A 144,179-nucleotide genomic window follows, 5' to 3' on the forward strand; every position below is an offset into this window, starting at 1 on the left:
CACCTTATCTTCAGAAAACTACTCAAGATTTGGCTCTTCCCCCCATAAGCACCATACGCAAACAGAAATTTACAGCATATCCCTCTGTATATAAGCATTTGTTTTCACTATAGATATGTACCTATCTTTGTGTATTACTTTGTATAAACATGTAAAATAATTATGTTGTTGAGAGAAAAAAAAAATAATAATAAATAAATAAAAATCATCTTTGGTCTATATGTACATACTTCCATTGTGCATCTATGTACCTTCCGTGTACTTGGATCTGTGTGTCTGTTACTTTTCTCCTGAAAAAGCATATCCAATGCACTACCCTATTTCTCATCCTGTGCCTCTATCAATATCTTTAATCTACATATACTTACCTCATTTATGTATCTATATACTTTTAATGTACTTATAGATTTATATATTTATCACTTTCTTCTAATTTATCATTTCCAATGCACTACCCTATTTCTCAGCCTATACTTCGCTCAATATATCTTCTAGCCCAACCTTCTGACTCATCTCAAACTTCTTTCTACTACTCTTTCCAATGCACTACCCTATCTCTCATCCTATACATCTATCAACATTTCCTCTACATCCACTCTCTCATTTATCCCAAACCCCATACCACTACTATGATCGCCAAAATAACCCTTTCTAGACTCTCTCCTACTCTATCCACCCTTGCATCATCTGACACCTCTTTTTACTATACCGATGCCCTAAAACAAAGCTTTCTAAACTCTTCCCTCTGACTACTTTCCTCCAAAACTCCTTTTACTCATCCAAAAGCCTCATCCTACTGCTAAGACCTAAAAAAAGAAAAGAAAAAAAAATGTCACTCTTTTATTACTCCACTATCCTTTTCAATCAAAATTAACAGACTAACATGTTCACTTCTCAAATTCCATATTCAACAATACTAATTCACCACTAATCCTTTATTGGGTTCCAGAGTAGCGTGCTACTCGTCAATAAAGAGTTTCAACACCTCATCAGGGTTACAAGTGCTATATAAATGCAACCACTATACACAAGACATCTCAGCGAGGAAGAAAAGGGTCGACTATGGAGATCAGCCACAACAAATAAAGTCACGCCACAACTCGCACAGACAAAATACTGGCTCTTACATAGAGCCTTCTCGACCCCAGCCAAACTTGAAAAAGCAGGCATAAGAGACAGCGATACATGCTGGAACTGCTGCAAAGGGACAGGGAACCTAGAGCACCTTATCTTCGAATGTCCTAAGGTCCGAACATTCTGGGTGAAAGTGAGCGATCTCATCAACACTGTCGCGGGGAGAAGTATACAACCAGGCTTCATAGGGCTAGCCACATCATTCATGGCACAAGACTTAGGAAGCAAGGAGGAGAGAGACCTAGTAGACCTCCTACTTACCGCAGCAGTCAAAACCATATTAGCGAACTGGAAAGACAGAGCCAAGGCAACATTCAAGAGCTGGATCAACTGGGTCACCTTTCTCAGAGGAGCCGACAACATCACTGGGAACTACTCGCCCAGCCACAACGCTAAGAATGATATGTGGGCGGCCCTAGATGAACACCTGGGGTCATACAAACCCCCATAAACCCGTAAACGTACAACCTACCAACGCACATCGCCAGCACGCAGCCAAGGCTAAGAGGGCAACACTAACGTTCCGATGACCCCCCCTCACCCCTCTCTTCCTTTCTCTCTCTCCTGCTTTCACCCTCTCCGGGGGGGCTTACAGAACTTACAGCCAAATCAGCCTATACTATGTATGATCTATGTAACCATGCAACCATAAAAGATGCCAAGAACTCCCCGCTGTAACCACCCCTACTGTACTGTATTGGAAACCTTCTAAATAAAAAACTTTTGAAATAAAAAAATATATATTTTGTCAGAACTCAAAATTAAAGCATGACCTGTTGGCTCCGACAATGCTTGTTGTACATATGTAAGGCGCGTAAATAGTATATGGGCACGTTTCCAACAACATAAAACAGCTAATAAATAAATATTTGTATGTATGTGTGTGTGTGTGTGTGTGTGTGTGTGTGTGTGTGTGTGTGTGTGTGTGTGTGTAAATCTTTCGAAACAAGTGTATTTCAAATCAGTCCTTGATGAAGAAGGATTTGTCCTAGGAAGCAGAGGAAGGCTTCTCAGTTGCAAAATCTCATTATGGAGCATTGCTGTCCTTGTTTGCCTGGCCCAGATGTAGTCCAGAATTGTCATATATTGGTCCTGATTGCCATACATTTTCCAGTCCACTCCTGCTTTTCTTGGAAGCAGGAACAGGAATCCTGTATGCAGTAATCGTCTAGCTGGCCTTATTCATCAACGAGTCATTAATATGGCTCCTCATTCCCCACTAGATAAGAAAAAAATATAATCTTGCGGTGTCTAGTGGCTACTGGGAAATGTTCTTTTTGGATAATGTTTACTGCAAATATACTCAGGAGGACATGGGCAGGTACACAATAAAACTGGCATGCTGGCCATCATAAAGCTGGAACAACGGAAGCACCATGTCCGGTCCGTGATACTATTACCTCTGACGTCCTAGTTGTGGCTGGACCACCAGTTTGAATGTTTATTGCACTGCAAAGGCCCTTTAATCCCCATTGCATGTGATGGAATGGTGGGGTAGTCATAGAAAATGATGGTGCAGATGGTGTGGTGGTTCAACCTGGGAGGCTGTGTTTTAGCTTGGTGGATGCAATAAAGACTTTAAAAGATATTTGCTTATGGACTTCTTTTTAACAGGTTTCCACCCCATAAGTAGCTTTTTTAGGATCTCGTCTGAGATAGTGCATGCACTGTCATTTGCAAGACATTGTGTTAACTAAAAGAGGCTTGGAGCTCGCCTATAGCTTATCATTTGTTGCCTTCCTTGTTTCTCTTATTTGCTGGCTCCTGACTGATAAGTGAGAATCGGTTTCACTTTATCTTCCTATGTTTCTCCCTTCCGTCGAGTATGGGCCAATTACTTATTGTTTCTTTTTGACTAGTGTCCTTCCAGTGCTTGTGCTGGGATAGAGGTACCTGGGGGCAGAGTTCTGGCGCATCTCTGCAAATCAGCAGGGATGCGCCAGAAAAGATTCAACACGCAATTCCCTCCCTGCGCCACCACAAATGCATCGCATTTACAATGCGGCGCACCGTGGCGCAAGGATAGGCCGATGCATGGAGTCGTGTCGCAAGCGCAACGCAGCTCCAGCAATGCTCAGGGGCACCCTATGCCTAACATGCTGGTCACTCCTTAAGCCTGCTTCAAGCAGGCGCAGGGTTTTGACGTAGCATGGACGTAAAAGTGACTCAGTGAAATCTTGTAGATTTCACTGCATCACTTTTACGAGGCGTTCTTGTGATGGAACGCCCACCCTACGCCGGAACGCCCGCATGAAACCTAATACTGGTTTCCTGTGGTGCAGCGCTTTACAATGTGATGCATCTCCCTAGATACGTCACATTGTAAATAAGGCGCAACGTGGTGCATGGTTTACGATGCCGCTGCGTCACAGAAGTGACGCAACGGCGTCGAAAATGTGGTGCATGGGGCTTGTAAATCTGCCCCTTTGTTTTGTCCCTGTCATCGTCTTTGTTGCTTTTTATTGCTTTGTTGCTAATCCTATTAACTCAAATGTTTTACTGATGTTATTGCAGATGGCAAAGGAGGCCCTTTTCATGGTAATAATGCGTAACAAAGTTCGCAAACAATGCAAGAGGGTAAGTGCTTTTTGGGGAAAATCTGCAGCTGCAGTACAGTGCTTTGGATTTGAACATGTATGTACTAAAAATACATAAAAGAACATCAGACAACAAAGTCATTACATAAGTTATGCAGCGTAGGAGAAGAAAGTGATAACGTGCCGTATCACAGCATATAACATAATAAACGGGATGTTACATAAGTGATGTTACACAATGCCATGCAATATAAGTTAAACGAACACTTATAACCTTATACAGGGCAACAAAGACACATAGCACAACAAAACAAAAGGTACTTTAACCCCTTGACCCCGGCACAAATTCCGCCGCGGTGCTGGGGAAATAGAGAGTAGGCGGGGTTTGGATGGCCGGCGACCATCCTCCGCACATGCCCACAGTGACGCGTGACGGCTCACCGCTGTCACGCGCCCACAAGGGATTAAAGTTGTAAAATAGCGACAAACATCACATCTCAAAACTACTTTCAATTAGCTTTTTTGTTTTACAGTTTTATGTAGCATAGGTCTTTGGAGTGCTTTACATAAGCACCAGGTTACATTATACAAGATATATATGTGTATGGGTATGTATGTACACACATATATAAATATATATATATATATATGACTCAACAAACCAGTTCCCAATAAATAAACATGTCCCAACACGGTCATGTTCTTCTTCTCCAGTTTATTGTGGCTTGAGATGACGCGTTTCGACCGTTTCTGCAGTCTTTCTCACAACATATATATATCTATATATATTACGCTCCATGGGGTTGTCCAAGTAGCGGGAGCACCCGAGCCTGCGTGCGCCTTCCCCAAAGCGTTAGTTGGTATGGGCAGTTGCGTGTTTGAAATAGGCCCGACGCGTTTCGGAAATTTATTTTCCTCATCAGGGGCCAGCAGTAAAGTGCACGACGTCTACCATCTCTCTGTATGAAAACACATATTGTGCTTGTGGGAGATGTAGTCCATATATCCTGGATGGATGCACTTTCAAATTACTGCTCGTTCCAAAGGCTCTGGTAGATGGTAGACGTCGTGCACTTTACTGCTGGCCCCTGATGAGGAAAATACATTTCCAAAACGCGTCGGGCCTATTTCAAACACGCAACTGCCCATACCAACTAACGCTTTGGGGAAGGCGCACGCAGGCTCGGGTGCTAGCCGCTACTTGGACAACCCCATGGAGCGTAATACATTAGCGGCGGTCCTGCCGCTGGGTTGCACCACCCCGAAGAAACGGGGGCCACGAGACTCGCTATCCAAGGAGTCTCGTATGTGGAGCTGCGCGATGGATGAGGACAGGAGTGATGTTTGGGGCTCATGGTAGAGCCTTGGAACGAGCAGTAATTTGAAAGTGCATCCATCCAGGATATATGGACTACATCTCCCACAAGCACAATATGTGTTTTCATACAGGGAGATGGTAGACGTCGTGCACTTTACTGCTGGCCCCTGATGAGGAAAATACATTTCCGAAACGCGTCGGGCCTATTTCAAACACGCAACTGCCCATACCAACTAACGCTTTGGGGAAGGCGCGCGCAGGCTCGGGTGCTACCCGCTACTTGGACAACCACATGGAGCGTAATACATTAGCGGCGGTCCTGCCGCTGGGTTGCACCACCCCGAAGAAACGGGGGCCACGAGACTCGCTATCCAAGGAGTCTCGTATGTGGAGCTGCGCGATGGATGAGGACAGGAGTGATGTTTGGGGCTCATGGTAGAGCCTTGGAACGAGCAGTAATTTGAAAGTGCATCCATCCAGGATATATGGACTACATCTCCCACAAGCACAATATGTGTTTTCATACAGGGAGATGGTAGACGTCGTGCACTTTACTGCTGGCCCCTGATGAGGAAAATACATTTCCGAAACGCGTCGGGCCTATTTCAAACACGCAACTGCCCATACCAACTAACACTTTGGGGAAGGCGCACGCAGGCTCGGGTGCTACCCGCTACTTGGACAACCCCATGGAGCGTAATACATTAGCGGCGGTCCTGCCGCTGGGTTGCACCACCCCGAAGAAACGGGGGCCACGAGACTCGCTATCCAAGGAGTCTCGTATGTGGAGCTGCGCGATGGATGAGGACAGGAGTGATGTTTGGGGCTCATGGTAGAGCCTTGGAACGAGCAGTAATTTGAAAGTGCATCCATCCAGGATATATGGACTACATCTCCCACAAGCACAATATGTGTTTTCATACAGGGAGATGGTAGACGTCGTGCACTTTACTGCTGGCCCCTGATGAGGAAAATACATTTCCGAAACGCGTCGGGCCTATTTCAAACACGCAACTGCCCATACCAACTAACGCTTTGGGGAAGGCGCACGCAGGCTCGGGTGCTACCCGCTACTTGGACAACCCCATGGAGCGTAATACATTAGCGGCGGTCCTGCCGCTGGGTTGCACCGCCCCGAAGAAACGGGGGCCACGAGACTCGCTATCCAAGGAGTCTCGTATGTGGAGCTGCGCGATGGATGAGGACAGGATTGATGTTTGGGGCTCATGGTAGAGCCTTGGAACGAGCAGTAATTTGAAAGTGCATCCATCCAGGATATATGGACTACATCTCCCACAAGCACAATATGTGTTTTCATACAGGGAGATGGTAGACGTCGTGCACTTTACTGCTGGCCCCTGATGAGGAAAATACATTTCCGAAACGCGTCGGGCCTATTTCAAACACGCAACTGCCCATACCAACTAACGCTTTGGGGAAGGCGCGCGCAGGCTCGGGTGCTACCCGCTACTTGGACAACCACATGGAGCGTAATACATTAGCGGCGGTCCTGCCGCTGGGTTGCACCACCCCGAAGAAACGGGGGCCACGAGACTCGCTATCCAAGGAGTCTCGTATGTGGAGCTGCGCGATGGATGAGGACAGGAGTGATGTTTGGGGCTCATGGTAGAGCCTTGGAACGAGCAGTAATTTGAAAGTGCATCCATCCAGGATATATGGACTACATCTCCCACAAGCACAATATGTGTTTTCATACAGGGAGATGGTAGACGTCGTGCACTTTACTGCTGGCCCCTGATGAGGAAAATACATTTCCGAAACGCGTCGGGCCTATTTCAAACACGCAACTGCCCATACCAACTAACGCTTTGGGGAAGGCGCACGCAGGCTCGGGTGCTACCCGCTACTTGGACAACCCCATGGAGCGTAATACATTAGCGGCGGTCCTGCCGCTGGGTTGCACCACCCCGAAGAAACGGGGGCCACGAGACTCGCTATCCAAGGAGTCTCGTATGTGGAGCTGCGCGATGGATGAGGACAGGAGTGATGTTTGGGGCTCATGGTAGAGCCTTGGAACGAGCAGTGATTTGAAAGTGCATCCATCCAGGATATATGGACTACATCTCCCACAAGCACAATATGTGTTTTCATACAGGGAGATGGTAGACGTCGTGCACTTTACTGCTGGCCCCTGATGAGGAAAATACATTTCCGAAACGCGTCGGGCCTATTTCAAACACGCAACTGCCCATACCAACTAACGCTTTGGGGAAGGCGCACGCAGGCTCGGGTGCTACCCGCTACTTGGACAACCCCATGGAGCGTAATACATTAGCGGCGGTCCTGCCGCTGGGTTGCACCACCCCGAAGAAACGGGGGCCACGAGACTCGCTATCCAAGGAGTCTCGTATGTGGAGCTGCGCGATGGATGAGGACAGGAGTGATGTTTGGGGCTCATGGTAGAGCCTTGGAACGAGCAGTAATTTGAAAGTGCATCCATCCAGGATATATGGACTACATCTCCCACAAGCACAATATGTGTTTTCATACAGGGAAATGGTAGACGTCGTGCACTTTACTGCTGGCCCCTGATGAGGAAAATACATTTCCGAAACGCGTCGGGCCTATTTCAAACACGCAACTGCCCATACCAACTAACGCTTTGGGGAAGGCGCACGCAGGCTCGGGTGCTACCCGCTACTTGGACAACCCCATGGAGCGTAATACATTAGCGGCGGTCCTGCCGCTGGGTTGCACCACCCCGAAGAAACGGGGGCCACGAGACTCGCTATCCAAGGAGTCTCGTATGTGGAGCTGCGCGATGGATGAGGACAGGAGTGATGTTTGGGGCTCATGGTAGAGCCTTGGAACGAGCAGTAATTTGAAAGTGCATCCATCCAGGATATATGGACTACATCTCCCACAAGCACAATATGTGTTTTCATACAGGGAGATGGTAGACGTCGTGCACTTTACTGCTGGCCCCTGATGAGGAAAATACATTTCCGAAACGCGTCGGGCCTATTTCAAACACGCAACTGCCCATACCAACTAACGCTTTGGGGAAGGCGCACGCAGGCTCGGGTGCTACCCGCTACTTGGACAACCCCATGGAGCGTAATACATTAGCGGCGGTCCTGCCGCTGGGTTGCACCACCCCGAAGAAACGGGGGCCACGAGACTCGCTATCCAAGGAGTCTCGTATGTGGAGCTGCGCGATGGATGAGGACAGGAGTGATGTTTGGGGCTCATGGTAGAGCCTTGGAACGAGCAGTAATTTGAAAGTGCATCCATCCAGGATATATGGACTACATCTCCCACAAGCACAATATGTGCTTTCATACAGGGAGATGGTAGACGTCGTGCACTTTACTGCTGGCCCCTGATGAGGAAAATACATTTCCGAAACGTACTCGGGCCTATTTCAAACACGCAACTGCCCATACCAACTAACGCCTTGGGGAAGGCGCACGCAGGCTCGGGTGCTACCCGCTACTTGGACAACCCCATGGAGCGTAATACATTAGCGGCGGTCCTGCCGCTGGGTTGCACCACCCCGAAGAAAGGGGGCCACGAGACTCGCTATCCAAGGAGTATCGTATGTGGAGCTGCGCGATGGATAAGGACAGGAGTGATGTTTGGGGCTCATGGTAGAGCCTTGGAACGAGTAGTAATTTGAAAGTGCATCCATCCAGGATATATGGACTACATCTCCCACAAGCACAATATGTGTTTTCATACAGGGAGATGGTAGACGTCGTGCACTTTACTGCTGGCCCCTGATGAGGAAAATACATTTCCGAAACGCGTCTGGCCTATTTCAAACACGCAACTGCCCATACCAACTAACGCTTTGGGGAAGGCGCACGCAGGCTCGGGTGCTACCCGCTACTTGGACAACCCCATGGAGCGTAATACATTAGCGGCGGTCCTGCCGCTGGGTTGCACCACCCCGAAGAAACGGGGGCCACGAGACTCGCTATCCAAGGAGTCTCGTATGTGGAGCTGCGCGATGGATGAGGACAGGAGTGATGTTTGGGGCTCATGGTAGAGCCTTGGAACGAGCAGTAATTTGAAAGTGCATCCATCCAGGATATATGGACTACATCTCCCACAAGCACAATATGTGTTTTCATACAGGGAGATGGTAGACGTCGTGCACTTTACTGCTGGCCCCTGATGAGGAAAATACATTTCCGAAACGCGTCGGGCCTATTTCAAACACGCAACTGCCCATACCAACTAACGCTTTGGGGAAGGCGCGCGCAGGCTCGGGTGCTACCCGCTACTTGGACAACCCCATGGAGCGTAATACATTAGCGGCGGTCCTGCCGCTGGGTTGCACCACCCCGAAGAAACGGGGGCCATGAGACTCGCTATCCAAGGAGTCTCGTATGTGGAGCTGCGCGATGGATGAGGACAGGAGTGATGTTTGGGGCTCATGGTAGAGCCTTGGAACGAGCAGTAATTTGAAAGTGCATCCATCCAGGATATATGGACTACATCTCCCACAAGCACAATATGTGTTTTCATACAGGGAGATGGTAGACGTCGTGCACTTTACTGCTGGCCCCTGATGAGGAAAATACATTTCCGAAACGCGTCGGGCCTATTTCAAACACGCAACTGCCCATACCAACTAACGCTTTGGGGAAGGCGCACGCAGGCTCGGGTGCTACCCGCTACTTGGACAACCCCATGGAGCGTAATACATTAGCGGCGGTCCTGCCGCTGGGTTGCACCACCCCGAAGAAACGGGGGCCACGAGACTCGCTATCCAAGGAGTCTCGTATGTGGAGCTGCGCGATGGATGAGGACAGGAGTGATGTTTGGGGCTCATGGTAGAGCCTTGGAACGAGCAGTAATTTGAAAGTGCATCCATCCAGGATATATGGACTACATCTCCCACAAGCACAATATGTGTTTTCATACAGGGAGATGGTAGACGTCGTGCACTTTACTGCTGGCCCCTGATGAGGAAAATACATTTCCGAAACGCGTCGGGCCTATTTCAAACACGCAACTGCCCATACCAACTAACGCTTTGGGGAAGGCGCACGCAGGCTCAGGTGCTACCCGCTACTTGGACAACCCCATGGAGCGTAATACATTAGCGGCGGTCCTGCCGCTGCGTTGCACCACCCCGAAGAAACGGGGGCCACGAGACTCGCTATCCAAGGAGTCTCGTATGTGGAGCTGCGCGATGGATGAGGACAGGAGTGATGTTTGGGGCTCATGGTAGAGCCTTGGAACGAGCAGTAATTTGAAAGTGCATCCATCCAGGATATATGGACTACATCTCCCACAAGCACAATATGTGTTTTCATACAGGGAGATGGTAGACGTCGTGCACTTTACTGCTGGCCCCTGATGAGGAAAATACATTTCCGAAACGCGTCGGGCCTATTTCAAACACGCAACTGCCCATACCAACTAACGCTTTGGGGAAGGCGCACGCAGGCTCGGGTGCTACCCGCTACTTGGACAACCCCATGGAGCGTAATACATTAGCGGTGGTCCTGCCGCTGGGTTGCACCACCCCGAAGAAACGGGGGCCACGAGACTCGCTATCCAAGGAGTCTCGTATGTGGAGCTGCGCGATGGATGAGGACAGGAGTGATGTTTGGGGCTCATGGTAGAGCCTTGGAATGAGCAGTAATTTGAAAGTGCATCCATCCAGGATATATGGACTACATCTCCCACAAGTACAATATGTGTTTTCATACAGGGAGATGGTAGACGTCGTGCACTTTACTGCTGGCCCCTGATGAGGAAAATACATTTCCGAAACGCGTTGGGCCTATTTCAAACACGCAACTGCCCATACCAACTAACGCTTTGGGGAAGGCGCACGCAGGCTCGGGTGCTACCCGCTACTTGGACAACCCCATGGAGCGTAATACATTAGCGGCGGTCCTGCCGCTGGGTTGCACCACCCCGAAGAAACGGGGGCCACGAGACTCGCTATCCAAGGAGTCTCGTATGTGGAGCTGCGCGATGGATGAGGACAGGAGTGATGTTTGGGGCTCATGGTAGAGCCTTGGAACGAGCAGTAATTTGAAAGTGCATCCATCCAGGATATATGGACTACATCTCCCACAAGCACAATATGTGTTTTCATACAGGGAGATGGTAGACGTCGTGCACTTTACTGCTGGCCCCTGATGAGGAAAATACATTTCCGAAACGCGTCGGGCCTATTTCAAACACGCAACTGCCCATACCAACTAACGCTTTGGGGAAGGCGCGCGCAGGCTCGGGTGCTACCCGCTACTTGGACAACCCCATGGAGCGTAATACATTAGCGGCGGTCCTGCCGCTGGGTTGCACCACCCCGAAGAAACGGGGGCCATGAGACTCGCTATCCAAGGAGTCTCGTATGTGGAGCTGCGCGATGGATGAGGACAGGAGTGATGTTTGGGGCTCATGGTAGAGCCTTGGAACGAGCAGTAATTTGAAAGTGCATCCATCCAGGATATATGGACTACATCTCCCACAAGCACAATATGTGTTTTCATACAGGGAGATGGTAGACGTCGTGCACTTTACTGCTGGCCCCTGATGAGGAAAATACATTTCCGAAACGCGTCGGGCCTATTTCAAACACGCAACTGCCCATACCAACTAACGCTTTGGGGAAGGCGCACGCAGGCTCGGGTGCTACCCGCTACTTGGACAACCCCATGGAGCGTAATACATTAGCGGCGGTCCTGCCGCTGGGTTGCACCACCCCGAAGAAACGGGGGCCACGAGACTCGCTATCCAAGGAGTCTCGTATGTGGAGCTGCGCGATGGATGAGGACAGGAGTGATGTTTGGGGCTCATGGTAGAGCCTTGGAACGAGCAGTAATTTGAAAGTGCATCCATCCAGGATATATGGACTACATCTCCCACAAGCACAATATGTGTTTTCATACAGGGAGATGGTAGACGTCGTGCACTTTACTGCTGGCCCCTGATGAGGAAAATACATTTCCGAAACGCGTCGGGCCTATTTCAAACACGCAACTGCCCATACCAACTAACGCTTTGGGGAAGGCGCACGCAGGCTCGGGTGCTACCCGCTACTTGGACAACCCCATGGAGCGTAATACATTAGCGGCGGTCCTGCCGCTGGGTTGCACCACCCCGAAGAAACGGGGGCCACGAGACTCGCTATACAAGGAGTCTCGTATGTGGAGCTGCGCGATGGATGAGGACAGGAGTGATGTTTGGGGCTCATGGTAGAGCCTTGGAACGAGCAGTAATTTGAAAGTGCATCCATCCAGGATATATGGACTACATCTCCCACAAGCACAATATGTGTTTTCATACAGGGAGATGGTAGACGTCGTGCACTTTACTGCTGGTCCCTGATGAGGAAAATACATTTCCGAAACGCGTCGGGCCTATTTCAAACACGCAACTGCCCATACCAACTAACGCTTTGGGGAAGGCGCACGCAGGCTCGGGTGCTACCCGCTACTTGGACAACCCCATGGAGCGTAATACATTAGCGGCGGTCCTGCCGCTGGGTTGCACCACCCCGAAGAAACGGGGGCCACGAGACTCGCTATCCAAGGAGTCTCGTATGTGGAGCTGCGCGATGGATGAGGACAGGAGTGATGTTTGGGGCTCATGGTAGAGCCTTGGAACGAGCAGTAATTTGAAAGTGCATCCATCCAGGATATATGGACTACATCTCCCACAAGCACAATATGTGTTTTCATACAGGGAGATGGTAGACGTCGTGCACTTTACTGCTGGCCCCTGATGAGGAAAATACATTTCCGAAACGCGTCGGGCCTATTTCAAACACGCAACTGCCCATACCAACTAACGCTTTGGGGAAGGCGCACGCAGGCTCGGGTGCTACCCGCTACTTGGACAACCCCATGGAGCGTAATACATTAGCGGCGGTCCTGCCGCTGGGTTGCACCACCCCGAAGAAACGGGGGCCACGAGACTCGCTATCCAAGGAGTCTCGTATGTGGAGCTGCGCGATGGATGAGGACAGGAGTGATGTTTGGGGCTCATGGTAGAGCCTTGGAACGAGCAGTAATTTGAAAGTGCATCCATCCAGGATATATGGACTACATCTCCCACAAGCACAATATGTGTTTTCATACAGGGAGATGGTAGACGTCGTGCACTTTACTGCTGGCCCCTGATGAGGAAAATACATTTCCGAAACGCGTCGGGCCTATTTCAAACACGCAACTGCCCATACCAACTAACGCTTTGGGGAAGGCGCACGCAGGCTCAGGTGCTACCCGCTACTTGGACAACCCCATGGAGCGTAATACATTAGCGGCGGTCCTGCCGCTGCGTTGCACCACCCCGAAGAAACGGGGGCCACGAGACTCGCTATCCAAGGAGTCTCGTATGTGGAGCTGCGCGATGGATGAGGACAGGAGTGATGTTTGGGGCTCATGGTAGAGCCTTGGAACGAGCAGTAATTTGAAAGTGCATCCATCCAGGATATATGGACTACATCTCCCACAAGCACAATATGTGTTTTCATACAGGGAGATGGTAGACGTCGTGCACTTTACTGCTGGCCCCTGATGAGGAAAATACATTTCCGAAACGCGTCGGGCCTATTTCAAACACGCAACTGCCCATACCAACTAACGCTTTGGGGAAGGCGCACGCAGGCTCGGGTGCTACCCGCTACTTGGACAACCCCATGGAGCGTAATACATTAGCGGTGGTCCTGCCGCTGGGTTGCACCACCCCGAAGAAACGGGGGCCACGAGACTCGCTATCCAAGGAGTCTCGTATGTGGAGCTGCGCGATGGATGAGGACAGGAGTGATGTTTGGGGCTCATGGTAGAGCCTTGGAACGAGCAGTAATTTGAAAGTGCATCCATCCAGGATATATGGACTACATCTCCCACAAGCACAATATGTGTTTTCATACAGGGAGATGGTAGACGTCGTGCACTTTACTGCTGGCCCCTGATGAGGAAAATACATTTCCGAAACGCGTCGGGCCTATTTCAAACACGCAACTGCCCATACCAACTAACGCTTTGGGGAAGGCGCACGCAGGCTCGGGTGCTACCCGCTACTTGGACAACCCCATGGAGCGTAATACATTAGCGGCGGTCCTGCCGCTGGGTTGCACCACCCCGAAGAAACGGGGGCCACGAGACTCGCTATACAAGGAGTCTCGTATGTGGAGCTGCGCGATGGATGAGGACAGGAGTGATGTTTGGGGCTCATAGTAGAGCCTTGGAACGAGCAGTAATTTGAAAGTGCATCCATCCAGGATATATGGACTACATCTCCCACAAGCACAATATGTGTTTTCATACAGGGAGATGGTAGACGTCGTGCACTTTACTGCTGGCCCCTGATGAGGAAAATACATTTCCGAAACGCGTCGGGCCTATTTCAAACACGCAACTGCCCATACCAACTAACGCTTTGGGGAAGGCGCATGCAGGCTCGGGTGCTACCCGCTACTTGGACAACCCCATGGAGCGTAATACATTAGCGGCGGTCCTGCCGCTGGGTTGCACCACCCTGAAGAAACGGGGGCCACGAGACTCGCTATCCAAGGAGTCTCGTATGTGGAGCTGCGCGATGGATGAGGACAGGAGTGATGTTTGGGGCTCATGGTAGAGCCTTGGAACGAGCAGTAATTTGAAAGTGCATCCATCCAGGATATATGGACTACATCTCCCACAAGCACAATATGTGTTTTCATACAGGGAGATGGTAGACGTCGTGCACTTTACTGCTAGCCCCTGATGAGGAAAATACATTTCCGAAACGCGTCGGGCCTATTTCAAACACGCAACTGCCCATACCAACTAACGCTTTGGGGAAGGCGCACGCAGGCTCGGGTGCTACCCGCTACTTGGACAACCCCATGGAGCGTAATACATTAGCGGCGGTCCTGCCGCTGGGTTGCACCACCCCGAATAAACGGGGGCCACGAGACTCGCTATCCAAGGAGTCTCGTATGTGGAGCTGCGCGATGGATGAGGACAGGAGTGATGTTTGGGGCTCATGGTAGAGCCTTGGAACGAGCAGTAATTTGAAAGTGCATCCATCCAGGATATATGGACTACATCTCCCACAAGCACAATATGTGTTTTCATACAGGGAGATGGTAGACGTCGTGCACTTTACTGCTGGCCCCTGATGAGGAAAATACATTTCCGAAACGCGTCGGGCCTATTTCAAACACGCAACTGCCCATACCAACTAACGCTTTGGGGAAGGCGCACGCAGGCTCGGGTGCTACCCGCTACTTGGACAACCCCATGGAGCGTAATACATTAGCGGCGGTCCTGCCGCTGGGTTGCACCACCCCGAAGAAACGGGGGCCACGAGACTCGCTATCCAAGGAGTCTCGTATGTGGAGCTGCGCGATGGATGAGGACAGGAGTGATGTTTGGGGCTCATGGTAGAGCCTTGGAACGAGCAGTAATTTGAAAGTGCATCCATCCAGGATATATGGACTACATCTCCCACAAGCACAATATGTGTTTTCATACAGGGAGATGGTAGACGTCGTGCACTTTACTGCTGGCCCCTGATGAGGAAAATACATTTCCGAAACGCGTCGGGCCTATTTCAAACACGCAACTGCCCATACCAACTAACGCTTTGGGGAAGGCGCACGCAGGCTCAGGTGCTACCCGCTACTTGGACAACCCCATGGAGCGTAATACATTAGCGGCGGTCCTGCCGCTGCGTTGCACCACCCCGAAGAAACGGGGGCCACGAGACTCGCTATCCAAGGAGTCTCGTATGTGGAGCTGCGCGATGGATGAGGACAGGAGTGATGTTTGGGGCTCATGGTAGAGCCTTGGAACGAGCAGTAATTTGAAAGTGCATCCATCCAGGATATATGGACTACATCTCCCACAAGCACAATATGTGTTTTCATACAGGGAGATGGTAGACGTCGTGCACTTTACTGCTGGCCCCTGATGAGGAAAATACATTTCCGAAACGCGTCGGGCCTATTTCAAACACGCAACTGCCCATACCAACTAACGCTTTGGGGAAGGCGCACGCAGGCTCGGGTGCTACCCGCTACTTGGACAACCCCATGGAGCGTAATACATTAGCGGTGGTCCTGCCGCTGGGTTGCACCACCCCGAAGAAACGGGGGCCACGAGACTCGCTATCCAAGGAGTCTCGTATGTGGAGCTGCGCGATGGATGAGGACAGGAGTGATGTTTGGGGCTCATGGTAGAGCCTTGGAACGAGCAGTAATTTGAAAGTGCATCCATCCAGGATATATGGACTACATCTCCCACAAGCACAATATGTGTTTTCATACAGGGAGATGGTAGACGTCGTGCACTTTACTGCTGGCCCCTGATGAGGAAAATACATTTCCGAAACGCGTCGGGCCTATTTCAAACACGCAACTGCCCATACCAACTAACGCTTTGGGGAAGGCGCACGCAGGCTCGGGTGCTACCCGCTACTTGGACAACCCCATGGAGCGTAATACATTAGCGGCGGTCCTGCCGCTGGGTTGCACCACCCCGAAGAAACGGGGGCCACGAGACTCGCTATACAAGGAGTCTCGTATGTGGAGCTGCGCGATGGATGAGGACAGGAGTGATGTTTGGGGCTCATGGTAGAGCCTTGGAACGAGCAGTAATTTGAAAGTGCATCCATCCAGGATATATGGACTACATCTCCCACAAGCACAATATGTGTTTTCATACAGGGAGATGGTAGACGTCGTGCACTTTACTGCTGGCCCCTGATGAGGAAAATACATTTCCGAAACGCGTCGGGCCTATTTCAAACACGCAACTGCCCATACCAACTAACGCTTTGGGGAAGGCGCATGCAGGCTCGGGTGCTACCCGCTACTTGGACAACCCCATGGAGCGTAATACATTAGCGGCGGTCCTGCCGCTGGGTTGCACCACCCTGAAGAAACGGGGGCCACGAGACTCGCTATCCAAGGAGTCTCGTATGTGGAGCTGCGCGATGGATGAGGACAGGAGTGATGTTTGGGGCTCATGGTAGAGCCTTGGAACGAGCAGTAATTTGAAAGTGCATCCATCCAGGATATATGGACTACATCTCCCACAAGCACAATATGTGTTTTCATACAGGGAGATGGTAGACGTCGTGCACTTTACTGCTAGCCCCTGATGAGGAAAATACATTTCCGAAACGCGTCGGGCCTATTTCAAACACGCAACTGCCCATACCAACTAACGCTTTGGGGAAGGCGCACGCAGGCTCGGGTGCTACCCGCTACTTGGACAACCCCATGGAGCGTAATACATTAGCGGCGGTCCTGCCGCTGGGTTGCACCACCCCGAATAAACGGGGGCCACGAGACTCGCTATCCAAGGAGTCTCGTATGTGGAGCTGCGCGATGGATGAGGACAGGAGTGATGTTTGGGGCTCATGGTAGAGCCTTGGAACGAGCAGTAATTTGAAAGTGCATCCATCCAGGATATATGGACTACATCTCCCACAAGCACAATATGTGTTTTCATACAGGGAGATGGTAGACGTCGTGCACTTTACTGCTGGCCCCTGATGAGGAAAATACATTTCCGAAACGCGTCGGGCCTATTTCAAACACGCAACTGCCCATACCAACTAACGCTTTGGGGAAGGCGCACGCAGGCTCGGGTGCTACCCGCTACTTGGACAACCCCATGGAGCGTAATACATTAGCGGCGGTCCTGCCGCTGGGTTGCACCACCCCGAAGAAACGGGGGCCACGAGACTCGCTATCCAAGGAGTCTCGTATGTGGAGCTGCGCGATGGATGAGGACAGGAGTGATGTTTGGGGCTCATGGTAGAGCCTTGGAACGAGCAGTAATTTGAAAGTGCATCCATCCAGGATATATGGACTACATCTCCCACAAGCACAATATGTGTTTTCATACAGGGAGATGGTAGACGTCGTGCACTTTACTGCTGGCCCCTGATGAGGAAAATACATTTCCGAAACGCGTCGGGCCTATTTCAAACACGCAACTGCCCATACCAACTAACGCTTTGGGGAAGGCGCATGCAGGCTCAGGTGCTACCCGCTACTTGGACAACCCCATGGAGCGTAATACATTAGCGGCGGTCCTGCCGCTGCGTTGCACCACCCCGAAGAAACGGGGGCCACGAGACTCGCTATCCAAGGAGTCTCGTATGTGGAGCTGCGCGATGGATGAGGACAGGAGTGATGTTTGGGGCTCATGGTAGAGCCTTGGAACGAGCAGTAATTTGAAAGTGCATCCATCCAGGATATATGGACTACATCTCCCACAAGCACAATATGTGTTTTCATACAGGGAGATGGTAGACGTCGTGCACTTTACTGCTGGCCCCTGATGAGGAAAATACATTTCCGAAACGCGTCGGGCCTATTTCAAACACGCAACTGCCCATACCAACTAACGCTTTGGGGAAGGCGCACGCAGGCTCGGGTGCTACCCGCTACTTGGACAACCCCATGGAGCGTAATACATTAGCGGTGGTCCTGCCGCTGGGTTGCACCACCCCGAAGAAACGGGGGCCACGAGACTCGCTATCCAAGGAGTCTCGTATGTGGAGCTGCGCGATGGATGAGGACAGGAGTGATGTTTGGGGCTCATGGTAGAGCCTTGGAACGAGCAGTAATTTGAAAGTGCATCCATCCAGGATATATGGACTACATCTCCCACAAGCACAATATGTGTTTTCATACAGGGAGATGGTAGACGTCGTGCACTTTACTGCTGGCCCCTGATGAGGAAAATACATTTCCGAAACGCGTCGGGCCTATTTCAAACACGCAACTGCCCATACCAACTAACGCTTTGGGGAAGGCGCGCGCAGGCTCGGGTGCTACCCGCTACTTGGACAACCCCATGGAGCGTAATACATTAGCGGCGGTCCTGCCGCTGGGTTGCACCACCCCGAAGAAACGGGGGCCATGAGACTCGCTATCCAAGGAGTCTCGTATGTGGAGCTGCGCGATGGATGAGGACAGGAGTGATGTTTGGGGCTCATGGTAGAGCCTTGGAACGAGCAGTAATTTGAAAGTGCATCCATCCAGGATATATGGACTACATCTCCCACAAGCACAATATGTGTTTTCATACAGGGAGATGGTAGACGTCGTGCACTTTACTGCTGGCCCCTGATGAGGAAAATACATTTCCGAAACGCGTCGGGCCTATTTCAAACACGCAACTGCCCATACCAACTAACGCTTTGGGGAAGGCGCACGCAGGCTCGGGTGCTACCCGCTACTTGGACAACCCCATGGAGCGTAATACATTAGCGGCGGTTCTGCCGCTGGGTTGCACCACCCCGAAGAAACGGGGGCCACGAGACTCGCTATCCAAGGAGTCTCGTATGTGGAGCTGCGCGATGGATGAGGACAGGAGTGATGTTTGGGGCTCATGGTAGAGCCTTGGAACGAGCAGTAATTTGAAAGTGCATCCATCCAGGATATATGGACTACATCTCCCACAAGCACAATATGTGTTTTCATACAGGGAGATGGTAGACGTCGTGCACTTTACTGCTGGCCCCTGATGAGGAAAATACATTTCCGAAACGCGTCGGGCCTATTTCAAACACGCAACTGCCCATACCAACTAACGCTTTGGGGAAGGCGCACGCAGGCTCGGGTGCTACCCGCTACTTGGACAACCCCATGGAGCGTAATACATTAGCGGCGGTCCTGCCGCTGGGTTGCACCACCCCGAAGAAACGGGGGCCACGAGACTCGCTATCCAAGGAGTCTCGTATGTGGAGCTGCGCGATGGATGAGGACAGGAGTGATGTTTGGGGCTCATGGTAGAGCCTTGGAACGAGCAGTAATTTGAAAGTGCATCCATCCAGGATATATGGACTACATCTCCCACAAGCACAATATGTGTTTTCATACAGGGAGATGGTAGACGTCGTGCACTTTACTGCTGGCCCCTGATGAGGATAATACATTTCCGAAACGCGTCGGGCCTATTTCAAACACGCAACTGCCCATACCAACTAACGCTTTGGGGAAGGCGCACGCAGGCTCGGGTGCTACCCGCTACTTGGACAACCCCATGGAGCGTAATACATTAGCGGCGGTCCTGCCGCTGGGTTGCACCACCCCGAAGAAACGGGGGCCACGAGACTCGCTATACAAGGAGTCTCGTATGTGGAGCTGCGCGATGGATGAGGACAGGAGTGATGTTTGGGGCTCATGGTAGAGCCTTGGAACGAGCAGTAATTTGAAAGTGCATCCATCCAGGATATATGGACTACATCTCCCACAAGCACAATATGTGTTTTCATACAGGGAGATGGTAGACGTCGTGCACTTTACTGCTGGCCCCTGATGAGGAAAATACATTTCCGAAACGCGTCGGGCCTATTTCAAACACGCAACTGCCCATACCAACTAACGCTTTGGGGAAGGCGCACGCAGGCTCGGGTGCTACCCGCTACTTGGACAACCCCATGGAGCGTAATACATTAGAGGCGGTCCTGCCGCTGGGTTGCACCACCCCGAAGAAACGGGGGCCACGAGACTCGCTATCCAAGGAGTCTCGTATGTGGAGCTGCGCGATGGATGAGGACAGGAGTGATGTTTGGGGCTCATGGTAGAGCCTTGGAACGAGCAGTAATTTGAAAGTGCATCCATCCAGGATATATGGACTACATCTCCCACAAGCACAATATGTGTTTTCATACAGGGAGATGGTAGACGTCGTGCACTTTACTGCTGGCCCCTGATGAGGAAAATACATTTCCGAAACGCGTCGGGCCTATTTCAAACACGCAACTGCCCATACCAACTAACGCTTTGGGGAAGGCGCACGCAGGCTCGGGTGCTACCCGCTACTTGGACAACCCCATGGAGCGTAATACATTAGCGGCGGTCCTGCCGCTGGGTTGCACCACCCCGAAGAAACGGGGGCCACGAGACTCGCTATCCAAGGAGTCTCGTATGTGGAGCTGCGCGATGGATGAGGACAGGAGTGATGTTTGGGGCTCATGGTAGAGCCTTGGAACGAGCAGTAATTTGAAAGTGCATCCATCCAGGATATATGGACTACATCTCCCACAAGCACAATATGTGTTTTCATACAGGGAGATGGTAGACGTCGTGCACTTTACTGCTGGCCCCTGATGAGGAAAATACATTTCCGAAACGCGTCGGGCCTATTTCAAACACGCAACTGCCCATACCAACTAACGCTTTGGGGAAGGCGCACGCAGGCTCGGGTGCTACCCGCTACTTGGACAACCCCATGGAGCGTAATACATTAGCGGCGGTCCTGCCGCTGGGTTGCACCACCCCGAAGAAACGGGGGCCACGAGACTCGCTATACAAGGAGTCTCGTATGTGGAGCTGCGCGATGGATGAGGACAGGAGTGATGTTTGGGGCTCATGGTAGAGCCTTGGAACGAGCAGTAATTTGAAAGTGCATCCATCCAGGATATATGGACTACATATCCCACAAGCACAATATGTGTTTTCATACAGGGAGATGGTAGACGTCGTGCACTTTACTGCTGGCCCCTGATGAGGAAAATACATTTCCGAAACGCGTCGGGCCTATTTCAAACACGCAACTGCCCATACCAACTAACGCTTTGGGGAAGGCGCATGCAGGCTCGGGTGCTACCCGCTACTTGGACAACCCCATGGAGCGTAATACATTAGCGGCGGTCCTGCCGCTGGGTTGCACCACCCTGAAGAAACGGGGGCCACGAGACTCGCTATCCAAGGAGTCTCGTATGTGGAGCTGCGCGATGGATGAGGACAGGAGTGATGTTTGGGGCTCATGGTAGAGCCTTGGAACGAGCAGTAATTTGAAAGTGCATCCATCCAGGATATATGGACTACATCTCCCACAAGCACAATATGTGTTTTCATACAGGGAGATGGTAGACGTCGTGCACTTTACTGCTAGCCCCTGATGAGGAAAATACATTTCCGAAACGCGTCGGGCCTATTTCAAACACGCAACTGCCCATACCAACTAACGCTTTGGGGAAGGCGCACGCAGGCTCGGGTGCTACCCGCTACTTGGACAACCCCATGGAGCGTAATACATTAGCGGCGGTCCTGCCGCTGGGTTGCACCACCCCGAAGAAACGGGGGCCACGAGACTCGCTATCCAAGGAGTCTCGTATGTGGAGTTGCGCGATGGATGAGGACAGGAGTGATGTTTGGGGCTCATGGTAGAGCCTTGGAACGAGCAGTAATTTGAAAGTGCATCCATCCAGGATATATGGACTACATCTCCCACAAGCACAATATGTGTTTTCATACAGGGAGATGGTAGACGTCGTGCACTTTACTGCTGGCCCCTGATGAGGAAAATACATTTCCGAAACGCGTCGGGCCTATTTCAAACACGCAACTGCCCATACCAACTAACGCTTTGGGGAAGGCGCACGCAGGCTCGGGTGCTACCCGCTACTTGGACAACCCCATGGAGCGTAATATCTATATATATATATATATATATATATATATATATATATATATATATATATATATACAAGCTCCAAACTTTATTTCCATACCCAACCGGGTCGGAAAATCCAGAAAACAGCACTCCCGGGCTCAGAAAGATGCAGCAGTATTTTTTATTTCTTAAGCAAACGCGTTTCGGGACAGCGTCCCTTCGTCAGTGATTCAACATTGTGCTTCACGCAGCGCCATTATTTAAAACCACAATCAGTTATTGAAATAAACAACGGACTTGTAACTCGATTCCAAACGGCAACGCCATTTTGAAATGGTCTATGTGGTCACAGTAAGTATACAATAGTAAGCATTATTTACATTAAGTTTACACCTTACTTTTTCATGCTATTGCTTTAAACAAGTGACCCAATTAACGCCGTGTATCGGCCTTGATTCTCGTTGTGATTTCATGTTTTTATGTGTTTTTCGGGGTGCCTTCACGATTGAGCCAGACTTAGAAGCTTCAAATTATTCGTCACCAATTGACGGATATGAGTTTAATCATATCAAGAACAGGGGAATATTGCCTTGTGATCTTGCCGTGGATCGGCAATTGCAGCACACATGGCTGCATTGTCAGCAACATCAGTCTGGACACAATCGCGACTCACCCTTCCCCCACCAAATTTAAAATTCGCAGTTTAAACAGACAATTACGAACCCGCCACCCACAGTAACATCAAATATTTCATAGTTCTATTCAGTTCATTATAGTTACTAAGTCAAATACAGTTTCCTTGACAAATCAATAATTCATCCTAAATGAGTTGCCATTTCTTCCCCCATATTTAAACCTCCAGGTGCCTTGGTCTCAAGATCAATGATGTAACGCGACTCGAGTCGTCTGAGAGTTGAAAGCCTATTTCCGCCCCTTACATTTTCTGGGACACAGTCCAAACAGAAAAATCGCAGTAGATCCCTATTGCTATTATGTTTTATTGCAAAGTGGCGGGCAACAGGGTAGGAAAAATCCCTATTGGTTATAGCTCTCATATGTTCTAAAACTCTGAGTTTTACGGGATTGATCGTGCTGCCAACATACCTGAGTTGGCACGGACACATGAGGCAATATACAGCATGATCTGTCAGACATGTCATAAACTTGGAGCTATGTTTAAAAATAAAAATCCTGACATAACGAAACAACCACCCGCAGCCATCACTGAGGTCAAAAGAACCTTAGTCATACAGTTTCAGAAACTCGAAAAGCTCTACGAGAGAGAACTTCGGAAGTGGTGGGAGGGCACATCACTTCAGGGTTATATTGAAGTAGAGCGTGTGCCCAGGGGGTTACGAATATTCACCGTCCCTGCCTACAAGAATCCCGACCCTCTCCTGTTAGAAGCCTGGGCTGCACATATCGCTCTGTCCTGCAAGGGAATGCTGGAGATACTAGTGCAATTTGCCTGGAGCGACCGGGACAAGACAGTCAAGGAGATTGAGACACTAGAAGAAGAGATTCTCAAAAATCCAGACAAGGAAGAGCAGGAACAACTGCGCTCAGCTATGAAAAAGAGGTTACAGAAATATGAACTGAAAATCAAAATGCGAAAACAGGAAAAATTTGATCGGGACGAACGTGATTACGTGATGGGCAGAGTACTGACCTTCGCAAGAAAATATGATCAGCCACGCAAAGACCTAGCAAAAAAGAATCAAATGCCCGACAAGACCACTGAATCGAGGGTAGAAACATCAGATTCTGATCTCATCGTGAGTGAAGTCTCCGGTGATGAAATGGCAGGCCCCTCCAACTTACCAAAGAATACTCCTTTTCATCAGGAGTTCAATGTCATCAAACAGAGCTGGTTAAGGGGTGGAAAAAACAAACCACCGGAGGAGGAAGACAAACAAGAAGAGGTGGCTGGAAAGGGAAGGGGCAGAGGAAAAAGCAATACAGCCTCTCGCGCAACAAGAAGCAGGAAAGTCAACAGGTGGTAAAACAAGACTCGTTAACGATTGTCAATCTTTCTAAACGTATCCTGTCTCCATGTGAAGAATCCGTTTTACAACTTGGACTCACATTTTGCCCTACTGTGCACTTAGAATATACTCAGACACGGATAGACCTCTATAAATTTATAAGGAAGGTCAAATTGCACAAATACTTTAAAGTGAAACCAACAGCAAAGGAGGCGAAACTTTTGAGGGGCAATAAGAAAGGGATGGATCTTTTAACAGTTAATGATTTGACTGCCTGTGAGTTGTTAGAAGATCTGCGCCAAGAGAATGAAAATGAAATCAATGTTCCTATTACCACCTACTCTCAGAGATTGGCGCATGTTGGTGTTGAACAAGAAGTTCCCAATAGTGGGTACAAACCGCCTTCTAAATTTGTACCCCAAACCCCAACGGATGCGATTGATACATTCTCGGATGCTGTCATCAAAGATCTGATGGCTATGAGAACAACTAACAAAGGACATAATGAAAATTATAACATCACTAAAAAACAGAGAATGGCGATAAAGACCCTGGCCGAAGACAAGTCTATCATCTGCAAACCCTCAGATAAAGGGGGAAATATCGTTATCATGTCACGGGAGAAGTATGTAGAGGAAGCACAACGCCAACTACAGGATGGTCACTGTTATATGAAGATTGACAAGAAAGAATACTTAGCGAGCATCGAAACTTTACATGAACTTTTGAGGAAATGGCATTGTAAACAAATGTTGGAAATGGAGGAATATATGTTTTTGAAAAATTCAAGTCCCATTTTGCCAACATTCTACCATTTACCGAAGGTTCATAAGAACATTAACACACCCCCAGGAAGGCCAATCATTTCCTCCATTGGCGGACTTACAGAGAACCTCTCAAAGTTCTTGGATCACTATTTGTTTGAGTTCGTTTTAGGTTTGAAGTCCTATATACGAGACACTACAGACTTCATAGAAAAGATTGAAACTGTAACATGGCAATCTACCTATGTGATGGCAACGCTCGACATAACAAGCTTGTACACATGCATCGAGCATCAACAGGGACTCCATGCCATAGATTATTTCCTGAGAAAAAAGTCATTAAAATATGCTATGCATAATGAAATGTTATTAGAACTGGTTAGCTTTTGCTTACACAATAACATTTTCCTTTTCCAGGAGACTCTATATAGGCAGCAGTCAGGTACTGCGATGGGTTCCTGCTTCGCCCCCAGCTACGCGAATTTATTCGTGGGCTGGTGGGAGGAGCAGGAAGCCTGGGGACCCATCAATGCCACATGGACAAACAAAGTGGTAAAATGGTACAGGTACATTGATGACCTGTTCCTAATATGGAATGGGCCTATCAATGATCTCAAGCAATATGTCGAGCTGTTAAATCAAAATGTCTGTAATTTGAAATTTTCTGGGGACATCAGTGAGACTCAGGTCAATTATTTGGACTTGCAGGTGATCGTAAAGGATGGAAAAATTTCAACTTCCCTTTACCGCAAGCCCACAGCGGGCAATAGTGTTCTATTTGCCACTAGCAGCCATCCCCGCAAATTGATCAATAGTATCCCCTATGGAGAATTCCTTAGGTTAAAAAGGAATTGTACCCATGAGGAAGATTTCAATCTAGCGGTCTCTGACAGTATAGATAGATTCGTTGAGAGAGGCTATAAACTAAATCTTCTATTAAACACCCTGAACCGTGTCAAGGAACTGCCACGTAACTCTTTGTTTATGAAGAAAAATAAATCTTCTGCTGAAGGGAAATTTCGTATGATAACCACCTATTCGGCAGATTCTGCAAAACTTAGAGCAATTATGACTAAGCACTGGCACATCCTTAAAACAGACCATATAGTGGGATCAGATATACCTTTAACCCCACAGTTGACCTTTAGAAAAGCTAGGTCCTTGAAGGATGTCATAGTGCATAGCCATTTGGAACCTGTGCGGAACACGAAGGGCACATTGAAAGAGGCCAAGGGCTTCTTTCCATGTGGAAAGTGCAAGGCCTGTGCCTTTAGCAAACGCACACTTTCCTACCAAGTGAGAGGATGTCAGGGTGGGAGGAAGATTAACAAGTTTATGACATGTCTGACAGATCATGCTGTATATTGCCTCATGTGTCCGTGCCAACTCAGGTATGTTGGCAGCACGATCAATCCCGTAAAACTCAGAGTTTTAGAACATATGAGAGCTATAACCAATAGGGATTTTTCCTACCCTGTTGCCCGCCACTTTGCAATAAAACATAATAGCAATAGGGATCTACTGCGATTTTTCTGTTTGGACTGTGTCCCAGAAAATGTAAGGGGCGGAAATAGGCTTTCAACTCTCAGACGACTCGAGTCGCGTTACATCATTGATCTTGAGACCAAGGCACCTGGAGGTTTAAATATGGGGGAAGAAATGGCAACTCATTTAGGATGAATTATTGATTTGTCAAGGAAACTGTATTTGACTTAGTAACTATAATGAACTGAATAGAACTATGAAATATTTGATGTTACTGTGGGTGGCGGGTTCGTAATTGTCTGTTTAAACTGCGAATTTTAAATTTGGTGGGGGAAGGGTGAGTCGCGATTGTGTCCAGACTGATGTTGCTGACAATGCAGCCATGTGTGCTGCAATTGCCGATCCACGGCAAGATCACAAGGCAATATTCCCCTGTTCTTGATATGATTAAACTCATATCCGTCAATTGGTGACGAATAATTTGAAGCTTCTAAGTCTGGCTCAATCGTGAAGGCACCCCGAAAAACACATAAAAACATGAAATCACAACGAGAATCAAGGCCGATACACGGCGTTAATTGGGTCACTTGTTTGAAGCAATAGCATGAAAAAGTAAGGTGTAAACTTAATGTAAATAATGCTTACTATTGTATACTTACTGTGACCACATAGACCATTTCAAAATGGCGTTGCCGTTTGGAATCGAGTTACAAGTCCGTTGTTTATTTCAATAACTGATTGTGGTTTTAAATAATGGCGCTGCGTGAAGCACAATGTTGAATCACTGACGAAGGGACGCTGTCCCGAAACGCGTTTGCTTAAGAAATAAAAAATACTGCTGCATCTTTCTGAGCCCGGGAGTGCTGTTTTCTGGATTTTCCGACCCGGTTGGGTATGGAAATAAAGTTTGGAGCTTGTATCTAATAACGCGGTACACCGCCGCGTTCTGACAGCACCCAACACTAAGAGTGACCCACGGTTCCGGTGTGTTTGGAGCCTTCATATATATATATATATATATATATATATATATATATATATATATAAATATATATATATATCTCCAACACTTGGTCACTGTTCTCCCTTTCTCCCTGGACCAATTCAAACAGAGAGCACTCCAAGCCATATTACGCAGTCCACATAGCCGTATTTATTTTTCGTGCTGCAGTTTTAAAGTTTCAGGTTTAAAGTTAAGAAACGCGTTTCGGCGTTGCCGCCTTCGTCAGTGTTAACGAGATACAGAATACGTGAGTTTAAATACAGTTTTGCTTTACAAACATCATGTGCATAGAAAGTGACGATGTGTTTCATAAACATAAAAAACAGAATCAAAAAGGCACTTCATTATGGCGGCCATCTTAGAACAGTCAAATCAAGCATCGCGAATGACATCATATTTGCGTAATCATTATTTACAAATATCCAATTTCATTAGAATTGTTTGTAAGTTAATTCACTACAAATGTTAATTCATTGATAACATTTTTTGATAACATTTGTATATACGCGATCTAGCTATTTACAATGTTTTCTAATAATTGATGGCCCAAAGTGTATGATTCCAATATGCAACAAATAAATATATTTTTCTCTTGCCTTGAATAGGCATATGTTTAACCCCTTGACTGCGGCGAAAATTCCGCCGCGGTGCGGGTGTTTTATGGCGTGGGCGTGGTTCGGACGCCCCCCGGCCGTCCTCCGCACACGCCCACCGTGACGTGGAAGGGGTTAAACAGTTGTCTTTATCATTTGTTTTTAACTCAAAATGTGATAGGGAAAGGGGAGGAGAAAGAAATGGAAGGATAGAGTTTGTGGAGGGCCATTAGGAAAGGATAACTCTCTATGCATTTGGTTCTTAATGTTTGGATCATATCCTAAGGATCCGAACTTGATCTAACATTAATAGAGTGTCTAGCCTATATGAACCCACATCTCTTCCTCGTTATTCAGCCCTCTCGGGGTTTTTGTTTGGAGCTTGATGATATACTTAGATTCTAATGTGCAGAGCCTTTTGACCCAATCTCCTCCTCTTTCAGTTTTGACAACCTGATCCAGGATGAAGAATGTGAGTAAGTTGCTGTTGCTTTGATGTTCTTTTTCAAAGTGGCGAGCAACCGGATAGCTATGATCTTTATTATTGATGGCTCTCATGTGCTCCGAAATTCTGTTCTTTGTCAGCTTGATTGTGCTCCCTACATACTGTTTTCCGCAGGGGCACACAAGACAATAGACTGTATAGTCTGAATTACAGTTGAGTAATTTGGAGATGGGGGTTTTGGTCTCTTTTCCAGGTATGAAATACTCTTTTACTTTGTGGCTATTTTTGCAAGCTTTGCATTTCATACAGGGATAAGCTCCCAAGATGGGGGCCACTTTTTTCTGTTTGGACTCATAATGGCTGTTCACTAGATGGTCTTTTAATGAGTTACCCTTCCTGTAGGTTACTAAGGGGATTTCCGATAGGAGTTTCCCAACTACATTGTCGGCTTTAAGAATATTCCAATTTCTTTTTAGGATTTGGAAAACTACTGAGGACTTTTCTGTAAAATTTGTTATCAGTCTTACTTTCTGATCTTGGGTCTTAGGTTTGTCTAGCAGAAGTTGATTCCTTGCGATTGCATTGCATTTTATTTCTGCTTGATCCAAGATACCCTTGCAATAGCCTCTTTGATGGAATCTCTTTCTAGACTGCATAATCGCAGTTGCACATTCCTTTTGGGTGGAGCAATTTCGCTTCATTTGGAGGAATTCGCCCAGGGGGATGTTGTTGACTACCCTTCTTGGATGGCAGCTTCCCGCATGCAGGATGGTATTTCCTGCTGTGGGTTTTCGAAACAAGGCGGCTTCTAGATTATTATCTTCTACATAGAATCTCAGATCTAAGTAGAAGACCTCCTTTTTGCTCATGCTACTGGTGAAGTTGAGATTATATTGATTAAACATTCAAAGCCTTAATGTATTCCTCGCTAATAACAAAGGAAAGGCTGGATCTAATCAGTAAGGCTGAGCCTGATATCATAAACAACAAAGGAGAATGCCAATACTGATACAATATTTAAAGCACAAATGGTGACCAATGTATAGACCACAGTTTAATACATTTGTGTGCTATTTAGTAGCTGTATATTCAAAAGTATTTCACTTACATGAATCTAAAAAATTAGAAAACACTTCATACAAATTTGCATGACAACAATGGAAATGAACACACGGGAATGAACTCAAACATCACACATACCATGATTCAAAAATCTTCAGTCATATCACAATCAAACACCTCACATCCATTCATTCAAGCATGTACTCAGAACAAACTGGAAAGTGAATACACCAATAAGTCGAGTACTTAGTCTGCCAAGGCGTCAAAAAAGCAATGGATATTATTCAAGAAAATACACCATATCTAATTCAGTAGAATAACTAAATGTGGACATATACAGTAACATTTGGGTGTATTATTGCCAATACATGTGCCAAAACAAATTCGCAGAAGGGCAAAGCCAGCAGACCAATCGGCCTACGCGTTTCGAATCCCTATGAGTCTTGGGATTCTCCTCAGGGCCAATCAGCTCTGTAAAAAAAAACAAGAAACCATGTGTCTGGTGACTCAAACCAAAAGAGCACTACTACACCTTTGAGGTAACACTCCATCTTACCAGTATGAGCTTAAAAGATAAGTGATTTTCACGGGCAGGGGCTCCTAAAGAATAGAAGAAGAAGCAGAAAAGAGAAATAGAAACAGTTGTTAGTATACCCATTAGCTAGCCTTCTAAATACAGGATAATTTAAAATTCCCTGGCGGCTTACCTCAGTGAAGTACGCCGTGTATCCTGATGATGCGATAATATTCAATAGAAATGTACTGGTCCCTTAATTGACCTAACAAAAGACAAGGTGGTGCGAAAAAACGGCAATTAACGTGTGGAGTTGTCTAAGGCCAAAGAAACAGTCCCCGTAACCAGTCAACACAGAGTCAATACGAGGCGGGTTCTTACCATCAATCGTTGGGGGCGTCAGGGCACAGATCCGCTAATTAGAGCTAATGCTAATTAGAACTTTTGGTTTTTGGTTTGAGTCACCAGACACATGGTTTCTTGTTTCTTTTTACAGAGCTGATTGGCCCTGAGGAGAATCCCAAGACTCATAGGGATTCGAAACGCGTAGGCCGATTGGTCTGCTGGCTTTGCCCTTCTGCGAATTTGTTTTGGCACATGTATTGGCAATAATACGCCCAAATTTTACTGTACATGTCCACATTTAGTTATTCTACTGAATTAGATATGGTGTATTTTCTTGAATAATATCCATTGCTTTTTTGACGCCTTGGCAGACCAAGTACTCGACTTATTGGTGTATTCACTTTCCAGTTTGTTCTGAGTACATGCTTGAATGAATGGATGTGAGGTGTTTGTTTGTGATATGACTGAAGATTTTTGAATGATGGTATGTGTGATGTCTGTGTGTTCATTTCCATTGTTGTCATGCAAATTTGTATGAAGTGTTTTCTAATTTTTTAGATTCATGTAAGTGAAATACTTTTGAATAAACAGCTATTAAATAGCACACAAATGTATTGAACTGTGGTCTATACATTGGTCACCATTTTTGCTTTAAATATTGTATCAGTATTGGCATTCTCCTTTGTTATTAATGTATTCCTCAGCTTCACTTTGTGTACTCCGCCACAGAATGAAAAGGTCATCGATGTAGCGGGTCCACAGTGCAATCTTGTCCATCCATTTTTCATTGGTGCCCGCCCAGGCCATGTGGTTCTCCCACCAGCCCACTAATAAATTCGCGTAACTGGGGGCGAAGCACGTGCCCATCGCGGTACCCTGTTGTTGTAAGTACAGTTGCCCTGCGAATAAAAAAATGTTGTTATTCAAGCAGAACTTGGTCAGTTCAATCAACATATGAATATGTGTCCGATATTTCAATTCTCTTTTTTCAAGAAAGAAGTTCATGGCTTGTAATCCATCTTCATGCCTTATTGAAGTGTATAGGCTTGTAATGTCAAGGGTTATTAATAACATGTCCTCCTCCCATCTTGTTTCCTCAATGATTTTTAAGAAATCTTTCGTGTCCCGTAGGTAGGAACTTAAGTCTTTGACAAAGGGGGAGATGGACTACCCAATATATGTTGACGTATTCTCTAATAAACTGTTTTTTGATGACACAATTGGCCGACCAGGTGGCCAAACCTTACTCTTATGCACCTTAGGTAGGTGATAGAATGTTGCAAGTTGAGGATGATCACACTTTAGATATTTCCAATCTTCCAGGTCTAGTATCCCTTCGTCTTTCCACTTTGTAATCAAGATGGTGAATTCCGAGATACTTTGCAGATATTGTTGTCTCTTGATTGGTATATAGTGTTCTTTCTTTTTCAATTGAGATAGTGCTTCGTCCTCATATTGTAGTTAGGTGAGAATTACTACATTTCCACCCTTGTCAGAGGGCTTGATAATTATAGTCTCATCCTCTTTAAGTTTTTTGATTGACTCCCATTGGTCTTTCGTTAAGTTCCTTTTTCCTTTATTGAACTTCTGTTTTTGTAAGTTCTTTAGTTCCTCAATTATTACTACTTGATATGTATCAATGGCATCATATGCGGCCCTCGGAATGAATTTGGATTGAGTTTTTAGTTTGCTTTTGCACCCTCGTTGTGGAATCCCAGTTTCTTCCAACATCTGAGTTGGGTTGATTTCTAAATCAGAATGGAAGTCAGATTCTTCATCTAGGTCATGCAAAGCTTGTATGGCTTGTAATTCTGCCCCTGTCAGTTGGTCAAGCATGACTACCTCTTCTGGGATTTGTGTTACTCCTTTCTTGGGGTGTAAGTTATGGATCTTCATAAGTTTTATTTTTCTAATAAACTTGTAAAGATCTATACGCATTTGCATATAGTCAAAAGCTGGTGTTGGGCAGAAGGTGAGGCCTCATTGCAGCACTGTCAAATCTGTGTCCGACAGCTCTCTATTGGATAAATTGACCACTGTTTTTTTCATCGTCATTGTCTCTTTCAATTCCATCGTACTCCCCGCTTGCTGCGGGTTACGATTGGGGTTGAACGTGCCGTTTTGGCTTTTTTTGCTCCTCCTTGTCTTCCTCTTCTTGCTTCTGGGGGATGTGTTCTTGGGGCGGGTCTCTGTCTCAGACCCCGCATAAGCTCGTATTCTTTTTTTTTTATTTTTTTTTATTTTTTTAAAAACCTTTATTCGAGCAAGCAAAGGAAAATACAAGAATGGGCCTACAACCTCACGGGCTGGCCGCTAATAGTAGGGCACAATGAAAGAGGCAGAAAATCACTCCCGTGGTCAGGCACAAATCAGGTACCAAGCATTACTCCAAACATAGTACAGAGCATAATCATTTTCTGTTTTATACATAAAAACAACGAACACTAAAAAAAGGTGAATGCACAGTAATCAAGGGCAGCCCAAATAACGGAGGGGATGGTCAACAATCAGGAGAACATAACACGAACCATGGGACTCTGACAAGGCCGGGGGGGGGGGGGGAGCAGCGGGGAGAACCGGCAAATCACAGAACAGTATGAAAAGGTTTCGGGAACGCCAGCCTAGGGAGATAGGGTAACATCAGTAGTGCCAACCATGGGAGGGGTACAGATATCCCCACGATATTCATTCCACTGGCCCCAAATCTTCGTCCACGCCCTGGGTCTGCCCCTGTAAGCTCGTATTCTTGAAAAAAAGTAGAAGGACCTTCTTCGCCACCTTCCTTGTCACTCCTTGTTTTTAAACCTGAAACTTTAAAACTGCAGCACGAAAAATAAACACGGCTATGTGGACTGTGTAATATGGCTTGAAACTGACTGATGGCCCATCCGTGGAGGATTGCACCGTCCTATAGAAAAGATGCAGGATCGCCAGATTTTGAACTTTTCAATATTTGAATGCGGCACTGTAGGGAAAACAATGCGGAACCGGACTTTTATTCTGAGACCCACTGGAGGGTTGTGAAATGTAGTCAGTTTCAAGTTGTAAAGTGCACCAAACCTATTGAACGGCAACAAGCAGGCAGAAACGGACCACAGTTCCCAGTGTGCACAGGGACTAATTCCAAAAGGAAGGCACACCGGAGGCCAATAAAAGTGAAAACACGAAGGGAACTATGGGAGCCAGAAATGAAGGTGCACGAAGCAAGCCTTTGAAAAAGGAGCGAGGATGCTCTGAAACGCGTCAGGCTGGGACTGGAAATGATCGGTATGAAATGCCGGGTTCTTTTAATAAATGATCGTGAATCACCCTCTGTGAGAGTAGCGTCCTCAAGGCAGTGGCAAGTTGTTGAAGATTTAATACGCGGATGGCCCATCCGTGGAGGATTGAACCATCCTGAAGAAAAGATGCAGGATCGCCAGATTTTGAACTTTTCAATATTTGAATGCGGCACAGTAGGGAAAACAATGCGGAACCGGACTTTTATTCTGAGACCCACTGGAGGGTTGTGAAATGTAGTCAGTTTCAAGTTGTGAAGTGCACCAAACCTATTGAATGGCAACAAGCAGGCAGAAACGGACCACAGTTCCCAGTGTGCACAGGGACTAATTCCAAAAGGAAGGCACACCGGAGGCCAATAAAAGTGAAAACACGAAGGGAACTATGGGAGCCAGAAATGAAGGTGCACGAAGCAAGCCTTTGAAAAAGGAGCGAGGATGCTCTGAAACGCGTCAGGCTGGGACTGGAAATGATCGGTATGAAATGCCGGGTTCTTTTAATAAATGATCGTGAATCACCCTCTGTGGGAGTAGCGTCCTCAAGGCAGTGGCAAGTTGTGGAAGATATATATATATATATATCTCCCCCAAACACTAAATTTCACCATAGTTATTTCAAGTAACTGTAACTCGAGCCCTAAAGTAACTTGACATGCATCCTCACCATGCACTGCTTATGACCACACATATTACATTACTCATAACGTGTTCTATGATATAACTGACAACATGACTGTAACATCTTAAATTGCATCTGTTAGAAATGGGGGTCTCTAGTTGGCAGGGGTAGGTACCACTGTCCAAATAGGGACCCTTGCTTCTAGTCAGGGTAAGGAGGAAACCCTCTGAGATAACCCCTGCTCACCCTCTAGGTAGCTTGGCACGAGCAGAGTAGGCTAACCAGAGGCAATGTGTAAAGTATTTGTACCAACACTCACAGTAACTCAGTGAAAACACCACAAACTGACTCCACAATAGCACAACAGTTAAAAAAAAATAAAGGTATTTAATCTAAACTACACAAGACCAAAACGACAAAAATCCAACATACACAGTTCAAGAATATGGTTTCAAAAAGAGTTCTTAAGGTTGCGATAAAGGTTTTTTAGGGTGCGATAAAAATAATCCACAGTTGCGTGAAAAGTTCACAGTTGCGTCACATTTAGCTCACAGTACCTTTAGTTGCGACAAAGTTCCAAAAAGCAGAAGCTGGTGCGGTGGAAAACAAGCGATGCGTTGCTCCTGAGACCCTGGGGAGGCGTTTGCGACAGCCCGGCTGCAGCAGCTGGCGTGTTGCGATGAATCCGGTCTGTATGGGGAGGAAGGCCACTTGTATGGATTCTGGTGCGTAGGTTCCGTAGGAAGTTTGTTCTCACAAAGGCAAGTTGCGACGATCTTTGGAGGTGCGACGGTCTCCGGGGCGACGAATCGCAGACCAGGGGTGATCTTCTCTCTCGCAGCTCCTCGATGCGTTGGCTTCGGTGGTGACTCTCGCAGCGACGTGATGCGGTCCGCAAGCAGGCGGTGCGGCGATCTCACCCAGCGACAACAGGCTCTGCGACGACACTCACAGCGATGTTAGACTTCCCGCACCGATCGGGTGCGTCCCGCAAACGAAGGATGCGACGGCTCTGACAGCGGCAACAGGCGCTGCGACGATCTCGACCTTCGTAGCGGCGGGAATTTCCTCGCACTGTCAGGGATGCGCTACCCGGCGAGCGATGCGATAACTTTTCTGTAGCAAAGTCTCTCAAGCTTAGTTTCCAGCTTCCCAACACAGGTACAACTTCCAGAGGCGCCACACATGGGCCAAGCACTCCAGGAAGGACAGAACTCTCTCAGTAGAGCTCAGGGAAAGCTGGGGGTAAAGTCCTTTTGTTCCTGGGACTTCAGAACAGGGAGCCAGATCTTCTCAGGCCCTTGGAGATTCCCTCAAGCAAGGGGACACAGCACAAAGCAAAGTCCTTCCCCTCTCCTTGGCAGCAAAGCAACAGCAGGGCAATCCAGCAGAGCAACAGCTGGACAATCTTCCTTCTTCAGTTTCAGCTTTCTCCTTGGCAGAGGTTCCTTCTTGATTCCAGGATGATCTAATTTTCTGTTGTCAAGGGTCCTGTACTTATACCCCTAAAAGTCTTTGTTCTCTTTGTGCAAGTGGGCCCTGACCCCGGTCTGAACCAGTTCTGGATGTTTCTTGAGCACTTTGTTTTCCTGGCTTCTCCTCTCCTTTCAGAGTGTGGGGCAGGGTCGTCAGCCGCCCAGCAGGAGGTGGAGCCAGCATTGTGGAAGGCAGGCACAGCCCTATTCAGGCCCAGGTGCTATCTCCTCCCACCACTCAAGTTGCAAATGCAGTCATTCAGCCTAGGACTGACTCTGCCAGCCTACTGGGGAATCCCGAGTCCCTGTCACTCTCAAACCAGACCGTCAATACACAAACAGGCCAAGGCACACAGGAAGGTCAGACAAGAGAACAGCAACTTTCTAAAAGTGCTGTTCTCAAACACAGAATTCAAAAACAACCTTTCCTAAAAGATGTGTTATTAAATTCTGAGTTCAGGGATACTAGACTCTTATGTCCTATCTTGTTCCTATGGGAAGAAATGCTGGTAGCCACTGTAGCCAGCATCCCCCATGTTAACCTATGGAGCAAGATAGCCTTACAATAGTGAAAAACGAAAATGGCTGTAATTCACTACCAGAGCATGTCACCTGCACCAGTACATGCTCTACCTTTCACATACACTGCACCCTGCCCAGGTGACCAATGTGCACAAAAAGGGAAGGGTTAGGCCTGGTCAGTGGGGACACTGACCAGGACATGGCAGTTCACAGACTGCACACAGGCACTGCGGTGGCAGGCCTAAAACACCATTTTAGGGCTACTCATGTGGGTGGCACAATCAGTGCTGCAGGCCCACTAGTAGCATTTGTCATCACCAGCCCTGGCACACCCAGTGCACTTTACTAGGGACTTAATGGTGATACAAATATGCCAATCATGTATATCCAATCATAATAACAATTTGCATTGGGAGCACTTACACTCTGGCACTGATCAGCAGTGGCAGAGTGTCCAAAGAATCTAAACCAGCAAAAACGAAATCCAGCACAGCATCAAAAATACAGGAAGTCGAGGCAAAAAGATAGGGGGAAACCACGCCAAAGATGCCAGGTCTAACATCATCATTGATGACAATACTGCATGGTGCGGTCGCAAGTTATACTTACTTTAGGGCTCGCGTTACATCTACTTAAAAATATTATAATTGGTGAACTTCAGCGGTTTTATTTGTTTAAAATGGTATGTTTTGATGGACATTTTCACCTAACTATAATGTCCCTTTTGTTTTTTCCAGTAAATTTCTAAGGTTTTTTTAATGTAAACTAAGATATAATTACAATTCCTCACTATACCTTCACTTTAACCTTTGAGTTTGTCAGGGGATTTCTCGTTTTTTTTAACATAAGTTAATATTTTATTACTGTATGTGATGCCAAGCCTGCAACCAACCACTTGCAGGCAGCCAACCCCACACTGCGCATGACTTTTATCCAGGCCCAGCACAGTTTTAGCCACGGGCCAGACCCTGTGCCTAGTCGCCCAATCTCCCCCCGGTGGTGATTACCCTACCGGCTGTGCACAAGCCATGTGCTGCTCATGGGGGGACTATGCGCCCTGCCAGGCATCCAAACTCCTGTGGGCGCACATGGCTGAATATAAGGGGTGTCTTTTTAAGGAAGGCACAGCTTCTGACTTTGCCAAAGGTTCAGAACATCAACATTTTTAAATGAGGGCATGTTGGATTGTTTGGAGGGGTCAAAATGTATGTATTTGTTGAAGAAGGACACATAATTATAATACATTTATATTGAATTAATTCACACAATCCAATGTTTATTAAAAGGGATTGTCATTTAAAAATGTAATAAAGCTTTATTAAAAAACAAAACATCTTTCAGTCTTCTTTTAACATTTTCAGGCTACAAAATGCAGCCATAGTGCTGAAGAGCATAGAGCTCCAGGGAGAAGTGCTTTACACAATTTGGTAGGGAGAGCTTAATTTTGCTGGAGGTCTGCTGCACTCCATGCAGCTCCACACAACAGTAAACATATGTTTGATGGTACCCCTACCCCTTCTAGCACCACCAACAGTCTGTTTTAAAACTCCTTTTCATGGCATTATGGAGCAGTGAATAATAAATTAGCTGATTCTGCTGCTCATTTATTATTACTTTTTTTAGTTTGTATTTTGGGTGTCTGGGTATCCACCCAGGACACTCACATCCTTATTTAGTGTTGGGGGCCGCCAGGCGAGCCCCCATGGCCCCTGCAACCTCGCTGGCTCTGCTTCCAGTACCCGTCTTGGTTGCTGGCAATTATTTTATTTTTAATTCTTACATTATTTGGGAGGGGACATGAGGCCCTTCCCAAACCTTTTACAGGCCCCGGGGAACTCATCCCAGTGGGCAAATTCTATTTTTTTAAGGGGGGGGGCACTTGGCCCCATGCCCAAGCCTTTACAGGCCTCGTAGCCACCAACCAAGGGCCTTTTTCCGATTTTTAAGGGGTGTAGTGGGGCATGTGGCCCCTTTCCTGAGCTGATACTGGCCCCCAGTTCCCACCCAGAGAACCCACAACACAAAACGTTGGGGCCGCATGGGGAGCCACAGGAACCCTGCACCTGCTCCATGCATGCACCTGCACCTTCTCCCTGCATGCACCCAACCTGGGTGCAGTGGGAGCAGGTATTTTTTCCATGCTTCTGCTGGGCGGCATCAATTTCTGTTTTCCTGACCGCAAGTGCACGAGCAGGGAAAAAATGTGTGCTTCCACCCGGCTGGTACAAAAGGTGGTGGTAATGGACGGAGCATCTGAATCAATCAAACACTCACACCCAGTCAAAAGATCTGGGTTTGTTCAAACGCTCCGTCCATCATCCCCTTTTGTATCGCTCCACCCGGCTGGAGCATTTTTGGAGCTCCCGCTGGGTGGGAGCTATAAGTTTTCCTTGCCTGTGCTCTTGAGGGCAGTTTTGTGCCTGTAATGTGGGAGTGGACTCCCCAGGACACAATAGAGAGATCTCTGGGCCTTTCAAGCCGCAGGGAGGGGGACACTGCGCCCCCTCCCCTTTTAAATATGATCATCCACAGGGGATGGGGTTCCCTGGCGTTTAGAGGCTTAGGGATGTGGGTTGTGTGCCCCCCTTCCCTTTATTTTCTTTTTGGCCCAGAGGGATGAAATCCACGGGGTTATAAGCACCCTCCTAGAGGTTAGGGGGGCTTTGCTAGCTTGCACCACATTGTTATTGATGTGGTGGCAGCCAATCAGATATTGTCTGGTGGGTCTGTAGGCTCAACGTATCCTTCGCGTTGTGAAATATACAATATATATATATATATATATATTCCAACAACTCCAAACTTTCCTTTCAAGTAAGGAACTCTGACACCAAGCTGCCGGTTCAAAAAGGTACATTTAATTTAATATAGAAAGCTGTACAGGTCCAAAAACCCAACGCGTTTCTCCTCCATAAGAGGCTTGATCACGGGTAAAAATTCTGCTTCCACTGTGCCTTGTGATTTAACACTGCAGTTTGGTTTTCTCCCAGTGCAATTACAAACAGGTGTTATTTTCTTTCCACGGAAAGCAGCAGCATGTGAAAACTTTATTCTGGGTGAAAGTGAACAATAAAGTTTACACATGCTGCTGCTTTTTGTGGAAAGAAAATAAAGGACACACCTGTTTGTAATTGCACTCTGGGAGAAAACCAAACTGCAGTGTTAAATCACAAGGCACGGTGGAAGCAGAATTTTTACCCGGGATCAAGCCTCTTATGGAGGAGAAACACGTTGGGCTTTTGGACCTGTACAGCTTTCTACATGAAATTAAAAGCAGCTTTTTGAACAGGCAGCTGGTTTTCAGTGTTCCTTACTTGAAAGGCAAGTTTGGAGTTGTTGGTATTGTCACTTCTTCCGAAAACGTTTTCTTTTTTGGTGAAGGCAGAGAATAATCCCATATGAAGAAAACGGATCACTGCTCCTTGCGGCCAGCACTGACTGCATCATAGAGCTTTTTTAGGTCTCGCCTGTCGATGCGCATGCGCATCGAGCAAGCGAGACTATGGGGGCTTATCCACTCTTTGTCCAACTTGCAAGGAATCGTGGCGATTCCTTGCAGTGCCCGTGACTTTTAAGCTCAATGCGCATGCGCATTGAGCTTAAAAGCGCGTGCACATGCCCCCAGCCGTATTTTCCCTCAAGGCGCACTCCTCCCACACCCCCGCTCCGCCCCCCCCTGCCCGCCGTGTCGCATTTCTCCTCCCCCTCCCCTTCCCCTTCTCTGCCTTCGCCGTGCCTACCCTACTCTCCTCCCCCCTCCTCCTCTCCTCCCCCTCCTCCTCCCCCCTCCTCCTCCTACTCTCCTCCCCACTCTCTCTCTCTGCTAATAAGATTAAATTGCTTCTAATCGTGCGTTTGAGTCTTGCAGTTTCACCTTGGCAGCATCCAGCACTCCGCTGCTAAACAAGCGCTGCCCCTGCAGTTCAAGGTTTCTCGCTGCCCTCCCAGCCCCGAGTGCGTCTGCATGAAGCTACTTCATTGTAGATATCACCTATTCAGTGCGTATGATGGGCCTCAGCGAGAGCAGCACCCCACCGAGAAACCCCCATTTTACATGTCTGAAAGCATCCGCTTTGCCCCCAGCCGTATTTTCCCTCAAGGCGCACTCCTCCCACACCCCCGCTCCGCCCCCCCCCCTGCCCGCCGTGTCGCATTTCTCCTCCCCCTCCCCTTCCCCTTCTCTGCCTTCGCCGTGCCTACCCTACTCTCCTCCCCCCTCCTCCTCTCCTCCCCCTCCTCCTCCTACTCTCCTCCCCACTCTCTCTCTCTCTGCTAATAAGATTAAATTGCTTCTAATCGTGTGTTTGAGTCTTGCAGTTTCACCTTGGCAGCATCCAGCACTCCGCTGCTAAACAAGCGCTGCCCCTGCAGTTCAAGGTTTCTCGCTGCCCTCCCAGCCCCGAGTGCGTCTGCATGAAGCTACTTCATTGTAGATATCACCTATTCAGTGCGTATGATGGGCCTCAGCGAGAGCAGCACCCCACCGAGAAACCCCCATTTTACATGTCTGAAAGCATCCGCTTCCACGACAATATGTATATTTAATGCCACTGCATAACAGGCTGAATTATATGCTGCGCACTGCCAGTCCAGATCGGCTATGCTCTTAAGGCATTACCGCAGATTCCCTTTCAGTCGTGCATTATTATTATTATTACTATGCCATCACGTTGAAGAGACCCCTTGAATATCTAACTTTCCACTACAGGGGATGCAAAGGCGCGCTCCTGCTATGCAATTCAGACCAGACGACACGTGAAATTCATGATTGCCTGTCGTAGCGTTTGTAGCTCTGTTGGTAAGAGGGAGAGAGGTCAAACGGATCTTTGTTTAAACCACCAACTTCACTACAGGTTTCATTGTTTAGATTATTTCAAACGTAGGATTTAACTCCTTTCTAGAAGAAAAAACGCGGCCAGCATTTACACAATTATTGGAGATTTATGTATTTTTTATACAGCGCCTAATACCGCCCTTCTGCAGTTTTCGGCACATTAAGTGACGGGCGCTACTAATACGAACTTTAATGCTACCGAGTTTAGCCACCTCCGAATCAGTCTTGCCGGATTCAAACTGAGGGCCTACAGATCGCTGCACTTGCATCCTGCCACCATGTAAAAAGATGTGTGCAAGGCCAGCTGATGTATGAATTAAAGTAGGTCAATAAAAGATTGCTCCCTACAACTATTTGGGATAAATAAAATACGAGGAATGGAGTATATGACGTGTACCACCAGAACACCCATCTCAGTAACACTGGCGAGGACATTTAGTGCAAGCGCACTTTCTTTACCTTAGACTATTCCACCCCCCACCACCCCCACCACCACCACCACCACAACATTGTCATTCACTCTGCAATGTAGTGCTTAAAACCCTAACGCATCAATCCGCCCTTCCAGAAAAGCCTACTTCCACAGCCAAGTTATACCACAACAGTACACCGGCCTCATGAAGCGGGACCTGTGGAGGGGAACTGACTGGTAGCAGTGGCGTCTATGACTCACCCTCACCCTCAAACCTTCATCCTCAACCCCTCACTCACCCTCACTCTCACTCACCCTCACTCAGCCTCAACTACTCTCACTCACCCTCAACCCCTCACCCTAACTCACCCTCACCCTCACTCACCCTCAACACCTCACTCACCCTCACTCACCCTCACCCTCACTCACCCTCAACACCTCACCCTCAACCTCAACCCCTCACCCTCACTCACACTCACCCTCACTCACCCTCAACCCCTCACCCTCACTCACCCTCACTCACCCTCACCCACTCTCACCCTCACCCTCACTCATCCTCAACCCCTCACCCTCACACAGTGCAATAGGTCTCAGACCATTTCAGTTAGAGCTTTAAGAAATGTTTATGGCTTTTTTTATTTGTAATTCTTTAGCATTGGCTACAGGAAACAAAAATGCTAAACATTTACAAAAAAAACCCATAAACAATTCTAAAAGCACTAACTCTAATGGTGCGAGACCTATTGCATTTCCAATGCTTGTTTTATCTAACATCCAGCCATGTTGCAAAGCAGCTTAGCGGCTGTTCTACATGGCTAAAAGAAAATGACAAAGCCAACATCTCTCACAAAGGCGAGACCTTTTGTCTTTTCCATGCTTGTTTTCCTCATACCATTCCTACTGCTTTGGTGGACCGCACATCCCGTGTGTCACATCTAATGGCAGACCCCCTGAAATAACACAACCAATGTCTCTTATGAAACTGGAGTATGGTTTTGTATGATTAACACTTTTGATCCTATCCTCAATTAAACATCAACAGAATCCTGGTCCTACCAAAGGGCTGGACTGGTGTTGTGTCCTTGCAGACACAGGCTAGGGTTAAATTTGTAAGCCTACACTAAACACCCACCCACCACTGATGTCACGACATCACGTGACACAGTCAATAAATAGAGCCGAGCGCTCGTGGCTCATTAACCAACTATCTATCCAGTGTCTGTGTCGCAGTTATTGCCACCATGTGGGCCTAGGGCCCCACGACATAACATTTGGTGATGAGGAGTGGCTAAGCCCCAGGGTGCCACAGCCACTTTCTTCGTGGGTCAAGGGGAGAGAATATTGCCCGAGCGAAGGGCACCCCCAGAGGAAGCAGCGCCGGCCGCCGAGTGCCCACGGGGCGTGTACCGTGCCCTGGGCCTAACCTTTGAAAAGGAGGTGATCGGGAGCTCACCCCACACCTCTCTAGCCCTGCCGTGTTCAGCCGGGCCACCGGAGGGTCCACAGAGAAGGAGCGGACCGGCCAGAGACCACATGCACTGGCCGCCACTGACCCCCGCCACGATGACGCCATGCGGTGCCCACCCGTCACGGCCGCAGCAGACTATAAGGCCCGTAGGCCGGAGATGAGCCCGGTAGCTGCGAATGGCCCCGGGGGGTCGCGGACGCCAGGAGCGACCCCCCCTATGACTGTACAGCGAAGCGGAGCCCACCCGCGATAGCCACGACACAAGCCAGATCCGAGGTGAGCCCGCAGGCTGCCCAAAGTGACCAGGGTGCGAGCGGAGGTCCGCGGGAGTCAACCCCGCCTCCGTGACCAACGCCGAAGTAATGAGAGCGAGGGGAGGGGTGGAGTAGCTAACCCCCTCCCGACCCCCTCTTATGAAAGCGGAGCCCACCCGCATGTCCAGCACACCTTGCACCACAAACTTTAAACAAGGCAAGACCAGCGGAGCCCACCCGTGGCTTGCCTGCAGCGTCCCCCGCCACGCAGCGAGTGAGAAGTGCGGCGGCGGGGTGAAAGAAAATGCCCGCAGCGTGTGAAGAGCTGCTGGGCGGTGTGCTACCACAGCGGAGCCCACCCGCATCCAAGAGCCAACACCCTGTCCCCGCCGCACCACATGGAAGAGTGAAGCGGTAGCGGCAAAGGACAGAAACAGAAGCAGGAAGCCCTGCGAAAAGCGCGACCCTCCCCCACCCCGTGCAGCGTGTGAGGAGGTAGCTGCGGCGGTGGGGTGGAGGAGAGAAAAGGACACAAGACACTACATGCACCAAGCGGAGCCCACCCGCAGCAACGGTGCACAGCACCCACAAATACTGGCCAAGCACTGTGGAAAGAAATGTGCATCGGGCCCTCAAACGTCCTGGGTCAAGATAAGGCAAAGACTCACCAGCAGTCGAGGAGTCCCCAGTGATCCTTGCATCCAAGTGCCCTGACGAGGAGCCTGTGTGCGTCCGGAGCAGCAGGCACCAGAAAGGAGGGCCCAGTCCACGAGGAGTAGGAGCAGGGGTCAGTAGCTGTGAAGAAACTGCCAAGGACAGAGAAAGCAGACTCACAGCAAAGCACACTGCCACCTAGTGACCTCATGCAGCAATCACAGCCTGGAATTGAATCCAAAACTCAGCAAACAAGCACAAGGCAACCCTGCAACAACGCAGACCAAAGACTACAACCCACACCAGTTTGCGGAAGCAGAACACGGATTAGTACAGGAAACAAGCACAAGCCAAGCCAAGGGAAAGCCTACTGAGGTGAAGCAAGCCTGCAGCGACGCGGACGAAGACGGAGACCCATCACCACTGCAGAAGTGACGCCTGTGGCCACAGGTGTTCATCGCAAATGCAGGAGAGACAACAACCTCACGCTGGACGTCAAGGGAGAGTCAAGACCGCAAGCAGCAAGATCCAAAGGCAACCGATGGAAGAGCGCAAATGTACCCCGGACGCGGACAGTACAGGACAGCGCCTGACAGTAAGGAAGCCACACCCAAAGCACCAGAAGACGTGCGAGGCAAGTACCCAAGTGTGAAGAAGAAAAGTGCGATACGTACGTGGAAGAGCGACGACGCCAAAGAATCTAATGAACCGCAAGGAACAAAGCTACACTGAAGATGTATCACGACGGTACCAAGTGAAGCAAGAACTTGCAACTGCAATGCACACTGACGTGCAACGGAAGAGTAACGCAAAGTTACCCCGCAGCCAAAAGGAGGCGAAGTAACCAAGCACGGTCAACGCCCCAATAAGCTAAAGAGCCTCACCGGAAGCGCGCACGAGAAGTGCATCCACCGGAGAAGGTCCATGGAGAGGTGAAGTTAACCCTCCGGAAAAAGCAGAGCACACGAAGAGCGCAGGCGAAACTGCGCCAACGCAAAAAGCACTGCAGCAGAAGCACATGGCAATCCCAACGATCGCGGATAGCGAAGACTCGGAAGAGGAAGCTGTCCACCCCACCTGGTAGCAAAGAAGATCGCCCAAGATGAAAAGGATGATCCGACAAGCCAGAGGGGCACCCAAACAAAAGCCGATCACCCAAAATGGTCGCCAGAGAAGAGAGAAGAAATTCTGCAAAGAAGTCAGGATGAAGATGTCCTGCCAGAAGACGTCCGTAGACTGAGAGATCAGAAGACCTGGAGAGACGGACGCAACACCAACAATAACTAGAAGTAATAGGAGGCAAGAGAGAAGATCGTAATGACCGGTCCAGTCACCGAAGAGTGGAGAGAAGACAGTGTCCTAAAGACAGGACAAGACCAGACGGAAACAGGCGGAGTGCACGCGGCTTGAAGAAGCCTGGTCAGCAAGACAAAGAAAGAAAGGTGACCGCACTGTGTCGCGAAAAGGAGAAGGGAGAAGCGTGGCACGATGCCATGAAGAAAAGAACTGACGTAAGAAGTCATGTGGCATGACGCCATCAGGAACATCTGGAAAAGGTGAAGAGACGTGTAACAAGTCCACACACCTACAAGAAGAAGAAGAGGTGACACACCACAACATCGTGTACAGTGACCCGCACGTCCAGGAGAACACTCATAGCACCAAGAACAGAACAGGCACCTATTCACAAGACCCCGATGACCCGTGGGCGGTAGGAGAGCACAGGCCGGACCATTGGCAACACCCACCTTTGGGATCAAGCGGAAACCTGGAAGCGGAGGGAGCTCAGATGGCCTGAATAAGGAGAACTGACCATTCCACACCAGCCCGTGGAGATCCAAGGGGCAAAGGCCTCAGGGACACCGGTGGCAGAGGGTCCCGACACGAGAGATGAATCCATCGCCGTCTAACCTGCACGTCCCAGGAAGATGAGGAACTTGTGCGCAAAGGCAGGAGTCAACAACTACCCTTCAGGTTGAGCTACGGACTTTGTGAGGTAGTACCCTCATCGTCTCCTCCATTCACACGCAGACTGTGGAGTTGGAGCAACGCTGTGGAAGAATACCCGGCCCAGTGGAAACCTGATAAAAAGGGCCTCCGGGACATCTCGTGGCAGGAGAACACCCGAGAGAGGGGCGTCCTAGTGAGAAGAATGTAATTCGAACACTCCATCCTTTGTAAAGTAAAGCCAAGCTGTCTACAGTGAAGAAACCGACGGACCAGCAGAAGACAACATCCTTCAAGTCTAACATCTGGTTATCCTGTTTGACGTTATCCTCAAAAGCAAGATCTCAGTGGACTGACCAACACACTTCCACGGCGCAAGTAAAGAAGAGCACGCCCACCGAGAACCAGGACGTCAAGCCAAGAAGAAATAAAGTTTCAGCAGCAATTTCCATTGTCATCAAGCAAGCAGCTGAAGCGACTAAATGTAAATTTGTAATTATTGTATATTTGTGTATTTTCTCCCACAGATTCGGACTTTTGTCTTTCCTTAATTTTTATCAAATTTTGGGAGGAATGTTGTGTCCTAGCAGACACAGGCTAGGGTTAAATTTGTAAGCCTACACTAAACACCCACCAACCACTGATGTCACGACATCACGTGACAAAGTCAATAAATAGAGCCGAGCGCTCGTGCTCGTGGCTCATTAACCAACTATCTATCCAGTGTCTGTGTCGCACAGACACAAGAAGCACAGCATATAGTTGTGTCGTCCCACCGGGTTCCACTCTACCTGTTTTATCTGAATGTACTTCAGATGCACACAACCAGGACTCTAATTCTAAAGAACCATGGCCTAGAAACACACTACAAGAGACATAAGGTATGGTACAGCACAATTCCAATCAGTCCTGGTGACACTTTTCAGAGGGGTAGGCCACGGAAGTGGGGACCTCATCCTGTCATTGCCACTTTGGAAAGAGGGGAGAGACAAAGGAAGTAAACAGATGCCACTTGAAATGTATATTGTTATCCCAATCCTGGAATCTGCAGACCGAGTAGGTGGCTCCTCGACACCGTTGCTGTTTGATGTATATTCTAGATAGACCCCAGAAAGGTTAATACAGAAACGTTGTACTACAATTACCATGTCAACACACACACACCAATCCTGCAGAAACACACACACTGCCCACCACACGCTCCTCCGTCCACCCTACAATGAAGATAAGATTAAAAAATGAATATACACCCTCTGAGGGTGCGCATTCAACACGCATGGCGTATCACAGACTGAAGCTGTGGCACAGGAGCTCACACAGTGATTTATTGTCTCTAGTACATCCAGACGACACACATAATTAAATACAACCAGACTTATAGGCATGCAACATAACCTCACACATAAAGGACTGAAAAAGAGAGCTGCTAGCCTCGCCATCGCTGGAGAGGAAGGAGTGGGTAGACTCCTCGCCTTTGAAAGGCAGAGATCTTTAGGTCCACCCATGTGCCTAAAAGGGCCAAGCACCCTGCTGCTGAGCAGAAGGAACCGTGAAACAGAGTACCCAGTGGTCTCAGGGTCAGAGAACACAGATGGGGCCAAAAATGTGAACAAACATCGGATTTTCAAGCTGACTGCACATTCCTTGGACTTTTGCCCTTACAATCTGCTTCTCACAGCCCCCTGGATATTTGTGATGGGCACTGCCAGGAACTCGGCTCTATCCCTGGAAGTCTCTGACCCTGCACTGTACGACCCTAAAACGTGCACATATCTGGGGGCATTGGTCTTAGGGATGTTCAGTGGACTACAGTTCGTGGTAGTACTTTTATGATGGTGGTGAAGCTGAGTGAGGCATAAGAAGAGCTGCAAATGCCCCTGAACTGGACTAGTCAGGTAATATTATAGCAGAAACTATGGTGATAGTGTATTGAGAACCAGCCTTGTAGGTGTTGTTACCCAGCCATGTCCTATAATATGCGAAGCAGGTGGAGGGAAACGTTGGGTGAGTGGAGCCAGCACTGTCAAGCTTTTATGGAACAGGTTGCTCTGGAGCTGGGAACTAAGCAGAGAGATGCTGAAGGGTTCAGTGCTGCTTGAGATGAATTTGAGTAGTGAGAGTGGGGAAGTGAAGCGTGTGCGGTGTATCTGGAGATGACTATTCACGTTTCAGTTTCACCCTCAGAGGGAACAATAGAAGCGAGAGGGGCTGGCAGCAGGGTTATTTTGTCACTGTACAATTCTCAATGGGAGGTACTGAAATATGTTGGTGGTGACACATGAATTTACATTAGCCCTGCTGGGAAGGGATTTTAATTCCCATTAAAATAACATCACCCCCTGCTGAGAAGTGCTGATTCAGGGCTAACCACTGATTGTTTAGCACTCCTTCTGAGAAGTGCATGTACTGTACCTTCAAAAGAATGGATAGAAATGCCAATACTGCCCCACTAAAAATATTGGTACTGTCCTAATAAAAATGTACTGTCTTTTTTTAGGTAGGCTCATATAACAAATGTCGATCATGTATGACTATCTCTCCAGAGCTTTTGGCCAACTTATCCGTCTTAAAAACACCCATGCACCCTAAATGATGTTATAAAACACACTGGATCAATGATTGGAGAAAGGTGGTCAAAGATGACTACAATCCAAAACGAAAGGAAAAAAAATCCAGAGCAAAGCATTGGCTAAACCCAACGCAAGGCTCAATAGGATGATCGATATAGTCGCCCCCAAAAAAGCATAATGCAACCAGAATGTCTCATGCCAAGTTGACTTACGAGAGTACTCCACAGGGTCTTCACATAATTCTGTAACTCCGATTGTAAAACTCCTCAATGTCACAAATTCTATAACTCTATTGCAGATCACTTTGGGGCTGAAGCTAAGATACTAGGACTTCATTTCACCAATGGGGCACCAAACCCCCAGCAATCCGAAACCAAGACAACACCACCCAACAGGCAACTGACATTTGCTTCTTTAAAATAACTCTGTGCCATATAATTCCAGGATCTGTTCAAGCAAGGCTGGTGGAACTGTCGATTCAGTTCTGCCCAATCCTGTGAGAGAATAGCCTATCAATGACTTCTCTAGACTGACAATGAAAACAATACTCCCTACCTTCCAGATCTCAAAATATCCTACATATGACTGCTGAAAACAAACAGCTTTGACCTACCAGTCCCTGTCACTTAAGGACCAATCTGGAATAATCCACTTTTGGAAAACTGATAATAAAGAGCAGATTTCATTCAGCTTTTTGATGTCTGTGAAAAAACAATCTACTCTCAGGCCAACAAACAGGGGGGCATATTATCAAGAACGACTTTCAAATTATCGCCACTTTAGTGGCAGAAAAAAACTGCCGCTAAAGCGACGATAATGGGCTTGATAATATGCTCTTGTGAATTCCCATAGAAGCCTATGTTCTGGTGTGAACCTAGGCTTCTATGGGAATTCACAAGGGCATATTATCAAACCCATTACCGCCGCTTTAGCAGCAGTTTCCTGCCGCTAAAGCGGCGATAATTTTAACGCCGTTCTTGACAATATGGCCCTGGGTTTCTCCCCGAAGACAATGATAGACAGAAATGCAGTTGCTTTATTGCTTCATTTCTTTTATTTGACCTTTTAGCTGCATTTGTTAGTTAACTACCACTTCATCCATGAAGACTACAAGAACTCCACATAAAAGGAAACACCCAGGGCTGGATGTCCTCTTCATTGCCTAACAGATGAAGCAACATCTAATCCCTCCATAACATCACCAATTTTCAGTATCTAGGCAGGGGTACTTTAAGGATCAATTGTTGCCCCTTGCTCTTTCATCCTCTTCAATGTCTACCTCACACTACAGCCAGATCTGATCAAATCTTTCAAGTTGACATGCTACAATTAACCCAGGGACACTCAATACACTAAAACCAGAACCTCAAAGGATCTGGAGAATATCAGTGCTTAATTTGAACCAGTGGTTTCAGGTGCTTCGCACAGCACTTAATTGTCAACACCAGCACTTGTGACAGTCTGCCACAAGGTGACGCTGTCGGGCTAATTGAGATGACCACAACAACAGTTTATTATTATTTCAATATACATTAAACATGACTATTACCTGCCGCCCAAGCCATTCTTATAGCTTTGGGGGCCTGAAATAGTCTGAATTGTCGCACTTGTAGGAGTGTGATGGTTAGTAGTAGTGTTGTTACTATCACTGGAGGATGGCAGGGGCAATGTGGCGCAAGCTGCAGTGGCTCTCTGATGAGAGGCCTGGAAATTATGTTTTCACAAATTAAGCACTGGGAGAGATCATGACTAGATCAATGTCTCAGAGCCATGGACACATGGATGTGGACTACCCACTTTTAACTTAACTCGAACACTACAGAGATATTGACACTTGCTTATGCACAGTCTCACACTTGTGGCAATATAGGCTGAGCTTTCTTTGTTGTATACAGACAACACGCAAACCTACTTCTCACACAAGCTACAGTAAACACACTGATTCTTCACCCTTCTGTTAAACAGTATTAGTGCTTAAGTGACCTATCCATCACCCACGACACAAGTCGGGGCATATGCAGGTAGATGGCCTCTTTTTTTTTAGCCTAATGTGGGTATTGATTTTTGCTCGCCGTTGCCGGGGGTGTGGGGAAGTCTGCGTATAGTGGTCAGTTTGTTTTGTTCTGTTTGTAGATAAACTGTACCTGTTGATAAGACCTATACACCTTTCCCTTTCAACATTCTTTTATCAAGTGGATTATGTGGGCTTTTGCCCAGGTGGTACTGTGAAAATTTCAATAAAATATGTTATAAAAAAAAGAATGTTAAATTTGGCTGTTCTGGTATTTAAAGAAATACAAATTTTAATACTGCTATTTTGCAACATTTCTTTAATACAGCTACTCATCCCAAAGCGGGGTGTCAGAGCACTTGGCATCACACGTAAACATTATACATTGACAATAAATCATGTGTGTTTAAATCAATGTACAAAATGTGTTAAATAAGACCGTGAGAGTTACAAGGTGCACGAGTCACATGCCCTTCATTGCTCATTGTGCTATACTGGAAGGATTACAATTTATGAACTGCAAGTAACAAAAGGATCTTTGTATTTAAATCAGTAACCCACTAACCTAGCTACATAAAATAGAAATCTGTCACCTGCATTTTACATGATGTGCTTTGTAGGAGATGCATTAACCCTCCATGCTACTTTGATTCAAAATTGGGGCTAGACAAAACACAGATCTCTCCAGAAAAAGTGTTAACCTTCCTAGTTATCTTACTATTATTATTTTTCCCTGCAATTTACTGGGCACACAAAGATCTCTACAGCAGGTGCCTTAACACCATAAGATATTTTAAAATGCAGACTTTGCAACCAAATAAAAAGAACAGATTAATTGCCACATTTCTCCTTGCTGCTAATTTCTTTGTGGCAGCTCTTTAAAAAAATAATTGAATAAGTTAAAGCCCAGATTTTGTGTCAGGGTTGTGTCACTTTTTTTGCCACAACCCTTTCGTAAAACCTCACTTGTTCATTCTTATATGGTACTCAAATGTACATGGGATAGAACTGCTAAACATATGTCTGAGGTGTTAAGATCCAATGTCACTTCTTGTGACTTCATGGGTTGTGAGGCCACTTCCGGTGATGTCACAGACTGTGATGTCACTTGCATACTGCCTAACTTTGTTAGTCCCCTCACTTATTTTTTTAGGATTTGTGTCCTCCATCACCCCTTTTCGCCTTATCCTATTGACTAAGGAGCACTGATCCTAAAAAAAACACAACTCTGGTCCTCACAAACACCATCAAAACAATTCCAACATAAGCTACACAACAGACGCACATTCTTTAAAAAATCCCATGGAGCAGCATCTTTTTCTACGAAAACACACCTCAGTGCTTCAAAATCCTTAAGATGACACAGCTCTATAAATGGGGTGCAGTGAGGCTCGGTACCATTACACATGCTGTCAGGCGAGCAATGCCCATTGGGTTCAAAGGGCTTCAGCATCCCCGTTGTGTGTGTGGCAGCCGGGGCTGAGACAGCTTTCCAGGCACACACACAGCCACACCTGAGTATTTCACAGGTCTTTAAAAGACCATTTGCTTCCTAATGAGGCTTTGTTGTTTTTTCACCCCTTCCTAGAGACCCTGCATCTCCACCCTGCCTGTTGCTGGAAGAATTAGCCCACCCTACAATTTTTCTCAGCCCCCTCCAAAATTTGGCTCTAGTTGCGCCTCTGCATGCTGTAGTATTGTTAGCTAAGCCCATGCCCACATTATTAAAGATGAAACCACCAACCATACCATTAGTAGCAACAAATAAGACGAAACGATGAACAGTAAACTGCACAGAAACTCACAGACTTTCCAAAATTAAGTGATGCACATCAAAAGAGGCGTTTGCGCTAATAAGCACTATTGCAGCCAGAGACGTTTTAAGGCATGGGCAAAGTGGGCTCTGGGCCAGGGCACCCTTTCAGGGGGGGCCCTGATAGAACTAGCTCTTTTCTGCAGTCATGCCCTGATTACCTTGTATTATTCTTAAACAGATTGTTTTAAATACCCTTTTCCTTTCATTTATTTGTAATGTAGGTGATGTGTGAGTCTATTGCAGACAATTTGAGGAGAAATATTGTGTTTAAGTTTCATGTAACAGGTACAATAAAGTATCTTTTAGATTAAACATGACCTCACTTATGAGAAGTTAGAGGAGGATTATTTGCAGTAATATTAGTGAGCTGCTGCTGTGGTTCAATATTGAAAACACGCGCCACTATCCCTGAATATCCGATGTAACACATTGACAATGTGGCCGAGTGTGTGCGCTGACAGTAACCTGCCCAAAGAGGGCATGAAAGAGCTGAAACTTAATCATAAATTCAAAGCTGTACCGAACGGGGACCCCCAAAATACATTTGACCCAGGGCCCCCGAAAGGTGTCCCTAATTGCAGCGTTTCTCTATTATGTGGTAGATTAGTATTTGGGACGGGCTCCCAGACGGCCCGCACTGTGCACCTTCCACTACCAGGAAGTGGCGGGACCAATCCAGTGCCCTCACTCACTTCCTGAATGCAGGCGCAGAGCTGGGATGCGTGTGCAACCACTCACGAACGACTACCGTAAACAGGCAGGAGTCGCTTGGATCAGCTGCGACACAGGACAAGCCGCCGGAGAGTGCATACGGAGGGGGCTGGGGCTGGTGCTGCAGCCCAGGAGCCCCCGGTATTCTGAGAGTCTTGATAGGAGGATCTCCGACAGCTTTCTGACTCGCCAAATATCCAGGACAAAAGTGCCGTTTTCTAGCGTGTGGCTCAGCAGACGGTCTGTCTCTAAGACAACAGTGCCAAGCAACCTTTTGAGAAGAAGTACCCGGAAATAATCCTACAGTAACCGGGTTATTTACTCCTTCGCTTGTCTTCAAGTCAAAGAGGACTTATAGGTACCACTATCCTTACACTGTGCTGCTCTACTAGCTCTAATAGGAGACGTTTGTTTATATCTCATATGAGGCACCAACTTGTTTGGGATTTGCAAGGGACAAATCGCAGTATCCGCGTGTTTTTTTTAGGCTAAAGTGAGAGGTTTGAGGAAGTCGGGGTTAGTGAAAGGGCATCGGGTTGTTTGGGTTTTGAAACGACAGCTGGCATCAGACTTTTGGGGAAACAGCAAGCAGCACGAGATGTAAGGGGGCATCCGGCTATTGTGGGCATGTGAGGGTGGGTGACAGGGTGTGCTTTGGACTGTTTGACGTTTGCTATAGGAGCGATAGGCTGGTTGGTGTTCAGTGAGGGTGAAGGCTGTGTGGGTTGAGTAGATTTTTTAGGCAAATCAAAGGGTCAGCTGGGCTGAGTGGAATGTCTGAGGTGCCAGCAGGCAAGAGTGATGGTGGAGTGGTTTAGGGTTTTCGTAGAAGCATCACGCTTTTGTGATTGTGGGGAGAACCTTAAAATGCGTGACATGAGAAAGTGACATTCTGTTTTGCTCCCTTGGACGGCCACTATGTTGTTGGGGTAAATAGTGGGACAAGCAGTTTTTTGGGGATTTTTAGAAAAAGTTGGAAAAGGTTTGGAGATTAGAAAGAGGCAGACATTTTGGAGTCCATTTTTTTAATATGTAAAATTGCTGGGCTAATTTTTAGTATTTTTAATGTTTACATCATGTTTTATTGTGTACTTTTATGATTTTAACTAATGGAATAAAGTGATTTTGACTTGGGGAAAAAAAAAAGAGTCCTTAGAGGCTCCTTAGAATCAGAAGAAGGGAAGCAGGGGATTTTGAGGTGGTAGCAGCAGCTAGAGTTTGTGATTGGAGCTGTTAAATGGATTAGAGCAGACAGCAGTTTAGGCTATTCGTAGGGGCTCCAAATTGGCGCTCTACCCAGATGGCAAGACCAGTTGGACTAGTAGAGGGACAGGACGTTTTTCACAGTTTGTATAGGGTCAGAACGTAGGCACTTCGGATCGGGTGGTGCGTTGTAGGAGAGGGGTAGGCTGGTCAGCAAGCTGTTTGGAGTTAGAATTGGGTTCAGCAAGCAATTACTGGAAGGGCTGTACAATGTGGGGATTGTAGAGACGGATGCAGGTTGTGGAAAGTGTGTGGATGTGATACCGGCTATTTTCATTGTGGAGCAGGAAGCTTGCTGTTTGGGGTTAGTTTGGGGGCAATCGGGCTTTTGATGCTGAGTAAGTAGCAGGATGTATGTTGGTGGCAAATCCTGGAGGCTTCAAGGGAATTGCATTATCAGCTTTAGCCCCGACCCTTCTTCCCCGGGCTCACGTATGAGAATATAGAACAGTATAAGTGTCATCACATACAGGTATGACCTCTTGTTGTTTTACCTCCATCCACTTGCACTCTTTATCTGAGGAAATGGTTCAATAGAAGGCTGTCTTTGATCCTCTTATTTGCCCATCATCAACCCTTTCACTGTTTAATGACATGAGTCTTCAGGAGACAAACACACTAACAGCAAGGGAAAATAGCATTGGCAAAGCCAGTAGATTTCGCATTGGATTTATCAATGGTTCTAGCTGTGCTGTGGAAGTGATTTTTGGAAGACAAAAAATACAGGCCTATAGCACGACCAGCCGCGTCGTTTTGTACGTTCATGCACACGCCTACAAAATGATGCAATCGTTTTTTCTTTTTTTTCTTTGCAGATCTGAGTTAGTTCAGAAAAAAAGTAGCATGTGTGGGGAGAAGCAGCATGAAGGGGTGGAGGACTCGGGAATCAACGGGGAAGGGGGACAAAGCAACACGAGGCACAGCAGTTGGAAAGCAACACTGAGGGCCTGGGTTGAGGGAATGAACACTGAGGTCATGGGTTGAGGCAATAAACACGGAGGGCATGAATGGGGGAAGCAAACAGAGAGAGAAACAGAGGGGAGCAAATGGGCTAGAGAGAGTGTAATGCGGAGAGTCGGAGCAGCACACAGGCAAAAAAGCAATGCAGGGGTATGAGCACACAGGGACATCACAGAGGGAGTTGAAGACGTATACAGGCAGAGAAAGAGGGACACAAGCGAGTGCGGCAGGGGGAGAGAAGTACATGAGGGGGGCAACTGGAAAACACAGGCAATACTGAGGAGTGCTTAAAGTAAAAGAAAAAAGTAGCGCCTGAAAAGGGAGCAGTGGAAGGGAACAAGCAATGTGTCCATGTTCCAGGTCAGGGACCAAAACAAGAAGAGGGCAGAAAGACCACATGCACTAACTAATAAGAAGCTAGCAAATGAAAGTAACAGTGAAGCCAACCAATGGTAAGCAGTGACCTGGTTCTTAGCCCCCTGTAAGATAACGAAAAATCTCGCAAGAGACAGTGCTTGCACAGTTTAGTAGACGAGACCTTAAAAGGATGCACGCAGCACATATATTTTACATCGAACAACCAGTTTAAAAGCATATTCGCTAAGTTCCAAAAATCTGTTTAAAATATTATATTTGTAAGCCAATTATTAGCTCTGTTACACATTGATATATGGAAATTTCGCATATGAGTTACAGAAAATAAAACTGCCTTAACAATGTAATTTTCAAATCTCTCTGTGACTGTCATTATGCTGTTTTAAAAAAAACCTGCACATGTAGTTTTGAGGCCTCTTCATATCACACACCTCAGCCATCATCTTGTGTTTCAAAGATGTACCACAAAAATAGTATAAACTTCACATTCCTGATACCATCTTTTTTCAGTTCTACATATACATGACTTCGTTAACAGCGTTTAGTTTCTGAATCAATATCAGTATTCATCCATTTTATATTACTTTGTACATCAGGTGTATACATTTGCCCATTATTACACGCTTTGCAATTTAACTGTTTAACTGTCATTTGGACATGGCATCATTCCAGGGATGTCACTTCCCTGTGAAGACACTGCACGTGATATTATTTGTGCTGATTGGTCTCCTCACTGATTTTTTTTAGGTCTTGTGCCTTAGGTAGCAGAACATTGTGTTTCCTCTGTGCGTGTAGCAGGCTGCCCTTTATCAAAGGGCAGCAGGTTTGGCTTTACCGTAAGGGCGGAGGCAGATCGGTTGTGCTTCAGCAGCTGGTGAATTGGGTGGCTGCTATTGCAATAGGGCCATCAGACATGATTTGATTCAGCTTGGGGCCAGACGGCTGGTTGTTCATCAGCAACTGGAGCAGCAGACTTGTACTTCAGGAGAGAGCCAGCAGGTTGGTTGTACTTCAGCTGAGGGAGCAGCCGACAGCTCAATAGTTAGATCAGCAGGTAGTATTTCTGAAGCAGGGTGGTGTGCTGTTTGTGTTTTAATGGGTGTGGTTATTTGTTATACAATCACATGGGAGGTAGATTATTTGAAGTTTATCAGGGAGTAGCTGGGTGGTTGTGGTTTAGTAGCTGGTCAGCAGGTTGGTTGTACACTAGTTGCTGGTGCAGTAGGCTGATGTGAAGATGCTTATATGTGTTAGTTTGTGAACTGATGATTTTTTTTGCATGAGTCCGATCGTATGACACTCTGGTCTATCAGTATGTCTCTACACACCTGAGTCTCATCTTTTCCTCCTACTCAAGCCGCTCCCAGTTCAACCCATACATTGTACACATCGAATTCTACATGGCACTTCACTCTAAATGGGGAGACAATCTAAAAAAGGTTTGTGTAGTGCAAGTATGAGACAGTTAAAACACTTGGCCAAACGTCAGCAGATGCCCACAGACAGGTTGTACCCCAAAAGCAGCAAAATGATTGTATTCCTTTGTTACAGGTTCTTAATGACTATGGCCACTTCCTCTACATGGCATATGCTTTAATAGATTCTAAAAATGACCCATATCTTCTAACATAATGCAAAGTAGGAATGTTTTACACATCATGAAGCAAAACACCAATTCCTTCCACCCTTTTCTACGTCCACTGCAACTGTTGTGGCTTTCAATTTTGTTTGGCGGCTGCTGTCCTGGAACCATTAACTGAGTTTACAACTATATCTGGAATGTGATTGATTATTTAAAGTTTGGTAGTGCTGTAAGCTCTGTATACCAACCCCGAGTCAAGGTTAGTGTTTGTTACATGTTTCTGCCAGACCTACCTGTGTCTGTGCCTTGCTGAGATGTAGTTGTATCCCACGTGGGTAGTTTGCCCGTCCACTTCTGGAGGACGATAAGCGAGTCGGATTTCTTGTTCACTGCCCATTGGGATTGAGGTGTCTAGGGACTTTGTTTATCTTCGGGATACATTTGGAGCTCTTGAAAGGCTTCAGTTTGAAAATATTGGAGCCTGAGGTCCTCCACAACAGTGCAAGCTTCCCATATGTTCCTTCAGTGTGCATCAAGCCTGCTGATGAGGGAGAAAATGGCCTATTAGTGATGTTTCTCAATTAGGGCTTAGCTGTCAGTGTCAGCAGAACTACAGTAAAGTACACAGAGTCCCTTTACACTTCCTCATTTCACTCTGATTCATCTGTTTTTTTGCAGAATCAAACAGAATACATAATTTTTCTCCAAAATCACTTGACCTTCTCGGAAGCTGTTGTCTCCTCGAGTGCTAGAAAAAGGTTAATCCTGCACCTTCTGCAAGAGCCATGGCGGGTATTCTGGTACTTATGTGCCTGAGCCTCATAATTCCTGAGCTGATGAGTGGTCCTGTTTTCCAACACCAGCCAGAGCAGATACACCTCTCCTACCCAGGTATGTTCAAGACTTGTCTCATCGTAGTGTACGAAAATACGCTTGTAGTGCCTGTCTATGTCTTCTGTTTCTCAATGCACTGCTTGTTGGAATAGTCTATTGTTAGCCAGGTTGTGTTCCACCTGTCATTGTACAGCCTTAGAAGATGCAAATGTTGTGCCAAATAGTGCACCTCACCTTTCACCTATAACTGGCCTGTTTTAGTGCATACCTCATCACTTCCAATCAAATTGGAGCTGATGCGCCAGTCCAATCCATTGTTCTGTTTCAAATGGCTGAATCCAGCCAGAGTATGTGTGTTCCGCATCTGTCCAAGCCCTGCCATTACCATGTCTTTGCCCATTCTGCCCTAAGCCAGTACAACAAGATACCGCTCTCCTTTATAGGAATGTGTCTCATCCATCCCAGCAGCTAATCTTTCCCTTCAGGATAAATATGTCACCTGTCAAAATACACAGTATTCAGGCATCTCTTCCACCTTTTTGTGGTCTCGCGTGTGTACTTTACATGCCATGATTTTTGCCAGTGCTGCGTTTAGTTCCCAGCCCAACCCTGCCATGGGCAGGGCGGCAGTACTGGTTATATCTGTGATTTCAGTTTCTCTTCACTATCTTAGAACCCTCGGTTTGGTCTGGGAAATATTGCAGTGGATTTGCATGTAAATGCTGTGACCATCTATATATTGGGCTTGGATTACCTACCTAATTTATGCATTTGGCTTGGATAACAGGGGATGTATTTAATAGCACATTGCACTGCCGGTGCATCATTTTTTTTGATGTTTTAGACCCATATCAACGAGGCCACGCAAAGCCACTTAGCATGGCTTTTGGTGGCCTTGTATATATGGAGTAAGGCAAAGCAGTGCATGTCGCTGCGTTGCCTTACCCTGTGTCAAAGAGGTGTTTCATGGGCATTGCAGTGGGTGTTCTCGCGCAACACTCATGGTTTTTTATGCATTCCTTGATTTACAAGCACTTGTAAGCCTCAGAATGCAACAGAAGCCTACGCCTTCGCAGAGGAGGCGTAATGAGGAGAAATATCTTTATTTCTCCTCATTTTTTCCTCTTTCTGTGTGTGCTGCATTCTACAGCACACATAGAAGAAGGAAACACCTCAAGTGATTGTTTTTCTGGCACAAAAATAATCATTCCTATAACGCAGACACACTTGCACCACGGTGCAAGGGTGCCTGCGTTGGCACATGGCAGCCAATTGTATGCAAGTGCAGTGGAAGAGGACAGGAATTTGCCATATCTCATAGATACAGTGCATTCCTGCCCTTGTCTCTTTTCGCAGGGCAGGGCAGCAAAGTGACTTGCTGAGCTGCCCTGCCTCAAAAACTAGTAAATAAGCGATCTTCTTGGCAAAATTTACTTCACTAGACGCTAAGCAAATCTGAAGAATAATTTTTCTCGCATTGGGAGTTCCATCCATTCTCCCTAGGCACGATATCCTGCCATGGAACTTAAGAAATCGAGATACTCACATTAAGCTCTCTACTACTGTTCCTGATCTCTGTTTTTAATGTTATCCCATGTTTCTCGTCCCCACGTTTTATACTTTGCACTCGTATTATTATCCCTTGGGCATGTCACACCTCCTTTATTACCTGTATAATTTGTCATACTTCTCCCTATGTATTATGCAACTCTGAATACTGGAAAGCGCTCTGAAATCCGCAAGGATCTTGTTCGCGCTCTATAAAACCGTCTAAATAAATAAATAAATAGCGAGTTCCTGGTGTGTTGCATTGAATGAGAAGGCACTGCCAGCAAATCATTTTTGAGGCTCATTATGGTGCACTTCACCTATACTTATGTTGTTTTAGAAAAATCACAGTCTTGCCGTATTAGTGAATGTATATAATGCAACATGATTTGAAATGTTCACAATTTAGCTAGTTAACTCAGTGATGCAAGAGTTGTGCGGACATGATCATGTTGCTAATGTAGGTCAAGTAATATGGACAGCTGTGTTTTGAATGCCCTGAATTCAAGTGATAAATTAGGATAGTCAACCAAAACACAAGTTATTGTGCATTTCTTCCTGGAGGCTACACAACATTGGTGCAGGAAGCACAGACATTTGCAAGTTGAGTCCCCTTTTTGCAAGCCAAACTTGGAATAGCTGATAATTATCGCCCCCTATTAATTCCGAACACTGGGCAAGTGGGGGCGTGGTAGGCCCTAAGATTTTCCCCTAATGTAGAGGAGCTATGTTTGTGCATGGCCTCTGGGAAAATTGTGTAATCTTTGGTTGGAAGTAATAATTCAAAAATGAAAGAATTCGGGGAAAAAATCCACAAATTTTCAAGCAACATGCCACCAGCATTGCTAAAATTGAAGATAAGCTGATTCCAACTTGAAGTGCGGGCACTGTGGTGTTCAAATTAGAGAATAGGTCAGCTGCCGAACATTTTGCCCATACTTTCCGAACTGAACACCACCAACTTCAATGGCCCCATCAAATAGATCTGAGCCACCGTTTGCAAATGTTGCGGCATAAGATTCGCTAAATAGTTAAAATGTAGCAAATAACATTAGCCTCAAAATTGGAACCCGTAGCCATGAGTAAGCCAGAGTAGGCCACAGTAAAAAAGTAAACAAGGTGGGTCCGAATACTTTGAGTGTATTTAAGGAAAGGATTTGAGTAAAGTAGGAAGAAAATATTGGTTCTGAATTCAGAGGAATTGGAATCTTTAACTATTAAATAACTAGAATCTTACAAAGTGAAAGTGACAATAGCAACGAAGACAACAGTTGTGCTTAAAACTGAATGCTCATTAGCATGGTATGGCTTATTTAGTACACAAGGATACTCTTGAGCATAAAAGTTGCTGGCTTAGGAATTGGGGAACTAGGTTCGAGACTCCGTGTCGGCTCAACATCCTGTTATTCTTAGCAAAGCACTTTAATATCTGTGTGCCTAAAAAATGAACGTGACCTTGTGTAATGTAACTGATGCTCATGTAAAGTACTTCAATACCTTCAGGTCGAGTTCGTGCTATATAAAACAGCAACAAAAAAATCAAGACACATGATAATTGTTTGGACAAAAATGTGCCACTATTCAATGAGTTAGTTTACACGTAGATAACACTTTGAAAAGACATCCTTAAACACATGTCTAGAATGTGTTAAGGGTAACCAGACTTTGGAAGACAGGCAAACCATTGAGTTCAGAATGTGGGAAAAGTGGAAGATCTACACTTGTTAGTTGGACATGGCACAGCTCAAATATGGCAGCAATGCAAAGTCCATCTTCTGTATTCCTCTCTTCATTATGAATATCTCGCCCTCGCTCAGCATCATTGGCAGCAGCAATGATCGTTCAACACTGGCTGTTGCTGTGGCGTTTGCAGGTTAGAGAGAGGGTCGTAAGTTATGGCAAGCATGGGATGCAAGTAGCGCCAGCCGGCTATTCATCTCGGATCATGTTGTCACGGAGTGGTTGTTTTGTGCCCAAAGAGTGGCTTCATCTCCATGGCAACTGAAACCAAGAGACTCCACTGCACACTCAAAGTTCCATGAGGGTTCTTTCAATGACCCACGCCACCTCTGCTCTTTGCCTGGAAGCCTGCCAAACCTAAGAGCCTGAGCATTGTAAATTTAAGTGACCTTATTGATGTTTGCTCAAAGCAGCTTCCTCTCGATGCAGATGCCAGCTTTGTTGTTGGTAGCTTACATCCTTATCGGAGATTGCCTACTCATCTTAACACGCACCCACTGAAACACAAGCAGGAAACAAAGGATAAAAAATAGTCCCCCAAACCACAAATAAACAACTACGGCATAACGATACAGTACTTGCTCCCTGTTCCTTGGGAGGACTAAAAGAGAAAAAGGAGGCACAAAGAAGCAGGACTGACCACTAGCAAGCAAGGATTTTTAAAGGACACGGAAACAAACAAATGAAAAGAAGGGGACGGCTTTCAGCCCACAAAAGAAGTATATACTAAAGTATATATAAGCGTTCTCGATTGCTTGACCTAAATGTTTTACTAGTCGGTAAAGTTATTCTGATTCTTAAAATGGGTCTGCGACTGGATGATGAATCATAGTTTGGAAGGGACGTTTTGTTGGTGTGCCTTCAAAACTGTGATTCTGTATGAGTGGTAGGTTACAGTAATTGTGGTTTCAAACCTCTAAAAGGTTGATGCATTTCCAGAGGAGGTGGCACTTGATATGCAAAGAGTAAGGGATCCGATTTGTGAATTTTTGTAACCTTCCAGGTAAGAAGATAGGGGACCACTACTACCACTCATGCCGGTCTGCAGACCGTTGTCCAATCATACTGATTTGCAATTTGCAACCTATCATGAATATTCATGAGGTAGGACAGATTGTGACCGACATCGAATTAGTATTTTGTGAATTGACCTATTAGTACATTGGCTAGTTTGCAAAATTACATACTGGTCGGAAACATATTGGTCACAAATTGTCACCAGTTTTTGCAACTAGAATAATGATATACCTGTCTACAAGTGTCTGAGGCCCAAACACTGTTATAACTTCTCCAAACTTAGCCGTAGGGAACTTCTGTGTCTGTGGTTTCTTCTGAGATGTGTATGATATTTACAAAGTCCTTTTGTCAGGTGATCCCACATGCATGACTGTGACCTGGACCACCTTCGGCGACACTCCGTCTGTTGTGCAGTACAGCAAACACCCTGGAGCAGGGACCTTTTCAGATTTTGCCACCGGAAACAGCACAATCTTTGTAGATGGAGGAATATTGAAGAGGAAAATGTACATTCACAGGGTAACGCTAACTGGGCTGGAAGCAGGGCAGCGCTACGGTAAGGATTTCCAGTGGATTGGAGCGAGAGATAAAAATTGCCTGTTTGAAATTAACACAAGTAGATCTCCATTGTTATTTGGAAAATAACAACCTCAATTGCATATTTTGTATTTTTCTGTTTTTCCAAGATCACTTCAACTTTTTCGACATTTTGTAATAATGCCTTTTCTGGCAATAATAAGGTTTAATGTATTTATATTCAGTGATGGACTGATGTGTGAAAACAGTGTTGGAATTAAGTAGAATTTCTTCTATGGTGATAGTCAGTATTGCCATGTGGTGATTTTGAGCGATACTCAATATAGCATTCGTAATCCTGATCAAGGCTACAAGGGAAACATCCTTTACGACGCAACTTTTACCACGCTGTGCCTTTACAACGCAGGTTTTTCAACGCAAGTCATTACAACGAATTGCGCTGGGGGGCGCTCTAGGATAGGTAATAGTTTAATTTACTATCCAACACCTTCCCTACTATCCACGGGGACTGGAGTTGGAATAGTAAATTAAACTATTCACTATCCAGCACCCCCCAACCCAAGTCATTGTAACGACTTGCGTTGAAAAACCTGCGTTGTAAAGGCATGCGTAGTAAAAGCATGCGTTGTAACAATGTACATCCGGCTACAAGCTTACGGAGAAACGCATTGAGCTTCTGTCAATGCAGAGAATTACAATCAATCTTGCTCTTTGAAGCGTGCTGGCGGCTTTATTTCAGTTACAGGAGAAGAGGAATCTGAGAGATTTATCCAGACTGGTGATCCTTGCAGAAGCTGTGCACCAACTCTGTACAGGTGCTCGAGGCCATTTTGCCATGTTCCGAAAAGAATCATATACACATATAATATCTACAGTTATAGTTAGGTCCTCATTTCTAATAAAAAGCCATTTTTGACTTTCTTATATCTTTGGTGCCGGTTGATGAATCTTTACAAAATTTTCAAAACTAATACACCGCCCACTTGAGCTGCAATTTGGAAAGTTTCAGGGTGGTTTGTGAAGCGGAGGCGTAGAAAAATGAAGGGCCCAAAGCGCATTTTCCCCATGTTAATTCCCTTAGACTGCATATGTTTGGCCGCATGCACCCAAACTGCCATGGCCTTCAGCAGTGTGCAACATGAGCTTGGATGCTTTGGGCCCGATTCACAGAACTAACTTAAGACAAATTCCTAAACTTGCTACCATTTACTCATTTTAGTATTCACAGCCCTTGATGGTCCTGGGGACCGCCACCACCCAGGGCCGGCTCCTGCAGTGTCCCGGGGAGCCCACCCCCGGGACACTGCAGTTTGCAATGGCATTGCAAACTGCTTTGCTTCTTTGAAGCGAGAGCAGGGAAACCTGCTCTCACTTCAATGAAGCAAAGCAGATTGCTTTTCTACATGGGGAGCAGCATGTTAGCTGCTCCCCATTTGGAAAAGCAATGCCGGCTCCCGCAGGAGGCAGGAAGCCGGCTGGGACCATGGGGGCATCACTGATGACATCATCCACGTGACAATCTGATACATCTCATCATACACTAGTATAACCTTTTAACACTCATTATAAAATATGGAGTACCATATTTGAAACCTTTGACACACCAATTCAAGTTTCTAAAAACCCACTCAGTGATTCCTACATCTACACACACATCTAAACACTTACCTATAGATTCACTCATACATGCTAACAAAGATCAATAGAACACTGTTAAATATACTTATACACCTACATCGATATTACATACCAGCACACATCCTATTCACTCATGCAGTCATCCTACTCACTTATGCAAACAATTGATCATACTTACATTTACTAAGCTACACACTTATACAAACACCACTTTATTTTTTCGTATAGATAGTAACTCATACTCACTCACAATTACAAGTATACAGTTTTCGATACAGTCACTCATACAATCACTGAGCCTTATGTATACTTATTTATATACAACTGTCACATACACTGCCTTTTATATTTCTAGTTTGTTGGACATATATCGTTGAGAAATATATTTACTCATCACCACACCCATAAAGAGATTCACTCACCCAAACAACTGTTTCCACATCCAGTCGTAAACTCTTATACCTACTAAATCAACTATTTACACATCTTTGGAAAGTCACACACCTCCCAGCCAACCACACACACATTCCCTATCCCATATAAATACTCACTTAACTAATTAATAACTAATATAGACTTTCACATAGCTAGTAACCAACTTATGTAGTAGTTTACACAACAAGAGATAGAGTGATACAGGTATTCACACAGTTTAATCACAATCCCATATATTTAGTGAGCCACTTTAAATTAGTAATTTAGACAGTCAATCACAGTGCTACTAAATCCTCCATCCAGACACTTATACATCCACTCAGTCTTCAATGCAGATTGCTATATATATATAATACTTATTTAAATATCGAACCAAACCACATTCACTGGATGATGTCATCAGTGAAGTCATTTGAGATGTCATCAGTGATGTCACTGACTATGTCATGAATTATGTAATATGTGACATCATCAGCAGTGGATGCGGGAGCGCGAGTTATACTTAGTACAACTAACTGTAACAGAGGAATTTCAATGGACGAGTGAAATGTCCAGCTAACTATAACACCCCTAAAACCTACGGTTTTATCAGTGAATATATATATATATATATACATATATTCACTGAAAAAACAAAGGTTACAGGGACGTTATAGTTAGGAAATAGAATTATAGAAATTCACTGAAAAAAACAAATGTTACAGAGACATTAACGTTAGGCTCAGATTTCACAAGTACAAAACCCATAAAATTCAGCAGATATAGTTGCCTGAGCTAATTATAACTTACGCCCCGCAATGCACTGCTTTTGACCTCATATATTACATCACTCATGACATTGTCAGTGACATCACTGATGACATCTCAAATTACATATTTCAATGTAGCCCTGGGGAGTTGGGGGTTCCTGGGGCCCGAGAGGCGGGGGGGGGGGGGTGCGGTCCGAGAGGCCCCCCTGTAAGAGCTCTTAACAAGGTGGTGCTCCCTGGGGTATTTATTAGCCCTCCTCATTTAAGTGCAACATGCCCTCCGGACCTGACAAACAAGGGGGCCTATTACTCAAGAAGCACGGGAGCCCATGCTTTATTTTAATTTTATTTTTTGACTGCTGCTACGGCTGCAAAAGTTTTGTTTTTAATACCCATTATTTTGCCCTGGAGGGTCCCTCGGTGACCCCCTCCCCCCAAGAGGCCTAGGGGGGTCAGGGTATTCCTACACTCTTGTTTTTTCTTTTACGTTTTTTTATGGGACTTGGCTCAAGCCGAGTCCCAAGATGGTTACAAAGACTTTCTGGTTTGAAGTTTTGGCAGCCAATCAGAATTCAGCACGAGGACTGTTGGTTCCTTGGAGGATCCACGTCTCTATATATACAATTAGGTTTTTCTCTTAATTTCACAAAAACTACTGAACAGTTTTACGCCAATTTACAAAAAGGTCGCTTTCTGGACCAACAGCTACCTTTCTGCCAAATTTGGTGTAATTCGGTTCAGCAGTTCGGGCTGTAGTTGTGTCTAAAATTTCAATGGAAATTAACATGGGGAAAGCACGTTTTGACCCCCCCCCCCCGTTTCCTTGCCCACCCCTTGACAGAGCAACACGAAATGTTTAAGACAGCAGCTGAAGTGAGCGTAATACTAGTTTTGAAAAGTTTGCGAGGATTCATCAAACAACGCCAAAGTTATTGGCATATGAACAAATGCTCTTCCTATGGAAACTAGGTCCAACTATAACTACCTACTGCCAACCGTCAGTAAGTAATTAGATTATATATATATATATATACGCGTAGGACGTTGTGTCTGGAAATTAAACCTGCACTTTGACTGAGGCCACGGCTCCTGTGTAATTCTTTCCGCGATTATTGGGAAGGAAAACGCTGGTGTAGACGTGATTGATTTAAGGGGGTGGCTACCCCTGCCGTGAGCCCGCCGATATAGAGGCTGGGTAACAGCTACAACTTCGTGTGTATATATATATATATATATATATATATATATATATATATATATATATATATATATATATATTTAACATTTGTGTATGAGTGAGAGAGAGTCTCCTCTGAAAAATATATGTGCGTGTGTTTGCATCTGAGCCAGTGCTTCAGCCTTCAATACAATATGTGATTCTAGTTGGGCATGTAGACGAGATTGTCTGCATAAGTGATTAAGTACTTTGCATTTGAACGTGTGAGACATTTTTGTACGCCAGGGCTGAAGTCAGATGTATAGTATTATGATACGGCGACTCCTGTTGAATTGATTGCTCTGTCCATAATGCGTTTTTTAATTCATCACTGCAGCTAAGCCCCAGTCTTTAGGAGCCCGGAGGGGCCTGTTTCCGGTATATATCACTATAGGAGAGCTCTTGTCTTTAGTCATTTTTGTGTTAATATAGACTCGGTCATTCCTGCGCTAGTGTAACTGGCCGGACTGTTTTGTTATTGTGTGTTCACAGTGTACATTTGTGGTAGCGACCTTGGCTGGAGTAAAACGTTCAACTTTGTGGCCCTCCAGAATGGTACAGAATGGAGTCCTCGTCTTGTGATATTTGGTGATCTGGGATTTTGGAACCCTCAGTCTCTACATCGACTACAGCGAGAGACACAGGCTGGGTACTATGACATCATTCTTCATGTAGGTGGGTACTGATGTGTTTTCCTCACATAACTCACACCTGCCTTCACAACAATAAGCCCTAGAGAGATTCCAGCAATCCAGGCAGTATCTATTAATGCTTTAACATCCATGGCCTGCTCCAAGTATTCAGTCTCATGTATTTTGAGGGATGAGGACCTGTGTGTTATTTTGTCTTAGTCCCCAAAACAAGATACCCAAATGTAGTAGGTTCATCCTCAATCACCGCACCTATGGAATATGTCCTCTGAATTCTGTCCGACCCTTTAACTCGGGGGCTTTCTCTCTCACCTTTATCTGGTATCTTTACTTTTAAAGCTTGAATATTTTTGATTCTATAACTCTTGTGGCTTGATCCCTGGATTTAATCCAGTGCCTTAACCTAATGCAATGGACTCTGCATTGTAAGATCTCACATTCTGCAGCTAACCTATTGATTCTCTCAATGGAAGTATCCTGTCTGTGTCCCTCCTCTTTACTGTTTCCCTATTTTTGTAAATATTTAACGTAATAATTTTTTTCCAGGTGATTTTGCATATGACCTTGATTGGGTAAGAAAGGCTTTCATTTAAATACTTTCTTTATTTTTAGTCCTCTTAATTTGCCCAGATTTTATGTTGCTTCACATACGCACAAGCACATATTCGCCAGACACATCCTCGCATGTTCACCACACACAGGCCTTTCATTTTTTCACCATGCTTATCTCTCCATTTGTGCACCCTATATAATACAAGTCCCCACCCACTTCATCACAAACATTTCAACAATGTTACCATTCAAGGGCGCAGCTATCATTAGTGCAGCAGGCACAGGGACACTTGGCAAGGGTTTGAAGCCAAAGGCATTCCAATTATATCTCTTATTTGCCACCCAACCAGTATCTGAGGGTGTATTTTACTTGCTTTCATTAGGGAATGTGGCACTCTTGCTACTCTGCTACCATCTTAGCCATCCCTGCTCATCCATCATATATTCTTCCACAGTTTATATGTATATTCTTTTTTTTACAAATATTTTTATGTATAGTTTGCAATATAAACATACATTCAAAGAAATCATGAGTACACAAGATTAAGTGAGTGTTGGGCAGTAGCATTCGATATAAACCAAACAGTCCAACAACGTCTCTTCGATTGAGAGCAAGAGGTCAAACTCTAGACCTGAGATGTATATGTGCCAAGGATCACCTCAAAAAGGATCTACAATTATCGACAATGGGTCAGGCATCACAGTGATCAAGGCTCCTTCCCCAATCTCCCCAATATTAAGTCCACTCCCTCCTCCTCCCCACTCTGCTCCAAGCCGTAATATTTTATCCATGGGGTACATATCTTTCGCAATTTCTGGGGACAACCCCTTGCTTTGTATGTCACTTGTTCCACTATAGATGCATATTCTTGCACATTTCATCATGCACAGCATTACACATTCCGCACATTTTCCACTTCTTGCATACTTGTAAATCCATCTTTTTCATGTTCATTCACCAGGTTCATCCTCACAGTGTATTTTGCCTCTTATTGCACACCCTTTCACACAGCTTTACATATCCAGGCTGTATCTTTCACTAGGGCCTTGCACATTCACCTAACACATATACTCACACAGGACCCTTTCCATACATTTAATAAATTATGACAAATCCACTTTTACCATCCATTCAATAAGTTCTTACAAATCCAGTTTATACATTATGTCATGGATGTTGTTGAAAATCTTCACACATTTCACCATTATTCTCATTCACACAGCTGAAATTTATAGGCATGAGTGGACGCGTACAATGCCGGGCATGCACATACATGCGTATGCTGTAACACAGGAATACTTACCACACACTAGTCACATTCCCATTTCCTTGCATTCTCATTAATATTAATATTGTGATCTAATTGTGTACACACCTTCCGTGAGACTCCTAATTGTCGCTCCCCTCTCTTGTCTTTCCTCTCAGTACAATGCCATGCTAGGAGACCTTTTCATGATCCAGATGGAGTCGGTCGCTGCCTATGTTCCCTATATGACCTGCCCAGGGAACCATGAGGAGAAATAGTGAGTAGAGAGTTGGCAGATAATTGACCTTTCGCACTTAATCGAATCCTCCCTCAGATAATCAAGGGGTAAGAAAAACAAGACTAAGGGAGAATGAAGAAAGAGGGTCATATTGAGGACATCAGAAAAATGCTTTAAGGGAGAATGATGGAGAATTCTGTTCCTTACAATTGTTTATAACAGCTTGGCAGTATATACAGCCTTGTCTAAAGGTGACTCCTCAACACTGAACAATTTCTCCTGGATTTTGACGTTGCTTGTGCTATTAGTGAGTTGGTCCCTGACAATCTCGTCACATAAGCCATTGAATTGACATTTGGAAACAACAGTACTTAATGGTGATCCGTATTTTTCAATTGTTTTACCCTTAAGTTGTTGTCTAGAGACAAATGTATGAAAATCTGCCACAATATTAACTTTTGCTTCATAATTAATTATAATGGCATGAGTGAACTCCCCATCCAGGACCATGTCCCAAAAGTGCTAAATTGCACTTTGAAAAAGAATATCTCCCAAACCACAGCTTGCAGATATGTCTCAAAACATCCCTCCAATCCTCCAAACGAGTTGATTGTTAACCCAGAAATTGTTGGAATACTGAAGGAGATATCACAGATTCTATGTTGGTATACAATTCACACTACAATATTTCTTGTGAGCAATAACATAATTAAAGTGGTCACCAGTGGGGAGCTGGCACATGGATTGTGTGTTTGCAAGACAACTTTTGAACATGTAGAACATCTTATATTGACTAGTATAAATTTAATTAACATGTGCTACCACTTGGTAAACACAAAGTGCTCTTTAATCTCCAGGACAACCTTAACTCTTTTAAACAGTAAACGTTCCTAAAGCCACATATAATCCTACTTTAAGGTGTTTCTTCATACCCATAATGAATGGTACAGAACTTGTATATTTTGAAAAACAAATCAAAATGGGTAGCCCTTTAGCTGCCAAAAATGGTTGGTGTGCTACTCCAGCAAAAAAACATAGATGCTAGTGCATGTGACATGCAAGGTGTTTCTCCAGCACCCAGAATGGCTGTGAATGAGCATGACATCACCATGGCTCACAGTGATGGGAGTTACATAATCAGGCATGGCTTGCTGTGCAGCCTGATCAGAACATCAGTATGCACTCAGATTGTTAAGCAAACTTCTATTCTGTGGAACCGTGCTCAGGTGTTGTATGTTCCAATATGGAAGCCTGATGAAGTAGTTGATGCTAGAGTCAGTCAGATTCATCTTCGCCTTGCATAACCTTCATCACTGAGACCTAGGCGTCCTCCGTTAAAGGGCTAAAACATCACCAGTCCAGAATTCAGACTCGCAATTTTTCTCTCGACCATGTTTAAGCAACGTGATGAAGACCAGTGGTAATCATATCCCGTTAAAGGTTCGCATTGAATTTGTTCAGCTAGTGAAGGTAATTTCCCTTCTGGGCTTACTGGATTTTCTGATGGCATGCTTTGCCATGGAAACAATGTGAGATGCTGACATCGATTTAGTGTGAAAGTGTTTTAATGCATTGTTGAAACCCCAAGTTGTTCATGTAGCCACCAACATTCCCAGTTAAGCAACAGCTGTCTGAAGTGGAAATTCCTCAACCATTTCAAGCACTCCCTTAGTAACTACTACTACTATGTGCAAAATGTAGGAAAACATCCTTACAATAACAGAACAAAAGCAAGCACAATATCATTATGTTTATGCATATTCAGCCTGGAAAGTGTTCAGCTGTTTAATGTGAATTGTAAACAAGATCCAGGGCATGCACTAAAGTACAATTTACAGTTTTACAAACAGTACTGTAACAGGCACAGAATACCACAGAAACAGTAACAAAAGATTGTAGTGGGGTGCATGTTCTGTTGGCTTCCAAAGTAGTAGTCAGACGAACTAAGGGGCCCATTACGATGCCGGCGGATTGCCTCCGCCGGCCTGGCGAAGGCAATCCGCCTGACATCGTTTCCCGAATTCCCCCGCGATATTAGTATGGCGGGGGGGACCGCGGCGGACGGAAAGACCGTCCGCCGCTGTTCCGCCCCGGTCGCCTTGCGGCCGAAACGGAAAATGTTTAATATGGTGGTGGTGTCTAATAGACACCGCCCGCCATATTAGCATGGGCTTCCAGACATGCCTTTCCGTGGCGGCATGCGGTCTTCACTCTGGGGGCCCCCAGAGTGAAGGAGGGGTGGGGGGTACACACAGGGGGTACCTGTGGTACCCCCCTTCATTTACATAAACAAAGCGGCAGGCACCGCACGGTGCCTGCCGCTTTGTTTATGCAAATGCTGAAATGCATTTTTAGCATTGTGGCGGGCGGTGCTGAGAGGACCGCCCGCCATTGGCGGGCACATCCTAATACCCCCCACGGGATCCCCGCCCTCACGGGCGGTCCCAATCCCCGCTAGGATGACAGGCGGACAAACCTCTAAGTGTTTTAGCGGTCACAAAACCTGCTAGATTTTAAATATATGGGTTTGAAATTGCTTAAGCATTTTTCCTTAATTAATAAACCCATTTAGTGATTTAGAAAGTTTACTAAATGGATTTAGAAATGGTTTACAAATCCCTATTTGGGTAGGGAGTGTTAAGGGCCTCCCTTCCAAACAGCTAATGGGACACTGATGTATCAGTGGTTTACCACTGTAATTCTGTTTACAAACCATTGAAAAGTTACCGACTTCCAAGTCGGGATAGTAACTGATTTGAAAAAGAGAAAGGGTCCTCTTTGGTCCTCTCACCCTTTGTGAATTAGGTTGGCTGCTTCAGGGAAGAAGGCAGTTCTCCAGGGTACCACTGCAATCTTCTCAATTTTTAAATCAGCCCCTTTTCTTTTAAGGAAATCGGGCTGCTTCAAAAAAATATATAACGTTTTCATATTTGAAAAGCAGTCACAGGGATGGAGGACCTCAGCACTTGTGGGACACTGTCCCTGTGATTGTAGCAATCGTAGTGAGTCGCATATTGTAACCTGCCTAATTATTATTGATCAGGCATGTCGGTCTGCGACTAACTCCAATTCCCTTTTTTGCAAGCCGACCTATTAGTACATAGATCAGTCTGCAAAATCAGTGGTGTAGGAAGGGGGGTGTGGTGTGTGCGGGCCACCCCGGGTGTCATCACTGAGGGGGGTGACAAAATGGCAAAAATATGTGTTTTAAACACATATTTTTGCCATTTTGTCAAGGCTGGGGTGACAAGAAATTTTCCGCACCCGGTACCACCTGACCTTGCTACGCCACTGAGCAAAATCAGATTGTATTTGAAAGAAATCAGTGTGCAAATTGCACCTGCATTTTGCGAATCCAACCTTGGTCCATCAGGCCCAGATACATTATTTTTGATGAGCACTAGAGCTGTTTCTTTAACTCCGAAGTGTTATCTATGTTTATTTTTTTCTATGACCAATCATGCAGCAAACTGTTTTGCTGTATGATTAAATACACTTGATGGACCCCGAATATGACTCTTATTAAATATACTACAATTAATTACTTTGAACCTAGTCATGTAAAAGGAATGTATAGACAATAGATCCATTACAAACAGGGCTGGAAAGCTGCACTCGTAAGTACTAGTCTTCGTGAGTGCAGGTGTATGATTTTCCCCTTCTCAAAATACTCAGTAGTAGTACCACTAGAAGGCTGCACCTGTCGTAGCTTTTTCAAACATACTACTGAGTGTCATGTTAATCTTATGAAAGGCTTCTGTTGCCCACAGTGTGTAATTGTACATTGTGTACAACAATGCACTCTGGAAAGGCAGCCCAATGTACATGTTCTTTTTTTCTCTCCAAAATGGAAAAATGTTGTCTTTGGAGAACCCCTTCCTCTATAACTAATCAAACTCTGATGATGGTCTGTTCCCCTGCCCACCCTGAAAAGGAAGATACTTTTCCCCTTTGCTGGTGGGAATTTCTGACAGTTTCCATAGTGGGAAATGGGTCACTGAGGGTTTGTTAATGCCAACAAACTCATGAGTTTGTGAGTGTTCGCAAACACTCAAAGTGAGCCAATCCTTGACCAGCCCATTCCCCACCCCCTGAATGGCAATTATTAACTACTGAGTAATTGTATTGAGCTGAATCATAAACCACAGAACAGCGCGCACACACTTTCAGGTAAACAAATCACCTAATAGATATTACTGCAATTCATGGCTTCAGGGGCTGCTCCTCTGCTAAGGCGGGTCACACCACTGCATTCAGAGCAGTGTAAAAAGGAAAAATTCAATGATAATAACAACGTTATTATCATTTTATTTTTCGTAGCTACAGGCCTATGTTAGGGCAGGGCTGGGATCACAGAGAGGAGGAGTGGTTTGTGCACCATAAGTGCATATGACGGTTTTGTCGGCCGTCTTGGGCCGGCCAAACAGTCATGCACACTTAGCATGTTCTTCACCCGGCTGTATTGCACAGCCTGAGTGGAGAACACGCACAGGCTCCCAGTCTCTGTCAGACCAATCATGATGCTGCTGTCATGCTGGTGACAGCAGCATCGCGATTGGCTTAGTGGAGCCTGTGTGCTTCCTGCATCCGGGACTCAGGGTCCGTAAGAGAAGTGAAAGAGAAACGACGGAGGAGAGATGGCGGCCGTGTAGAGGTAAGTGTTTTTTTAAATATTTTTTTTTCAACCCCCGCCCTCCGCCACCCCATTCCGTACCAGCCTCTATTGCATGGCTTTAATAACCATTTCTTTGTTTCTAGTCTTGTTTTTGGATTATGGATCATGTGGTTGTGCATAATACAGTTCTTCTTTCCAAACTTCATGGTATCAAGGCTTTTGGCTCAATAGCCCACCCAAAGCATTATGGTGATTGTAGTACAACAAATATACTTATTTCACTCTTCTTGGAGCCCTTCAAAGGAGTGTAACACACCTCTGAAGCCATTTATACCTGACCGTATTGAAGTTGTTTACTTATACACATATCCTTTTCTGGACAGCTGTCACGAGTAAATGGAGCATTTTATCAGTCGTAATGTAGGTTTACAGACGTTATTTTATCAGTCGTAACGTAGGTTTAATAGGTTTGTAAATAAGGCCCTATATATTTGTATTTAAATGGGCTGACCTAAATTCATTACGTTTTACTCAAAATAAAAATGGCGGTGAAGCCAGTGCACTTTCATGCAGCTACATGCTACCCGCACAACAAAGGTAATGAATGCAGAAATAGGAGATGCAGGAATAAAAATAAAACGATCAACGATTTGAGCACAAAACTATTAATTTGAAATCAAAGATCCGTCTGGAGAGCACCCCCTAAAACCAGATAAAACCTGCTTTCCAGCATTACAGTAGAACTCTAAAAAAACAATTTTTTTCTACCAAATTGTCTTACTACCAGATTTTGTAACCGGCGTGATACAAGAAAAAGAGTGACTAGAAAGTTTTTGGAAGCTTGCCTAAAGGTAGCACTGTCATAGAGGGGTACGTTGTCACTTACAAAAAACCCATTCTTCCCATCACAGTTTTTAAACAACCAGTTTCAAGCGTTCAAAAAATCAGCAGAAGGAACCCTCTTATTTTGTTTATTTCCGTGAAATGTTCAGTGGGAAATGGTTTAAATCCAACAGTTCTTGCTCCAACATGGTGTTCAGGATTGCCGCACTTTTGTCAATAATAATGAATGTCAGCTCTCTAGAGTCACAGTATGCCACTGTGGAATCAAGTCACAGACAGCTGTTGTTGAAAGTATATGTTGAAACTAGCATAACAGCTTGGAGGTTTGTTGTTGCAATGCCGAACGAGTACTGTAGGATGCCGAATTACTGGTGATTTAAGACCTGAGATGTTATTCCAATACTGTTCAAAGTGAAAACATAATTTGCACAGATAATCCGGGCGTGAGGAGACCATAGTACAGGCTAAAGATAATTGAGTCCAGGCAGAACTGACAAAAATTAAACAATTTCTTCACCCAGAGACTACGTGAAGGAAGTGGGGGAAGATAATCTATGGTTATCTATACTGAGGTGACTTAAGGGGGGATAGGTGCAGAAGTTCTTTTCTACCTCTAACTGTTATTTTCCCTATTTGTCTTTAGCAACTTCTCTAATTATCGCAACCGGTTCAGCATGCCTGGAAACACCGAGAGCCTTTGGTACAGGTACGCCTAGCGGGAACATTAAGAAAGACTATCCTACAGCTATGTATAACAAACTACTGTGTATCGAATGTTGTAGGCAGTGGAAGTGGAAAGCATTACAATTCAAAACTACTTTAATGTGCTCATACAAAAATTGAAAGCCCATGGTACAAATATTGTAATGCAAAACATTACAGATGAATTTTAGAGATATTTACAGGGGCAACTAAGGGGATAATGTAGAGACGAAAGCGGCTTGTAAATTTCACGTTTCATTAGTGGCCATTATTTTCTTGATGTCACTGGCCTCATTGATGTGCAGGGGGATAACTGAGGGTGAATTGAAGGCCAGGCAATTGGCCTTTTTTTGGAGGACAAAGTGGTTGCTTCTGGAGCTGGAAGGGGCATCAAGGCTGTATTTACTGAGGACATAGGGCCTTAGTTGTGAGTGTCCATGAGGAAAGTATTTTTGTTTTTTAACCATGCTGTTGTTATCTATTTTTTGACTCTATTTTTAGTTACGATGTAGGTCAGGCACACATCATCTCTTTCTCCACCGAAGTCTACTTCTACCTTGAGTATGGAACACAGCTTATTCCGACGCAGTACGAGTGGCTGGAGAAAGACTTGCAGGTGAAGGACTTTACTCTGGGTACTGTGGAGGGAGGGATGGGAGATTTCAATTTCTTCATTAAACTGGTGATGGGAGAGAGACTTCCTGGCAAGAGGTGTTCCATTGGGAAACAGTGACTCATAAAAGACAACTCTCTCATTTCTCAGTTGGTGAAGGGAGCTTACACAAATCGGCCATTTTAGCTCAAACACCGGGCATGACTAACATATCCACCACTTAAACTACTTTCATATTTCACTATACTAATTCACCACTAATCATTTATTGGTTCTGGAGTAGCGTGCTACTCGCCGAAAAAAGCACTTTGACGCCTCGTCAGGGTTAGTAAGCGCTATATAAATGCAATTACAATACAATACAATTAGTGGCAGGAGTCTCCTGCTTAACTGACTGTATTTGAAGTACGAGGTATGTTGGGCCACACGTTTGTCCTCCACCTTGTAACTTCCCGCTTTGATGTTTTTATGTTTCTCTTTCAAGGAAGCCAATAAGCCAGAGAACCGAAGGCAGCATCCGTGGATTATTACCATGGGGCATCGGCCAATGTACTGCTCCAACAATGACACGGACGACTGCACCATATATGAGAGCATTGTGAGTAAGGGTGGGTAGTGGGTGCAGCCCAAGGTGCCATCATTGTAGAGGCAAACTGACAGTTTAGTTTATCTAGTAAATAAATTCCAGGTTGTTACAAAACAAGCCTGAGGGTATGGAAGCTCCAGAAAAAATGAGGAAAGTTGATTAATTCCTTTGGTGCACTCAATGGGTAGAGCTGAAATAGCCAAGAGTTGCTAGCTGGAAATTTTGAGCCTATCAATCATGTAAATGGAAATCTGTGCAAACTGAAAGGATGGGTATGATAGGTTTGTGCCACATCATTGCAACCGAAGAGCATTTGCCACTTTTAGGCCACCTCACAGATAAACAAAGTGGCAGATGCATGTGGCAAAATGCTCATCTGCAGCATGGGAAGAGGGAGTGGGGCAACGAGGGAATATAACCCGTAAATTAAAAAAAAACACAGGGCAATCACTGCAGGACTAACATCCGCACCAAGAGTGTGTCGTCGTTTGCCCCGCAGGGCAAAATCCACACATAATGACACTCATCATTTTTCTATTCCAACCAGGTTCGCCGAGGAATTCAAGGTCACTATGGCCTAGAGGACCTGTTCTACAAATACGGTAAGGCTCGGCAGCACTTCCATCTAGCTTGGTCTATAGCCTTTTTGTTTTCACACTACCAGTACATCTGTAGGTTTGCAGACCTCAGATGGTGCATTTGTTCACATTCTATATACCATCATTTCCCAGCACCTAACACCACTTCTTCCTCTGCTGTGTCCCTCCTCAGTCACTAGTGTGCTTTCTTGAATTGTTGATTATACACAAGTTTCTCAGTGACTTGCTGCTCCCTGTAGTGTGCTATTACATCAAGAGTACATGAGATTGTCCCAGTGTGCCAGTTGTCATTGGTGGAAATAGTCTGATGTTTTATCTTATGATATTTTAGGAATTGTCCACTAAAATTGGATGTTGATATGAGCTGATCAGGAGACTTTGTTACACTGTGCTTGTTGCACTTTTCTATCCTCAGGTGTGGACCTTGAGCTTTGGGCACACGAGCATTCCTATGAGAGACTGTGGCCAATATACAATTACCAGGTGAGAGGCCTCTGAAGGGCTAACGTCTGTGTTTTTTAAAACTTTTTAGCCGAATGTCACAGACCTTGGAGCTGACAGGATTTTCTGACCACTCCCCTTCTATTCCACCTTCACAGAGGTAGTGCTGGGGAGTTTAGTACCATCTGTGATGTTCCTTGGCTTGTTGTTCTTGCATCCAACATGCTTACATTTCCTTTTAGTCCGATTAGACTTTTCCAATGTTTAGCTGGCGTGATGGCCTCTCCCACAGCAAAAAGGATGAGTAGCACAACAGCTGAAGTACATGTAATATCTAGAAAACATTTGTTTACAAATTGTTTAACATATATCTATGTACTTGGATTTTTGGATGAGCTGGGTGTACTGTGAAGAGACATAAGATCGGAGGTGATCAAGGTGAACTGTAGGATGTCCGAATACAGGCCAACTTAAATGCAGATATCAAATCCACTGATCATCATTAAATGCAACACTACAAGATTGAAGATAGTGTCTTGGGGCTAACAACTAGGATAGGTATAAAGTGTAACACACAACATAGGGCTTTCAATCACCAGGTGAAGCCCAATCAGTGCCTCTTACCTCCTGACTACTGCCCCCTAGGCCTTCTGAGCACTTTACCCTTACATCCTGAATTAATGCTGACAGGGATAAAGCTAGATATTTAAGATTTTATAGTGGGAATATTTTACTTCCCATTTTTGGAAGTTGGGATTGAGGTGCATTCCTAGGAAGTAATGCATTACATTTTAATTTCCTTTATCCATGTTGTGTTCAATGTGCAATTTGTCCAAACATATGTTTGTAGGATAACACCTATGAATCCCTTGCTGGTGACAGAGCTCTCAAACTCCTCAAAAAGTGAAAAACAGAAATATATTCATTCAAATTCAATTCCTTCCATCATAACCTTTAGTTTTTCTAACTATGATTTTTATATCAGGACCAATCATGTCATTTAATTATTATCTTAGTTTAGACGGTTCTAGAAACAAATGACTGAATCTGATCACTTCTAAACAAAGATTTCAAGTCTTCTTACAGATGTTTAAGTACATGGTGCAGCACCTGGTTTTGGGAAAATCGGAAAACATGGCTTCCCTTTGCCACTTGGGTGATGAACAATGCCTTGTAGGCAATCAAATCCTTTTTAGATATTAGTGAAACATTTGGGTTGTTAAATTCCCAGTTTTAAAAGTACCTCCAACTTGGGCATGCCTTAGTACCACATCTGTCTAACATTACTAAACTACTGGAATTAAACTACTGGGATTTGGGCCACTTTTTTTCTTTTACAACATGTTTTATTGGTATTTGTAGCCACATTTGGCCCATAGGGCCGGTTGTATAAGAGTATTAACATAGAATACACATCATGGCTTAGCATCTGTGGCGGATACATCAATAACTCAACAATATTAAGCATTAATACTAACATATGCCATAAATGCCATAACTCCATAGTATCTCCTTGCATATTCTCAGTGACATCTGATAATCATCTTGCATACACAATATAATGAATGGTTGGTAGATAACTATAACTCTGTTAGGGCACGTCATGTACATCCGCTGGATTGGGGGGGAGGGGAGCAGAATACCGCAGTAGTCTGCCTAGCCTCAACATCTTGTGATTCTGGGCAATTCGCTTAATCTTCCTGTGCCTAACAAAAAATGAATGTGTCTGTCTGTAACGCAACTGGTGCTCATGTAAAGCGCTCTGATACCTTCAGGTCTAGTTTTGTGCCATATAAAACTCCCAAAGAAAAAAAAAATCTGCACATGTATGTATGTGTTTGATCTGGTTTGCAATGTTTAGGGGGTCGACCATGTCGTAATTGGGCCCATCTGTGACATACTGCAGTATAGTTTTTGGCTACCATCTTGCTATTCTCGTGGGCATATTTTTGATAATGTTGGGGGACAGACTGGCTATCCTTGAATAATAATGGACAGTCAATGACCTTTTTGTTGGCATTAATGGCAATATGGTGGCTGTCAATGTTTAATTTTGGCCCATCCTTGACTGTTCGTGGCAATTCTTCATATAATTCGGACATTCTCTGCTATAACACTTGATAAAATCCTTGTCACATGGTTGACATCCTCAGTATTTGATGATGATGATGATGAATATATAAATTGAGATGAAAGGCAGAACCAGTTAATGTGTGACATAGTAAACATGGGTGCTTGATGAAAATAACCAGCTGACATTTGGGACCAAAAATATGTTCATTCAAAAGGAAAATCTGGTATTTTGGGATAACATTTTCTGTACTTTCATGAAAAATCTGTAGTGGCTTATTTGAGGAGCAATTTATCAACAATGTTATATTTCATGGTGGAAAATCTGCATTTCAGACAAAATTACTTAATTACTGAAGTATTTTTAAAGTAACTTTTTCAGCGACAGTTCATGCTGACTTGGGGAGACTCATTGCTAATTGTACTCCCTTAGTACTAGATGGCACTTACTGCCAATGTTGTTATTTAATGACGGGCATGGAATATTTGATCTTCTATATCGAGAACCATTTTTGTATGTATCACCATTTGTCTAGTTCTGCTCTCTGTGGCCTGTTATTATTTGGAGAGTTGTATATTTTTGATCTGTTCCATGCAAAGATTCCGTCAGAAAATATGGTGGTGAAACGACATGGAAAGAGATTGTTGGAAAATAAAGTGTAAGGAGATGCTGAAACCATTTTGAAGCACATTTTAATTCTTGCCTGCACAACAGGAAGATATTTTGCTTTTATGGGACACCTCGTTAAACCATTGACATGGTTTCACAGCTTACTTGGAGTCCGCAATATCCAATACCCCTTTGGAAGGAAAGGCTTTCTGACACACCAGAAAAGTATCAGAGTATTTCATTAATGCCCCTTCAGAACATTTGGGTTTATAGCCATTTTGTTTGAAAAACACACCGCAAAATGTTTAAAAGTTCTCTAAAGCTTCTTTTGCTGGGGAGTTTAACAAACTACTAGAAATAGTTGAGGCATTTAGTATCATTCCATAAAGTAGGTATTTTGAGAAGTCTGTTGCTAGGGAATCAGTAAAACGCTGATTGGTTGGGTGTGATTCCAACACTGCCTTCCTGCTGTGAATGTAATGTTTCTTCTGTACGATTCTCGATTGAGTTTGTATCTAAGCAGCTAAATATGAGTATGTCAATACCTTATCAGTGTTTTCTCCGCCATAAAAAACATCAAAAGAATATTTGCGAATGAATTGACCACCATGTTAATAATGAGGTGCCTCACGGCGTCCATCTTTTTTCCTACACTGCAGGTTTTCAATGGCAGCACAAAGGCTCCTTACACCAACCCTGGAGCTCCAGTCCATATCATAACTGGCTCAGCGGTAAGTCTGCATGCTCCTCCAAACAATTGACTTTATCGTTTCTGCGACTCTGTGTTTTTGGTGATCCCGCAGGCTCCGTAATACATTATAGATATCTGGGGACCCAGTTTGGGCAGAGTGTGCCCCTAATTATCAAATCGAATTTTTAGGATAAAATACATCCCTACCTTATTGAAATTTAGCATTACTTGTGAACATAATATTTACTCATTTCGAAAGTATAAATAAAGTATTGAAGAAGAAAAGGACAAAAAGAAGTAAGTCTTTCAGAGAGCCTGAAATAATGTGTGATATTCTCTATTTCTAAGTTATGCTGACAGCAAGTTCCACAGGACTGTATCCGTAATAAAACAGGCGCATCTACTTACTGTAAGGTACAACGTTTGTCTGAGTGGGTGCATGCTGTCTGAGGACCGTCTTCTTCTGGCTTGGTATTGGTGTTTGCTTTGTCCAGCACCATACAGATATTTAAAGACCAGTGTGACAAGTCAATCAATCAATCAAACAAACTTTATTCGGTTTTCACATATGAAATCATAAAAGTACTCAAAAAAACGTACATGAAAAAAAGAATAAAATATTTATACACACATCACATTGGAGACAGAGCTACCCAGGAAATCTCATACAATAAATAAAATAAATTATAAAGTGCAAATACCTTAGATCATAAAGGGTAAAAAGACATTTAAAAGGATGATTCCAGGGGCCTCCTCTAGACTATATATTTATCATTGGAATAGCTAGAATAAAAGAAGCATGCCCTTATGGTAAAATCATTTAATCAAGGCAGGCTCTGAGCTTCACTGCACATTTTAGGAAATTAAGGACAAATAAAATAGAGTCTTCATGCAACAGTCTAAATATGACACGGAACATCACTGGTAACACATTTATATTACCCAAGATCCTGTCACATTGTGTTCAAGCTGCTACGTTTGACACTATTTCACACTTCTTTGTGGGGAACCAGGGCTTCAACCGTCAACTAATAACTCAAGGCTTTAAGGTGAAGGTGCAGAGCAATGTGTTCTACTTAGATAGAAAGAAAAAGAAACTGAGTGTATGTTTATTAAATCGCTTAAAGCTACCACTTTTCCAAATGATCAGAGGTGATTGGAGAGCCATATGATGTGTTTTCCTTGAATAAATGAAAGAGTTCATGAACCAATGAAAACTGGATTAGATAAAAAGATACACAGACCAACTGGCAACAGTGCATTCCAATGGATACATGCACCAGTAGATCTCTTAGATAAATCATTCCCAGAATCAAGACTGGATTAAAAAACTATTTTCAGCCATGGCCAGTCACAGTTACTAGAAGATGCTCAACAGAATCGCCAAAAGGATGTTGCATGACTCCAGGAAATGGGACGATTATTAGTATAGATGCCACTCGTGACACTGTTCTTTTTTTCCACGCCTGCGTAGATTAGGATCTGGAGCAGCTTTGTTTTTTGTCGCCATTGGGTCAATTGTTTTAACTATTTCGAAGGCATGCCATTTTCAAACTCTCTGTGCTTCAAGCCCTAATTGCCTACCAGGGCTCCATGTTGGTGACTAATCATGAAAGGAGCACCACTGTTTCTAAGGGTCCTCTCAAGATAACATTTCTGTGACCTCGGCACACTCATGCATCCAGAAGGCATCTGTCAGTGGGTAGCCAAGCTCATGGTGGCTGCCTTCAAAGGACGATCCAGTTCACCTTCAAGGAGAGCAACATATTTGCTCTTTTGCTCTCAGACTTGGTCGTCTCAAAGACACCACAAGAAACAAAAGTACAGGAATTTGCCATTGCATCATGGAAAAAATACTGTTCGTCCTTTGATGTGCTGTCCTCAAGTGTCATGAAGCCAAAGAGGGTGATTTCGGTTCAATCTAGTCTAATGCTGGGATCAAAACCACAAAAGAGAGACTAGGGAATGAGCCTTCTCTCATTCCCCTTAGAATCAGTGGTGTCACTAGGGGGGTGCGGGGGGTGCGGACCGCACCGGGTGACACCATAACAAGGGGTGACGCCGACATGTGGGTGTTTCATGCCAAGGCAGACTTTGTACACCACTCACTAGTGCCAGCTTATCTCGCGGGCCCCCGTGGCAGTTTATTGCACTGTTCTCAGTGCCAGCTTATCCCGCTGTCTTCAGTGTTGACTTCTGTCGCACTGCCAGTTTACGCACTGTCCCCAATACCAGTTTCTCGCATTGCTCCCAAGTGGCAGCTGCCTCCATTGACTAAAAGTGCCAGCTTCACACTGCTCAGCACTCCACATACAACCTGAAAATGGGGGTGATGTGGGAATTAACACTATGCCCATCCAATCCTTGGCTTCTCTGTAGAGACTAGTATCCCGGAGTGCCACTTTTGTTTTAAGAGAGGGGGAAGCAATTAGCAGGGAACCGAATGCGGCTACGAGGAGCCCCTCACGGTCTCACCAACAAAAGACAGCCAGTGTTGGAGAGACCCGGGTATGAGCAATTGAAGTATTGAGTGTGTGTGTGTGTGAGTAACCGCGAAGGACATCGCATCTGATTGGCCGCCGGCAGAGGCCACTTCAGGACAACAGCTCTGGGTCATTTGGGTCACCTGCAGGCAGGCTACCGATGTTTAGGTCATGGGGTAAACGGAACATTTACTCTCTTTTTTTGTTGTTGCCTATTTGGTGGTATTTTTAGAAGCTGAACCTAGCTAAAGTGTTAAGTTCCACTCCCAGCACCATACAGGTACCGTTAGAAATTAAAACAAAGAGGGCACAAAGTGTGTAACAGATCGGAAACAGCGTCACAGAAGGGTGAAGGGGAGGGAGGGGAGAGATACAGTCTTGGAGGGTAGCCAGTTTGTGAGAGGGGACACATTTCCTAAATTTCAACAATACTGGCGCTAGTCTGCAAACGGATGTCGTGCCTCTTATAATTAATCACCAGGTCTGGCAGACTCGGATGAGGTCCATCAAGGCGTAAGTCGTGAGGGGGTGACCGCATGAGTTACGGCACTGGGTGACACCAACCCTAGTGACGCCGCTGCTTAGAATATCTGAACTCACAAAAAAAGAGAAGGACTAAAAGAAGACTATAAAGAGGGGCCAAGAATGCTATCCCTATTCTGGGGGGACAATGTTCTTGTCCCTGCCCTGTTCATTCGATAGAGTCAATTGAGGGAAAAACAAAAAGGAAAATTCAAGTTTTTTTCAATACTGCCCTCACCCACTATGCAGTGGCATGCTTCATCATAGGGTAGCTGCAAACGTCCAGGTGCAGACCAAAACACTGGACAGAGTGCTGTTTTTTTAGGGGGTCAGGGAGAAAAAGATAAGAAAAGTTTGTGAGAGGGAATAGTGTTCCCCAGACAAGGGATCTTTAGTGCAGAAAATACTAAAACTGTCAAAGGCTATACCACTACGATACCTTTATTCCTGGTTCCCCTTGACAGGGTTAAAATGACTGGGGGTATGCAGGAGGGGTAGATTGCCCCTAGAACCCCACTGCATATACCAACATGTTTCAGCTTTATGGTTTTGCCATCATGGTTCATAAGCCTTCTTCAGGGTATTGATCCCTTGAATAATATGGTCTTGACCAAAATCTGGTCTTTTTATATTAAAAACATCAGTAAAAAGAGGCGATGTACACCTTCTGCTTTCCTGTAACTCATCTGTTTTCTGCAAAGGAGACAAAACATAAAGATCCTGTTTGCTCCTTTCCCAAAAATCTTATGTATTAAATATTTCCCATCTTGTCTACACCTCCGTGTTTTTCCTTGTATATTAATAAAACACTAGCAAACCATCATATGTCAAGTACATGTGAGGTTTTTATTGGACACTACAACCACCAGCCAAATTCAAAAAGTGTTTTTAAGCTAAATGTTCCCATTTTTTATAGTGTATGTTGTCAGACTCTTACCCGAGTTTTACGAGTAATTCTCTTAAGCCGGGACTGTCGGGGGAACACCGCCTTTAGTCGCACTCTGTATCATGAAACACAAATCAGAACTCTTAAATTGCATCTCATTCTACTATGTATCTGTTGCCATCGCTCTCAATTCTGACCATATCTCCATCCTACAAACCGAGTGAAGTTGTATTCCCTTTCAACCTCGGTCTTACTTTTAGTACACTCGGCTCAAGCTTAATATCGGGATTATAGGGTCCTGTCATGACCGATCTCTCATTCATAACATCATGCCAATAATATATATGGGAGACTCTTAGTTACTTTCTCCCCTGCTCGGACCCCACCATTGTGGGATAAAATATGGCAACCCCCTCTCATTCTAAAGGCTTACTACATCAAGGATCGGTGGTTGTTCCTTCTCCCATCTCTGGTCCTCCGATGATAGTCAGGTCACGGTAGGCCTCCTTATTTATCTGAATTTTCGGCTGTCTTGTGACCACATCCGGTCGCGAGTGTATTTCCTGGGCACAAGTAGACTTCACCAGCGTGCTATCACTCTGTATCCATTTTGGTGGCCATATTGGAATTTCCACGCTATGCGACCTTATTGTATTAGAGCCAACCTCCTATTCCGGTAGTGTTCTAGATGGCGGCCATGTTGGGACTCTTAAAATCTGATTGTGTTTACAGTGTGGTGGCCATATTAGAACTCCTATGTTATCTGTTCTCTGAGAAAACAAATGTATACACAAAGGATTATTCCCACTTCTCTTGGTATTTTATAATCAGCATAAGTTAATCTTATTATTATGTTGTTATAGAGTTTTTAGACTTTTTGCCCTCTCTGGTGGTGAGGGAACAGATGTTCAATATTCTACACATTCTCTTGACTCCTCTCTCCCTTCAGAGTCATCGGTAGCTCGTGTCTGCAGGTTGCCTTATGGGAGCTGGAGAAGCCCCCACAAACTCGAATATCATTTCTCCTTATGTACTCAAAATACCGTGTAGTTGATACCACGGGATTGAATCATTCAGGCCAATATCTATGCTTTTCCCATTCCTAGTAAGTGGGCACACTTTGCAGTAGCCACATGCATATATGACCAGTTACAGGGGTTAGTTCCAAATGCTTTCTATCCTTGTTTCCATAGGTCTAGGGGTCCGTGGTCTTGTATGGACCATCATATCTTTGATACTAGAACTTTAAAAAAACATAGAGGTGGTGGTTGGTTGAGTCCATTCGCATTAAGTATACGCCAATTCTTCAATACAACCTTCTTCATGTGATTAGATGTTGTATTGTATGTGGTACACATATACTCCTATCCGCCTGTTCTCTCTGACGTGTTGCCAATAGTGCCTCCCTGTTATTACTCTTGGCACGTTTGTGTGCTTTCCTGATTACTCGTTCAGGGTAATCCCATTCTCGAAGTTTTTTACCCAGTAGATCTGCCTCTCTGTTGTATTCAGTCAACTCTGAACAATTCCTGCATAAAAGCAGGAATTGTCCATATGGAAGGTTCTCCCTCAGTGAACGTAGGTGGAAGCTCTTGAATGATAATAGATTGTTCCTATCATTTGGTTTGTGGAACACACTGCTCGCTAAGCCACCATTCTCCGCCTTGATATTAAGGTCCAGGAATGAAAGAGAGTCGGTTTTCATTGTACTAGTGAAAAATAGGTAAGGATTTCTCTCATTCAGCCACCTCAGAAATTCTTCTGCAGAAGACTTGTTTCCCTTCCAGACTATCATCGCATCATCTATATATCTTCTCCAGATTCTTATTTGGTCGAAGAATGGATTATTCTGTGTGAAGATATTCTCGCTCTCAAAATGCGAGACGTTGAGGCAAGCTAAATTGGGGGCTCACGAACTCCCCGTGGATGTTCCATGGACTTGCTAGTAGACTGTATCTCCATATTGGAAAAAGTTCCTAGTGAGGGCTAACTCCATCAGACATAAGATGAAAGTTCTGGGTGTCTGGTAATCCCATTCCGCTGCAAACAGTATGTTCTCAATCACCCTCAAGTTCTCTCTTTCGTGGATGTTTGTATATAAAGACTCAATGTCGAGTCCAATCAGCATTTCGTTATTCGGGTCAAATTCCAGGTCCTTAATAAGGTTAAGTACCTCCCTGGTATCTTTTAGAAATGCCAGCATTTTTTGTACTATAGGGTGCAGACAGAAGCCACAAAATTTAGATAGGGGTTCGAGTACTGAACTCATCCCCGAAACTATAGGGCGCCCTGGAGGGGGGCGAGTTAGTTTATGTACCTTAGGTAAGGTATATAAGTAGGGTACAGTTGGATGTTGGTTACATAGGAACATGGCCTCTTTCTGGCTGATCCAGCCGTGTGAGATGGCCTCTTCTACGTGCGTACTAATTTCCCTCATTAAGTCATTTGTGGGATCATTTTCGAGGATGGTGTAATTTCTTCTGTCATTCAAGAGGCGTAGGCATTCGTTGTTATAGGCATTTTTTCCTTGAATGACAATTGCCCCACTTTTGTCTGACGATTTTATTACGATTTCCGGGTCCTCTCTGAGTTCTTCCAGGGCTTTTCTCTCTCCAGTAGTAAGATTGTGGAAATTCCTATTTCTATTGGTTGTTTCAGACTGTTCTATCTGCAGGGATCCCTGGCTCCAGGACTGTCAGACAGCACCCCAGCTCCGACTCACCCTGTTAAGCCGCATTCCACACCACTTCAAAGCTAAAGTCTCTTCCAAGTACAGCACCTCCTCCAGCATATTTGTCGAAGATTACAGTGCTGGTTTCGAGGCCAGAGACACTGCATATCTTGAACATAGTCAAGGAAAATACACCATTCTATCCAATGAAGAAAGGAATAGTCGATATACAGCCTTTATTCAGGAAACAATACCTTCAGTGCATTGAAGTTTTCAACTATTTATACATACATCACATATGGAACTCTATTTAATACACCTTTATATCTCTTTATTACATTTCATATACATGTAAAGGTATACATGTATATGAAATGTAATAAAGAGATATAAAGGTGTATTAAATAGAGTTCCATATGTGATGTATGGATAAATAGTTGAAAACTCAGACTTTCAAGTGTTGCTGTACTTAAAGCTAATTTATTTATGTACTTGTATTATTTGTGGAAATGTGTTTGTTTATTTGTTTATTACATTTATTTAGTTATATTTATTTTAATTTTATATTTCCCCCAACATTTTAGTAGTAAAGCACTTATACATACAATTGTTATGATGATATTTACACACTGTGATAGATAAAATAAAACAGAGACCCATAAGCATAAAATCAAATAACTTATACTTCTTATCACACACTGTGATAGATAAAACAATATAAAAAAGAGATCAATAAGCATAAAATCAAATAACATATATTTAAACTAGGCAGTGACCTATTTACATGTCAAGCAGAAAATAATATATATATATATATATATATATTTAGACCATAAGTAGTATATATATTTATACAAAGAAATACACGTATCTAAATTCATACATATAATCAAATTATACATGTTTACATACACAGGCATATGCTGTACATTTGTGTTTTGAGTATGTTGGTCATAGTGGAAGAGGTGTGGCGCTGCGGCCAGGGCCACTGACGCTGGAATCTGGGGACCACGGTTCGATCCCCAGCTCCGGCGGCAGGTTAGCCCAGCACCATGTGACTCTGGGCAATAGCTCGCTTAATCTTCCCGACGGCCCCCAGCGCCTAGAGACCCTTACGGGTGATTGGGCGCTTTACAAATGTGGACTTTATGTGGACAAATGTGGACTTTATATGAAAGAGCCAACTCTTGAGTAGTCTTCTGAAGATAAGATAGTTATCCATGGATTTTATGTTTGAGGGTAATGAATTCCATAGTTTGGCTGCATGAACACTGAAAGTTGTACCGCCAATGTTTTTTGAGAGAAGGTGTACTGAGAGAGTACCCGGGTCCATCTTTGTGTATTGAGCTAGTATTACATGGTAAGGCAACTCTGCCATAGCACATAATACTATGTAGTTGTGTGTGGCAAGGTGAAAGTATTATGTGTTATGGCAGAGTTGCCTTACCATGTAATACTAGCTCAATACACAAAGATGGACCCGGGTACTCTCTCAGTACACCTTCTCTCAGTCCTGGTAGAATGACAAAGAGAAGACAGGCTACTTAGAGAAATATGTGTTAAGCATTTCACATTACCAACATAGACGATAAATAGTTGACATGACTCTAGAGAAATCCGACACCAATTTATAAACATAGCTCTGATTTTTATGTATTTTTAGACACCAAAACAAAATCAATACATGCAGTATAACCAGAGTTATCAATGTTAAAGCAATAAATAAATCAATACTTTGCAATGTGAAAAACATTAACGTTGTGGTCAATGGGAAAAACGCATATATGCATTTGATACTTTAGGGGATGAGTTTAACGGAACCCACTTAGAGTTAACGTCGCTGGAGTCCTTAGACCAGTTCACAACAGCTAGCACGATTTTACCTGCCTCAGGGAAGCGGGGTGTAGAGGTGCTCCTTTAGCTGTTAAATGGAGTTGTCATTAGACCCTATCGGGTGATTAGCTGCGCTTTATAAATCCTGATTGATTGATTGAGACTCGCAGTGTTGAAATGGTTACCTTAGCAAAAAGGTACTTGCTGGGTGAGTTGAGCAAAACCCTTTGGAAGCAAAGCAAGGAACTGACCCTGTACCAGGAGTCTTCAGAGAGATCCAATCTACCCGGCTCTGGGGACTCAGGTGCAGAGGTGCTCTTGGCAATCCATGGTGCTGAACTAGATCCGCGGCCAGAGGAGCTAGCAGGCATGCCAAGAGAGGGCAAAAGCAAATGCGAGAGCTTTACAATGGAGCCATAGTAGTGGTTGGTCATTTGAGCGTCAAAGAAAGCAGGTAGTAGTCGGACTGACCTATAACAAGCCCTGGTACCTGCAAGCACTCCAGTTGAGAAAATCTTTATCCCGAGGACTAGGGGAACGGTGAAGGAAGCTGAGCCTCCCTGATTGTCGGGACTACCGTTCCCAGAAGCTACCTGCGCAGTGAGTTTGAATGGCCATGCTGGGCGGCTCGGGTGCAAAGCTTCAAGGTTGTGGACTTTGCGGTTTGTGCCTGCCGACTGCAGGGGACTAGTTCATCTAGCCCATCTGGAGTTTGCAGAGAGGTTTGCCTTCCTTGTGGAACCAGTCTCCTGCATTGGTTGCATCTCAATCCAGCGGGTGCAGGGTGGCTGCCACAAGTGCAGAGCTTAGCACCTATCTTCGCAGAGTTCAGCCTTGTTATGGACATGGGTCTGTTCTTGATATCAGGTTGAATCTAAGGTTCTGGTGTTTGCGGTGCCTCCTAAATCATCGATGTAGGGGGTGTTAGTGGGTGTTAGGACTATTAGCTAATGGGCATCTAGTTCTGCAGCTAATCTGCCCCAGTAGTGCCCACATCTTGTGGGTGTATATCACAAAAACTAGTGAGATACACCTAGAACCTGATTTCAATCCTAAATTTAAGATGGCCATAACTATCCTTGGTTGTGCACCTTAGCTGGCAGCCTTTGGAGGAGTGGTCAGCCTTGTGGAGGTGGATGCCTGCCGGCATAGCTAATTTCCCACCTGCCTTTGAAAAACAGTGCCTGGGGCAGGGGTAAGCTCTTTGTACTCGAGGGGGGGACAGTTCCTTTGTCCAGTGGCACCAGTTAAGCCTTTGAGGCTCAACCCTACAGTGGTGTAATTAACTAGTCATGCTGTGTGGGCGGAGTTCTCACCTTCTGCTCACACAATTCCTTTGTCTCTGACCTCTGGGAGTGGCACACACTCCCCAGCATGAGGTCAGACTTCTATCCTGGCGGCAAAGCTTTGAAAAAGCCTGCCAAGGCACTGAAACACTGGTTAAACTAGGTGGGCACTATCTAAAGTACCACCAGGGTACATGCTGGTTAAACATTGATACAGCCAGTGTAGCTGGAGTTAAAAAAACATGCTGTTTGGCAACAAACACAAAAGAAATCGGCTTGGTCATCATGTAGCTGGACATATAGGTAATGTCCTAAGGCCAGCCCATGGTATCTTATGGACCGCCGGTCACTTGTGGTAGAATTACGTTTAGAACGCTACCTCAGGGTAGTATATGTTTACACATATACTTCCACACAAGTAATATAATGCACCATGCCTCCTGGGCAGTAGGAGGTGTACCTTAGGGTTGACTTATATATATTAACTGCAGTGAATTGACCTGGTTATACATGGTGTGTGCAGGGTCGAACACGAGCAAGCAAGCTGCTCATGCAGGGCTGACATGGCAGACTTGCAGACTTTGATTTTTCTCAGGTCACTCAGGGTGGCACAATAAGTGCTGCAGCCCTGGCACCCCTTTTACATTCCTGTCTTAGATACCACTGGTACCATAGACTAGGGCCTTACAGGGGTGTAAAAGTACATGTCAATTGGGTGTACTATTCATATTTACAGTTTGAGGGAAAGAGCACTGGTGCTGGGCCTGGTTAAAAGGACCCAGCCCACTTTCAGATCCATTACCACAGCATCTAACAGCAAAAATTTGGGGATGACCATCCAAAAAGGGCACTTTACAACATTATGTATCTTATATATTTATTACTTCACTCCTACTAAAGGGAAAACACCTTCAACTCTCTCGGATGCACTACTCTATGTTTCATCTTATACCTTTCTCAATGTATCCTGGACCTCCACCCTCTGACTCATCTCAAACCTCATTGTACTTCTATGATCTCCCTAATAACCCTTCCTAGACTCTTCCCTCCTCTATCCCTCTTTTGCATCATCCCAAAACCTCATTTTGCTTCTATGATTTTCCTAGTACCCTTTCTAGGCTCTTCACTTCTCGACCCTCACCTCCTTCTCCTGCTTGACCTCTCTGCAACCTTCAAAATAGTCAAAGATCCAGCTTCGTTCAACAACATGAAAAGATGCATTCGGTTTTCATGCACTATTTGGAAATGGTTCACATTCTACCTCGCCAACCAGCACCAGCTCATGTAAATAGGTTTCACAAGATCAAGGCCAATCCTCATCTTCTGTGGCATACTTCAGGACTCCATCCTTTTCCCCATCATCTTTAACCTCTACATGGAAACTCCCATTCTTTCAGACAGCAGCATCAAGATCCATCAATACACAGATAATACCCAACTGTAACTAAAAATATCATTACTCAGCGACATTGCAGAGACTTAAAACCTGCCTTAAACTCATTGGATCTTAGATGTCAACTAGCTTTCTGAAGTTAAACACCACAAAGACTAAATTCATCCTGTTTGCCAGCAGCACTAAACAACCACAGATTCAACCCCAGCTCTCCAATTGAAACCTAAAAGCCTTTACCTATCAGCTGACAGACCGTGCAATATCCCTGGGTTTCACGCTCAACACAGATCACTCATTCAAGCAACACAATGCAAGGAAAACCAACTCTCCCTCTTGAAGAAAGTGAAGCTGTTTCTCCTGAGAGATGACTTCCGAACAACTTTACAAGTCCTATACCTCTCCCATCAGGAGCCAGGCATTGCCCTGCTCAGCGGTGCCCTCGGATATGAACCTAGCACACCTGAATGATACACCACTTGCAGCAACAAAGCTCATAAATGCTCAAAGAAATTTAACTGCATCACATCCATGTAAAAAGATCTACACTTACTCCCTCTTCCAGTTTGGATCATCTTCAAGACGAGCTGCATGCCTTATAAAGCCCTCACCAACAATTCCCCGGCTCTGGCATCTTTATATACACAAGTAACGCATTTACAACATATTGAGGGGTAGGGAAGAATCCATTACTCCTCTTAGAGACGGTGTGTCTTGCTTGCAGAACTTGTTCAGTGTATTATGCGGTATTAAAACAATAACTACATATATATTAGGCATTGGTTTCCTTGAGCATGAATGCCCTCAGTGGGTATTGAGTGCATTGTAGTGATTGATAGTTAGAATTGTACGATGCTTGCATGCAATATGTGTGTGCCAGTGCTGTGCTACTGACAAACTGAAATATAGAAACAGCGCAGCGCAGATCATAATAGGAAAAGCATTAACCCAGTGTTGAGTACTGAGAACTTCTTTGGAGGCGAGAGCCTGTTTAAAGGATACTCTAAGCGAGACATAAGAACCATTATTACTGGTACTTCATCCATACTAGATATTATAAGGCGCTACACATCCTTTTTTATGGTCACGCTCAAGAGATTTAACTCATTCAATGTAAGAATAGATAATCACAAAAGACCTCTGTGGATCACTTATAAATGGAATGAAGCCAGACCAACTGGCTTTAGCATTGCTTGCTAACTGTATATGCATCTTTAAATATTGCACTGTTACAGAACCACTGACCGGTGCCATCTGATATGTCTCACTCTGTGGCCAGCTGCATCTGCTTGTTTTAAAAAGGTTGAACACCTATCTGAGGAAGATGGACAGAGAGGGAGTTTGGATGATTGGGCAAAGGGGGAAGTGGGGATGGCGGGCTAGAGTTGCAGTATATCAGCCTTAAAATATGTCACCTTTCCCCAAGGCATGTTGTGGTCTTATAGCTCCCATTACAATTTCCTTAGGGCTGCAGGGAAATGCTTGACCCCTTCGTCCCCGACCCCCGGAGTTGGAGTGCAGTGCGTATCAAGGACTACGGGTTCACCCGCATGTGGGTGGTGAACAGGACTCATCTGCACCTACAGCAGATTTCAGATGACCAGGTAGGAGCAGCAGAATACTCTTTATGAGCACTGGGTAGAGGGGTGGACAACCCTGTGCATGGCCATGGCATTCACACCATATTGGGGAGGAAAGTGTAAAGAGTAAGGAACTTCGATTCAGAAGTATAAATATGATTGTAATTCGGCATGTTTCTTCCTTTGCAATGATGCGATCAGTGTCCGATTCATAACCTGATTTAATTCTGATACATGAAAATCGTAAATAACCCTGAAACGTTGGTGGCAATATGAAATTTCAGTTTAGATTTTGCAGAACGAATTAAAACTTTTGTGAAATAATTCACGCATTTCAATGAGAGGGCAAAGGGAATATTTTTTAATATTTTATGACACCTTTTTTGTTGCATTTTTCTCCATTTGTAAAACTTAACTCTCAAAAATGTTGTCCTTGGTGTCTCAATTCCTGTTTTTTTCTTCCTAGAACGGCGAGATTGTGGATGACTTTTGGGTGGTTAAAGAGAAGCATGGACCAGAGGCTTGGTGGTCATAGTTACCAGATCCGTAATCTTGTGCAAGCGCAAGCTTGACTTTCTTCAGCGGCCCACTGTTGATGTTCCATTAAAGATGGAAGAGATGTTAAGCGCCCGCGATCAATGAACAATGGCAGGATATAGTTCTTCATCTTTTATTCTTATTTCACATACCCTCTCGTACACTGTGTGTCTGCCTGTTGACTTTGACTCTGAAGGAGCTGTTTCCAAACAAAGTACACATGATGCTCACTTGTTTCACTAGGCTAACTACCAAATTACTACATTAAGAAAGCATTATATTTTGCTATGCCGTGCAGGTCTCACGGTCTGCAAGCTCTAGACTTCTGGCTAATGCCCAATTCCTGCACCAGAAATGGCCACGTCATGGTCAACCAGGCCAGATTGATTGGTGCCTCAGCCGCCCTGTTTTATGGCACATATGTAGCAATCTTCCTGTTCAAAGGGATACCTCCTCTTCGTCTGGCAAGTGGCAATAGGGGGCTACAGTCTATGCCCTGAAATCTAAAGATGTTGCTGCTGTTTGTGGATGGATCCTGTATGAGCATTATAAACTAAGGTATATCACTGTGAAACATGAACGTTGGTTCTGCTATGATGCGTGCAATTAGAACCTGAGGACCAATCGTGTTTTATGACCTAATGCTGCTTGATCAGGATAACTGGCTGACTAGTTCTGCTGTGTGAGGCGGCAGGCTGAAGAGTAGGATAGAGGTCGATAAAAGCGAATTCAGTAGAATGTGTGTAATCTGTTGAGCGCTGCTGCGTAAGGCTTGAGATTGTGGTGCCTTTGTAAAGCACGGTACAACCCTGCTGGCTGAGAGCTTGGTCTGTAGCATTTACAACACAGGTATCATGATTTCTCTAGGCATATAATATAACATAAAGGACAGCTGTCTTACCTACACATCGTACCGGGGTGATTTGGGGGAAATTGTCTAGCCCCCTAGGATGTATGATATTTAGCAGACTCAACTGAGTGTGGATTGGTGTCTAGAGTGCAGCATGACACTGGCTGGCTCAGCAGGGCCCTATGCAGTGTCCTAAGCTCACCACTGAGGTTGTATGCCCTAACAGTGATCACCTGCTCACTTCGTCCATTTACTGCTATCCAAAGGTTGTTTTGTCCAGGTTCTTTCAGTTTCTCAATTTTCGAACTGAAAGCTTGCAAAAGACAGTCTGCTGAGACAAGCCTATACCCAAGCTGTTGCCTCATATCTTGGCCAGCTTTAGCGCTGGTGGCGCCCAGTGCGGCAATCATTTTTGGTGCACCCTCCCCATGACCTCCTCCTTGGATTCCCTCACTACCACTTAGCAAAAGGGCCCCTCATCTGTCCATATGTTCTCTCTCGTGTACATTTAATTTGTCTTGAAGTGCTGGTAAAGGCTGGCTTTACCCTTCCACTCAGCTATCCACATAAAATACAGATCTGTTCTTTGCAGCAGGAATATTAATCCTCTGCACAACTTTATAGCGAGTCAAACCTCTAGACAAAACTCTGATCTCTCTATAGCAGGAACATTAATTACAAAAGTTATCATAACATGTTTATTGCTGCCTGAAAGCTGGACGCACAGGGAACACTGCAGCAGATCCTAATAAATCGTACACTATTGCTAAACACATCACCCCCCTCTTAGGTCAGTGTCCCCCCACTTCCAGGTCAGCGCCCAGAGTGGCTGCACCGGTCACACTGCCCAAAAGCCAGCCCTGGGGTCAGTTCCAGACCAGGCCCATGGGGAACTGGTCCTTCCTCCAAGAGGTGCCCTGTTGCTTTCCTCCCAACGCAATCTCTCTCTTTTCTCTCCTCCTTCCCAAGCTCTGCACTCTGAAATTATGAGCTGCCTACAGCCTCTGGGAACTTGCATACTATTAATTCCTTGCATTTATCAGTCACTCCTCTGCAAGAGCACAACTGGCACTAAACTGCAGAAGTGTCTAGGAATTCAGGATTACCTACATTTATGCAAGAAATACAATGCTGGGGCATTGTCCTGCTCTCTCAAATGCTAACTGTCCATAGGCCTGCAAAACACAGCCCCTTTTAGAATCACTCTCTGCCCTGTAAGGAAGAAACCATACAAAAGAATACAAAAGAAAAAGATAATATATCTGTTTTGTGGAGTTACAGTCCTTCAGCCCTGACTAGCCTGCTTGACATGCCTCAAATATTGCATAAGAACACACCTAACTCCTATTAATTTAATTTACCACATACAAACAGGAGTAAATTCATGGAATAATTTCCTTAAGAGCACAATACTAATCACAATAACCAAAACAAAATACTAGCCTTGGGTTCCGGAGCAGCATGCTGTCTGGCATAAAGCACTATAACACCTCATCAGGAGTAGTAACTGCTATATAGATGCACTTACAATGCAATAAATGTATAACCCTCCTGACCCACACTAATACTAATACATTAACATTCATCAATCAAATGTAGCTCACACAGGCTGCGTAATAATTCTCTTAAACTGCTTAACACTATTACACTTGCAACAAACCTTTATTGGCCATGTCCACCATCCAGTACTATACCAGTGCACAGCTGTAAACCATCCATTACCAACTGAACAGGAATGGAATAACTAAGGAGATCTTCCACATATTGCCGGTTAGCAAAGGACTTTAATTTAGTCCACCACTTCAGTTCCGAACAAGCTATTCTCTATGAACGCTTCTCAGTAGTTCTCCCTGTAACATAAGCCTGTTCAGCACTTTAAGCTTTAAAAAGAATATCTCTGAATGGACAACCGGGTGCAGTAACCAGCTAAGTAGACTATGATCATAAGAAATACCATAAGGGACCTGCAGAGCTGCTCAAAGCTGCTAGCTTATTGAAAATAATATTCCACACTTCTCTCTCTCACTTCTTCATCCATCACAACGATAAGCACTGCTTCCCATAACACATTACCCGCACCTTGGTGGTCATCATACACAACATACAAACACCTCACAATCAACTTCTATGAGGAGAAATCAACGCGGCTGCTAATTCCCCTAAAGAGATCTTTCGATTTGCCAAATCCCTCTCCTCTGTGCCACACAAACCTCCTAACTCGGACGAAGCCCCAGACCGGTGCAACAACCTAGCAGAATATTTTCATCACAAAATTCAGACGATCTGTCAACATTTCCCTCCCCATCAATTTGAGCCAACACTTGACAGGACTTCCACTGCACACCCAGAACCACACTGCTCCTTAGGAGAACTTCCTGTGCTAGATGCGGCGTCCTTAGACACCCTCATCTCAAGAGTTTCTTCTGGCTCCCCTCTGGACCCCGTCCCCCCACAGTTCCTCTCATTTGTCACCAAAACTGTAAGCCCAGTCATCCTAGAGGCACTAAATTCCTCTATAATCTCCGTCACGGTGCCCCTTGCATGGAAATGTGCTCAGGTGAGAGCTCTCCTGAAAAAACCCAACCTTGATCAATCAAACATGGCTAATTACTGTCCCATTTCCCTCCTTCCCTGGTTGAGCAAAATACTGGGGAGACATATAAACTCCACTCTGGTACACCACCTAGAAACCAATAACCTGCTTGACATCACCCAAACCGGATTCCGCCCTCAACTTGGGACCGAGACGGCCCTATTGGCGGTAACTGAGGAAGCTAGGAGACTACTGGATCAGGGCAGCTCAGCAGCTATCATTCTGTTGGAGCTCAGTGCCGCTTTTGACACTGTGGATCACAACATCCTGCTGGATCGGCTAAAAGATAAGGGAGTGTCGAACAAAGCTCTTGCCTGGTTCCACTCCTTTCTAAAGGACAGGTTCTTCCAAGTCTTTGAGGGAACTGCCACATCCAAGCGGTGGCCTCTTAGCTGTGGGGTCGCTCAGGGTTCGTCCCTAAGCCCCACACTTTTTAACACCTATATGGCCCCTCTGACAGGAATAGTCCTTCCATTCGGCATTAAAAGTATCACCTACGCAGATGATACCCAATTGGTGGTGGCACTCAACAACCCTGAGGGATCATCCTGCACTCTTGGGGCCTGCCTAGAGGCAGTAGCCGAATGGATGAACCGCTCCCACCTCAAATTGAACGGGGACAAGACCGAACTGATGTTTCTGTTTAAATCTCCATCTCCCACCTCTACTCCTATCTGGCCAACTTGTCTTGGCCCCATGCCTATCCCTAAGCAGCAGATCAAGAGTCTGGGCATTTGGCTTGACAGCTCCCTCGGCTTCAAGCACTAAGCCTCTAAGCTGTCGGCCACTTGCTTCGGTCTAATGAGAATGCTGAGAAAGATTCACCCCCTGCTCCCTTTCCAGGCCAGGAGGATTGTGGTCCAGGCTCTCATACTATCCCGCCTCAACTACGGAAACGCTCTGTATCTGGGTGCCCCCCAGTCTACGACCCAGAGGCTACAAGTCATTCAGAACTGTGTGGCTCGCCTTTTGCTCCAGACTCCCCGTAGACAATCCGCGAAACCCGCCTTGCGTCACCTCCACTGGCTTCCTATCCGTTCCAGGATACAGTTTAAAGCCATGTGGATAGCCCACAAAGCTATGTGGAAATCAGGCCCAGGCATTATTCAGTCCCTGATCACCCCCTATAAACCCCCTAGGAGTCTACGCTCCAGCTCAGCGTTCTGGGCAACCTCCATGAAAGTCCGCAGAGCCAGATGGGGTGGACATTCTTTCTCCCTGAACGCCTCCAACCTCTGGAATTCCCTCCCCCTCACCCTTCGCTGAGAACCCAATCTGCTAGCATTCCGTTAACGTCTCAAAACCTATCTTTTTACTACTACACTCTAGCATCACTTGCACCTCTGTCTCTACGCTCCGCAAGCGCTAGGAGGCCTCAGGGTAGCTAGCGCTATACATATCGATATTCATTCTTTCATTCACACAGGATCAAAATAAAGACAGCACCCTTTCGACCACACACTCTACATGGTGTAGTGTGCTACCCATGTACACAAGCGCTGCAGTGTCCCATGTTGGTGTAGGTGCTATATACATTTTGCAATAAAATACACAAAGACATTTGCTTTTCTGACAACAGCTGTCCAGATCTATATTAGAGCATAGATTTTCCAGATAATAGTACTAATAGTTATTTTTATATACTGCTTGGTCATTATCACCACCCTGAAGTCTAAACCACATATGATTAACAGTCACTATTCCCATCCATTTACCTTGTAATCATAAAGATCGCACATATTCTTCTAGAGCACGTGCATTATCCCACTGAGGTATCTTCCTGACTATAATGTCACTATCTGCTGCTTACTTTAGTTACCGGGAGAAACTTTAGGTCAGTCATTGAGTAATAAAACATACTGTATTACTAGGATTGAAAGTAATTGTTTTTACAGAAATACACTTATAGTGCACTGAAAAAACATATTTAAAACAGTAAGAAAGATGCTAACAAAGATGCATAACTTAAAACAGATGGAGAGCTCCTGACTGATTGAACCTACAGACCCCTGCTCATCTCAGACACTGGTCTCCAGCTTTATCCCACCGTTCCTGTATTAGGCAACTGGCTATTTAGTAGAGTTTCTGTATAACCAATCTGTGTTCTGGGGCAGTCACTCTTCTGCAGAGACATTGTTGGCTCTTGCCAGGTGAATATTTCAACCCCTGCTGCAGAGCGTCTGTTTAAACTAATCTTTCCTAGCTAGCTTGCAGCCTCTCCACTCTCCCTTATATAGCCATTATATACTCACTTACCTAGAGGCCCTGCACTCATTCCATTCACTATTGTTTTCCTCTTTTTGAGATCTACTCTGGAACGCTTATGTTCCAGCCCTCTGTCTCTCTCTTAACACCCCTCTTTAAACTATTTCCTTCCCCCCCCCCCATCTTCCTCAGTTTATCTCTCTTTCTCCCTTTCTTTTCCCTGTTCCTTATACTGGCTTCCTGTCTCTTTCTCTCTCCTGCATATTACACCTGAAACAGCTACTGATCTCGATTTTATTCTAGTCTACCTTCACTGGTGTTCTCTCTCTTCCCCCATAAACACCCGACAGCCTCTTTTCCCCTCCCCCCTATATTGGCTTCCTCTCTTATGTTAGGGTTTTTAGGAATGTATATTTTTGTGCATTATTAACAACATGCAGAAATGTGGTTTTACTGTCGATTTCCCATGTACACATTGATATAATTCTATTGTCTTTGAAACTAATTTTCTATGACATGTAGAAGTGTGTTTCCTGTCTCTAGACCTCATTTTGGGGCCGGTAGCCATCTTTTTAAAAATGGATACTTCCTTCTTCACATTTCACTGTTCATTATTTCTGCAGCACGCTGTCATGCAGATTCACATTTGTTTTTTTCGGTTGACGTTATTCTTGCTGTTCTTGAAGAAAACCTTCCAGCTTGGTTACAACGTTTCTTTCCTCAGTTTTATTGTGCCAGCTCTTAACTTGCTGCTGTTCATGAAACTAGTTTGTTCTACAATCTCCAGATGACATATGCATAGAGTGGGCAGAATCAGTATTCATGCAGTGGGATAGTGCTTAGATGTTAAGGCAATATGTTGTTTATTAAAACTGATGTCCTGAGAATGTTACACTTTTGATCATAATTCAATGATTTAGCAGTTTTAGCGATCTAGTGATTTAATATGCTAGTATAATGTATACAAACCCTTGATTTTGGGGGTGAGCCAGAAGATTGTCCTGAAGACTTCGATGCTGCTAGGGATGCTTTCTGTTTCTCTTTTGATTTTGATGCCTATTTTGGACCTAAAACATTTGTAATTTTGCACTACTCTGTATTGATCTGTTTACTGAGAGACATCATGGCAATGATTTTGATGCATTTGCCAACTCTCCACAGCATCATTTGAATTTTTTAAATAAATCTTTAAATCTATTCTGCTGGTCTAGACCTCAAATATTGTATGAGCCCTTAACTGACTGTGTTCTTTATGTGTTTGGATGTACCTTACCTCAAGGACACATTGTCTCATGAAATTGAAGTTTCACACCGTCTCAGACTAATCAGCTCATGGGCGATCTATTGAGGTCATATTTCAGTCTCCTCAGCGCCCACACTTATACATATTCCTTCCTACACTAGTGAACCCTTTTTTCTCTTCCATAGCCCCTTTTATCTTCTTCCTATTTTCCCCTAGACTGGCATGATCCCTCTCTCACCCTCTCACTCCTCTAACCCATTGCATACCGAAACACAAATGTGTCTTGAGGTATGTAATGTCTTTGGGTATCGTCTACCAGACAGCTTTTAGCTGTCAGAAGGTGAAAGCCTATTGGAGGCCATAACAAGAACGTATGGGATTAGAGCCCTCCCACTGCTTCCATTGGTGGGCTTTATTGTCCCTCTCATTTGCTTGCTTCTTTTTCAACGACTTTCCTTCCCCTTTCCTTTTTCTTCTTGTGTTTGCCCTTCCTCTGGAGCATAACCTCTTTACGGTCCTTTTGATTAGCTGACTTGAATCATTCCACTGATCACATTAAAAGGAATATAGCTCTTTGTCCCGCAGTCATTATTCCCCGCATGGAATCACAACGCGGTCGTTACCACGACCGCGTTGTGATTCCGCATACCATTACTCCGCAAGTCGGAACAACGACTTGCCGAGCTGGATGTTGGATTAGTATAATTTACTATTCCAACTCCAGTCTGTGCGGACACTAGGGAAGATGTTGGCAACACCTCCCCCCCCCGCAAGTCGTTGTTCCGGCTTGCGGAGTAATGGTATGCGGAATCACAACACGGTCGTGGTAACGACCGCGTTGTGATTCCATGCGGGGAAAAAAATCGTCATTAACGTTGTTTACCCATTCAAAGACCTACTTTTTTTTCTTTTCTATTAAGTACTCCGAGAGTGCATACGTTTTCTAGCTCTGTCCCTCGTGTGCTCCACCTTCGTCTAATCCTCACCCCACAGTCTGTGTTGCTCTCTCCCTCATGTACTGCTCTTTCCCTCCATTATCTCTTCTCCCTCCATGGCTTTTATTTTGATCTTCTTCCATCTAGCCACTCTCCATTGTGAACCTTCTATTGCAGTCATTTATGTTTGTTAACATTTCTTAGAGGGCTCAGCATCTCCTATTTCCTGCTGAGGTGCTCCACTTCCAGAACTGTTGGATGCAATTAACTTTTTTGATCGACTTGCTGTAGGGAGCGCGCTGGATTTAGGAATAGTATAATTTACTATTCCATCTCCAGCATGCGCAACAGTAGGGAAGGTGTTGGAATAGTAAATTATACTATTCCTTAGGTTAGAGCACCCCCTACAGCAAGTTGATCTAATGACTTGCGATGTAAAGGTATCGCGTTCTAACAATGCAATTGTTGTAATGACCGCGTTGTAAACGGAACGCTATGTAATGGCAGTGTTTTAAACACTGTTTCCCATTAGTGAAATGAGGAGTGAGTGTATGGACCGATTTGCATGATGAAAGGGAAAGTAACATATTGAATATAGGGGGTTGCGTGTTGTCTCTTTCTTGCAAGAAGGTGGTTGATGGAGTAAGACTATTAAAAAATAAAATTTCGAGCAGTTGCTTTTGAATTTATTTCCATATGATCTACATTATCCAGTATATTTCAAGGCTCTCTGTCCCTTGTGAGTCCACCGGCCGCCATACTGTTGTCTGTAATTGTTTCATTCAGTTGTGCTTTGGTGATCCTACCTTAAAGTTTAAACTTCTTGTGTTTAAGTTCCGGCATTTCCGTATTTCTAGCTGTGAAAAAGCCACCATCCCCTTCTATTCCACCCACTTACTGAACAATAGTATTTAGGAGGCATTGGAACTATCCTTCCTGAAGAGACTGCTATTACCAACAGTGTAAGAACGTATTATCCCCTCCAAAAAAGTAAACCTGACAATTGCTTCAACAGTTTGAAGCTGTATGTATAGAAGAGATTAAGTGGAATAGTCCTAGATCTCTAAAGACAGTTAGTGGAATGGCTGAATACGATATGGACAGCATTTTTCTCTCGTAGTGTCAAACTAGTTTGCCTCCTAACTACTTGCATCTCCTTCTCCTTCCAGTGCTGTTTCGCTTCTTGCGATTCATACAGGACTGACATGCATCGCATCCCTCAGTCAGCCTCAGGTGCATCCTTTGCAAGATGCCTGTATTTTAACGTTTGGGCCTTCCTATAAAGTGCTTTATCACTGTAGTCCTATGCACAGCTGTGCTCCTGTGTTTGCACCAGGAAGGAGAGGGGTTGGCGGGCAAAGTACAAGAGACCCTGATTAGTGCACTGCCAATGGTAAATGGACTGAGTAATAGACATCATTTTAAAAAATTGGTCAGGTATTTTTTGTCTTGCAGGGTTAGGTTTTACCTCATCTGGAGAAATTACTGTAAAATGAAAGCCACTTTCTAAGTGGCATGTTTAGGGATGTAACTAAGGTGTAGCCAGAGCTGCTAACCCTAGCTTGACCTTTTGGTAAGCCTGTCATGTTTATGATAGTTGTTCATTGGCCATTCCTTACTAATCAATCAGCAAGTAAAAATCTGTTGAGGGGCTGAGAGAATGAAAATGAACATTGCTGGCAGAATACTCAGCGACATAAATGCTCCCTGTGGACATGTGCAGAGATATGAATTCTGACATGGATTGCGCCCAAAGTCATTCTTCGGAGTAAACTCGGTATCAATAAATTGGGCATGGGTAACATCTACGCATGCACAGGTGGCCATCTTTGAATGTTTTTGGAACTGTTTTCATTCCTTCAATATGTTGGGAAACTTGGAATGGTAAAGAATTACAAAGTATTGCAAATACGTTCATAGATGACCTACCGTGAATGTAGACACACCGGTGGCTATTTCTGAATGGTCTCGACATTCTATATTGATATTAAAGAATTGTAAACCCCATTCATTGTAAGGTGGCCCTCTACATGCACACAAAGTATTTCCCCTAGCTGGTAATATATTGGGACTCCAGCTCACATAATAACATCAACAAATTAAATTGAAAACATGAACTTTATCCACTACCGCACAAAGCGAGATAATGCCGACCCATGTATTTTAAAGTTTGATCATTAATTTTATCTTTTGATATATACTTTCTTTTAAATCGTGAATTTTTAAAAATTGAGAGTTTTAATTAACTGTACAATAAAGTTTACTTACTTACCTAGCTGGTGTGAGCCCTGAGCAGCCCTGTGAGCAAGCCCATAATACAATTAGCAAGGGCAGACGGCTTTTGTTGTGCAATTTCACATTTGAATCTACTGCTTGTATGCCTGCATCTACTTAAATTCTTCTACTCTTTTTCAAAACTCTAAAGACCAAACACCACCTCAACCGTAGAAAAAAGCTGCTTAATCTGCTTTGTGTGTGTGAAATTGTGTTTGGGGATTTGTTTAGCACTCGTTTTGGGGTGGTAAGAAATAGGATTTAAAGTGTGTGAAAACATTTGTTAGTATCTTTAAATTGGGCCTTACCTGCAACGTTGAACAGGAACTGAAAATATCGTATTGGGCCAGTCTGTAAACAAGGAAATTGTGAGCTGAGCAGCAGCTCCCATCTCCCTCAACACAACACTTTCTGGTAAGTGATTTGACTCTGGCCCAGGGTTACCAAAGCAGGCCTTCATCCTCCCATCCCATCGTTCACAATCCCTTATATTTAAGGTCACATGACCTATAGAGCAAGTTTTCTATTGGCTCTGTGTGGTAGAATAAATCCAGGTAAACAATGTATATTTCGAGTAGGAGTTTATTAGTAAACAACTCCACCCAAGCGCGTCCCTCCAATGGAAAGCCAAACGGTGACTGGCAAACATCGTTGGAACTTCCATTGAACTGACCCACCACGCGTGAGGGCACTTATATTTCAAGTGCGTATTGGAAGCCAATTATGTCTGATTAAGTGAGATGAGTTCCTATTGGCCAACATCAATCTCGTCTCTTCCTGCATGTGACTCATGATTGAAGAAGTTCCGCCCCTGTCTTAAGCGGATACATTGTTGCCTGTGGGTGTAATTATCGATGACGGCGTACGTGGTTTCAAGGTAACCGCTACACGTCCTGGTTAACTGCAGCGACGTGCCCGCTTTGTGATCCCTGTGTGTATCATTCGACAGCGATTCACCCGCCTTGGCATATTTTTCAACCCACAGTGCGTCTTGTTGCTTATCAGCGAGACGCACGCTTGAAACTCTCTTTAATTATCTGCCTGTGCGTCCCGCTTTCACAGCAGCGGTACGCACGCTTGAAACTCAATTTAATTATCTGCCTGTGCGTTCGGCTTTCATAGCAGCGATACGCACACTTTAAACTCACTTTAATTATCTGCCTGTGCGTACTGCTTTCACAGCAACGATACGCACGCTTAACCATATCTGTTTGGGGCATCATTTAAATAAACTGTCAGTGCGCATCATGTTTCTTCAGTGATACGCACGCTTAGAATTCACTTTAATTACCTGCCTGTGCGCTCTGCTTTCACAGCAGCGATACGCACGCTTAATCATAACTGGTGGGTTAACATTCTACCTTCCTCGGCCTGTTGTTGTACCCGTACTTGGGCCGTCGGATAACTCCGGGTGTCTCCATGGACACATTTGATAGCGATCGTTCCAGTTTTTGGGTGGCCGGATGGAGAGACGCCAGGTATTGCTCCAGGTATATTTTAGAGAGGATGTCCTCTTTGGTAGCTGTGGCAGGCTTCAACCATCTGTTTGCCAGGTCTTGTATCCGGAACGAGAGAGCCCGGGGCGTTTCTTGGGGTCCCTCTTTGGCCTGTCGCAGACGAACCCTATACGTTTCGTCATCGATTCCCAGCCTCTCTAGTATACAAGTCTTTATATCTTGGTATGGAGTCAGGCCCTGGACATTGGCCTGTTGAAACGCAGCCTGTAGTTCCCCAGTCAAGAGAGGCCCCAGATAGTGGCCCCAGCGATCCGCAGGCCACGCTGCTGCCTGAGCTAGGCGCTCGAAATTTGTGAAAAAATAATCTGGGTCTTCACCCGGGACATATTTTTGGAGGACGACTGACGGGAGGGAGGTAGTGGGTCTTTGTTGTCCCATGACCGTGGTCAGTTTTTCTAGGGCTTGGTCCTGAGCGGTCCCCTGTCCCTTAAGGACGTCATGGAGTTGACCCCGATCGTCTTCCGCGGTTTTCAGGAAGCGGTCCATCATTTTGCCAAGCTGCTCTTGACTCTCTGCTAGGTGTTTGACAGCGGCCTCCATGCTTCCGGCGGATCCCACTTCTGACACCACCTGTGAGACTGTGGGCTGGGCGGACCGGAATAACAGGCTGGGAGGCCGAATGTAATGAGCTATGTTCAAGGATTTATTCGTTTGATATTGTACCCAATGTCTGGGTTCAAAGAGTGTTCCAGGGAAGAAGCGCCGCCGAGAAGCACCCAGCCGGGAGGGTGTGGTTGTTGTGGGAATCTCCGGGTTGTGGTCCTCTGCGGGGCTGATGTCATCAGGGTACGGCCGGTTGATGGGTCTCCTCGGAGATAAGTAAGAGAGAGTACAGGGGTTAGTCCCGTCCAGTAAGGACTGCTGAGTACTACCACCGTCACCGGGAAGTGAGGGGCCAGGTCAAGAAAGTGGGGAAGGTGGGAAGGGTAGGTAGGGACAAGACCAATCCGCAAGCAGGAGGGTAGTGCGATGGGAGGTGTCCGGGACGAGTGCGAGGGAGGTAATTACAGTGCTCGTGATACGTTTCTTAAAGGCTAAGGCGAGTGCAGGGTGCTCGTGAGGCTCTATATACAGTATGGTACAAGCAATCACAATATTTACACTATGGGACACGGAGAAGGATAGAATGTACTCACGTGCCCCGCCGTAACTCTCATCCGAGTTACGGCCGCTCTCCAGCCACCTCCGGAGGTCGCCACCAATCCTCCGTCCACAGGTCTTCTTCCTCGTCCTCTTCTCCGATCTCCGCCTCCTCTCCGCTCTCCTCCTTCCTTCTGCTCTCCGTCGGGGGTTCCGCGCCGTTCGCTGTCTCCTGCCACGAGTCCGCTGGGCTGAACGATGTTTCCCCGTTCCTGCCGTCTTTTCTGTGTTCCCGGCGGACCTCAGTGGACGTGCTTCCGGTTCCGGATGGGTCGGGTTCGTCGATAGGAGTTCCGCTTCCGGTTTCCTGCTGTTCTGTTTCCGGGTCCTTGGGGCTTAGCGGATCCTGTGGGTGAAGAGAGGATGTCCGGTGACCAAGGGACGCTGTTCCTCCCGGAGTGGGGGTGTGGCCCCCCCGACTACAACGTTCTTCCGACGAGGTAGGGACCCCCGGTCTTCCACATCCCCTTTCCCTAGCTGTCTTACTAGTAGGGTTGGCCGTAACTGGAAAACGGGAAAGGTAATCCGCATTGCCCTGGTCTAGTCCCTTCCGGTGTAATGTCCTGAATCGAAAAGGCTGTAGAGACAAGAACCACCTAAGTACCCGGTCGTTGTGGCCCCGGTTACGGGCCATCCACTCCAGCGGGGCGTGATCTGTATACAAGAGGAACTCCCTGCCCTCCAGATAATACCGGAGACTATCCACAGCCCATTTAATGGCTAGAGCCTCTTTTTCCACGACCGCATAGTTCTGCTCTCGTGGGAAGAGCTTTCGGCTGAGGTACAGTATCGGTTTTTCGACCCCTTTGTCATCTTGCTGGGACAGGACGGCCCCCAGACCCTGATCGGAGGCGTCTGTCTGCAGGATGAAAGGACGGGAGTAGTCAGGACTGATTAACACGGGTTCTGACAACAGGGACTGTTTGAGGAGGCCGAAGGCTTGAAGCAGCTGGGGAGTGGGTTGCTGTAACTTCTCTTCTGTTCGGGAGGCTTTTCTCAACAGGTCGGTCAAGGGAGCGGCTATTTGGGAAAAGTTGGGTATGAACCTCCTGTAATACCCCAGCAACCCGAGAAAGGCTCGCAGTTCTCTCTTTTTATGAGGGAAGGGTATGGAGTGAATAGCCTGGATCTTATTGTTTTGAGGGCGAATGACCCCTTCTCCCAACAGATAACCCAGATACTTTACACTTTGGGCCGCCAAGGTGGTTTTGGCAGGGTTGATGGTAAAACCGTGTTTACCAAGGGCGTGTACTACGGTCTGCAAATGGTGTAGGTGTTGTTCCCAGCTGTCACTATATATGACAATGTCATCTAGGTATGCCCCGGCATAGCCGGCATGGGGTCGTAAGACCAGGTTCATGGCCCTTTGGAATGTTGCCGGGGCTCCATGGAGCCCGAAGGGCATCACTCTGAACTGGAATAAACCCTCAGGGGTTGAAAACGCCGTTTTCGGTCGGTCTTCGGGTTTTAAAGGGATCTGCCAGTACCCCTTGCACAAGTCAAGGGTACTGATATATTTGGCTTTACCGATGCGCTCTACCATCTCGTCTACGCGAGGAAGGGGATAGGAATCAAAGGCAGAGATTTTATTCACCTCCCTGAAGTCGATGCAGAAACGAGTTGAGCCATCTGGTTTGGGTACTAGAACGATTGGGGAATTCCAACTGCTGCTGGACGGTTCGATTATACCCATCCTCAGCATCTGGGTCGTTTCTTCTTGTATGACCGCCCTTCGTGCTTCAGGGATCCGGTAGGGTCTCTGTCGCACTATTTTCCCTGCTTCGGTGTGAATGGCGTGCTCCACAATGGTGGAGTGCCCGGGCAGGGAGGAGAATACTGCTTGCACAGAGGATAAGACTTGTCTAAGGTCCTGTTTGTTCCTTTCCGGGAGGTCCGGATCAATACAGCCCTCAAAGGGGAGAGAGGGTGTGGTTGTTAGAACAGGGACGGGTCCTACCCACTGCTTCAACAAATTAACATGGTATATTTGGGTGACCCCTCGGGTGGTATCGATATCGAGTTCGTATGTGACGGGAGTCACCTGTCTTAGGATAGGAAAGGGGCCCTGCCATTGTCCCAACAGCTTATGGTCGGAGGAGGGTAGAAGCAACAAAACCAGGTCTCCAGGGTGAAATGAACGGGCCTTGGTTCCTTTGTTGTACTGTTGCTTCTGGGAGACCTGAGCGGCTACCATGTTTTGTCTCACTATTTCTCGGATTTGGGTTAAGTGGGTTCGGAGATTGTCGACATATTCAGGGAGAGGACGGGTTCGATCAGGCTCGGCTTCCCATGCCTCGCGGGCCATGTCTAACAGAGTCCTAGGGGCTCGGCCATATAACAACTCGTATGGGGAATACCCGGTGCTACTCTGTACCTTACACCGGATCGCAAAGAGGGCAAGAGGAAGCATCTCTTCCCACCTTTTACTCTCAAGGCCTAGCAGCTTTTTGAGGGTGGTCTTTAGGGTGGCGTTATAGCGCTCTACCAACCCATCTGTCTGGGGGTGATACGCCGAGGTCCTGATCTGTTTAATACCCAGATGTGCACAGACCTGACGCATGAGGGAGGACACAAAAGGCGTACCCTGATCTGTTAAGATCTCCCGAGGGAACCCTACCCTACTGAAGATGGAGATAAGGGCCTTGGCGATGTTTTGGGTAGTGGGCTGTTTCAAGGGGACGGCTTCCGGGAACCTGGTGGCATAATCCACCAACACCAGGGCGTATCTACACCCCGTCCTAGAGGGCAACAGGGGACCTATCAGGTCCATCCCTACTCGGGAGAACGGCACATCAATAAGAGGAAGGGGCTGGAGCGGGACTCGGGGGGGCCGATATCGGCTATTTTTCTGGCAGACCGGGCACTCCCTGCAGTATTGCTTTATTTGACCATGTACGCCCGGCCAGTAGAATTGTGCAAGGATTGTTTGCCCCGTTTTTTCATCACTGAAGTGCCCACCCAGCAGGTGACTGTGGGCCAGATATAGAACTTTATCCCGAAACAATCCCGGGATGACCAACTGGGCTGGGAGCTGTGGCCCCCCTTTTCTGTAGAGAAGACCATTCTTACGAAAAAAGTAAGGACCTACATGCAGGGGGTCCTCATTGTCCAGAGCGTGATTCCAGGCTTCTTGCAGCACGGGGTCCTCTTGCTGGGTGGCGCGGAACTCGCGGTCGGTTTCCCAGGGGTGAACATCAACCTGAGCAGGATAAGCCCCAGTGAAGGTCCTTTTCTCTCTTTTCTTTTGCTTCTTGGTTTTTCCAGGCTTTGAAGGAGAGTCTGCTGATGGAGTACCCTGGGGAAACGGGGCCTCCGCCCACCACCTCTTTAGGGAGTCCGTAGTGTCTTTCAGGAGGCGGGGAAGACCACTGTAGTCACTGCCTAATATGAGTTGTTCAGGGAGGTTCGGGACCAAACCGACGGTTAACATTCTACCTTCCTCGGCCTGTTGTTGTACCCGTACTTGGGCCGTCGGATAACTCCGGGTGTCTCCATGGACACATTTGATAGCGACCGTTCCAGTTGGTGGTCCGACAGGATGGGGTAGTTCCTGGGGTCGGAGGACGCTATGCCTACATCCCGTGTCGGCCAATGCCATCAGCCGGTGTCCCTCAATTCTCACTGGGCAGCGGAACGGCGGAGGGCTGACTTCGTCGGTGAGACACACATAGTTCCGGGCCATCCCGATGTCCATGGGCTCCTCTCTTTGGGGACACACGCGGGCTATGTGGCCATACCCTCCGCAGTGATAGCACTGAGGACCTGGTGGGTTAGGCCGAGGCATGACGGGGTAGGGCATCAGGGGAGTAGGATCAGGTCTTCTGGCCGTGGGAGGAGGTCTTTGTGGACGTGCGTGGCTGCCGTGGGGAATCCGTGGATGTGGTTCCTCTTTGACCCGTTGTAACTCCTGGGCTCTGCTATAGGCACTGGCTATCTCCACCGCACTGTCTAGGGTTAGGCGGGCGTGTTGTCTCACCCATTTTTGGGTGGCCGGATGGAGAGACGCCAGGTATTGCTCCAGGTATATTTTAGAGAGGATGTCCTCTTTGGTAGCTGTGGCAGGCTTCAACCATCTGTTTGCCAGGTCTTGTATCCGGAACGAGAGAGCCCGGGGCGTTTCTTGGGGTCCCTCTTTGGCCTGTCGCAGACGAACCCTATACGTTTCGTCATCGATTCCCAGCCTCTCTAGTATACAAGTCTTTATATCTTGGTATGGAGTCAGGCCCTGGACATTGGCCTGTTGAAACGCAGCCTGTAGTTCCCCAGTCAAGAGAGGCCCCAGATAGTGGCCCCAGCGATCCGCAGGCCACGCTGCTGCCTGAGCTAGGCGCTCGAAATTTGTGAAAAAATAATCTGGGTCTTCACCCGGGACATATTTTTGGAGGACGACTGACGGGAGGGAGGTAGTGGGTCTTTGTTGTCCCATGACCGTGGTCAGTTTTTCTAGGGCTTGGTCCTGAGCGGTCCCCTGTCCCTTAAGGACGTCATGGAGTTGACCCCGATCGTCTTCCGCGGTTTTCAGGAAGCGTTCCATCATTTTGCCAAGCTGCTCTTGACTCTCTGCTAGGTGTTTGACAGCGGCCTCCATGCTTCCGGCGGATCCCACTTCTGACACCACCTGTGAGACTGTGGGCTGGGCGGACCGGAATAACAGGCTGGGAGGCCGAATGTAATGAGCTATGTTCAAGGATTTATTCGTTTGATATTGTACACAATGTCTGGGTTCAAAGAGTGTTCCAGGGAAGAAGCGCCGCCGAGAAGCACCCAGCCGGGAGGGTGTGGTTGTTGTGGGAATCTCCGGGTTGTGGTCCTCTGCGGGGCTGATGTCATCAGGGTACGGCCGGTTGATGGGTCTCCTCGGAGATAAGTAAGAGAGAGTACAGGGGTTAGTCCCGTCCAGTAAGGACTGCTGAGTACTACCACCGTCACCGGGAAGTGAGGGGCCAGGTCAAGAAAGTGGGGAAGGTGGGAAGGGTAGGTAGGGACAAGACCAATCCGCAAGCAGGAGGGTAGTGCGATGGGAGGTGTCCGGGACGAGTGCGAGGGAGGTAATTACAGTGCTCGTGATACGTTTCTTAAAGGCTAAGGCGAGTGCAGGGTGCTCGTGAGGCTCTATATACAGTATGGTACAAGCAATCACAATATTTACACTATGGGACACGGAGAAGGATAGAATGTACTCACGTGCCCCGCCGTAACTCTCATCCGAGTTACGGCCGCTCTCCAGCCACCTCCGGAGGTCGCCACCAATCCTCCGTCCACAGGTCTTCTTCCTCGTCCTCTTCTCCGATCTCCGCCTCCTCTCCGCTCTCCTCCTTCCTTCTGCTCTCCGTCGGGGGTTCCGCGCCGTTCGCTGTCTCCTGCCACGAGTCCGCTGGGCTGAACGATGTTTCCCCGTTCCTGCCGTCTTTTCTGTGTTCCCGGCGGACCTCAGTGGACGTGCTTCCGGTTCCGGATGGGTCGGGTTCGTCGATAGGAGTTCCGCTTCCGGTTTCCTGCTGTTCTGTTTCCGGGTCCTTGGGGCTTAGCGGATCCTGTGGGTGAAGAGAGGATGTCCGGTGACCAAGGGACGCTGTTCCTCCCGGAGTGGGGGTGTGGCCCCCCCGACTACAACGTTCTTCCGACGAGGTAGGGACCCCCGGTCTTCCACAGTGAGTTAATGTGAGCTATATTGATGCAGATGTTGATTCATGTAGTAGCTCTTTTAACGACATAGTTGTTACAGTTGATTGTATTGATGATAAGGATTCCATTGAAGGACCTTTATGTTCTGCTATTATTGACAACTTTCCTTTACAGGTGATGGCTGATTCTGGCTCTCCTTTTACTATTCTTAGAGATTCTACTTTTCATGAGCTTTGGACCAGGAAAGTTGATCTCATTCAATCGGATGTAAACCCGAAGGCATTCAGGGAAAAGGATATAAATATGATTGACTATTTCCCTGGTTTGGTACAATGTCTTGGAAGAGAAACCATAACAAAAATGTATGTTGCAGAGAAAGGGAAATACATTATCGGCTGGAAGGATCTTGCCCGCATGGGCCTTTATTTAGTCCCTGGGGATGATAATCCAATTAAGGTTGGGGATCTTCCTGTATGTAATATTGAGTGCAACATGTCTGATTCAGATTCTAAGGTATTAAAAGAAATTATTTCCGATTTCAATTCAGTTTTCTGCAACACTGTAGGGTCTGTTAAGGGTTTTGAACATCGTATCAAACTAGTTCCTGGAGCTCAGCCCATTACACACAAAGTTTGCTCAGTACCCTTGAGTGTAAGGAATGAATTGAAAGCCACATTGGAGAACTTATGTGTTCAAGGTATTATAGAACCTACTAATTCTTCACAATGGGTTGCACCCATCGTAGTCGTGCGCAAAAAGTCTGGCGAGATTAGGCTTTGTGCGGACTTGCGTGCTTTGAATACAAATATTATTGTAGACTGCCACCTGCTCCCTAAGATTCATGAATTATTAGCAAATTTGGGGGGGCTAAGGGGTTCTCTCTAATCGACTTGAGATCGGCTTATCAGGTTCCTCTTTCTAAGGATTCACAAGCGTTAATGACTTTTGTTACTCCTTTTGGGGCGTACAAATTTTTGCGTCTCCCTTTCGGTCTAGCATCGGCTGGGAGTGTTTTCCAAAAACTTATGAAGGTTAAATGTGTACAGGCCTATTTAGACGATATTTTGATTTATGCAAAATCATTCGAGGAGCATATCATGATCTTGAAACAAGTATTGGCAATTTTGATGTCTAAAAATATGACAGTGCGTGATGACAAATGCAAATTTGCAGTTCAGGAGTTGGAATATTTGGGGCCCACAGTCTCTAATCAAGGGATTAAGCCAACATTTTCGGTCATTAGAGTGATTGAATATGCCAAACATCCTATGGATAAGGATTTGTTACGGTCTTTCTTAGGATTGGCTGAATATTAAGCCAGGTTTGTTCCGTTCATATGCTCAAGTGGTTGAACCTTTACGCATGCTATTAAGGAAGGGTAAGAGTTTTAGTTGGTCTCCAGATCTGGAAAATGTTTTCAGCCAAGTTTAAAAATTGATTGTTTCTGCTCAAGCCTTGCATGTTTTCAGGGATGATTGTACTTCCATTATAACAGTTGATGCTAGTATCTCTGGTCTTGGGGCAGTCCTGACTCAAAGGGTAGGTGGTTGTGAAGAAACAGTGGCTTTCGCATCTCTATCACTCAAGTCGTTTGAACAACGGTATAGTACCATCGAAAGGGAAGCATTGGCATGAGTATGGGCTGTCCAAAAATGTTAAATGTACATTTGGGGTCTGAAGTTCGAACTGGTTACTGATCATAAACCTCTGATCTATATTTTCGATAAGGTTAGCACTTTCTTTGTCAGCCAGACTTATGAGACTGGTTTCTAAACTCCAAGAGTTTCATTTTACTGTAAAGCCTATCCAAGGCGGAAAGAATTTTCGGGTCGACTGTCTCTCCAGGTTGTCTATGATGAAAGATGATGATGAGGATATTACACCTGATGATAATGAATGTGTTACAGTGGTGGGTGCTGTTTGTGAGTATGATACTGTTTTTTCAGAAAATGAATGGAATTTAGCTTGTGAGAAAGATACTGTTTTTCAGAAAGTTGTTGATTACTCCACAAATAGTTGGCCTGAAGCTAGGTGCTTAGTGGGGGATTTGCGTGTATTTTCTCAGATTTCAGATGAACTTTCAGTGGAGAACGGTATTGTCCGAGGAGGTGATAAATTTGTGCCTCCAGTTGGATTATGTTCTATAATTATTAACGAGGCACACCGGGGTCATTTGGGGGCTATGAAAATGATCATGAAAATAAAAACACTACTGGTGGCCCTCTTTATATACTCGAGTGAGGAAGGTCATTAATGATTGTCCCGAGTGTCTCCTGTCGGATAAGCACTGGCAAACCTTGAAGGTTCCTTTACATCCTACTGAATTTCCTCATACTCCTTGGGAAAAAGTTGGGGTAGATTTTTCCTGTCCATATTCTATGTTAGACCAAGATAAGAAATATGTTATCTTACTGATTGATTATTATTCTAAATGGATGTATCATGATTTTGTTGAAAATCCCGAAACTGAGTCTACTATTGCATTTTTCAGTAAAGTTTTCATTTAGAAGGGTCTCCCGAGATTATTGTTACGAATAACGGTACTCATTTTGTATCTAAGAAGATGTGTACATTTTTTAGTGAACTGGACATTAAACAGTTGAAGGTCACGTTATATTCCCCTTCATCAAATGGTTTGGTGGAGAGAGGAAATAAAGCGATAAAAGAAGGAATTCAAACAGCATTATCTTCCAACCTAACCGTTCAGGATTTTGTCAAACAAAAGGTTTGTAGTTATAACACTGCACCTCGCTGCACATCTGGGGTCTCCCCATTTTCTCTATTAAGAAGTAGGGAAGCTCATTCTGTTTTATTCCCATCCTGGTTACAGAATATTGTTGGAGAGAATGAACTTAATTTGAAGACGGTCCGGGAGAATGTCAGCGAGAAACAGAGACAAATGAAAGTAAACTTTGACAAAAAATGCAAATCATTTTGTACTGACATAATAGTAGGTGATTGGGTATTGATTAAGAAGCCATGCAAAGTCATGAAAGGTGAATCAAAATTTTCAGATCCAGCCCAAGTAGTGAAGGTTAGCAGGGGTGCAGTTTTTTATAGACAAGAAAGGTTGGTGGAACAAGAGACAATTGGTTACGGTATCTTCTGGCCAGGTGAAGATAATGCAGGATAGATGTAGGGCGGGGGAAGAGGAATTAGATTGGAGTCATTGGCTAGATTCATCATGTAAGGACAACATCATTCCTTCTCATCCATGTTCGACATTAACAACTTCAACTCATTGTTTCCCCTCTTCTTATTCTAATGTTCAAAATGTTAATGCATGTTCTTCCCGTGGTCATTCAATTAAAGTGCCTAAAAGATTTGATGGTTTTGTAAGATATTAGAAGATTTGCATTTATACAAAATGTCATAGTTTTGTAAGGTATTAGAATATGTACTTTTTGTTTTTTTTGGGGGGGGTTTTGGTTCGTTTATTGTAAGGGGGAAGGTGGTGTGGTGGTTAGAGTACATCCCACAAAATGTGGTAGAATAAATCCAGGTAAACGATGTATATTTCGAGTAGGAGTTTATTAGTAAACAACTCCACCCAAGCGCGAAGCGTCCCTCCAATGGAAAGCCAAACCGTGAGTGGCAAACATCGTTGGAACTTCCATTGAACGGACCCACCACGCGTGAGTGTACTTTCTAAACACAACAATGAAACACACGTGCATGATGCGCATGAAACATTCAATGAATGACATCGCGCGACCTTCGCATGATGTACTCTAACCACCACACTCTGGTTTTTTATTTGCTTCCAGGGCTAGGGACCCTATTGGCTGTTGGGTTTAGGGCTTGGTCTCCCATTAGTTTTTATGGCTAGGGTTCCTATTGGGTTTTAGGGCATGGTGTCCCATTGATTGTTAGGGCTACGGTTTAGGACATGATCTTCCATTGATTCTTATAGATGTGATTTATATTGCCTATGGGGTCTAAGGCTTGGCTTCCCATTGGTTGTTAGGTCTATAGTTTTTTTTGGCTATAGGGTTAAGGCTTGGTCTCAAATTAGCTCTTTGGTTCAGGGTATCTATAGTTTCTCAGGGTTAGAGCTTGGGTACTGATTAGTTCCCAGGGTATGGTTTCCATTGGTTAGGGTTTAAGGCTTGGCTTCCTGTTGGTCCTTAGAGCTAGGGTTTCCATTGGCCCAGTTCACCTGATCACTGGGGCTATATATACCTTTGGCTTAGGGCATCCAGCCCAAGGGTCCTAGCAAAGGGCAGTAGGATGTAGGTATTCCCTCTTAGGGTCTGTAAACGGCCTAGGATCAGAAACTCTGCATCTCGACCATAAGAATAGCAGGTAAGCAACCATTGATTTACAAAATCTTTATCACTTACTACACCCTAAATACTGGTTATCCCAAATGCATTTTTGAGCGACCATTACTTCTACTAAACCACCCCCATTAACTTTGTTTTTATTTATTGTACTTAAAGAGCACAACAACCGGGGATATCACAGCGCTAAGCTAGCTCACACCTATTTTAAAGACAGTTGATTACAAAAGGCATCAGCAATTAAGTCCTGAACAGCCAAGTTTTCATTCTCTTCCTAAATCCGATATGGTCGTCAGTTGGGCGACGTTCTAAAGTTACAAAGTACGGCTGCCTGGAATGAGAAGGAGCGACCGCTCTGACTTTATTTATGCATCTAGTTTTAGCCAGAGCGAAGGAACATATAATTCTACTTTGTCCTGCAGAATTATAGGGCCAAGCTTGTATAAAGCTCTATGCACATAGCAGAATAGTTTGCCGAGCTAAACTTATTTTTGTTACAAACCAGCTTGACTGCTGCATTTTGGGTCACCTGCAAACAAGAGATTAGGTAGTCAGCCATACCAACATATATCGCTTTCCCATAGAACCCCTTCAACAACAAAACCAGCCACTACACCTACACCACACAACATATCAAAAACAACACACTAACTCTACAACTACAACCTAATGGACTAACAAAGATAATATTGCTTGCCTTTCCAGAAGGCCATTACCAATCAATGGAAGGCGTGAACATATGATCACTAGGTTCCCTGATTTTACATTACCCAGAGACCCCTACACATTCCACTCAAACCACCAGACAACACAGCAATTACATCACCACTACCTGCCTCAAAAAGCCCCCACACACAAACACATCTCAAACTTTTTCCCCAGCAGCCTCCCTTCCACCTCCACCCCAAGCTGCAACCATAGTACTCCCCAAACCACCACACTAATATCCTCTATGCCCCTGCTCCCCCTGCCATACTACACCACGAATCCTTCTCAAAGCACCACGACATGAAGAAGAAAGAAACACAATTAAAATGCTTACTTTTCAATGCAACATCAATAAACTAAAATCAGTTAAACCGTTTTGACCTACTCTCAGAAAGCACAGCAGATCTCACCTTCATTACAGAATAATAGCCTAACGAAGACGTTAAATGCACATGCCACAAAGCTATCCCACCAGATATTTGCATCAGCAACACAAATTACATTGGGAATATTGGAGGAGACCTAGTCGTCATCCATAAAAGAATTACTACAAATATCACAAATTGAAGACCACATCATGGACGGATGTGAATCCTTGATAAGATGTCACCCTACTCCAACTATAACTTATTCATCTTAATATATAGACCATAACCCAGCAATGCAAGCTCTAAAGATGTCTTACTATATACAATGACCAACACCCATCTGCACCACTCAAACCAACACATTCTAGGAGACCTTAAATTAAGGTTTGACAAGAAGAATTTAATCACAACTATAACCACTGACCTTAAAGCCTTTAAATTCCCAAAAATTGTTACTGGTCCAACTCATTCAACAGGAACCACTGTAAATGCATATTTCCACCATGAGGACAATTGTTAGGAAAAAAATGGAAAGAGCATTGCTTACTCAACTGTCACATTTAGCAGAACTTAATGACTTCATGTTAGACCATCAGTCCAGCGTCAGAGCTGCAGAGGCACAGATATCATATCCATTTGGGATGATCTAAAACTCACAGTGGGCAAGAACATAATGGTCACCCTATTGCTTCGGGATTAATCAGTTGCATTCGACACTGCCCACCTTCTCGCGCTACTACAAAGATTTCATCACATCAAAATATGTGAAAATGCATGAAAATAGCATGAAAATAGATTGTTTTTTATCTCAGAGACAGAGTGTAGTGTACCCACCACCTTTCACATCAGCTTCTCACACCCAACACTATGGCGTCCTTCAGTGATCCATCTTGTTTCCTCTATTATTCAACATCTGTCTAAATCCCTTACCAAACCTGACTAAATCATTCATCCTTGCCTGTTACAACTATATCCTTTCCTGTTACAACTATGCAGATGACACCCAAATGATTTTAAACATGGAATATCCAGAATTCAATCCTACAATTCAAAACATATGATGCTCAATACATCAAAGACGGAGATCGTGATCTGTAGTCAGTGCCAAAAATAACAGCCTACCGCTATATGGCCCAAGGAACTCGAGGCCCCTCCAACAACATCAAGATAAGTCAAGCTAAGTCAGAAACCTAGGGGTAAACATGGATTCAGATCTATCCTTGATACCACATATCAACAACAGCACAAAGAGAGCCTTATTCACAACGAAAACACTGCTTCGCATCTTCCAATACCTTGGGCATCAACAGAAACTGCAAGTTTCCCTTAAACTTATAATCTCCAAGCTTGACTATGCCAAAAGCCTTTATATTGGCGCACTCACATTAATCATACACAAAATACAACTCAACCAAAATCCTGCCACAAAACCTCTCCACCTTCACCCAAGAGAACGCATGACTCCGGTCTTACAATTGCTCCATTGACTACCTAGAGGTAGAAGAGAAATGTTCAAGGCACTGAGCATTGTCCCCAGACCCTCCCAAGGAAAAGGACCACTATACCTATACCTACAAGTTAACTTTAAGCAATATAAAGAAAACAGGACACTGTGCCCATAGGAGTACAGCACTTATCATCATGCTGCTTAATATAAGAAATCTGTAGAAAGTCATGTGAGGATTCTGCTGCCACTGCAAGGCAGTTATTGAGTACTGGGAGTACCTCTCTTGAGTACAGGCATGTCCCTCTAATAGTACAGGGTTTAATTCCAGGTATCTGCATTTAGTTAGCCACAACTGACTTGATATACTTAACTCTGCAAAGATGGGTGGGCAAGCAGTCAAGAATTAATCAAGGATTTATTAGTAGGGCTAGGAACATGTATACTATGACCGTAATTAGGCCTGGAGTGCCCTAGAGTAAGGTACTAATTGTAATTATGGAAGGATTTAATGAAAGTTGTAATGTTTGTCACAATCATATGGCAACCTAATTTTGTATGTCATTTAATGTTTTTGCTTGCTTCTTCGCTGAATTTTTTTTAATAAATAATCAATTGGCAGTTTTCTTTTTAGTCTTCTTACCTTCCTGATTTTACTCAGACGGGTTTCAGATGATATACAGGATGAATACTTTTTTTCACTGCTTTGGATGACATAAAATGGTGTTGGGAGTGTTGGAGACAGATTTGATTAAACTCTGATTTTGTTTTTGGCATGCATCCACCATTATGAAGGATGGGCTAGTGGCCTTCTCAACTAGTTCGCCCCCAAGCCAATTGAATCAGCCTGCAACATTTGCATCATTTCAACTCCTTGCCTTTTACTCCTCATATCAATAAGGTGACCTTCGCCGGCAGGACTTTATAGAAACATTCTTGGATATTCAAATAGGCATGTACTCTAGCTTGGATTAGAGGAATGTTGTTTACCTTGGCATTCCAGAATACTTATTAAATATACAAATGGGGGTGGGGTCGCACACTACTCACACACCGGCGGTGTCGCCCCCAAGGACTCTGGTCAATGTAGTAAAGTGTTCGCGATGCATCATCTTTCGATCTTCTGCTATCTTCGCTGTCCTCGCCATCCCTGGACACGTGTTTCGGGGTATTACCCCTCATCAGCAGGGATAGGCCGTGTACTGGGGTTGCAGATGGCCGCCAATATCTGCCAGGTATAGTACCACTCAGGCGCGTAGGTGCGGGATCCCAGGCTCGTCAGCCCACTGCTCACTGGAGCTTTAAAGTTACAAATGGGGGTGGGGTCGCACACTACTCACACACCGGCGGTGTCGCCCCCAAGGACTCTGGTCAATGTAGTAAAGTGTTCGCGATGCATCATCTTTCGATCTTCTGCTATCTTCGCTGTCCTCGCCATCCCTGTACACGTGTTTCGGGGTATTACCCCTCATCAGCAGGGATAGGCCGTGTACTGGGGTTGCCGATGGCCGCCAATATCTGCCAGGTATAGTACCACTCAGGCGCGTAGGTGCGGGATCCCAGGCTCGTCAGCCCACTGCTCACTGGAGCTTTAAAGTTACAAATGGGGGTGGGGTCGCACACTACTCACACACCGGCGGTGTCGCCCCCAAGGACTCTGGTCAATGTAGTAAAGTGTTCGCGATGCATCATCTTTCGATCTTCTGCTATCTTCGCTGTCCTCGCCATCCCTGGACACGTGTTTCGGGGTATTACCCCTCATCAGCAGGGATAGGCCGTGTACTGGGGTTGCCGATGGCCGCCAATATCTGCCAGGTATAGTACCACTCAGGCGCGTAGGTGCGGGATCCCAGGCTCATCAGCCCACTGCTCACTGGAGCTTTAAAGTTACAAATGGGGGTGGGGTCGCACACTACTCACACACCGGCGTTGTCGCCCCCAAGGACTCTGGTCAATGTAGTAAAGTGTTCGCGATGCATCATCTTAGGGGCGACACCGCCGGTGTGTGAGTAGTGTGCGACCCCACCCCCATTTGTAACTTTAAAGCTCCCTTGAGCAGCGGGCTGACGAGCCTGGGATCCCGCACCTACGCGCCTGAGTGGTACTATACCTGGCAGATATTGGCAGCCATCGGCAACCCCAGTACACAGCCTATCCCTGCTGATGAGGGGTAATACCCCGAAACACGTGTCCAGGGATGGCGAAGACAGCGAAGATAGCAGAAGATCGAAAGATGATGCATCGCGAACACTTTACTACATTGACCAGAGTCCTTAGGGGCGACACCGCCAGTGTGTGAGTAGTGTGCGACCCCACTCCCATTTGTAACTTTAAAGCTCCCTTGAGCAGCGGGCTGACGAGCCTGGGATCCCGCACCTACGCGCCTGAGTGGTACTATACCTGGCAGATATTGGCAGCCATCGGCAACCCCAGTACACGGCCTATCCCTGCTGATGAGGGGTAATACCCCGAAACACGTGTCCAGGGATGGCGAAGACAGCGAAGATAGCAGAAGATCGAAAGATGATGCATCGCGAACACTTTACTACATTGACCAGAGTCCTTAGGGGTGACACCGCCGGTGTGTGAGTAGTGTGCGACCCCACCCCCATTTGTAACTTTAAAGCTCCCTTGAGCAGCGGGCTGACGAGCCTGGGATCCCGCACCTACGCGCCTGACTGGTACTATACCTGGCAGATATTGGCAGCCATCGGCAACCCCAGTACACGGCCTATCCCTGCTGATGAGGGGTAATACCCCGAAACACGTGTCCAGGGATGGCGAAGACAGCGAAGATAGCAGAAGATCGAAAGATGATGCATCGCGAACACTTTACTACATTGACCAGAGTCCTTAGGGGCGACACCGCCGGTGTGTGAGTAGTGTGCGACCCCACCCCCATTTGTACTTATTAAATATAGTTCAAGTTATACAAAAAATGCAGAAGCAAGTCTCTTGCAGGACCTCCAACAAACAGATCATGTGTTGCACTGGCTTCATACCATATTTTATTACGATGATATAAACATATTTAAAATTATTAAAATATTTAAGCATCTGTGCTTAAACCATAGGGCTTTTAAAAGGAAGGACAGGAAGTAACTATGATGGGGTGAGACATGGAGAAGAAGGTATGAATTTTAGTCAGCGGGTGCACTCCCCAGGAACATTAACACTTTTCATATAGCAAAGGAGCACAGTCAGGTGGAATGCACTCATGACATATGTAACATTCTACCATAAAATAATACAAATAGGTGGAGAATCTATCACATTTCCCTCTTAAACAAAAACAAGGAAATGAGGCAGGTAAACAGAAACAATGAGGAAGGTAAGTAAAACATTTTTTTAAGTAGAATGCAAGAAGGATAGTTACAGTACCACCGTTGATCATCATAACACAAAGAGAATGATTAGAAAAAAAGAAACTGTGGAAAGAGGAAACAAACTGTTAGGAGAACCAAAAGGCAGAGCAAGCATACTTAAAACAGTCTCTGAGTCTTATGGAAGACGATTTGTTTCTTCCCATTAATTTGACCCATCTTGCAAGAAAATCTTCTGGCACAACCTGTCTCACGTTCATGAAAGCATCAACACTCTGATTCTCTTCATGGTTGCCAACTCTAATTAAACTTGAAGACTGTTAATCACATTCACATCTGAACGCCCCATGGAAGAAGTTTTGACAAGAACTCCCTCTGAGGGTCCTGCATTCTCAGGAATTGCTTGTGTCCACTTAACCACTCTATGAGCATTCCAAACTCCGCCATCTTATGTATCTGAAAGAGACAAGTTAGTATTAGATTCCTTACCTTAGAATATCCCCAGGCGTCAGACTGGATCCGGAAATTTTTGCGTAGCAGTACCCTTGCACGTCGGTAGGCGTCGTCTGCGGCTCCGCGTCCGTCGTCGTGGGCGCCGTGATGACGTCGTCGGAGTACTAAGACACCGCCTCCGCGTGCTGACGTCAGTTCTTCTTTTTTCCGCGCCAGCAAGCGCAGATCTGGAAAAAGCAGTAACCCTAGTTAATTTTTGACTAACTTTTTTGATCGTTTTTTGATCATTTCTCGAAGTCTTTCGACTCCGATTGGTGCCGTAGGGATGCCTGGCGTTAAGCACTGCGAGGATTGCGACTGCCTAATGTCGGTCACGGATCCTCACCACCTGTGTTTAACTTGTCTAGGCGTCGATCACGACGACAAGGCCTGCTCCGACTGCCGGGCCCTCTCTTCGAAAGCCAGGCGGGAGCGGTCCCACAGGCGACTCGAACTCCGGCAGTCGGTCCCGCGCCGCGAGAGGTCTCTGTCCCACGGGAGGTCGAGGGACAGGTCGCGGCTCGGAGCCACCACAGCTCCGAGAGTAGGCCGCACTCCTTCGGGTCGAAGTCGTCGTCAGGTAAGAAGCACAAGAAGTCCAAGCGGCGTCATCGCTCTTCGGACTCCGCTCGCGCAATGCGGCCGGGGGTTCGGGTGACACCACCCACGCGGCTCCGTCGGAGTCGCGGGCGCCGCGTCCAGCTCCACACCCTCCGGTCCCTGGACTAGACACGACGCCGGGGGAGATTGAGCGCTTCCTCATGGCCATGAGGAATCTCTCTCCTCCGACAGGCTCCCCGGCGCCTCCGGGCCCAGCGGACCCGTCTGGGCCCTCTAGCGGGTCGGGGGCTCCGGCCCCGACGCCGCCGGGTGCTTCGGCCCCGACGCCGCCGGCGCCTTCGGGCCCGGCGCCGCAGGTTCCCGTTATCCCGACGCTGCCGGTGCCTTTGGGCCCGGCGCCACAGGGTACAGCGGCCTTGGCGCCGCCGGCGCCTTTGGGCCCGGCGCCGCGGGACCCCACTAGACCTTCTTCGGGATCTGGATCGTCGCCGGTGGACCTTACGACCTCCCCGGCGTCGGACCATCAGGTGTCGCCTCCGGCGTCGTCCTCGGGCGGCGCCGTCCCCGATGCCCCCTTCGTTCCTGTTCCGACGTCGGGACGGCCCCGATGGGCGCCGCTCCAGACGTCGTTTGGGGAGTTTCACTTCTATGAACAGGCCCCATTGATTAAAAACCCTGAGTATCAGGAGATGGGTGACGAAGGGGATTGGGAGGGGTCTGAGGACCCTCTGACCCGAGCGTGTCAGTCTCATGAGGACTGGGCAGGAGACCTTGGGGAGGCCAGTGGCCTGAACACCTCTCCAGACACTGGTTTTGTCTCCCCTCCTACCGTGGCTTCGGAGGAGGGGGCAACCTACAGTGTGGTGTTGATGAGGGCTGCCAAGGCCTTGGGCCTTGAGCTCCCCGTCGCGGCCGTGAGGACTAATCTCCTCACTGAGGTCCTTAAATCGCAGTCAAGCTCGGCCGAGCCTCTGCTGGCCTTTAATGAGGCCTTGACCGACGTTCTTCTGGGCACTTGGTCCAAGCCCGCTACGGGTTCGCCCGTAGATAGGAACGTGGCCAGACGCCACCGCCCCGCCCGACCCATGTTTCCTGTCCACCCACCCTACCCCCGAGAGCCTGGGCATCCAGGCCTCCAATTCCCAGACCTCATTCCCGTCGGCACCGCCGGACAGGGAATCCAAGAGGTACGAGCAGTACGGCAAAAAGATCTTCTCGTCCCTTAGTCTGGGACTGCGGTCTTCCAACACCGCATGCCTCTTGGGCCGCTACACCCACTCTCTGTGGGATACGGTCGTGGAAGTGCTGCCAGAGTGTCCGTTGGAGGTACGGGCCAAACTCGGCCAAGCCCTTGTGGAGGGCCGGGATGCAGCCAAATATTCTATACGGTGTGGGCTGGATACCACCGACTCACTGGGTAGAGCGATGGCAACGACGGTGGCGGTCAGACGCCACGCCTGGTTGAGGTCCGCCAACTTTTCGGCCGATGTCCAGAACACCTTGACGGACATGCCGTTTGATGGCCGTCGCCTCTTTGGCGACAAGGCAGACCATGCACTCGAGCGCTTTAAGGACTCCAGGGCTACGGCCAAGTCCTTGGGCCTCTCGGCCCCGCGCCAGCAATCGGCTGCCTTTCATTCCTTTCGTGGCCACTTAAGGGGTGTACCCACACGTGCTGCCAGCCACGCTCCGCAGGGTAATACCCAACGCGGTGGCGGCCGTGGGAACCGCCGTCCCGGCGGTAGGGGACAACGGCGAGGTCAGTCCACACCTTCCCCCGCAGCATCCGCCTCAAAACCCTCCTAGTCCGTGCTTTCAGGCCCATGTGACGCCAGTGGGGGGCAGGGTTCGCCATCACCACCTCCACTGGCGCACCGTCACTTCGGACAGGTGGGTGCTGCAGATCGTCCGAAGGGGCTACTCCCTCCCCTTCGAGGCGACTCCTCCAGCCATGCCACCGCAGAACCACCGTGTTTCGGGGGATCATTTGCGACTTCTGCAGGAGGAAGTTACGGCCCTCTTAGCCAAGGGGGCCATCGAGCGCGTTCCTGGGCCAGAAGTAGGGTGTGGTTGCTACTCCCACTACTTTCTGGTACCCAAGAAGGGCAAAGGGGGCCTAAGCCCTATCTTGGACCTAAGGAACGTCAACGTCAAGATGCTGACACTGGCTCAGGTCCTAGCTGCCCTGGACCCAGGAGACTGGATGGTAGCGTTGGACTTGTAGGACGCTTATTTCCACATCCCCGTCCTGCCGGCCCACCGGCGCTACTTGCGGTTCACGGTTGGCCACGAGCACTTTCAGTATACCGTGCTCCCCTTCGGCCTTACTAGCGCCCCACGGGTGTTCATAAAGGTGATGGCGGTGGTCGCAGCTCACCTGCGCAGGTTAGGGGTTTCAGTCTTCCCCTACCTCGACGACTGGTTGTTGAAGGCGGGCTCACCCCAGACAGTCGTCAGCCACCTCCAGACTACGGCAGACCTCCTGCACCGGCTGGGGTTCTCCATCAATGTGCTGAAGTCACACCTGTGCCCCTCTCAGAAGCTCCTTTTCATCGGAGCGGTTCTCGACTCGGCGCGGTTTCGGGTTTATCCACCCGAACAGCGGGTCCGTGATATTCAGGCTCATCTTTCAGCCGTTATCCCGGGTCTCGGTCAGGTTGACGCTGCGGCTTCTGGGGCTGATGGCCTCCTGCATCCTGCTGGTGCATCACGCCAGGTGGCGTATGCGGGCTCTGCAGTGGGACCTGAAGTTTCAGTGGGCCCAGCATCAGGGCAACCTATCCGACCACGTCCTGATCTCGGAGGGCACTGCGAGACAGCTGCAGTGGTGGCTCACGGACCGCGATTGGGTCAGCGGCAGATCCCTCTCCATTGCCCAACCGGAGCACGTAGTTGTGATGGATGCGTCCCTCCAGGGCTGGGGAGGCCAAATGGGAGAGGCGGAGATCAGGGGCCTCTGGTCTCCGGCGGAGGCCCGGCTCCACATCAACCTGTTGGAGTTACGGGCGATTCGTCTAGCACTGAAAGCATTCCTCCCCTCTGTCCGGGGGAGTGTAGTGCAGGTGTTCACGGACAACACCACCGCCATGTGGTACTGCAACAAACAGGGCGGGGTGGGGTCGTGGACCCTTTGCGCCTCTGGCAATGGCTGGAACGCCAGGGCGTGACCCTGGTGGCTCAACACCTGGCAGGTTCTCTGAACGCCAGGGCGGACGAGCTCAGCCGTTGGTGCATGATGGATCACGAATGGCGTCTGAACTCGGACGTGGCGCATGGCCTCTTTCAGCAATGGGGAGAGCCTTGGTTAGATCTATTCGCCACCGAAGAGAACGCGCAATGTCATCAGTTCTGCGCGTTGGAATTTCCAAGGCGGCACTCGCTCGGAGACGCTTTTCGTCGCGAGTGGAGTTGCGGTCTACTGTACGCCTTTCCGCCTATACCACTTCTGCCCAGAATGCTGAAGAAGATCAAGCGCGACCGGGCCCAAGTCATCCTTGTGGCTCCGGACTGGGCTCGAAGGTACTGGTATCCAGAGCTACTCAGTATGTCAGTCGATTCCCCGGTTCGTCTGCCTCTTCAGGAGGACCTTCTGTCGCAGCAGCAGGGGACGGTCCTCCACCCGAACCTGTCCAGTCTCCACCTCCATGCTTGGAGATTGAGCGGCGACCGTTGAGGCCATTTGACTTGCCTCCTGAAGTCTGTAACGTCATTCTGGCAGCCAGCGTCCCTCCACAAAGTCGGTATACGCCTGCAGGTGGAACAGATTTGTGGCATGGTGCACAGCAAAGGCTGTGGATCCTCTTGCTGCCCCTCTTTCTGAGGTTCTTCTCTTCCTTCTTTCTCTTGCCCAGCAGGGCTCTGCTCTGGGCACTATCAAGGGCTACCTTTCTGCCCTTTCAGCCTTTCTAAGGCTGCCGGATCAACCTTCTTTGTTCAAGTCCCCTATTGTAAATAGATTTCTAAAGGGCATCACTCACACATTCCCTCCTGTTCCGTTTGTGATGCCTCAGTGGGACTTGAACCTGGTTCCTACGTTTCTGATGTGCGCTCCCTTTGAGCCACTTCACAACTGTCCTCTTCGCCTTCTTACTTTGAAGACTGCTTTCCTGGTTGCCATCACCTCTGCCAGGAGAGTGAGTGAGCTCCAGGCCCTTTCTTGTACTCCACCTTTCCTTTCTGTCCATCCGGACAAAGTGGTGTTGCGTACCAAACCATCTTTCCTGCCCAAGGTTGTCACGGCCTTCCACATCGGGCGGTCTTTCACCTTGCCAACCTTCTTCCCGCCACCGCATCCCTCTAAAGAGGAAGAGCGGCTCCACCACGTGCGCTCTCATTTTACTTGGACCGCACACGCCAGTTCCGGGTGGATGACCAACTCTTTGTTGGTTACGTGGGCGCTAAGAAGGGGAAAGCGGTGCACAAGAGGACCATCTCCCGGTGGATCATCTTGTGTAGCCAGGCATGCTACTCCTTGGCTAGAAAGGAGCCCCCTGTTGGATTACGGGCTCATTCCACCCGAGCCACGGCGACTACAACTGCCCTGGGCCGGGGAGTGCCCTTACAAGACATCTGTCAGGCAGCTACGCGGGCATCGCTGCACACGTTTGCAAGACACTACTGCCTGGACAGCCAAGTCCGGAGGGATGGCTTCTTTGGCCGTTCCGTCCTCCAGGACTTTCTGGTGTGATTATTGGTTCGCAGACCCACCACCGGGTTGGTATTGCTGGGGTATCTATTCTAAGGTAAGGAATCTAATACTAACGTGTCTCTTTCAGATGCACAAGTTACTACTTGTGTAACGATATATCTGTAAGAGACATTAGTTAGTATTAGATTCCTTACCGACCCACCCATCCTCCCCGTTCTGCGAACCGATATCTAGGGTTAGGGTTACCCCCTTTCAGGGCCCTAGTTTCAATGGCACCAGTGTTGGTTTTTAACATGGCTCTGCGTTTCTGGCGCGGAAAAGCTGTGTCTAAGAACTGACGTCAGCACGCGGAGGCGGCGTCTAAGTACTCCGACGACGTCATCACGGCGCCCACGACGCCGACGACGGACGCGGAGCCACAGACGACGCCTACCGACGCGCAAGGTTACTGCTAAGCAAAAATTTCCGGATCCAGTCTGCCGCCTGGGGATATTCTAAGGTAAGGAATCTAATACTAACTAATGTCTCTTGCAGATATATCGTTACACAAGTAGTAACTTGTGCTACAACACTCTATCCATTAACTTTCAGAATCTTTGTGGGTTTTCCATACATGTAACCTGAACTTCCACCAGGTTTGCTTATCTTGAGACTGTCTCCTGGAGATTAGGGAACTGAACATTCTTCCCCCAATCCAACCAAGCCTTGACACACATTTGTTTCACAGATTCCTTAATGAGTGCATGCTTTCTTTCATCTTGCATTTCATTCAACTCTGTTTTCTCTAAAATGCACAATAGATACCGTTTAGACACTGAATATCTTCTGTAGTAGGAGTAGAACAGTGATGAGTGGCACAGTATGACCAGAGCTTAGACCTAGGAAAATACTTCCAATCAACTCCATTTATCCTGGCTCTGTGACACTGACTTCAAAGCTTCTATTTAAATGTTCAATTTGCCTATTAGTTTGTTGATCGTAAAGGGTTCTAGTGACAAGCCTGCTGCCACAAGTTGTCAAAAATGCAGTCATTTCTAATTAAGTTAGCTGCACGTCATTGCCACTGACTAATGTATTAGGGTTCCTGTCTCTTGAAAAAACGTTCTTCTGGAACCCTGTTACAACTAATGTACAACCTTAACAAAAGCCATTTTGAGTGGTAATCGAACAGAACCAAAGCAAAGAGTGAATTGCCTGGAAGACTGTGATAAGACTCAGAATTGTCAACACTGACTTTCTTTTAAGGAAAATTAGGGAAATACCACCGGGTTGAAGGGAACCGATCTGGGTCTAAGCACTCTATCGTTGCCCTGAGCACATTCCCTCTCCCTACAATTCACCATCTTGTTAAGCCAAGTAAATAGGAAATGTTACCCAAGCATCCTTTTCACTGCGGACATTACTGAATTACTTTCTTGGCCAACACACATTTTATTCACACACTGCAAAAGACAGAACACATTTCCCAGAGCTGAACAGCAAATCACCTTAAACTTCTAATTCCTCAGAAACATGGAGGTATGGGAGAGGTACAACTGGTAGTCCTTTGTAGTTAGGACACCCCTTCTTCACCTACAACTTTTCTGACCTAAGTAATGAATCTTTATCCTCAGCCTCATGCCACTTAGCCACCGTAATATCACATACTCATCCCACTGTCACTCCCTCAACTGTGGCAATGACATCCTGGTCATTGTGCCATGCTGACCTATTTCTTCACACACAAATCTCTACATAGTCTGTTGTTTCGTTCTCAGCAGGTACATACTTTACCAGGAAGCCGTACTCTTGAAGCCTAGATTACAGATTTGCAATACATGCTGTGGAGTTCCACCCCACCTCCAGGATAAAAAAATACAAGCCTAAGTGCATACCGGTTTTCCCGGATTTAGGGCCAGATATGTTGTTATACTGGACGCAAAAACCGGTCCCAGTTTAAGGACTTCTAAGATGGGTTTAGTAAATGAGAAAAACCTATTTTTCAGATGGTCCTACTTTGTGAATTTGAACATTTGCAATCACTAAATACGATAGTATAACTGAACCGTAGTTTCTACAGTGCTTCAAAGCCCAGGCACAAGCCAGAAGATCAATTTAATAACAGTATACCTATGCTCAGAGCTATTAGGGCCCTAAAAGCAAAATTAATATTCCATTCTTCTTTCCCTAAACTCTGGGACAACACAGCCCCCTCTAAATGCATACTGTTATCCACTGTGATAATACACTGTTTACCAATACAAAGAGAAAACATTAAACTTAATCCGTTCAATCGCTTTATCGCTTTCTGCTGTTCACTTGTTCAAATAAAATTCCATGTCCTTCCGGACAAAAGCACTTAGTGGTTCCATTTTCTTTGTAGAGGTATTTAGAGACTTGCTGTAGTATTCACAAAGTCCGGCAAGAGATTTTTTTGTTGTCTGGTGCAGGAGCTCGCTTGACTGCATCAACTAACGATGCACCACAACATCACCAGACAGTGTGCCTGAGGTAACCTCCTTTGTCATGAAAAAGTTTACACTTTTTCCCATTGAACGTAAGCGCACTTCAACTTAACCTTCCACCACCTACATTTTTTTGACCTTTCATAGGTTCTTCCTTATTGGTTAAGAAAATAAAATGTTGTCCTGGAAACATTTATCATAGGAATTAAGGGGCATATCAACAATAGACGGCGATAAATATCGCAAAGCACGCTTAGCGCTTTTTTATTTATCGTCGTCTATCGCTGGTATTCATCGCCCGGTTAGCTCGTTATTAAAAACGTGTTTCTCCAGGGCGATAAAATTCCAGCAATGGCAAAAACTTTGCTGGAAAACCAGCGTTGATCTCCTGAGTACGGCGATAACCTTGCTGATACGACCCTGTGGTCCTATCACCATAGTCCACCCCAATGTAAAACATACATAACTCATGTTTTTTGCAGACATCTAGAAGCAGCGTTAAGGGCGAGTTAGCGCTGAAAAGAATATCGCTACGCCGGACGGGGCTGCGTTGTAAATATCGCGAAGCACCGTTAGCGATATTTCACAATGAAGTTTCACGAGGCACGCCCACCTTGCATCTCATTAGGGATGCGAGGTGGCAAGAAACCGGGCACTAAAGCAAGGAAACTATTATCGCCACTTTTCGCCCATAAACAGATGCTAAAGCGACGATAATATTATCACTAGCCCTTGCAAATATGCCCCTAAGATCTTAGAACATGCGATATTGCCTTCTGAAACTCAAAGCCACAGAGGCCAAACCAAATGGCATTCTTTTATACTGGGACAGGCCTGGCAGCATCAGGGAAACTGTAAAAAGATACCCCTCTGGAGACAAAACAATTTGGTGGTAAGATCCCGTGTGAAAAAATATTCGCTTCCACCAGATTTGTCACTAAATCACACTTTTTTTGATACGCAGTGGTAACTGTCTTTAAGGATATATGATGTTACCACGCATACTTTTACCACGCATACTTTTACAACGCATTTTTTACCACGCTAATACTATTACAACGCATGTAATTACCACGAGTACTTTTACAACGCAATATAATGTAATATTAAAAAAAGTACTATTACAACGAATACGATTAAAACGCATACCATTACAACGCAAATGAAATATAATTTTTCTTTTTTTTTAAGTACAATAACCACTGGGACGGGATGTAGGGAAAATAGGGGTTTTGGGTGGGGAAGTGTTTTAAAAAATGTTGAAAAAACTACAACGCATTAATGAAAAAATGTGTAATGGCAGCAAAATTAATACTCGAATATTAAAATTAATACTCAAAGATTTAAAAATTATATATTATATTATTCAAATAATTTAAATTAAAATAAATTAATTAAATTAAATTATATTAAATTACATAAATTAAAATAATTTAATTAAATTAAATAAATAGAAATATACAGTGAACCAAAACTATATTTTTTTAATATTATTTTTAAATACAGTAAAACTAGATTTTTTGGGTGGGGAATTCCTTTAAAAAATGGTATTAAAAAATTAGACTAATTTATGAAAATATGTTTATTTTTTCAAAATTTGTAATAGAGTATAAATAATAATACTCGATTATTCAAAAGCATAATATATTTAAATACTCATTTCAACAAAATTATATACTTTATTACTAAAACAACGCATGCAGAAATAAATTAATTAATGTACTCATTTAATTATTTCGATTTATGAAGAATAATAATAATTAAGTTAACATATTTCATTGTTTACGTTTTGAAAAGCTATCGCCATTTTAGGTAAGTAAATGAAAAAGTAGTCCTACAACAATTTCAATGACAAGAAAATCATAACAGTACTTACAAAATGGATGCCAAAACGGCACAAATATCCCGATTTACGTTCCTTTAAATCAAAATTAAAAATATATGTTTACACAGAAATGTATATGTTTTATTTTTACATTACAACGTTGTGTTTATATGAAAAAACTGAAATAATAACCCAATACATATAAATAGGAGACAGACACCATTTTAACATCAGTTGATCCGCAACTATCAGAGTGACCAGACGCCAAATCTGACTCTCTCACCTTTTCACCTCTTCAAAAGAGAAATCAAATCTACGGAGTACATTTGTGCGATTTAAAAGTAAGTAAATGAAATAGCTAACAACATATTCAAACAATTAATTTTTGATATAATCCCTAAATAAAATAGTTTATATATATATATATATATATATATATATATATATATATATATATATATATATATATATATCCACAAAATCCTCTCGTTCCAAGCAAGGATGACAAGCCACACCATCAGGTACTTTGAAAGTTGTTTATTTGGGCATAAACAAACGACGCGTTTCGAGCTCACGGGCTCATATATATATAATTAATTAAAACGTAAGTTAAATATTTAAATTATTTATTATTTTTAACATTACTATATATTTAAGGAAATGATATAAAACTATCCAATAAAATAATTAATGAAATTACTCAAAATTAATATTAATTTTTTAAGTTCAAACATTTTTCCTCACACTTTATTTTTCCCATTAGTTGAACAACTGAAAACATTGACGCAAAGAATTACAGCTACCAAACTGTGCTAATAAAATTACGAGGTAATAAAGAAATATTATTATACATTATTTGTAATCTTGTGAAACGCAAATAAAATTATTAAAATATTTTTCAAATTATATTCAGGTACAATATTTGACCGAAAATATACGTTTTTTCAAACATCGACTTTTTCAAGGTCTTCACCTTATAAGGTAAAAAAATATATATATTATTGTATTAATGTTTAATAAAATTCGAGTAAACAGAATTATTAATAGCGTAGTAATATTTAAATAAAAATTTAGTATAAGTGGTATAAGAATATTTTGGTGCTGTACCTTATCCATGCGTGAAAGAAGCTTGCACTGTTGCTGCCTGCGCTGTACCGATTCTATGTGTGTTATAAGCTTATTTTGTTGCTGACTGTGTTGTACCTACTCCATGCGTGAGAGAAGCTTGCACTGTTGCTGCCTGCGCTGTACCGATTCTATATGTGTTCTAAGCTTACTCTGTTGCTGACTGTTCTATACCTGCTCCATGCGTGAGATAAGCTTGCACTGTTCCTACCTGTGCTGTACCTATAGTATGTGTGTAGGAAGCTTGCACTGTTGCTACCTGTGCTGTTCCTGATCCATGCGTGAGTAAAGCTTACAGTATTGTTCCCTATACTGTACCTGCTCCGTGTGTGAGGGAAGCTTGCACTGCTGCTGTTTGTGCTGTACCTGCACTGTGTATGAAGGAAGCTTGCACTGCTCTTGCCTGTGCTGTACCTGTTCTATGTGTAAAGGAAGCTTGCACTGCTGCTGCCTGTGATGTACCTGTTCTATGTGTGAAGGAAGCTTGCACTGTTGTTCCCTGTGCTGTACCTATTCTATGTATGAGGAAAGCTTGCACTTCTGCTGCCTGAGATGTACCTGTTCTATGCGTGAAGGAAGCTTGCACTGCTGCTGCCTGTGATGTACCTATTCTATGTATGAAGGACGCTTGCACTTCTGCTGCCTGTGATGTACCTGTTCTATGTGTGAAGGAAGCTTGCACTGTTGTTACCTGTGCTGTACCTGTTCTATGTGTGAGGAAAGCTTGCACTTCTGCTGCCTGATATGTACCTGTTCTATACGTGAAGGAAGCTTGCACTGCTGCTGCCTGTGATGTACCTATTCTATGTATGAAGGAAGCTTGCACTTCTGCTCCCTGTGATGTACCTGTTCTATGTGTGAAGGAAGCTTGCACTGCTGTTCCCTGTGCTGTACCTGCTCTGTGTGTAAGGGAAGCTTGCAATGCTGTTGCCTATGCTGTACCTGCTCCTTGTGTGAGGAAAGCTTGCACAGCTATTACCTGTGCTGTAGCTGCTCTGTGTGTGAGGAAATTTGCACTGCTGCTGGCTGTGCAGTACTTGTTCTATGTATGTTTTACAATTGCAAACAATAATTATTTTTCCGTTTCAAATTAACCTACACAATGTTTTAAAATACAATGCAATAAATAAATAATAATCATCAACATTTCTCTCCCTTATTTTAGAAAAAGAAACCAACTTATAATCCGCAAAACAAATAACAACAAACCAAAGAAGAATCTGAGTACATTTTTCATCACAAACAAACAGCTACCAATAAGGTAAATCAATTCTTAAAGTGCTATTGTAGTAAAAGTGCTGGATAGTGTAAGGGTATTAATTAGTAATCCAACTGCAGTTAAGTGCTGCAGTGAGGAAAGTGCTGAATAGTGTAAGGGTATTAATTACTATTCCAACTCCAGGTAAGTGCTGCAGTGGGGAAAGTGCTGGATAGTGTAAGGGTATTAATTACTATTCCAACTCCAGGTAAGTGCTGCAGTAGTGAAAGTGCTGGATAGTATAAGGGTATTAAATACTATTCCAACTCCAGTTAAGTGCTTCAATGGGGAAAGTGCTGGATAGTATAAGGGTATTAATTACTATTCCAACTTCAGTTAAGTGCTGCAGTGGGGAAAGTGCAGGATAGTATAATGGTATTAATTACTATTCCAACTCCAGGTAAGTGCTGCAGTAGGGAAAGTGCTGGATAGTGTGAGGTTATTAATTACTATTCCAACTCCAGTTAAGTGCTGCAGTGGGTAAAGTTCTGGATAGTGTAAGGGTATTATTTACTATTCCAACTCCAGTTAATTACTGCAGTGGGGAAAGTGCTGGATAGTGTGAGGTTATTAATTACTATTCCAATTTCCGTTAAGTGCTGCAGTGGGGAAAGTGCAGGATAGTATAAGGGTATTAATTACTATTCCAACTCCAGGTAAGTGCTGCAGTAGGGAAAGTGCTGGATAGTGTAAGGGTATTAATTACTATTCCAACTCCAGTTAAGTGTTGCATTAGAGAAAGTGCCAGATAGTGCAAACATGTCAATTTTCCACAAATATACATTGAAATTTTGTACAATTGCAAATAAGAATTCGTTTTCAATTTCAAAATTAGAGACACAATATTTTGAAAACCAAGGCAATAACTGATTAATAATTATCAACATTTCTCTCCCTTATTTTAGAAAAAGAAACCAACTTATATTCTGGCAACCAGATAACAACAAACCAAAGAAAAATCTGACTACATTTTTCATCACCAACAAACATCTAACAATAAGGTAAATCAATTCTTAAAGTGCTATTTTTGTTAAAGTGCTGATTTGTGTAAGGGTATTATTTACTATTCAAACACCAGTTAAGTGCTGCAGTAGGCAAAGTGCTGAATAGTGTAAGGGTATTAATTACTATTCCAACTCCAGTTAAGTGCTGCAGTAGGGAAAGTGCTGGATAGTATAAGGGTATTAATTACTATTCCATCTCCAGTTAAGTGCTGCAGTGGGGAAAGTGCTGGATAGTATAAGGGTATTAATTACTATTCCAACTCCAGTTAAGTGCTGCAGTAGGGAAAGTGCTGGATAGTGTGAGGTTATTAATTACTATTCCAACTCCAGTTAAGTGCTGCAGTGGGGAAAGTGCTGGATAGTATAATGTTATTAATTACTATTCCAACTCCAGTTAAGTGCTGCAGTAGAGAAAGTGCTGAATAGTGTAAGGTTATTAATTACTATTCCAACTCCAGATAAGTGCTGCAGTAGGGAAAGTGCTGGATAGTGTAAGGGTATTAATTACTATTCCAACTCCAGTTAAGTGCTGCAGTGGGGAAAGTGCTGGATAGTATAAGGTTATTAATTACTATTTCAACTCCAGGTAAGTGCTGCAGTGGGGAAAGTGCTGGATAGTGTAAGGGGATTAATTACTATTCCAACTCCTGGTAAGTGCTACAGTGGGGAAAGTGCTGGATAGTGTAAGGGTATTAATTACTATTCCAACTCCAGGTAAGTGCTGCAGTGGGGAAAGTGCTGGATAGTGTAAGGGTATTAATTACTATTCCAACTCCAGTTAAGTGCTGCAGTGGGGAAAGTGCTGGATAGTATAAGGGTATTAATTACTATTGCAACTCCAGGTAAGTGCTGCAGTAGGGAAAGTGCAGGATAGTATAAGGGTATTAATTACTATTCCAACTCCAGGTAAGTGCTGCAGTAGGGAAAGTGCTGGATAGTGTAAGGGTATTAATTACTATTCCAACTCCAGGTAAGTGCTGCAGTAAAGAAAGTGCCGGATAGTGCAAACATGTCAATATTCCACAAATTTACATTGAAATGTTGTAAAATTGCAAATAAGAATTAGTTTTCAATTTCAAAATAACAGACACAATTTTTAAAAAACCAAGGCAATAACTGAATAATAATCATCAACATTTCGCTCTCTTATTTTAGAAAAAGAAACCAACTTATATTCTGGCAACCAGATAACAACAAACCAAAGAAGACTCTGACGACATTTTTCATCACAAACCAACCTCTAACAATAAGGTAAATCAATTCTTAAAGTGCTATTGTAGTTAAAGTGCTGATTTGTGTAAGTGTATTATTTACTATTCAAACACCAGTTAAGTGCTGCAGTAGGGAAAGTGCTGGATAGCGTAAGGTTATTAATTACTATTCCAACTCCAGTTAAGTGCTTCAGTAGGGAAAGTGCTGGATAGTGTAAGGGTATTAATTACTATTCCAACTCCAGGTAAGTGCTGCAGTGTGGAAAGTGCTGGATAGTATAAGGTTATTAATTACTATTCCAACTCCAGGTAAGTGCTGCAGTGGGGAAAGTGCTGGATAGTGTAAGGGTATTAATTACTATTCCAACTCCAGGTAAGTGCTGCAGTGGGGAAAGTGCTGGATAGTGTAAGGGTATTAATTACTATTCGAACTCCAGTTAAGTGCTGCAGTGGGGAAAGTGCTGGATAGTGTAAGGGTATTAATTACTATTCCAACTCCAGGTAAGTGCTGCAGTAGTGAAAGTGCTGGATAGTATAAGGGTATTAAATACTATTCCAACTCCAGTTAAGTGCTTCAATGGGGAAAGTGCTGGATAGTATAAGGGTATTAATTACTATTCCAACTTCAGTTAAGTGCTGCAGTGGGGAAAGTGCAGGATAGTATAATGGTATTAATTACTATTCCAACTCCAGGTAAGTGCTGCAGTAGGGAAAGTGCTGGATAGTGTGAGGTTATTAATTACTATTCCAACTCCAGTTAAGTGCTGCAGTGGGTAAAGTTCTGGATAGTGTAAGGGTATTATTTACTATTCCAACTCCAGTTAATTACTGCAGTGGGGAAAGTGCTGGATAGTGTGAGGTTATTAATTACTATTCCAACTCCAGGTAAGTGCTGCAGTAGGGAAAGTGCAGGATAGTATAAGGGTATTATTTACTATTCCAACTCCAGGTAAGTGCTGCAGTAGGGAAAGTGCTGGATAGTGTGAGGTTATTAATTAGTAATCCAACTGCAGGTAAGTGCTGCATCAGAGAAAGTGCCAGATAGTGCAAACATGTCAATATTCCACAAATTTACATTGAAATTTTGTACAATTGCAAATAAGAATTAGTTTTCAATTTCAAAATAACAGACACCATTTTTTAAAAACCAAGGCAATAACTGAATAATAATCATCAACATTTCGCTCTCTTATTTTAGAAAAAGAAACCAACTTATATTCTGGCAACCAGATAACAACAAACCAAAGAAGACTCTGACGACATTTTTCATCACAAACCAACCTCTAACAATAAGGTAAATCAATTCTTAAAGTGCTATTGTAGTTAAAGTGCTGATTTGTGTAAGTGTATTATTTACTATTCAAACACCAGTTAAGTGCTGCAGTAGGGAAAGTGCTGGATAGTATAAGGTTATTAATTACTATTCCAACTCCAGTTAAGTGCTGCAGTAGGGAAAGTGCTGGATAGTGTAAGGGTATTAATTACTATTCCAACTCCAGGTAAGTGCTGCAGTAGGGAAAGTGCTGGATAGTATAAGGTTATTAATTACTATTCCAACTCCAGTTAAGTGCTGCAGTGGGGAAAGTGCTGGATAGTGTAAGGGTATTAATTACTATTCCAACTCCAGGTAAGTGCTGCAGTGGGGAAAGTGCTATTGTAGTTAAAGTGCTGATTTGTGTAAGTGTATTATTTACTATTCAAACACCAGTTAAGTGCTGCAGTAGGGAAAGTGCTGGATAGTGTAAGGTTATTAATTACTATTCCAACTCCAGGTAAGTGCTGCAGTAGGGAAAGTGCTGGATAGTATAATGGTATTAATTACTATTCCAACTCCAGTTAATTACTGCAGTGGGGAAAGTGCTGGATAGTGTGAGGTTATTAATTACTATTCCAATTTCCGTTAAGTGCTGCAGTGGGGAAAGTGCAGGATAGTATAAGGGTATTAATTACTATTCCAACTCCAGGTAAGTGCTGCAGTAGGGAAAGTGCTGGATAGTGAGGATCTACGTCGTGCACCCTGCTTTGGTGTGTCTGCTGGGCGGAGGCGGCTTCCGTGAACAGCTCGCCGGACCCGCTGCGCGGGTCCCGCAGCGCGCCTGTGGCAGAGGAGGCGGTTGGGCACAGGCTGCTGAGGACTGCGGGAGGAGAGCGAGAGAGGCGCTGGGACCAGCGGGGTTGCGAGTGTCAAGCAGGGACTCCAGTATCCAGGAGCCCCTGCGCGCCCAATTAGTAACACCTGGGCTGCTCTCCCCGCTGGCCACGCCCCCCGCCGAGGAAGTGAAAACCGGCATCCTCCCCTTCCCACCCGGGACCCTTGCGACTTGCTGTTTTTCCTGTGAGGATCTACGTCGTGCACCCTGCTTTGGTGTGTCTGCTGGGCGGAGGCGGCTTCCGTGAACAGCTCGCCGGACCCGCTGCGCGGGTCCCGCAGCGCGCCTGTGGCAGAGGAGGCGGTTGGGCACAGGCTGCTGAGGACTGCGGGAGGAGAGCGAGAGAGGCGTTGGGTCCAGCGGGGTTGCGAGTGTCAAGCAGGGACTCCAGTATCCAGGAGCCCCTGCGCGCCCAATTAGTAACACCTGGGCTGCTCTCCCCGCTGGCAACGCCCCCCCGCCGAGGAAGTGAAAACCGGCATCCTCCCCTTCCCACCCGGGACCCTTGCGACTTGCTGTTTTTCCTGTGAGGATCTACGTCGTGCACCCTGCTTTGGTGTGTCTGCTGGGCGGAGGCGGCTTCCGTGAACAGCTCGCCGGACCCGCTGCGCGGGTCCCGCAGCGCGCCTGTGGCAGAGGAGGCGGTTGGGCACAGGCTGCTGAGGACTGCGGGAGGAGAGCGAGAGAGGCGTTGGGACCAGCGGGGTTGCGAGTGTCAAGCAGGGACTCCAGTATCCAGGAGCCCCTGCGCGCCCAATTAGTAACACCTGGGCTGCTCTCCCCGCTGGCCACGCCCCCCCGCCGAGGAAGTGAAAACCGGCATCCTCCCCTTCCCACCCGGGACCCTTGCGACTTGCTGTTTTTCCTGTGAGGATCTACGTCGTGCACCCTGCTTTGGTGTGTCTGCTGGGCGGAGGCGGCTTCCGTGAACAGCTCGCCGGACCCGCTGCGCGGGTCCCGCAGCGCGCCTGTGGCAGAGGAGGCGGTTGGGCACAGGCTGCTGAGGACTGCGGGAGGAGAGCGAGAGAGGCGTTGGGACCAGCGGGGTTGCGAGTGTCAAGCAGGGACTCCAGTATCCAGGAGCCCCTGCGCGCCCAATTAGTAACACCTGGGCTGCTCTCCCCGCTGGCCACGCCCCCCTGCCTATCAGCCAACCAACAAATCGGTCCTGTGTACTTAGGCCTGCGCAGTAGCCGCTACGCGGGAGCGTGCGGGAGCGCGCCGGGAGAAGCCCGGGACAAGGGCGGGACCGTCTGTGGCCGTCCGGGGCAGGAGGAGGCAGGGCAGGGCCACCCCATTTTCATCTACCGTACCGGTTTCAACTTGTGGTGCCGCAACTCAGCATGTCAACTCGCTCCGGTAAGGCCTTGAGGGGTTGCGGGGAGAGTGCCCCCGGGGGTGCTATGTTCGGCTCTATGGACAAATTCCTGACAAGGGTGGCGGCTGTCATCGACAATGAACTTGCCATATCTGAACGGCGCCTTTCTCTTGACTTTCCTCCTGCTAAAAGTCCATCTCCAGCAATAGTGTTGTCCCCTTTAAATCCTACTTCCCCTGCACCCTTGCTTGGGGATCTACCTGGGGATTCTTTTATTGCACCATCAGTGGGTGGTATAGAAGGGTTAGAAAGCTCACTGACCGGTAACCACGGTACTAGTCCTTGTGCCGTGCTTATAGATCCATGCAATGAGCTCTCCTTAGCAGGCTCACCTGGCATTCAGTCCCAACACTGCCCTGAGGTTCCTGCTCCCGTCCAACAAGCTCCGACTAAAAAGCGACCTAACCAGGAGCCTATCAAAAGGAAGGGGAAAAGGGCAATTTACACTCGAAAGGGCTGCTCATCCAAGATTACTAACCATCCCAGGTACCCGCCCCTGAGGGGTCCTTCCCCCCTGAGCGCCGCAGGACCTGTATCCTCAGGGACACCTATTTGCGCTCCAGCTGTTATTGATACAGTACCACCTTCCTTGTTGGCCCCACCAACGCCTGACCAGGCCAACGTGGGTCACTCCATGGAGGCGATTGAGAAGCTGGTCAAGTCTCTTGTGTTGCCACTTATAGACCAGGTCAAGAGGTTGGGGGACAGGCTTGACTGCTTTGAGCAGGTTACTAGGGACAATTTTTTTGCCCTAAAGACCCTTCTCAAGCACCAGCCAAAGCTCAGTGAGGATAGGACAGATAGGTTAGATAAGTCCAATAGGATAGAGGTTCAAGTGAGACCCCCCTTGGGAGATCAGCTGATGCAGCCGCCCAAGCATCCAGCCCCTGGGAATACTATCTTGGCTGCTCCTAAGGTTGGTCCTAGACAGATAAAGCCGAAGGCTCCCACTCATGCTGCTCACGTGCATGCTACCCCTCCCCCAGTAGCAATAACCCCGGTGGCTACCCAGGACCTAAGGCAACACCAGAAGGGAGGGACGGGCCCTACTTCGCAACCTGGGGCTATTATATCTGATGCAACTGGCGGTGTTGCATCAACTTCTAAGGTTTCATCTATTCCCGTCCCACCTACAAATCGTCCCCCTTTAGGTCCTCCTCAGAACAGTAGACGAAAGTGCCCCCCAGTTAACCTCCCCCCTGAGTGCCACCCGTATGTTGTCATCCTTACGAAAGTCCCTCCTATTGGGAGTACCCAGCGGGAAAACCATCAGGCACTCAAGAATAAGGTCATCCACTGGCTGAAAGCCAACAGGCCCCTGCCTGCGGGAGTGGATGGTATTATTCTTGGTGTACGCAGGGTGGGATGGATTGGACACGGGAAAAAATCGCTCGAAGGGGATTGCGTGGTGGTAAACTTCCAAGATGCTAGGGTTGCCCATCTAATATGCTCTCAAGGTCAACCCACGGTTGGATCGGGTATCGACATAGTCGATTTGACATTTTTTTACCCACGGTCTATTATGACCACCCCCACCATCCACCTTGGACAACCCACCTATATTAGCAGCCCTGGGGGCCAATCTTCTGTGGAGAACACTGCCCACGGCCTTTCGACCCCGGGAGTTTTTTCCCAGCAGCCATGCCTAGCTCCAGTGATACCAAATTGGGGACCTTGGAGCTGTTGACTCAGTTATGATCCGGGGGAGGACGCTGTGGCCCCAGGCTTTGTCGCTGAGTCAACATCATACCCCAAATTCAATGGCTCCTCCTCCCCACCGCAGACTCAGGCTACGGCCGAGTCTGTAGAGGGGAAGGGGGAGACTGGGGCATCCTATAATTTTCTGGCTGGTCCCCTTGATGTGGGTTCTGTGGTCTTATCACCCCCTGTCGAGGATTGTAGCATTGCAGCTGTAACGGACCCCCAGATTAGGGTTTTCAGCTGGAATGTGGCGGGCCTCGAGAGGAAGCTGGCGTTGCCGGACTGGAGCGAGCGTGTGGAGCAATACTCCATATGCCTGTTCCAGGAAACCTGGAGTCGGGTGCCCCTACACAAGGCGGGCTATTCCACCAACTTTTTGCCGGCAGTAGAAAGTGCAACTGGCAGGGGCCGCCCCTCTGGTGGCCTGTTAATCTGGGTAGCCACTGAACTCAACTGTAGGGTGGAGGAGAGGGACACTAATTGCCCTGACCTCCTAAATATTTTGCTTAGAAATTCCCAGGGCAGAGTCATTCTAAATATTTTTAACATCTATGCCCGTGGCACTAAGGGGGGAAGAGAATCCCCAGTTATAGCTTGCCTGGAAGCGCAACTCCGCTCATCTCCACACAGGTCCTGTACCTTGTTGGCAGGTGACCTGAACTGCACTTTCGAGCCCCTGGACCTGGACATCCTAGCAGATCAAGAGGTACTTGACAATGGGTGGGGGATTCCGCCCCTCGAGCTTAGTCCTGTTAAAAAGTGGACAGAAGTGGCCCTCCAGATTAACTCATTAGTTATGGAGTTTGGTCTTAGAGCTGCCAATGGCAGGACCAGGTCCGACAAAGTAGGGGCGCACACCTACAACAGGCCAGGACACACGTCACGGATTGATTATTTCCTCCTCGACATACACCTGTGGAGCCTGGTGGAGGACATGGTAGTTGTACCTTCTGTGGAGAGTGACCACAATCTCCTGTCCCTCACCCTGTCCCACAGGTGTGTCAATAGCACCGTGAGTAGTTCTCCTTGTAACCCCGCTCCGGACCTGTCAGTGGTCACGAACTGTGGACGAAGGCTAAAGTGGGCGAAGCTAGCTCTTTCGGAGGAGAAAACCTCTACGATTAGGCAGCTTCTGGTCTCAGCCCTAGCCAATCTTGACTGCCAAGAGGAAGGGCTGATGGAGGTGGCACCCAGGTTTTGTGTCATAATTCAGGCCATTGGCGACCTCTTTGTAGTTCCA

The 144,179-nt window shown here is 45.7% G+C and overlaps 1 protein-coding gene across 2 annotated transcripts; it reads left to right on the forward strand.

Annotated features, from left to right (window-relative positions):
• The first annotated feature begins 53,083 nt into the window (after positions 1–53,083).
• ACP7 (acid phosphatase 7, tartrate resistant (putative)) lies at positions 53,084–96,920 on the forward strand. Of its 2 annotated transcripts, none has more exons than XM_078661314.1 (14): positions 53,084–53,453; positions 57,954–58,166; positions 62,767–62,970; positions 67,482–67,664; positions 68,186–68,211; positions 69,618–69,715; positions 75,778–75,840; positions 76,338–76,452; positions 76,934–77,047; positions 77,583–77,637; positions 78,050–78,117; positions 81,415–81,486; positions 93,984–94,121; positions 94,564–96,920. In XM_078661314.1, exons 2-14 carry the CDS (start codon positions 58,061–58,063, stop codon positions 94,630–94,632), a joined length of 1,311 nt encoding a protein of 436 aa, XP_078517440.1. In that variant the 5' UTR covers positions 53,084–53,453; positions 57,954–58,060; the 3' UTR covers positions 94,633–96,920. The 2 variants fall into 2 exon arrangements, with proteins under 2 accessions (XP_078517440.1, XP_078517441.1); XM_078661315.1 differs by lacking the exon at positions 53,084–53,453 and adding an exon at positions 56,565–56,692 and having other exon boundaries at positions 94,564–96,736.
• The last annotated feature ends 47,259 nt before the right edge of the window (positions 96,921–144,179 follow it).

The sequence above is a fragment of the Lissotriton helveticus genome, chromosome 9 (genome assembly GCF_964261635.1).
Source record: "Lissotriton helveticus chromosome 9, aLisHel1.1, whole genome shotgun sequence".
Lineage (NCBI taxonomy): Eukaryota > Metazoa > Chordata > Amphibia > Caudata > Salamandridae > Lissotriton > Lissotriton helveticus.

Excerpts from the sequence above, each read along its gene's own strand:
- ACP7 (XM_078661314.1), top strand. The coding sequence starts at position 58,061 with ATGGCGGGTATTCTGGTACTTATGTGCCTGAGCCTCATAATTCCTGAG. Across the intron at positions 67,665-68,185 it reads TGACATCATTCTTCATGTAG|GTGATTTTGCATATGACCTT; the intron begins GTGGGTACTGAT and ends ATTTTTTTCCAG. Across the intron at positions 78,118-81,414 it reads GGCCAATATACAATTACCAG|GTTTTCAATGGCAGCACAAA; the intron begins GTGAGAGGCCTC and ends CCTACACTGCAG.